The 142093-nt window shown below is 43.1% G+C and overlaps 8 protein-coding genes and 1 pseudogene across 19 annotated transcripts in view; 5 read left to right on the top strand and 4 right to left on the bottom strand.

The window, feature by feature from the left end:
• LOC121678472 (adhesion G-protein coupled receptor D2) overlaps positions 1–8218 on the bottom strand; it is a 72102-nt gene extending 63884 nt beyond the window's left edge. Inside the window, exons 1-14 of the mRNA XM_042058070.1 lie at positions 7995–8218; positions 7791–7827; positions 7670–7697; positions 7135–7362; positions 6159–6830; positions 5066–5257; positions 4397–4443; positions 3396–3683; positions 3095–3206; positions 2797–2937; positions 2188–2293; positions 1488–1599; positions 1199–1254; positions 565–694 (exon numbers count right to left, since the gene is read on the bottom strand). Coding sequence (XP_041914004.1) covers positions 565–694; positions 1199–1254; positions 1488–1599; positions 2188–2293; positions 2797–2937; positions 3095–3206; positions 3396–3683; positions 4397–4443; positions 5066–5257; positions 6159–6830; positions 7135–7362; positions 7670–7697; positions 7791–7826 — 2148 coding nt within the window. The 5' untranslated portion in view covers position 7827; positions 7995–8218. The remainder of the gene's footprint in view (positions 1–564; positions 695–1198; positions 1255–1487; positions 1600–2187; positions 2294–2796; positions 2938–3094; positions 3207–3395; positions 3684–4396; positions 4444–5065; positions 5258–6158; positions 6831–7134; positions 7363–7669; positions 7698–7790; positions 7828–7994) is intronic.
• A 1207-nt stretch (positions 8219–9425) lies between these two features.
• kif14 (kinesin family member 14) lies at positions 9426–27368 on the bottom strand. Its single transcript, XM_042057578.1, has 30 exons — positions 27309–27368; positions 25663–26791; positions 25185–25436; positions 24974–25061; positions 24711–24809; positions 24477–24529; positions 24255–24285; positions 23800–23907; positions 23424–23540; positions 23106–23224; positions 22220–22392; positions 21715–21862; positions 21236–21299; positions 20531–20715; positions 20055–20157; positions 19257–19414; positions 18897–19044; positions 18483–18635; positions 18221–18353; positions 17282–17414; positions 16892–17027; positions 16300–16403; positions 15181–15281; positions 14105–14338; positions 13578–13765; positions 13209–13361; positions 11401–11523; positions 11101–11175; positions 10482–10629; positions 9426–10361 (listed from the first exon to the last, which is right to left on the bottom strand). The coding sequence occupies exons 2-30, from the start codon at positions 26616–26618 to the stop codon at positions 9976–9978; spliced, it is 4869 nt and encodes a 1622-aa protein (XP_041913512.1). The 5' UTR covers positions 26619–26791; positions 27309–27368; the 3' UTR covers positions 9426–9975.
• Positions 27369–27535: 167 nt separating this feature from the next.
• Positions 27536–32059, bottom strand: ddx59 (DEAD (Asp-Glu-Ala-Asp) box polypeptide 59). The gene is made up of 7 exons (XM_042057814.1): positions 30978–32059; positions 29884–30069; positions 29517–29606; positions 29166–29417; positions 28293–28445; positions 27984–28112; positions 27536–27873 (listed from the first exon to the last, which is right to left on the bottom strand). Exons 1-7 carry the CDS (start codon positions 31821–31823, stop codon positions 27616–27618), a joined length of 1914 nt encoding a protein of 637 aa, XP_041913748.1. The 5' UTR covers positions 31824–32059; the 3' UTR covers positions 27536–27615.
• A 634-nt stretch (positions 32060–32693) lies between these two features.
• Positions 32694–74672, top strand: camsap2a (calmodulin regulated spectrin-associated protein family, member 2a). Of its 6 annotated transcripts, none has more exons than XM_042057837.1 (18): positions 32694–33326; positions 38528–38787; positions 49201–49362; positions 51732–51815; positions 56141–56173; positions 56732–56873; positions 57644–57783; positions 64654–64744; positions 64835–64931; positions 65176–65213; positions 65320–65389; positions 65645–67712; positions 68891–69027; positions 69658–69878; positions 70482–70551; positions 71557–71672; positions 72125–72243; positions 72347–74672. In XM_042057837.1, the coding sequence occupies exons 1-18, from the start codon at positions 33188–33190 to the stop codon at positions 72650–72652; spliced, it is 4293 nt and encodes a 1430-aa protein (XP_041913771.1). In that variant the 5' UTR covers positions 32694–33187; the 3' UTR covers positions 72653–74672. The 6 variants fall into 6 exon arrangements, with proteins under 6 accessions (XP_041913771.1, XP_041913770.1, XP_041913775.1 ...); XM_042057836.1 differs by having other exon boundaries at positions 70458–70551; XM_042057841.1 differs by lacking the exon at positions 56141–56173.
• Positions 74673–75053: 381 nt separating this feature from the next.
• Positions 75054–86732, top strand: wdr47b (WD repeat domain 47b). 2 transcript variants are annotated; one of them, XM_042057844.1, is made up of 15 exons: positions 75054–75208; positions 75960–76125; positions 76539–76622; positions 76814–76898; positions 77394–78184; positions 79436–79538; positions 81217–81398; positions 81932–82198; positions 82494–82566; positions 82658–82815; positions 83445–83614; positions 84429–84599; positions 84937–85068; positions 85374–85592; positions 85705–86732. In XM_042057844.1, the coding sequence occupies exons 2-15, from the start codon at positions 75968–75970 to the stop codon at positions 85845–85847; spliced, it is 2736 nt and encodes a 911-aa protein (XP_041913778.1). In that variant the 5' UTR covers positions 75054–75208; positions 75960–75967; the 3' UTR covers positions 85848–86732. The 2 variants fall into 2 exon arrangements, with proteins under 2 accessions (XP_041913778.1, XP_041913777.1); XM_042057843.1 differs by having other exon boundaries at positions 75956–76125.
• A 1883-nt stretch (positions 86733–88615) lies between these two features.
• On the bottom strand, positions 88616–96753 carry LOC121678366. Its single transcript, XM_042057842.1, has 12 exons — positions 96593–96753; positions 96202–96312; positions 94488–94649; positions 93716–93805; positions 93502–93620; positions 93303–93339; positions 93118–93219; positions 92813–93010; positions 91143–92592; positions 89267–90903; positions 89047–89122; positions 88616–88833 (listed from the first exon to the last, which is right to left on the bottom strand). The coding sequence occupies exons 1-12, from the start codon at positions 96611–96613 to the stop codon at positions 88721–88723; spliced, it is 4116 nt and encodes a 1371-aa protein (XP_041913776.1). The 5' UTR covers positions 96614–96753; the 3' UTR covers positions 88616–88720.
• Positions 96754–101794: 5041 nt separating this feature from the next.
• LOC121678370 (chloride channel CLIC-like protein 1) lies at positions 101795–114650 on the top strand. 4 transcript variants are annotated; one of them, XR_006021222.1, is made up of 11 exons: positions 101795–102503; positions 106768–106887; positions 107037–107147; positions 107262–107483; positions 107707–107847; positions 107960–108059; positions 108146–108243; positions 111137–111283; positions 111981–112511; positions 112567–112751; positions 114344–114482. XR_006021222.1 is itself a non-coding variant. In XM_042057849.1 (10 exons), exons 1-10 carry the CDS (start codon positions 102345–102347, stop codon positions 113673–113675), a joined length of 1938 nt encoding a protein of 645 aa, XP_041913783.1. In that variant the 5' UTR covers positions 101795–102344; the 3' UTR covers positions 113676–114331. The 4 variants fall into 4 exon arrangements, 2 of the variants coding, with proteins under 2 accessions (XP_041913783.1, XP_041913782.1); XR_006021223.1 differs by lacking the exon at positions 114344–114482 and adding an exon at positions 113607–114331; XM_042057849.1 differs by lacking the exon at positions 114344–114482 and adding an exon at positions 113607–114331 and having other exon boundaries at positions 111981–112751.
• Positions 114651–119454: 4804 nt separating this feature from the next.
• On the top strand, positions 119455–121717 carry LOC121677986 (annotated as a pseudogene).
• Positions 119544–140504, top strand: mcoln2 (mucolipin TRP cation channel 2). Of its 3 annotated transcripts, none has more exons than XM_042057851.1 (15): positions 119544–119627; positions 123130–123249; positions 124616–124769; positions 124913–125086; positions 125829–125985; positions 126120–126198; positions 126286–126382; positions 126536–126635; positions 128366–128478; positions 128717–128866; positions 129707–129808; positions 129977–130099; positions 130868–131074; positions 131757–131893; positions 139994–140504. In XM_042057851.1, the coding sequence occupies exons 2-15, from the start codon at positions 123179–123181 to the stop codon at positions 140028–140030; spliced, it is 1701 nt and encodes a 566-aa protein (XP_041913785.1). In that variant the 5' UTR covers positions 119544–119627; positions 123130–123178; the 3' UTR covers positions 140031–140504. The 3 variants fall into 3 exon arrangements, with proteins under 3 accessions (XP_041913785.1, XP_041913784.1, XP_041913786.1); XM_042057850.1 differs by lacking the exon at positions 119544–119627 and adding an exon at positions 121634–121722; XM_042057852.1 differs by lacking the exon at positions 119544–119627 and having other exon boundaries at positions 123146–123853.
• The last annotated feature ends 1589 nt before the right edge of the window (positions 140505–142093 follow it).

Here is a 142093-nt window from a genome sequence, read left to right as displayed (position 1 = left end):
ATCTTGACTATCTTGACATAAACAATGGCATAAGGAATTGTCATTTTGATTGCACTGTCAATTCATTGGTATAAATATTTCCTTTTGTGACATAAACAAAGCATTTTGAGCAGGAAAAGTGCATTTGCAGATAATCCACTATTCAATGCAGTTAGCACTAATTGTTTTGAGAAATGCGCTAACTGTTGTGCAAATGTTAATGATGATTCCAGAAATACACCAAAGCACTGAGAAATACTGTAACACATCCAAATAACCACCTAGAAGCCACCAATGTCCACATCACTTTTCTCTGAGCCAACACTGCCACCTATTGGATTTAACAAGCTATTGCTAGTGCTCACACGTGCAACCTCCAGCAGTCAACAAAAGATCATCTTGTGATCGAGAGGGGAAAAAAAAAACATTATACCAGTGAGTCATTTGCATTGTGCCTGGTTTTCATTTAACGGGGAATGTTACCCTGGCATTGACAAACTGCATGCCCGCCTCTGAACCACATCAGGCGTTTGATATTTATGGAAACAATAGCTGATATTTTGGGGCAGATGACTTTCCCTTTACCGTTGCCTCCAAGTAATTCATGAGGACAGCAAAGTTGGTGGTGTGGTTGCAGAAGCACGTTGTGCCGGCAGAGTCCGACTGGGTCATCCAGCAGCCTTCACTGGACCAGCTGGAAGCCTGGCCACCGGCCCTGCACAAACGAGCAGAGGAGCCGCAGGATTATCTCAGAGACATTACCACGCATGTGTCACCACCAAACCCTCTACTGTGGACACAGAGAGGGGAAAAGAAATGAATGGACAGGCAAGCAGACCGGGAGATAAAAAGATAGATACACAGACAGACAGACAGACAGACAGACAGATAGACATAGATAAACGGATAAAAAGACAGATGGATAGACAGACAGATAAAAAGATGGATAGACAGACAGACAGATAAAAAGACAGACAGACAAACAGACAGACAGACAGATAGATAGATAGATAGATAGATAGATAGATGGATAGATAGATAAGAAAAGAAAAGAAAATACAGAAAGAGTAAAGAAAAAAGAAAGAAATAAAGAAAAAAAAACAGACTTTTAAATTAATAAACCTTTCTTCAAAATGAGAGCGGGAGTGAAAGAGTAGTCATGGCAACGGAGTGGACGGGGGTCCGGGTGGAACAGAAAAGAGCAGGATGTCATACTTACATCAGGCTGAAATTCCAGAACACGCACACGGGTGTGACCAGTCGTGAATACTCCACCTATAACAAAAACAGATGTTTTCTTTCACTGTACTCCCTTTCTGTTCTCTGGAGCCAAGAGCAACAGGACCGAAACAGGCCCTAAGCCCAAGCACCGATCCCCAGGGAAGCACCATGAAATTTACAAGTTGTGAAATAGCAAACAATCTCTTATACTTTGACATATCTACGACCCAGGACTGCAGGGAGAAAGTGAAGCAGGTGGTTTATAAGACCCTGGATAGCATGCTTACCACGCCTGCGGCGGACAGGGTGTAGTGGACAGACACGGGGACGTTCGCTGATTTGGAGACATCTCGAACAGTGGCTGAGATAACCGCGGAGGACAAATGACCAGTTTGGGGGCTGTGAGGATAGGATAACACACTTCAGAGACAAGCTGTGTTTGAGGAATAGCACACTTTTCATACTGAGACTGATCTACTTGTATTTTATTAAGAGTGACTTATATTTCTGCTCTGGTTTGGTTCACAAGACAATGAACTTGAATATGACTTATGCTACTAGCAAGGATAACATCATTTTTAAAAACTATTTCAATTTCTTGACGCAATTTTGCAATGGGTGTTTTTTTCTTAGACACTTCTAACTTGGCTGATCACACGGTTACACAGTTCTAAATAAATCTCCAAATAATGAAGGGACATTATTTAGAGGGTGCTTAAGTCACATTCAACTGTGATTAAATTACAATGAAAAAATAGAAGGTGATTCATGTTAAACACTGAGAATTATGCAGTTAACCAAGTAATACATATATGATAAACTAGTGATGATCATGGTTTCTAATTTGTACAAGTCATCGCCATTTAGCTGTGTGCACAAACTACAGTATCTTCAACAAGGTTTACATGTTGACCAGGAACACGCAGCTATAAACCCCCCTAAATATTTCCTATAGCATTGTTCTCAGAATGGAGTGAGCATACGCACCTTTCACCAATTTTCATGTCTTCTGATGAGGGAGACTGGTCCTCATCAGCCTCAAGGTCTTTGAGGTGGCTGTAGTAGGCATGGATGAACATGACATTCCTGTGGCCTATCAGTGAAGAAAGTACAAGTCGTACTCAAGGAGCAGCATATATGGAGTCTGAACAGAAATCTGAAATCTGGTAACTCTCTTTTCGCTAAGTTAAGCCTGACAAAATTGGCTATAACTCAAGCGTTCCTTTCGCGGGTCATCTGCTGCAACAATTAGCTTCCACTGTAATCAATGGAACTGGCTACTCCAGATGTGATAGCGATGCGTACGTTCTAAAAAGAATAAACAAGTTTTCTAAAACTATTTTTACACTCCGAAAACGGAATGCTTCACTTCCAGACCCGGTGTAGCCCTGGTATTATAAAGCAACAGCGAGTAAAGAGTCAGCACAATGTCTCCTCAACAATGGTCATTGTGATGTGTGCCACAGATACAGCATTCTACATGAGCTGACAGAAGAAGTACTGCAAGTTGCTGTCAAGAACAGATGCTCCTGGTCCTGATGCTTGTGCTTATGACTGTACAAGTGTAAATCACTCTGCGTGCTGCGTTGCTCTCACCTAGAGCATGGAGTCTCTGCACCTCTGTGTCGGGGATGAGGATCTCATCCTGGCTGCTGCTGCTCTGGCTTCCATATGCAGACGGCTTGTACACACAGCTACAGCTCATCTGAGTTAACTTGCGTGGCTCCAAGTGCACATCTGAGAGAGACGAAGGCCGAGAGGAGAAAGGAAGGACACAGAAAAGGGAAGAATGCTAGAGGATGGAACGCGCAGTGATACAAGATGGGCAAAGAACCTGCAATTAGGGTTATCTTTTGTAAGAGAAGACTAATCTGAAATAGTGTTAATCCCTTACCAATGTTTTTAGTTGAAAGAGTGAAACTTTTCCCTTCTTCCCATAGCACATCAGCTAGTGCCCACGTCAGCTTGTCGATGCTTTGTATTATAGTAAATGGCTTGGGGGAAGTCTATAAGAAAAACAACATGATAAAATGAAGGAGAGCATGTTAATTAACCTATTGTGTATATATATATATATGTATATATATATATATATATATATATATATATATATATAATTACATATTAAATACAGCTTAATATAAGAATAAAGAAGCTACCATGTTTCTGAGGGGAGTTTCATAAGACTGACTTACTTCAGGCTCAGAGGAGTCCATCCACTTGAGTGCCATGTCTGGGGCAATCATCTCGCTTGCAAGCCTCAAGTAGTCTGTAGTTAAGGACATGACAGCCTCGCGTGAGGCGTTGGCAGAGTAGATCTGGGCGGAGGCAGCCCGCTCGATCATCTCAGTGAGGTGCAGCACATCTTTTGCCTTCACCACATCGGGACTGGTCTCCAGGACCCTGAGGAGCACGCCAATGAGGTCACCGAGTCTGGAGAGATCTGTGGCCGCCGACGAGTTGAAGTAAATCTCCTCAATCGCCTTTGGGATAGAGAGAATGAGAATTAACAGAGGGCTAGAGGTGAGAGTGGTGAAGCAGGCGCCCTCAACTCCCAAAACAAAACGACTTCCGATACGAGTTAACAGGACTATCAAAAATAACTTGAAAAACCGCACTCCCAAGCTTTTTTCTCATGTGTATTATATTTTATTGGACCGCTAACACAGGCGCATTAAGGCCTAAGCCATCATCAGTGCGTCATCAGTGTCACATCAGCGTCACACTTATGACGGCTTAGGCCGAAACGCGTCTGTGTTAGCGGACATGGTCCAATAAAATATAATACACAAGAGAAAAAAGCTTGGGAGTGCGGTTTTTCAAGTTATTTTTGGCTAGAGGTGAGAGGACACTGAGAGAATCTAGACATGCCGCCACCATATGTGTAATAAGTACAAATGCATTCTACTTGCTGCTCAAGAGAAATACTCAACACATATACTTCAAATGGAGCAATTGGTGCAGAGCAATTCATCCTATCAATATTACTGGTAATAGGTAGGATTACTGTCAGTCCCATTTCATTTATTATAACCATTAGCTTTTTATTCAAATATATAAATTAGGTTCAAAGGCTGACTAAAAAATACTAATAAAGGCATGCAAAACTTATGTTTGTTGACACTTGGGTGACCTGTTAAAGTCCAGCTGGTGGAACTCTCAAACTTACAAATGTGGACAACGAATCCTCACTCACTTTTGAGAACAAATCAGTCCTTGGAAATCTAGAGGCGTCCAGCCCAGCTGTGACAAGGGCGTGGAAAAAAATAAAGATGTTAACACCCATTTATCACACACATGTCCAAAGCGAAAGCCAAACTAATAGAGGAGTACAATTTCTTTGCCTTCTTCACTGTCTGTAGATGCAATACTATAATAATTTAATTCTAGCAACATATTGCCACCTTGCCAACTTTGGCAAAATTGAAAGCATACTTGCCACTGAAAAGAGAATTATTGTAACACAAAACATATTTAGACTTGGCATTTAATTTAATTTCTCCCATCTGCAATTAATTACCCAGCCATTTATTAATCATTTTCATTAATCATTTCCAATTTCTTCCATTTGTTTTGTCAAAGCTATCAGTGGAAATGAACACTTGTCAAAGACTTTCTTACATACAAAACTGGAGGTAGTGGCGAAGAAGAAGACCAATAGAAATGTTTAATGTTTCCATGCTCTGCTTATTACTGGTGAAGGCTGTAAAATACTAATTTGATTCAGAGAGGAATCATGAATCCAGAAAAAAAAAAAAACACTGTCTACTTTCAAATCGTAAGCAGGTGCCTGAGATGGGTAAAGCTAGGTTTGTCTACCAATAAGTGTGTTTGAAAGTGTGTGCAGAACACAGCATGGCTTTACATTTCGGAACCTGGCAGATGCCCTGTTTGAGAGTCTGGCACCGATCCAGTCCCCAGCTGCCACTCAGTGGATCTAGGGTCACACAAGCCCCTCTGTCGGGAAAGAGGACAGTACGTGACGAGAAGTTATGATAATGCCAGTTTGCGTCCAACTCAGGGAGTAACATCTGGCTGGCGAGCAGGCTGCTGTTCCCTGTGCAAAAAATAAATAAACACATACAACAAAATAAATAAACACAAAAAAACGTCATCATAATACCAAAAAACAGACAGCTTTTCCAAATAACAACAGCATCTGTGTGGATCTTGAGCAGAGGAATTGCTAGTAGGCCAAGTGCAGATTTCTATCATTTGCGATGATGTCATAGAACCAGAGGGAGAACGCTTACGCCTGAGTGATGCATACAGAGTGCTAAACATCTGTCCATATGTTCTCCTTCCAAGGGAATCATGAGAGCCGAGGGGCGATTACTCACCATTCTGGGCCATGTCAGAAGCGAGCAGTTTGTTTTGAAGGGTGGGATTCAGAATTACAGCATGCATGAAATATTTACAACCATTAGGAGTTGAGTTTGCCAATTACAACTTGGCGAATGTTCTCTGTATTCATATGGGTCCAGACAGACAGTGAGAGATAGACAGAGAGAGATAGAAATATCTAGGAAAAGAGGAAAAGAGAGAGAGAGAGAGAGAGAGAGATGAGAGTAAGAGTGAGAATGACAGAATGGCTGGGGAAGAAAGCTGACAAAAGAAAAACAAGAAGAAAAGACAAAGAGGACAGAACAGTCAGAAAAGAAGGGGAAAAGATTGACAGTATGGAAGGAAGGCGTAACAAAAGAAATAACAGAAGTGGAAGATAAAGTAAGATAGAAAGACAAAGAGAAAGAGAGAGAGAGAGAGAGAGAGAGAGAGAGGAAGAGGGAGGAGGAAAGTTTCCTCAAATCCAGAGCTGGAATCCACTCTGAACAGTGCACCCATAAGAAGGGCTTTGCGAGCAGAGCTATGCTGTAATCTAGCTCAAATGAAGTGAGTCCACCCTAAAACTTTCCCCCGCCCTCCTTTCCCCCCTTCTTTGCCTTCGTCTGTTTTTTTACCTTGACATGGGGAGTTCCCCCAGTAATTCCTAAGAGAGGGCTCGATTTCTAGGAGCGAGGCGTTCCACTTATAATGCAGGCCAGGGGAGATGGGTGAGCAGTCTTTTTCCATGGTTAGGATTTCAGGTCCGTCCAGTGCCCGGTCCCAAACGTGCAGCTGCGTCACACTACCACAGAAGGCCTCTCCGCTCCGGAACCTTTTTCCTTGCCCGTTACCTTCTTGCCCCTGGCCTACAATAAAGACACCGCCGCCACCTAATTCCTCGCCAGGGTAGAGGCCTTGGCCCTGGTCCAAGAGCAGCCCGTCCGTCCAGATTTCCCAGGTCCCTCCACCGGACCTCCAGCTCACACACACCGAATGCCAGGTCCCGTCGTTCTGGAGCGACGCCTTCGGTAAGGCCACATTGCCGTGCACCAGCAGTTTGAACTGGAGGGGCTCCCCCTCCTCCAACGGCGGGACCTGGGCCTGAAGCTGGAACTCGTTAGCGAATGAGTGTATGGAATAAGAGAACACAGTGGAAACTCCATGGCAACCGAGTTCAAAGAGGACCTGGGAGCATATGGTCACCGCGTTCATACGAGGGAAGGTGCGCAGCAGGCGAGCCGACTTCTGGTCCGAGTGTGCCGAAAACTGCAGAATGAAGGAGTATTGCACTGGGGCCATCTGAAAATCTATACCAAAAACAAGAAAGAGAGAGAGAGAGAGAGAGAGAGAGAGAGAGAGAGAGAGAATGTGTATCATAAATGAATGGAACAATGTTACATAAGCTCCCCTGTGGTCACACGTCGATTGTAAACACCAAAGAAACACTTTCTTCTCTCTTTTAACAGTTTAAACATCCCAGCTCCAAAAACACACTCACCATATTTCCAAATTAAGCACACACAAGCCTATGTTGAGGGAGAAGCATTTACGTCAATAAAAAGGGTGATGATATTCAAACGAATTGGCAGGAAATTGAAACACTTGACTCACCATTTATTTGTGTCATGACTTTGCCTGCTATCCAGACAGGCTGAGTGATGTTGAGGGACTGCAGAAACTTGGTCAGCTGTCGGTTCTCGATGTCACTGGAGACCCTGGCCAGAGCGCCAGACTTCTGGGCGCAGACCTGCAGTGTTGCACTCCAGTTGAGGCGGTTGGGCACTAATTCATAATCGTAGTTCTCAACAGGAAGATGATGGGTTCCACTCAGCACGAAACCTGTATGGCCATAGTTGAGGTTAGACCAAAATGACATGAAATTCAGTAATGGCAGTTCAAGAGTAGTAACATAAGTGTAAGTGTAGTAAAATGATTGGCATATATTCATGTTAAACTTCATTCTTCTGTTCAAGAGAACCTGGATGATACTCTCTTTTTCTACTTTCTCTGTTACTCTGTTTTCTCATGTCTAAGTCACTTTCTCTTTGAGGCTAAATTAATGACAGCTTAATGACACATGGTATACCCATTAGGCTAGGCACTGACACTGACTCTACAAACTGCTATAGAAAAGGTGTAATTTTACCTTTTACGCAATAATGGAGACAACCAACCTGTGAAATGAAACGGTTTTACATGAGATGAGACTGAAAATGCAGAAATATCATTTTAGACTCCTCAGATAATGACACAACCAATATACTCACAATGACAGCGCACTGCATCAGACTTAACCACAGCATACTGTAAGAAGGAAACTGCAATTAAATTGACATCAACTGCTATAACACTGCGATAACGCCGTGCGTAATGAACTCGATTTTCACCACTTTGTTCAATTCAACAAACTTACTGGTAAACAAATTTTACAGCACTAAGGAAACGCCAGGTTAACTAATACAGTGGCTTACCTGAATACCGCTCTGGGCGTCTTTCAAATGTAACGATGGCTAAAGTAGAGTTTTGCCTTTGTTTCAGTGAGTCCGACATTAGACAAACTTTGCCTTCATTAAAATTCCATCGCTAACTCCCACCAGAGCTGTTCGGTAGTCCTTAACTGAAGTAACAGTTGCAAAAACAGCAAAAAGATATCAAAATCCAAAGTAGCCGCCGTTCTCCTGCTGCAAACTTATGGGGACCTTCTAAATGATATCAGCGTTTGAGTATTCATTGAGTGATGCGCTGACAGAGCGCGAGGAGGGGTTAGCTCGATCTGCGCGGGTGTAGCCACAAGTTCGCTGGCTGGAGAGGCTGCACGCTGTGTTTCACATGTTCTGCAGTGTTTACATACGCAGATGACAGAGGCGTATTTGGCTGGGGCATTCACCACAAAATATGGTTCCAGTACAGTCTTAAACCACCATATTTTGCTATATTTTTCGAGCATTATGTTCACTCAAGATCATAAAATGATGTCCCTCACCCAAGCCAACCATTTAGGACCTCATTCCATCATTGATGTGAAAACAGCCATCATACAAACACAAAAGAGTGCAACGCTGTGGTCAAGCTAAATTCCATGATTGACTTCACAGGTTACCAATCCAATGTCTGCAATTACAGAACATGATGTGGTGATGTTGAATTGCCCCTGTATTGTAATTATGTAAGGCCCTCAGACACTCAAACAAATTCAAGTGTGAGAGCTACAAGAGGTCCAGCTCTTGCAGGCGTCAAAACAAAAACAAACCATTACTCCCTCTGATGTACTGGGACTGCACTGTGCACTGCTCTGGGCCCGACCATATGGTGAAAAAGCTCACAATGAAAAAGGAGTTTGGGCGTGCAAGATAACAGTGGCGACCATTCAGGAGTGACTAATGACACCTCATTCAACACACTCATGAATCTGAACACCAAAGCACCTTACAGCAGGCAGATAAGCTCTCAGAGCCATTTTGACGTTTACAAGAGTTGTAAAAGCTTGCCAGTTGCTGTGGAAGTGTGCATGCTATTTGTGATGCTCACTGACACACATGCATGATTTTTTATCTCCGCAGTATCTGACTTATATTAACATTTATCAACATATATATAGTATTTATGCAGTAGATCACAATACAACTTATATTATTTGTTGTATCACATTGGAATTCTTGCATAAAACAATATGGCTGAACTACACAATAGCTACTACTACTACTACTAGGTTTAAAATGGAAGATGTCTAATCATTATGATAAATCATTGAATATTTGTGCTCATCATGCAGGTTTCATGTGCATTTACATGTGGATGATGAGAACACTAAACAGGTTATTTGATAAATGTGTAGAAGTAAGGCCCTACCAGCAAAAACAAAAAGGTCATCCTCACTCAAGACACTGAAAGCATACACAATATGACAATACAAGCATATACATTTAATATTGAAACACCAATGTTACATGATTTGCCAGGACAAAGTGAGTTTTCATACAAAATAAAAGGCATTATTTTTCTTACAGTATAACGGAAGGGTGTGTGTATGGGCGGTGCAATAGGTCAAGTGCAAAAATACAAATATTTTCATACAAAGTCTTCAATTTGTTATGTTATACAAAATCTACAGCTCCATACAACACCTAATGCTTTCAAAACAAAATAAGTATGTTACAATTTAATAATCTATCAATATATCCGTATTTTAAAATTAGCCACATTTTGCACTGGGTAAAATTGTCCCCAGTCCTTCATGCAAATAATACAGTCCTTGACTTAGCAAAATTTGGCTTCAAAAAAATGTGTACAGCTGTGACATTCAAGAAAAAAAGTAGTGCTTTTAAATAACTGACCATCCTCGTACAGGTAAGCAAGTATGGCTGTTAATCAGCATTTTTCCTATCAGATTATTAACAACATATACATCCAAATATCCTAATGCCTCTTCACCAACCAGGAGCTCAAAGCAGCTCACACCCACCGGGCATCCTTAAAGGCAGACTCGGGCCCTGTGATACTGTAGACTATCTTAGGCACTGTCCTGTTTCTGGGCGGCAGGGAGGCGTGAGAGGAGTTACTCCCTACAGTTGTGTTACACTCCTCCGATGACCTCCTCGAGCCCACACTGCCTGCCGAGCCCCTGGACCTGGCCCTGCCGCTCTTTATCGCCGAAGCCAAGGAATGCAGGGCTGCGTGGACGTCGTCGCGAGCGACCATGATGCTCTGGACGCAGGGGAGCTGGAGTCCCGCCACCCCTCCAGTTCCAGGGCCCGCTTTTCTCGGCAGGCCGCTAATGATGTCATCAATTACCCTGGAAGAGGACTGGACGGCAACAACGCTGCAGTCATCAGCTTTTCCTGTGGAAAGAAGACAATGCAGACAGGAGCATGGTTTAAACTGAGAGTTATGAGGCTCACAGACAGTGAGTGGGTGGGGGGGGCGGAGTGGGTGGTTCTGTGTTGGTGGAGCTTTGGTACCTCTGAGAGAGAGAGACAGAGACGAGTGAAGCTGCTGCAGAGCCTGGTTGAGCTGAAAGAGGGAGACAGCCGAGGTCCGCATTTCACACAAGCACCTTGCCACATCTGAGGAATTGTCTCTGGCCCTGTCAGAAGATTCTTGTCCCTGCTAGAATAGAAAAATACACATGCACATTGGCAAAATACTGAGGAATGAGGAAATAAAATAAACCACAACATCACAGCATATGAATTAAACACAAACATGCTTCTTCAAAATCAAGGACATGGGACAGACACACACACACACACACACATACACACACACACACACACACACACACACACACTCCCCCTCACAGCCACACACCTCAATTCCTGTGTTTATGTAAAAAGCTTACAATGACCATGGAGTTTGGGCATGGAAGATAACAGCAGTAACCATGCTGGGGTGACTGATTGCCGCTCATTCAACACATTCATTACTCGCCTGCCAAAGCACCTTACAGCAGGCAGATAAGCTCCCAGGCCATTTTGATTTTATAAGAGTCATAAAAGCTCGCCAGAGGCTGTGGGAGTAACATTAATCGGGGGACATGCTCTCCTTTTGTCAGAATCAGAGGCAGGTTGTTATGCTTACTGAAATATTGCAGTAAAGGTAGCTCTGAAGGGCCTGGGCTGTGTCCAGAGATTTGGTTTTGAGGCTCTGCAAATGCTGCAAACACAATTGTAAAAACAGGCACACATTGGCCATGAGTCACATATAATTAGGAACTCCTTTTCCCCCTTTCACACATAAATCTAAAACCCCAAATTCACCCAAATAAAGGATGTCATGTGTAGGTGTCTTAACACCTCTGTTGACTTTATAAGATCCATCTACCTGCATGACGAGTCACTATGTATCAAATTGTCCATAGGAACGGGACTGACACGTCACCTGGTTTTTAGGATACATCAGTTGAGCTTCCTTCAACATGTCCTTGCTGATGTTGAGTCCTTCCTCCAAGAGACCACGAACACCTCTGCTGGTGCCATCCAGAAGAGATTCCAGTGGGGGACACTATAGAGAGGAAAGGACAAAGGCCACAAGTTAGAAGGGTTGCCCTCATCACACTGAGCCTATCTGCTGATTCATTTTAACGATACTTATTATACGGCTCTTCACAATGCAAGTATTATTTCATTCGGTCATTATTTTCGTCTAAGGACCTCCAAATAATGGCCGCTGTCAATGGCAACGGATTTTCATTCAAAAGTAAAGGTTGGTCAGCTGTGTTTTAAAGAACGTTTGATTCAAGTTCAGCGTGTGTTACAAACTAAAAAAGACATATCGTGGAGTTTATTTTTTCGTTTTGGCAAGTAGCAGTATAATAAGCGGGATAATGTATAAAACGCCGGTCATTATTGGGAAAATAAGTCCCTTCAGGGCGAAGCAGGGCGGTTCGCCCTGTCGGGACTTATTTTCCCAATAATGACTGGCGTTCTATACATTAGTGTTTCCCAAAGACTGGGTCGCGACCCACGGGTGGGTCGCAGGAGATTTTATTTGGGTCGTCAGCACAATTTATGTTGTCTAATAGGCCTAACTTAGCCAGGAAAGCTATCCGTTTTCTATTAGGATATAGTTTGTTTACCACGGTCACATCCCTCTGTGGAATTTTGCATTTAGAATAGCTCTGAAACTGGAGGGCGAACGCGTCGCAGAAGGGACAGCGTGGACATCTCACTCGCAAAATGAAACATTTCTGTGGGGCACCTGCCATGGACCTCGTAGTTGCAAAATGCAAGGGACGTGAATCAGCCTATTTGCACAATCATTAACGGACACCAGCTCTTCAACTTGACCGATTAAAATCTAGTCAACTAAAGCAGACATCCGTATACCAGACATGGCTATTCAATTTGCGTCATAGGCTGTAGATAGTTTCAATTGTAGATGCACTCTTTAAAAGTTAATAGCAACCACCTCACATTCTTTATTATTTCGGATTTAAAACGCTCAACAGTGCATTATATTAGCCTACTATTTAAAATAGACATTTTAAACATTTTCCTCTCCTACAATAAAGGCACATTATCTTTTGACTATTGCACAAAAGCCTCTTGTTCTGATATTTATTCATTTCACATTCTTACAACATAGCTTGCCACTACATCAATACACAGCCTTGGTATACGGCCTACAAACAAACGTTTAACTCCAGAGGAAAATGCGGATTCAACTTTCCAAATAAAGAAACCTCCACAAACAGGCTGCAATATAACGACTTGAGTTACTTGCTATGTTTACATAGGAATTGACGGTGTTATGGATCCATTTGTCTGCAACGCAACGTAGCCTACAACATCTCTCTTTAGAAATAGGAACATCTTACTATGCTGAAGAGTGACGACTTCGTAGCATGCAAGAATACCCCCAAGAAAAGTTTGAGAACCTGTGGCCTAAAACAATATGATTGCATGCAGGTTGCATGTTAGATCTGAAGTGAAATGGGTCGCGATGGTCTGTCATTTTTAAAAAGTGGGTCCCCAGAAAAAAAGTTTGGGAAACACTGCTATACATTATCCCTTACTTAACCCACAGCTCTGGGTGTGCACCGTTACAGGAGTTAAAGGCCATAGCAACTGCCCTGTTCTCCATACTCATCTGCATGGATACGCTGTCCACCCAAAATGCCCTTGCCGTGTTCTTGGTCTCACAGGATTAAACGTCGCCCCGTGCACCATTGACCCGTTGTTCCTTACCTTGCCTACGGCATCAGAGCCCAGCTCCACCACGTGCATCTCCGTCCCTGTGAGAACCGAGAGGTGGCCAACGGCGCGCAGGGCTGCACTCAAACACTGACCCATCTTACTCTGGGCCTCGATCACCATGGATGTGATCTCAGAGTCACAGCCCTGGCCAAGACACACACAGGAAGGGAACAAAACAGAGGGGTTACAGTTATCATCTTTTCCCCACTTATTCCATTAAACTCACATCAGACATTCTACAATGAGTGTTCTGTATTTCTAACTGCCATACAGATAGAACCTTGTTCTCTTCATGTGGACACTGTATTCCTTTCATCTTTGTCTGGCAAATGAAGGAGGCCAATTCCTGTCGGTGCTCACCTGAATGAGAAGCTGAAAGTAGCCCCCCATTTTCTTCACTTCGGTCTTGAGTTCCTCTGCAGCGAGGAATAGTGCGCCGCCGCACGGCTTGATGCTGGACACCCAGATGAGCGTGGAGGACACGGCCCTCTCCATGGCCAGAGTGCCCTTCACCAGCTGGGTCTGGGCCTCAACATTGTACACAAACACTGGAAGACATATTCACATTTTAAACAAACAAACTAATAAATAAATTGTTATTAAAATAAATATTTCACAATCACTGCCTAGCCACAGTCAGAATGTGATGTGCCCCACAAAGAGTGATTCATACAGATCCGTTAATTTGTCAGTCTGAATAACAAAGGTCAGCTGATGGGTGTGAAATTGTGAAAAAAAATCAGGATATTATCCATCGATCTGAACATGAATTCTGTCTGTATTAACTGACTTGACAAATTACTATAACATCATATGAACCAATGAAACTTCTCTGGAAAGGTTTTTGTTTAAATAATCATTTTAGTCAGGCACTGATTCAAGCTTACTGTTCTCTGGGCTGTCATCATCGAGTTGATGGTAGAGCGTGGAAATGGACTTCACCGCAGAGTGGATGCTCAGCAAGTCAGAAGTCAGCCTGTCAGCCACGCTCTCGTCGCCATGGTGACACTCCCGCAACCTTGCAACTGCTTGGCCAATCAGGTCCTTGCTGATGCCTGGCAGGGCTGAGTCTGAGGTGCTAGAGAGTTGGGACGGGGGCTTTTTCATTCCCATGAGTCCCACTGCCAAATGATACAGGACGTTAGTGGTCAGCACAGTACCACAAGCACTCAGCATTCTGTTTGTGTGTGTGTGTTTGTGTGTGTCTGTGTGTGTATCTGTGTGTGTGTGTATGACATAACTCCTTCATAATGTTGAAATAAATGCTGTGTGTGTATGTGTGTGTGTGTGTGTGACATAACTCCTTTATAATGTTGAAATAAATGCTGTGTGTGTATGTGTGTGTGACATAACTCCTTCATAATGTTGAAATAAATGCTGTAGTTTGACTTTATAGAGCTAGCTATTTTTAAGTCCAAAAGTAATATTTAGCATTGGCATAATGTTCACCAGCATTCGTTTTACAGTACGATTGATCCAGTCACACGGTAAATCACTTTGACATTATAACTCGGGGTCAAAGTGACATAATCCTCCTCAGAAGTCGGCGCATACGCCTGCAGCTCCAACTGAAGGCCCCGCTTGTACGTGACAGATGGAAACTGTTGCCACACTAATGTAGCTCTGATTCGAAAACCAGTGCTTACATTTATTTGGACACGACAGACTGGTTTTAAATAGCCAGTCCCTTCTCTCGCTGTGGGAGCTGAGCAGCTGAGAAGGACCGTGCTGAGAGGGCCCAGGATTTTTAACCTTGATGGACGGTCCAACCCGGCATCGTCTCGGGGGCGAGGAAATGGGGATTTGGAGTCCAGGAAAGCTCTTCTGGACTGAAGCCTCACTTCCATCAACGCCCCCACACACTTACGCTCACTCGCTCCTCTCACACACAGACGTAAACACAGATCTGCTCCCCTCCGCTCCCCTCCCATCCCCGCTAGGAGTATGGGTGTGAGTGCTTTACCAGTGGACTGCGGTGCCGGGCTGTTCAGGCTCTGGATGGGGTGGACCCGGATCTCGTACAGTCGCCCTGAGATCCTCCTGCCTTTCAGCAAACTCCTACTTCTGTGCCAGAGCAGAAAAAATAAATAAATAATTAAATAAATAAATCACTGTGGTTTAGGATGACTTTCCTAATAACAGCAAACATGGCTTGAAGGGTGATCATGGAAATTTTGTCTTTTTTTTTCTTTTCAAACGTACTGGTTAATAACATAAGCCTTCTAAGTAGTTTTCTCTGCGTTGAGGTCTATGTCAGCTAATTCTTAAGAGTGAGGGAATCTACAAACTCATCATAATGACAAGCAAATAGCTATGGCTATTTTTTTTTTTTTTTTGGACGGCAGTCCTGGGGCCAGCCACTACGAGAGGCACCACGGGGAGCAGTGACCTGGGGTCACAGACTGCTGCAGAGACAGGGAAAATCTCTGGGATCCGGGCACACGCCAGGGTGCGTAGGAAACCCTGAAACGCCGCCATGTTGCACTTGGCTCGCCCTCGATTCACAGTGGTTACCACTCGAGTAACAAACATGCCAAACAAGATGGAGAGAGAAAGAAAGAAAGAAAGAAGGAAAGATAGAAAGGAGAAGAAACTGAAATGGCGACGGCAGTGGAGAAGGTTGGGGGTGGAGGGGCTGATGTTGTGAGCTTGCACTTTAGGTAGATGGCGGGAAGAAAGCCAGTTTAACTGACAACATTTTTTATGGGGGTGAAATTATTTAACAGCCTGAAAAATGGCATATGCTAATATTTTGTGGACGGTGAATTCATGCCACCATTTTGTGAAATACGCCATTGTGCTCCGGAGGGACTCCACTCTAGTGTTCAGTCGTAAAAGTCAAGACAGATCTGTACGGCCAAGGAAATTTGCACAATAAAAACTATGAAATACAAGCTGTGGGAGAGCAATGCATAAAATATTAATAAGCACCACAGTTATGAACAGCAGAGGGGTGGAAGGAGACTTTGGAGAGAGAGAATGACAAAGTAGAGAGAGAAAGAGAAATCAAGACAGAAAAAGAGACAGAAAATGATAAAGGAAGAGAAGGACAAGGAGAGAGGAAAAGTACCAGAGATATTACCTCCGTCGAGAGAGGGAGGAGGCAGTGGAAGAGGCCGATATATCTTGTTCCCACTCATCATTGGGGTCATAAAACACATCGTCGTCTTTGGAGGCTCGCTCCCCCTGAGAGACATAAATTAGTGTGTGATCTCAGAGCCAATACATCTCTTTTAATTAACAGAAAACCAAAAACAACACTATGTCACTTTTAACCATGGAGGCTTCTTTGCCCAGCAAAAACAATCTGTCTAAAGCTCCATTGTCAAATTTTTGGCAGAGCACTCAGGCGCAAAAGCTAGGGCAACATGTTTGTTGTCGGAGCACAAATGGCTTGGTCATGCATCTGTTGGCTTAGATAAGAACAATTCAAGCAAACACACAATGACTGGATGATAATTCACAAATAAGATGTTGGTGGCAGACATGCTCAAACTTCAAAAAAACAGTAACTTGTTTCAACCATCCGTTGTCTGAATTAACCATCAACAATGTCAAAGAGCATATTATTGGAAGGATGTGCCTGTTGCCAAATTCAATTGGCAAACTTTACATTTCACTCCAACTAAACACTCCATACAATATTAAAAAAAAGCTTTCCACAGGGTGTGTACCTGGTCCAGCTCTCTCATGGCTGCCAGGTTGCTCTGGAACTTCTCCAGGCTCCAGAAGGTGGAGATGCCCAGCTTGGTATTCTGGAGCTGGACCTGCAGCTCTCCGTCTCCACACCCCTGCTCTGACACTTCATGCCTTCATGAGTGGGAGAGGTTCAAACCGCAAGAAGAAAAAAAAAAAAAAAAGAAGCTATGAAAACATAACAGGATTTGGAAGAGGGAGACACGGATTTGGAGCGATACACACATTAAAACATATTCCTGGAAGTTACATTTTCTCCTTGCAAATAGTTTGCCGGTGGTGTACCGATTTGGGACATTTCATAGTCATAGACATTCAAAATCAATTACATAACAAGTGAGGTCGTGGTTAGCCCATGGTATGAGTACCTGCTGAAAATGGTGTGCTTCCTCAGCTTTTTGCTGATGGCGTTGGCCTCCTCGATCATCAGCGACAGCTTCATAGCATCCCACTGTGGCGGAGCTGAAGACGCAGCGGGAACTGAGCCAACACTAAGGGTTTCTGAGGGGGTTCCAACAACAAGGAGAGGAAAGACATTTTTCTTTTATTGTGTTTACAAACTCAAGACAAACACTCTCACATGCGCCCTTATTTATTACAGGACATCCCCACTGTATGCGTCATCATATGTATTGTCTCATTCAATTCTGCAATTACGATAATATACATTTCACTTTTGTGTGTGAGACATTGTGCGTATGACAACCCACTGTCTGTATCAGCGCTATGACCGAGTACAATCCTTATAACATCACTATGCAACAATCTGTCACTTTTGAAGGTACATTTATATAGGCCACTAGTCTAGCAATCATCTTCTAATTCATTTTGGTGGTATATGGTAATATGAAGGACAGAAACACACCCGTTATTCCCACTGGCTGCTCAGTGTGTGCAAAAAAGCAATTCTGGTCATTTGTCTGGGACAAACCGACCCACACAAAAGTGCCTCTTTGCCAACTATATCTCCTAAAGACACTAGTTAATATGATGTCAAACATTTTACCAGTCCATTTGGTACTTTTAAAAGGAACCATATTTAAGAAATGTATCCTGGCTCCAGGTTGCCAGCTCTGCCAGTCAGAGGGGAGGGGAAGGGGATTGTAGTACCAGTTTTGGCCACAATCTTACATACGGTTCCTTTAAACTCAGTTGTTCTAAGTCAAATATAGACAAATGCCAAATGAAGTTGAACTTGAGTTGAGATAAAAAAAAATGCATGTTTCCTCTTTAAATAATGACAAACAACTTCACTGTGGCAAAAGAACACCAAAAACATTTCTCCCACTGTAATGATGACAACGTACCAGTTTTTGGAGTGTGATTTGTCCTGAGGACCCGTTTCCTCTGGATTTCAGCAAATTCCTCCGCAATCTTCCTCTTCTCGGCTTCAAGAGCCTCGATGATTTTGGCATGCCTTATGTCATGGTCTGCCATGGCCTGGATTATGGGGTGAACAGAATAAACAGATTGAGCCTAGAAATTATGTCACCACTGTAGGCAGCTGTATTTGCTTTCTCCACATCCACCCACACTCTCTGCGCACCCCACCCCACCTCACCCACTCACCTGTCGGGTTGACTGGGCTTCCATGTGGAGCCGTTTCTTGTGGGTACTGACTTCTTGCTCCAGCATGGACTTGGCGGTCTTGAGCTCCTCTATCTTGCTTGCCACCTTCTGACTGTCCAGCTCCTGCCTCCTCTTCCGCTGGCTCTCCTCCTCCTGAGGGACAGCAAGCATATGGAGTTAGCCAGGGCAGCTACATTACATTTTCACTCGTAAAAGAGCTTACAGTGTTTTATGACGCTTCCTGAGGGGAAAGAAATGTTGGGCTTGGGGTGCCAGAAGTCAGGAATCGATCCAAAAACAACATTAGTCGTACTAGCGCCGTTTCTGCTGGTTGAACTTAGCAGTACATTGATTTAGACCTGGTCCATGTTGTGTCTTGTGCTCAGAGCTCCACCACACCGAGATATCCCATACCAGTTCCTTCTCTAGAGTTTTGATCCTATCCTCGTAGAGCTGCTTCTGCGAGATGAGCTCTTTCTGTGCCATGTCTTTGGCCACCTGGATGCCCTGCAGCATCTCCTCTTTGGCCTTGAGTCGTGCCTCTTCAATCTCAGCCTCCAGCCTGGATTCACAGGAGGAATTGTTAAGCATGGACAAAACTTTAACATTCTCAAACAGACAGATGAGGCTTTTCAGGCATCAAAAAGAAGAAAGAACTGCTAACTCATAATTTTTAGTACATGGAAAAAACAAGTCCGCTGGACTTCCCGCTCTTCCCTCGTATCTGGCAGACTAAAGCGCAACTCTAGCACAAAAACACATGTCTGAACTCACTTGGCCCTCTGGGCGGCTAGAAGCTCGTTCTTGGCGAACTCGAAGTCCTTGTGGCCATCTCCAGCACTGGACCAGCAGGACACCCGCTTCCCACTCTGGACCTCTGTGGGGTGGTTGAAGCGGAAGTAGTGATCGCCACCGAGGATCACCCTGTCGCCCTGGAAACAGCGAGATGGGTTTGACCATGCTGACAGGGTAAGGGGTGGAGGTCATGCTCAAGTTCACATTCTATGAGGTTTTATTAATTTCCTGTGTGGCACAAACTCAACTCTACACAAATCAAACACAATTACACTAAAACCAACTTTAGTTGTTATAGATTGGAGAAAAATAGCAGTTGGCTTTCTTTTCTTCAACATAGGAAAGTTTCTGGTACAGACCACAAATCATATAAAACACACTGTTTCAATTCCACTATGTTGTTTGCATTCAGCCTTCAAACATTTTCCCCTGAACCATAATCAAGAATTTATATAATCAGATAACTGTGGTGCGTACAACCAGGGTATGCCTAAAAATAAGAGCATTCAACAGTCCCCTTTTGCCTGATACCCCCTGCATATGTGACCAGACCTGACAAACCAAATATAAACCACCCTGGAAAATGTGATTCACTAGTTTGTTTAAGCTGCTCTCCTTTACTGTTGTTGACAGGGAAAAAATGGTGCAATTAAAAATGTTCATTTAAAATAAATTAGGAGAAAAAAACAAACATCTTTTGAGCCACAATTCAGGTTAGTCCCATATTTTTTTGCACTGCACCAAATCCAGCTTCCCCCTTTTTTTCCCCATCCTTACATGGTGAAGGACAGTGGATTCGGACACAAGGTTCCCATTCACGAAGGTCTTGGCATTCTCCATAGGCAAGATGCTGACTGTTCCATTTACATTGGAAATGACACTGAGAAAAAAAAAAGAACGAAAAGAAAGTGGAAAAATCAGACATGACCATGAATCACATTTACATGTTAAGAGAAGTGAGTCAGTCATATATAAACTTGCAAAGGATAGTTGGAAGCTTGGTTTCTGAGGAAAACTGTAATGAGACAAAGATGGCTTTACAGCCCATAGCCAATCTGAATTATGAACAACTGGATGATAGCTATCTTTCATTAATACATTTGTGTAGATGGGCAGTAGAACATCCATTGCTTTTGATGACATTTATCACTAACTTAATAGCACTTTGAAATAGTTACTAAAATGACTCAATCAAAAACTTTATTCGGCCTAGACCGTCATTCTAGAACATGAGCGGCTGGGCACTTTCTTACCAGTGGTTATCCGCGATGAGTGCCCCAGACAGCTGAATGTCGTGGGCGGACTCGGACTTCAGCCGGCCGACCTTGGTCTGTCCCTCCCTGATCATATATAAGAGCATCTCTGACAGCTGAGGGTCTTCATTCAGGTTGACGAGGTTGGGGAGACGGTTGTCTACCTTAAAGGTGACGCCCGCCCGCTGTTTCACAGTGGAGAGAGAGAGAGAAAGAGAAAGAGAGACACAGAGAGAGAGAGAGAGAGAGGGATGGTGAGAGTGGGTCAAAAGCACTTGTATATGCCAAGCACAACAAGAACAAATACATGTTCTTGGTGCAAGTGTCTGATATAAAAATGTGAGAAAAAAAAACATGCACCAAACATATAGCCTAATACTGGATATGGCTTGGAAAATTGTACATTTAAGAAAATGACAGATTAGAAGCTTAAAAGGGTAACTACATTCCCTAAATGAGGCTCCAATCAGCACTTTCATGAAATGACTGATGACATTGCTAATGATAAACATATTTCTATACATTTAAGAAAATGACAGATTAGAAGCTTAAAAGGGTAACTACATTCCCTAAATGAGGCTCCAATCAGCACTTTCATGAAATGACTGATGACATTGCTAATGATAAACATATTTCTATACACACATACAAACACATAATGATATAAAATATAGCAATAGCATCACATTTATAGCAATCAGTCACCTGTAGCTCTTTGGCCTCTTCTTTTTTCCGTTTTTCAGCCTGTTCCAGCTTCTCTCGCCAAGAACTAAAACCAAATAGAGAAGTCAGAAACCCTGAGAAGCACTTGTGATATTTTTTCTCTTGCTCAGACGACTTATAGTATAAGTATAAGTATATATACTCTTTTGATCCCGTGAGGGAAATTTGGTCTCTGCATTTATCCCAATCCGTGAATTAGTGAAACACACTGCACACAGTGAACACACAGTGAGGTGAAGCACACACTAATCCCGGCGCAGTGAGCTGCCTGCAACAACAGCGGCGCTCGGGGAGCAGTGAAGTGTTAGGTGCCTTGCTCAAGGGCACTTCAGCCGTGGCCTACTGGTCAGGGTTTGAACCGGCAACCCTCCGGTTACAAGTCCGAAGCACTAACCAGTAGGCCACGGCTGCCCTCAAACTTCTGAAGCAGGCCAACGCTATGGACACTTCTCATCGCTCACCGGTGAACCTCAGCCATCTCCCTCTCTTGCTGCGTGAGCTGCATCTTGAGGGCCACGATCTCCTGCTGAAACAGCCGCATCTTCTCTGGTTCGATGCCCCGTGTGCTCATCTGGGCCGCCCTGAGTTTATCCACCTCCGCTTTCAGCTCTATGCATCCAAAAATAATTAAACAAAAAATGCGAAAACAACTCATTACAATAAATAAACCTCACTGCTGTGTTAAAGAGTCCTTTCAACGCGCTAACTCCTCATTCAGCTTCACAACAGTGCCATCTGATGGCATTCAAAATGCATTGCAAATGCAATCTTGTTTGAATAACACCTGCATGACAGTTTTAGCCCCCAGGTGAATGACGGTGCATAAATATGGCCTGAGGACAAGGCTGGACAGAAGTTTAATTGAAAAGAAGCGGGAGCAATGATGGATGTGCACAGGGGGGTTGGCGGAGATGGAGGGAGAAGGGGGTGACAGGGGTTGGCGGAGTGGCATGAAAGGGTGCTGACCTCTGATGAGTTTGGCGTTGGTGTCTTCGTTGACCTTGGCCACGTTGATGATCATGCGGGCCTGCTTGGCGTAGCGCAGCGTGCTCAGGCTCTCCTCCACATGGTTGGCGGCCGGACTGAGCGTGGCAATCATGGCCGTCTTTGAGTTACCGCCCAGACTCTCCTTCAGCAACCTGGAATCAGACAGCTGAAAATCATTCGCCTGATCTAAATACGTTTGCCTGATCTTCCCCACTAGTTCTCTGCACAATAAATCACAGAGCTGCATGAATAGGAAGTCCAATACTGATCAAGTTCTTTATTCAATAAAAATATCAGGACGTGTAAAGGGTAGTGCTGACTATAACTCAATTACAATGGGCAACCGTGAACGCCAATATATGTGACTGAACACAGACGTAAAATCAAAGGTTTAGAGATCTTCTTGTGAATAATTCTCTTCTATTCAAACTCTACCAAAGCATGGTCATATTCATTTAAAGAGCCAGTTGATTTCACTCATTACCTCATTAACTCTGCCTCCTGGTTCCAGGGTTTGTATATTACACAGTCCACACGGATGAACCTCAAAATTCCATCTCCGGTGTTGGCACAGTAATAGCACTGCCATACTGCCAGAGCATAAAGAAGCCGATAATAATGGCCTTCGTTCTTATTTCATGAGCGCAAGGCCATTAAAAATCTGTTTTTGGTTTAGACATTGGTTCCATAACTGATTATTCTATGTCAGTGACACAAGACAGTGTCAGCCTGGCAATGGCGCAAGCAGCAGCGCCTTCATTCAGCTATTTCCCCCTGGGTTTCTCATTTGTACCATTCGGCGGCTAATGCTTTGCAGACCGCCGTAACGAAACGCAGTAGCCTTCTCTAGGCCGTCACTCCTTACCACGTGAGGACCGACTCCCTGTAAGGGATGAAGACCTTCTTCCTGGTCTGGGCCTGTTCGGACAGCGCAGAGATGACCTTTCCCAGGGTTAGCAGAGACTTGTTGATGCTGGCTCCCTCCTGCACAGAGACCACAATGTAGCTTGAGCCCTGATGAAGTAACCCATCATCTGCTCCTTATGTACCACAAATAAACCTATCCCACCCTTTCATCTTTAACATATTCGCTTCATCATACATTTTCAGCAGATTTGTAATACTTATATATGACATTTTTACTGTGGTGGTAGTAATAGAGGGACGTGGTATGGTTGTTTACCCGTAGCCGATCTCCACTGGTTTGGGCAGATGCACAGCGCTCACTGCCAGCCAGATCCACCAGATTTATCCGGCTGGTGATGGTGTGGTCATGCTCTTCCCCTTCCACTAACTCTGTCTGTACAAACACATTCAGTGCACAGTGACCACAGCACCCTTAACAATCTAGTCCAAACCCATTGGCAACCTGGTTTTATTTTCAATGCATATGATGGCATAAGACATTGGTACATACTGTAAATACATTGGTATGCACACACCATGAAATGTTGAGGGCAAGTTGCGCCAATGCATTCATACAATAACGCTGCACAAAAACTGTGTTTAATACTAATATGCTCTCAACCTCCACTGGGCGTAAAAGAGGAATCTCTCACCTTAGTCTGAGTCAGAACCAGGGTGAAGACTGAGTGAGACCTGGAGCTCTTGTCATTCATGCCTGTGGCCGCAGTGGCTCTCTGTTTATTGCCCAGCTCTAGCCAACCCTGGGAGAGAGAGAGAGAGAAAGAGAGAAAGAGAGAGAGAGAGATAGAGAGAGAGAGAGAGAGAGAGAGAGAAAGAAAGAAAGAAAGAAAGAAAGAAAGAAAGAAAGAAAGAAAGAGAGAGAGAAAGAGAGAGGGAAATCGACAGATGGACAGAGTGAGACAGACACAGAGTTTGTGTGTGTAACGTGACAGAACCAAGGCACAGAGAGCCGTCTTCCATTACATCAGATCTCTTAGCAGATGTTTCCCGTATGGGGAGACACTCTGGAGTGGATCAGCCATTGTGTGCTGTGGCCTGTGTGATTGTGCTGATGTGACAAAGGGGGAAAAAAATAATAATAAATCACCTGAATGTCTGCATAGGAGCTCACCACATTCCTGCAAAGGAAATAAAAAGGCATTTTTGAACAATGCGGACACACTTTGAACTCCCACCTCGCTGATTCAAATTTAATGGCCAACCATCATGCGTCCAGGAGCACATTTGAAATTCAATTGAAATTAGAATTAAAAATTTCACCTCTGTGGGTTGACACTACTGCTGCCCAAAAAGGTCAAGCACTACTCACGTGGAGAGGTCAGCAACATAGGGTCCATGAATGGGATGCTCACGAACTCTTAGCTGTCAACGTACACAAAACACAACGTCAACGTACACAAAACACAATAATGAGGGTGTAGGCTTAATGTGTCCTTGTAAATTAGATACAAGTGAAACTAATATGTAAAGCACATTGAATGACCTCTGTGTATGAAATGCGCTATATAAATAAACTTGACTTCACTAATAAAGTTATGCTTACCGGCAACCTTTTCTGATTTTGTTCATCCTTCACGATGAGCAAATCATGGATCTTTTCATTGTACACTTCAAAGTAGCTCATCTCCAAATGACAAGTAATCTGTGGAATTAAAAGTATTGTTATACAGATGGAATGTTACATAATCAGAACAAAAACACATTTATAATTTCTGTCCCCCTCAGTCAATATGAAACATTCAAAAATGACAAAATGGAAATAACTTTACACCAATGATGCTAACCAATTAACAGTAACTCACTCACCTCTTTACTGTGATCCTTTGGAAGCCTGGAAAAAAGTTCCTCACAAAATCTTGGTGTCACCCCAACCTCTTCTCCAAATCCCATCATGCTGCACAAGAAAAAAAAAGCACAGTAATGACATACACAGAAGTGTATAAACCCCAGACCTCCTGGATGCAATCAGGTCTATTTACATTCAAATGTGTTGTGTAGCTCTGAACCCAATACTTACGTGTATGACTTTCCAGATCCCGTTTGGCCATAGGCGAATAGGCAAGTGTTAAAACCCTCAAATGCTCTTTCTAGGAGAGGTTTGGCTAATTTTTCGTACACTATTTGCTGGCTGGCAAAATTAAGATCTGTTTCATCGATGGAGCAGAAAGAGAAGTCAAATGAAAATGTAAATCGTTTCGAGTCGGGGTGATGAACAACAGTTTCATGATTATCCATGAAGATGACTTGGGTAGCATTCTCCTTCTGTTCTCTGAAAGACAAGACATAATACAAGTAGTTAGTTATGCTTATCTCTCTAATGTTACCTCATGAACAGTATTATGAACATTAGAAAATCAGTCAACTATGAAGAAAAAAAATCTGAAAAGAATCAACAGAATTTGTTTCCTAAATCCAAATTTGCTACAGATTTTACAAGAGGGGAAGGCCATTCACTTTGTTACTGGCAGCCATAATGACAGAAACCAGACCCTTACCTGCTGCTGAAAGGCCTCACTCTTACAGCCACAGTCACTGCACTGTTTTCCATCTTGAAGGAGTCCTGTGTGAGTTCAGTACCTTGAGCGGTAGACTCAGCAACTGATGCCGTTTCTGCTGATGCCCTGGACCTCAAAGCTCCATTGTGACTTGAGCTACTAGAGGTCATGGATTTGGCGGCCTGTATTGTGCGTGGGGTATTAGTTGGCATTCTGTTCTGACTGGAGATTGGCAGTTTGTTGATTGGCCTTGATGCACCGGGTTTTCCATACGCTGAAGTCACCTGCGATGCAGTCATGTGTCTCTCCAAACTTGCAGATTTGGATGACACAGTCTTGTTGGCGTCCTTCCCGGCCAAGCGCTCGAAGACTTCTTTCTTTACACTAATTTTGCCAAACTGTGTTGTTCTGGTAGGGGTTGAAACTGTACTGCTCTGACCGTCTGACTTTGAAATATCCATTTTAGTAGTGATCTCTGCTGATAGTTTCTGTGTAAACCTTGGGGCTCGTCCACTGACTTGTGCTAGCGTGTTTGTTCGACTTGCTGAAGCGTCCTTCGCTGGGGTTTTGAACACACTTTCTCGGACGCTACCTGAGCGCAGGACACTTGAAGCACGAGGTGTACGACTGTTTGGCTCCGAGAGGATCTTAGACTGTCGAGATTCGGCACCACTAGGCCCTCGGTAACTTGGTTTTGCCCGAGAAGTGTTTGGTGTTTTGCCAATCGATCCTGTTCTCGTTCTACGCTTCAAAGTCAACCTCTTTTGGGGAGCCTGCATTTGGTTTTCAGCGTTGGATGTGTCCGACTGTTCGCCTTTCCCTGTGTCTTTATTCTCAGTTTTTCTCCTTTGGAGAGTTAGTCTTGTACTCGAGTCATTCTCTTTCGAGGGTTCTGATATTATGTAGGTCTTATTGGTCTCTCTAGATCTATCCACAGATGCTGTGGTCTCATCCATGATGTCAGCTGTTTTGAGTTTTGACAGCTTATTTAAACTTATATCTGATTTAGAGAAACCATGCAGGGACGTTATGAGTTTTTAAATTAATGAGAACAAACGTTCAAATTAAAACATCTAGCAATTTCATAAAAATGTAAAATCAACTAAAATGAGCCAGGTCTTCAATGTACCTGCAACATAAAGGGGGAAAAACTGAAGTTATTACTATTCCATGTAGCAGCTATCTGATAATCAATATTTAACATTAACGTATAATGTTAACATTAAGTTAACGTTAGTCATGCTAAGGAGCAGATTCGTTAACGTTGGGCAATACCAGCAGAGGTAACTTCCTACTTTCCGCTAACTGTTAACTTGGGTAAACAGGCAGACAGTTAATGTAAAATGCGATTTTATTTGTATTCATGTCTTAGTTCAAAACGTCTTGCTAGCTAACGTTGGCTAATACGTTGCCTAGGTTAATAATACGCCTTAGCATTAGCCATCTCTTCCGCCTTGCATGTGAATCACTGAATTTAGGACAGTGAGTGTCCCAAGTAACGTTATTCTTAACAAACCAGTTAAAAGCCCTATAGCCAATGGGTGCTGAGATTATTTACAACACTGCTATGAAACAATATAAACGAAAACGAATACATTTTGTAATGGACACAAACGTAACTTTTACTAATCCAGTTATTTGTTTACCTTAAAAGCGCTGTATCCTGTCCTTGTCTTTCGCGTCTTTCCGCTTCAACATTCAAACTCCCCAGGTAGTCTTTGATTGGCTCTTCTAAAAATATTACGTCATGTCTGTGGTCATTACAGAAATAACTGCAATGGTGAAGCTCTGCCATGAGGCGGCAGCATTTCCTAGCTCAAGACGTGAAGGACATTTTTGTTGATAAATAGGAATAACACTCAGACAACAAATAAAAAAAAATCGTTTAGTTTTATTATCTCTGAAAACACAACTATACAAAATTATTTAATAGGCCAGAAATTAGACCACTGACTATTTCCTAACAGAACTTCTGTCATGTCTTCTAATAATATCAAGCAGGTTCTCCTTGGTGACAACAGTGTCCTCCTTTCTCTTCTGCTTCTCCCTCCGCTGCTGCTCATGCAGATATGGGGAGTTGAGCAGCTGAGGTGGTAACTGGGAACCTGTGGGCTTCACTCGATTTGTAATCTGAAGAAACAGTCGCTTGTGGCTGTTGTTGAGGAATGTTATGGAAGTGCCTCTATGACCCAGTCTTCCAGCTCTGCCAATCTGGAAAACGTAATCAATAGTGTTACTTGGAATGCAAGTTGTAATAAAGTAACCATTGAGGAAATTATGTCTTTGTTTACACCAGTGCACATTCTCAGAATCATTTGTACCTGATGAACATATTCATCCATGTTGGAAGGCATGTCGAAGTTCACTACTAGCTTGACATTAACCAAGTCTAGGCCTCTGCCCAAAACTCCAGTGCTGACGACCACTTCAAAGTCTCCATCAAGCAGGCCCTAAAACAGTTCAAAAGTTCAAACAGTATGTTTCATTAAGCATAGTCTAATTTTAACCAAATTCCCTGCTACGCACTTAAACCACAATAAGTGCTAACATATGCCAAAGCCAAATAAAGAAACCACTGTCCCTTTTAAACAGCAATCACAACTTCCTGCACCATCAACTGCTTTTGTCACCTTCAGAATCCTGTTGCGTTCATGCTGGGTTTTGTCAGAGTGAATGGCCACCGTTTTAAGACCCATCACCTTCTGCACAGCCTCACAGAGCAGGTCGGCCCCGAGCTTACAGTCCACAAATACCACCACAGGCGGCTGGTAAAGCTTCCTGTCCTGTGAGGAGAGTGTCAACAGAGTAGTGTTGGTACGCCAATAAAATAACATGAACTCCAAATGCACTCATGGAGCTGAAGGATACTATATGTTTATGGCCAATTACGTGAATAGTAGCTTTAACAAACAAAGTGTTGTGGTGAATACAGGGCTGGCGATATGTAACTTCATAACTCTGAATTAAGTGTTTGAAATAATGGCCCTGAAAAACTGTGTTCTCTTTAAGCATCTGCAAAAATGGACTTTCGGCACTGGGTCGGCCAAATGTTTAATGCCTAGGGGAATGGCCTTGTTGAGGGAATGCAGGAGGAACTTGAGAAGTACACTTCAAATGAAAATAACAGACACTTTCATGCTTTTAATTAAGATGCTGGTGTGTTTTTAAAAATGGCACTGGGAGCACAGCCATTTCCTGGTTGCTGCCCCACACATAGTTGGTGGCATGAGCCGTTACTCCATTTTTTGGACCAGGTCCATGGCCAAGGGTCCACCCATTTCCTCTGTTTAGGGGGTAGGGGGCAGAGCTGTGCGGTCCACCTAAATATGACCCAAAGGGTTATTGTATTCCCTCTCAGATTCACCTCATTTTAACTCAGCTTTTTTTTTTTATCCCTGTATAATTTTTAAGTGTGTATGAGGGCCACTGTGAAGCAATTTATCTTCAGTCAATCTTAATACTTTGTGATGTGTAAGATGAACTGTGGAAACGAAAATACCCACATTCAGAATTTCGAACAGTTTCTTCTTCTTTGATGGCTCTTCGACCCAGAGAACTATCTGCCGGACATCGGCACACGGTTGGTTCTTCTCTCCAATGGTTATACGGACAGGATCTTGCGTTAGACGTTCTGCTAACTGCTCAGTTGCTATGGGAATAGTGGCAGATGTCAGCAAAGTTTGCCTGTCTTTTGGAACTTCCTCCAGGATATCAAGGACTTGCTGCTGAAAGCCCATCTTTAGCATGGTATCTGCCTGAATGGACATTAGAATCGTTTTGTAAAAGGAATAGAGGGCATTAAATATATTACAGTAATATGTATAGAACTATTTGCAACGTAGAAACCTACACACCTCATCCACAACTATCGTTTTCACTCCATCGAGCTGCACGGCCTTCTGTTTTAAGATTTCAAGGAGTCTCCCAGGGGTCGCTATAATTATCTATAGAGGGAAGAAAAAAATCCTTGATAAATGTCATAAGGGTCTGAGTCATCATGCTTGAATTGGATTTAAAAGTACTTATAAATGCATAAATACAAGTGTTCCATCTCACTCTACAGCCATCTACTCTCAAAATGAGAGATTATAAATAAACCCTATTCCGATTCAGTCCCGCGGTACTAGCTGCAAATGGCCCAGTTTCATTATGACCTCATTACTCCCTCTGTCTGAGGGCCGCTTTGGGAGCAGTGCTGGCGGCCCCTGGAGTCGGTCGTACCTTGATGCTTTGCTTGAGCCTGTGGAGCTGAGGGGGCATTGGCATGCCTCCCACCAGCAGGGCCGTCCGCATGTTGGGCAGCCCCATGACCAGCTCCTTGGCCTGCCTCTCGATCTGGATGGCCAGCTCCCTCGTCGGGGTGAGAATGAGGCCTGTCGGACTGGAAGGAGCTCGTCGGGTTTGTCTCTAAGGGGAGCAGAAGATGGAACAGAGATCTTCAGGGGGAGACAGCATCATGAAAAAAAAAAAACTGATTTTTTTTTTAATTTCATGTCTCGTTAAACATTATACAGGTCAAATGTCATGCCAGGGATTGCATCCATTTGACATCATACTGCAGGTTACTCCTATTGGCCCACCACTCTCATGCTTTGGGCATGCAGCCGTGTCTGTCTCTGATAAAAATAGCAGCAATGAGTCCTTGTGAATTACTCATCATAACTATGACTTCCAGACCGTCTGGGTACTCAACATGACCGGCTACCAAAGAGGCTTTACCAGGTCTGAAGATGACTTCTGCTGTAATAATAAATTAACTTTTGCTGCATAATCTTAACTGTTATGTTTATGTTAACTACTGGTATCAACAGGAATGAGGCCTAACCTACAAAGCAATTGAAATAGGTCATTTATTAAACTAGGCTAGTCGATTTAAAAATTAGTGACTCAAATAGGTTAATATTCTAGTATTACTTTATGCACCACCAGAATTTCTTCCTCCAAGTCCTTAGTGCCAATAAAATGAACATTAAGGGCCCCTGTCTGCATGGGCCAAGGATAAGTATAAGTATATAAGTATATATACTCTTTTGATCCTGTGAGGGAAATTTGGTCTCTGTATTCATGCCAATCTGTGAATTAGTGAAACACACACAGCACACAGTGAACACACAGTGAGGTGAAGCACACACTAATACCGGCGCAGTGAGTTGCCTGCTTCAACAGCGGCGCTCGGGGAGCAGTGAGGGGTTAGGTGCCTTGCTCAAGGGCACGGCTGCCCCACTGGAGTGGATATTTTAGAGTGGATATTCACTCCAAACTCCACTTAACACAGAGCTTTGCTCTGTAACCCTTCATAATCCTTGAATTATTACCTGCAAGGCCCGAATAATCACTGGCAGAAGAAAAGCCATTGTCTTCCCTGAGCCTGTGTCGGCACTGGCAACCACATCCCGGCTGCTGAGTGCGACAGGGATCATCTGCATTTGGATGGGGGTGGGTGCCTCATATCCAGCCTTGCTAAGATTCTTGCTGAGGACTGGGGGGAAACGACAATGCTCAAACTCAATAATGGGTCTGGACACATCTTGGCCATCTGTCACAATACCTAACTCTCGTTTAACTCGCTGCACTTGTTCCTCTGTCAAGGAAGAAATGAAGTCCTCCTGTCTATATGAATAGTCCTGCTCCTGTTCGTCCACTGCAGTGTCCAGAGCTGAGCAAGGTGGCTGAGATGATGTGTCCACCGTTGTTTGACTGCGACTCAGAATATCTGCCAATAGACCTTTTCCCATACATGCCAAGTGACTCGCCTTGCACTCTAGACTGCACACGTCATTGTCGGTGCTGTCGCAAATGTATTCACCATATCGTCCACACATGACACAAACGGGCTCTCCCGGTTCTGGCCATCTCTGACTCTTTTTGAAAGACTTCACGGGCTCCTCATATTCGCTGTCTTTTCCCACCGATTCGTCGTCGGGCGGGTCGGGTTCACTGCAAAGGCTGTCGCTCTTAGCAATGCTGTCTGTGACACTGTTTGCTATTGTTTCGACTGGCTCCTGCTTTTGTATGGTTCCTGCGATCCCATTAGCTGTTTCTGTCACGGAACAGCTGGGGTCTGGTGTTCCCTTGACTTCCTCCACACTCACTTTGCACTTCTTCGCTACTTGAGGACTGTCTGAGGTTTTCTTTACCTTCAGTGATCTTGGAACAAACATATTCCTTCAGATTGTGCAGCTAACGTTAATTTTAAGATAGCACGCTATTATTGGACGACAACAGGCAACAGCTCGTCTAACCACAAAGGGCATAGCGCAAATGGATAGATATGACAACAACGACGAATTTAGGTAATTTAAATGATGTATACAATAACAAATTATGTAGTTCACAAGGTGTTGAGTCTATAGCGGCGGTGTTGATATGTCGCTCACCGACGTTTGCCCCTGAAAGTCTCCTGAATTATACGTCATGCAGCTGTTGCATTCTGGGGGTTGAAGTTGTATTGCTTTATTGTGTCTATTTCTTTTTGTGTGTTTCCGTTTCAGTGTCGAGTCTTTCAGGCTGCATCTGTCAAGGCTTTCTCGACATTGCAGGAGTCTACCCACACCACACTACTTTAACCTAAAATATTTTATAGGTTCATTCTCAGCAAAAGTAGACTAATATAGCCTGGCCAACCACACAAATCACTTTCACCATTCCTATATCTTAGCATGCTTACCATGATTTGTTACTAGTAACCAAGGCAACTACCATTCAATATGTGATCAAAATATATGTCACTGATGTGCAAGTGAATCTACAAAGTGATTTCCCAGGCAGAGCATACTAATTATGCTTTTAGTCAACAGTTCATCTGGCCGAGTAAGTTATGGCATAGGCTAGGTGTGCACTGGAAACATGTTAAAATGACTCTTAAAAAGCTTTTTCCATAGATATGCTATTAGAATACATAGTGAAAAATACCATTCAAAGCAACGATTAAAGCATCCTCCTTAGAAAAAGTGAACAGTTATGCTGTTTGCATCACATATGCCCCTTGGGCGGACCGCGCAAGCGCAGTGTGTTGAGCCTTTCACAGAAGACGGAGTGCGGCAGGAAAACCGCAGAGAGCCAGATTGAATAGAGGAGGGAATACCGTAAATATCCCGAATGAAAACGTGTGGATATGAAAACAGCTAAACGACTTCGCGTTAAAGACAAAGACTGTATAGAGCACAATAGCTATTGTGGCTGAATTTTAAAAGAGGATTTATGGAGCATAGGCTATGTCCTCATGAATCCGAATTATAGCGTTTGAATGACAATCCAAGTGGAACAGAATGGATGGAAATTGCATGGACGTGCGCTACCGTCAGGACTCATTTGGGGGGGAAACAATATAGACTTAAAAGGAAACACATAACCGACTTGCCTTATGAATAATGTGTGTATTTGTCTGAAAACTGTATCGGGTTTTAGATACACGGAAACAATCAGATTGGTGCATTAAATTCCAACGGTGGGATGTCATCATTAGCCATTGCATCGTAATCTCAAGGCTTCTACAGCAAGGAACTTGACACGTCGAGGTGTTAATATGGGTGATTTGGTCGACGCAAAGGAAATTAAAAAGACTTTCAATATTTCGACTATTAAGCCTTTTGAGCATTATGATTTCAACAGGGCTAAAATCTTCTCAAGCCTCACATGGCTAGTGGCCAAAGCCTATGGGACAGGTAGGTGGCGTCTTTTCTTGTTCGAGCTCAACATTTTAATTATCTACCGTTATTGTTATTGCTGGACACTCTTCTCCTTAATGATGAGATCCCTTCAGCTATAATTCCTTCTCTGTTTGGCTCAACGGGTAGGCATAGTAGGCCTAGTTAGCCTATAGGCCCTTATACTATTGTGTGTATAGAGAACAGGTTATAATTGTCTGAAAACATATTGTAGCCCTTTATTATTATTTGAAAAAATAATTTAAAAAATCTGAATTTAACAATTTGTCACTATAGTGTCAACTAGCACTATGGTAGGGTTCAGTTAATTGTAGGACACTAATCGGGGCTTTTCATTCCTAATTGAGGACAGTGGATAATCAGGCATTGGAATCTAGTGCTGAAGACTCACAATTTCATCCGATTCTCGGAATTAGAAAGCTTTAGAAAAAAATCGTTGTTGGCTACTTGGCATCAGAATTATAATGGTCAAGCTCTGGATTTTTCAAAAACCTTTTAACGAGACTGTTTGCATTGCCCATTCAATATATGACTGGAATTCATTGGGTATGGCATTTTTGCTTAGCCTAATTAAAAAATAAACAATGAAGAAACACCTCTATTAAAACGTGCATTAAATGTAACCTTTTAATCTGCTTGCATTATTGTTGCTGTTACCTTGTGAAAGACAGGGATGACATGACATCATGTCGTGAGTCAATGTGGTTGCCTACTGTAAAGATTTTCCACCACATCACAAAGATCTCCCATACAGTGTGCAGGCTAGGTATATCCTACACTAGACACTACAGGAATCAAATTTCAACATCTTATTGTGAACTCGCATTGAAACTGGATGAAGTGCAGAGTCAGATAGACCCTTGGGGGATAGCTCAGTTGTTGAATCAGTTTCCTTCTATCAAGGCCCAGTCATTATGCTTCACTCTGAATGAATTGTGTTTGGAAAGACTAAACCGCACGTTTCACTTGTGGTGACTTGGGTAAAGCTGTATAATAGCCTTTTGACCAATAGGAACAAAAATGTGCTAGTTAAGGTGGCCAAATATGATTCATTGTTTACTTTCCATTGTTCAGATTTAGAGTTTAGATCTGTATTTAATGTCATGGTTTTAGCAGGTTGAGCCTCAGTCTAAGGCGAATTGTAACACACTGAAAACATGAACAATGATACTGCACAAAGACATGACAAAGAGCTGGATGTGGGTGTGAAGTGTATTCCATAGTACATCTTGGGCTCTCAAGCAGAGAATGTTAGTGTGGTCTACAGAGGATGTGACATAATTCATATGATGCAGCCCATGCAAATGTAAACGTGGAGGGCAATGGTTATTTTATTTTTATTTTTTTTAAGGTCCGTGATATCATTCGCTGACCACCTCAAACACACTTTCATTCATAAACCTATGCATGAAATAATGTAGATATGATTCATTCCATGGCGCAAATAATGTGACTATGATGTTGTGTACAAATGTTTATAATTTGTTCTCTTGTGTCTTGCCTCTTTTGTTGGTCTCAGATATGGTGAACAAAGAGATCCAGATGTCTGAAAAGAACAGGCAAGGCACTGAACAGATAAAAGCACTATATCCTCTCCTGTGGTGCAACCCCCTTACATGCTGCAGGGAGAAATCTGTTTTTCATGTGCCCAGACAATCCTCCCAGTAGGCCTAGATATGTATGTAGGCCTACAAGATTGGGCTGAGGGTTGCATTGTTGCACCAGTTGAGGAAACCATGGTCATTTCCACACATTTGACTAGCTCCCACAAATCATTGCATTGGAAACAAATACAGAAGGTTTGACTGATTGAGTGTAGTGATGCAATGTTTTTTTTTTTGTGGCACATAATATCAAATCTGGGGATGATGAAATGAATATAAGTGTTGTTGTAGCAGTGAGATGTCAGGTTAAAACCCGTCCTGTCTCCCCATCACCCTATTTTGTGACAGAAAGTAGGGTCAGCCAGTAGAAAACATTTGAGTTTCTAATCATGGAGTCTTGGACTCCTGCACAAATTCACTTTGAATGCCAAAAAAGTTATTTCTGCCCAGCTGTATGTCATATTTAACCAGGGCATTAATAACACTATCTACAAGGCCTGTACTGCTACCTCAAAATAAGTTGCTCTCTAGTTGACCCAATGATTTAATGCGCAAATTATGATTTTGACCTCGGATGGGATAAAAACAGTACCAAACCTCTCAACCTCCGCTTACCTCCAGAAGAGTTCATGACCTGTGAATGAGAGTGACACCCAAACTTGTGACATAAGAAATGAAATTCCTCCCAATGAGATTAATCTTGCTTGACCACACACCATGTTGAGAACTGCAGTGACCTTTAAGCCTGCTGTGAACTTTTCAAGGGTGCTTTCACACCCAAGCACTCTGGTGCTTTAATCCCCCTGGTTCTCTTTGGCCAGTTATGGTTAAATGCCCCAGTGTCGATGTGTCCCATCAAACAATCATGCTTAGCTCCTGGTCATGGTCTGCTTTCAAGCAAGTGAAGCAGATGACACCAGACCCAATAAGCCTTCATATAAAGCCTGTAAGGACTGGATTAACGTTTGAATTTCATAAATTGATGCCAGCAACAGATTGCTGAGTTACGGGACAATATACAGCTCATTCAACACCATATATCATAATAAATGTATTTCATTTGTTGAAAATGTTTGATAAAAGCACCTACCTAGTTTTTGCTGGTTTGATAGGTGCTGCAAAATTTGTCAAATATCAGAAAGTAAAAAATTGCAGATGAAAAAAAAAACAGTAATCTTGACTTGAATGAGATTAGATTGCCATACTCATAATATGGCACCTAGTTACAGGAGTATTTCGAATTTATCACCCAGAAAGTCATTCTTAACCAGTGTCTCATCTATGCAAATATTTGTCTTGCCCTCTCCTTAAAAATAAATGTGATGACCGCCTTTAACACTTATTGTTGATTCTGTTCACAACTGAAACCACTAAATGTTACTGAGCTCTGCTAGGCCACAGCTGAAACTGCAGATGAGGTAAACAAATCAATGTATAGCTTTACCACCACCACAACATCATGTGAGTGCATTAACTAATAAATCCAGTCGAGGTTGTACCTCACTAGAACAGCAAGACAATGTAGTCTCCTTCACACTTATGGCTACCACTGGGCTGGGTTTACTGCCAGCTGTTGGCTAATCAAAAACTTTTGAGTAATATGTTGTGGGGTTACATCAGAGACGTCACATGGTTTTCATAATTTCCAATGATCATGTGCCAATTAGATGTTGCTGGAGGTCAGTGGTCAGTGTTAATTTTTGCACTTATGCAAGATGTTGATGATTAGCTGTTACACTTTTGTTTGAGATAAATGTCTTGTCTAAATCTACAATTTATGATACATTAGGTAATATTGCACCTTGTGCAAGCCTAAAACTATCTGTATATCGGAGGGAAAAGCTGCTTTTGGAAGGCACCTTGTGTTTCAGAATGAAATTTTGTATGGATGGCCTTGCCTTATTTTTCAAAGATAGATTTTATGATCCTCACTAGTATGGCCTCTTTGGAAGATAAATAATTGAGATGTGAGTCTGAATAATGAATTCCTGTTTCTCTTGTGAGTGGCTCCCCTCGCAGTGTGAGTCCTTTCCCTTCCTGGTTTCTGTCTGGTTGATGGTGCTCAGGAGGATCTCCTGGAGAGAGATGTGCTGTACACGCTGCCCATACGATCAATCAAGGCCCTACTCCCCCACCCACAATTACAGTTGCCATGGCACCATTGAAAGTCCAGCCACTGACGGTCATGCTTTTGATCAGGCCGGCAATGCCCAGGTGTTAGTTAGATTGGTGTAAATGTCAAAGTAGGAACAAAAATGGATGATCTATGACTGAAATTATGTCATATGTGAGTGTTGTAGAATACTTATTTCAAGATGTAATAACATATGCATAGGTGGGAGGGGGAAATAGGAAAAAAAACATTCTTATGTTGCAATTGCATTTGTTTCTTGCCAAAGTCTAAGACCAAGCACAATTCCTAACACATTTACATATTACATTGATTGTAATTTTGCACATTGCAGTAACCTGAGGTCTTTGCTCAATCTTTGAAAGTTCAGCTATTGGAGCTCAACGCATTTCTCTCTCTCTCCTCTCTCTCTTACCTCTCTTATTCTCTCCCTCTCTCTCTCTCTCTCTCTCTCTCTCCTCTTTCTCACTGGAGGTGGTCTCATTAAGAGCCCTTTTCTATCTTTAGTGCACTGATAGAGGCCTCATCCTCTGCCCTCAGTTGTGTGGGTTAGTGCAGCGCAGTGCAGTGGCTTTGGCCCTGAGCCAGACACTCAGATGATTTATTTACACTGTAGGGGAACACTTTTAACTGTCAGCTCACTTATTGTCAGCGTTGCAGAACATTAAGTGGATGGCAGGGCAAGGGGTGAACTCTGCAAGACACTGGCAGAATCCTCTCTTTCACATTGATTTGTCAGGGCATACTTAGGACATGAGGAAAGTCATAAGGACATACTCATGCCTTCTTTTACTTGTAGCTGGATAGCAAATGTCTTATGCATTGCAACATGTTTGTATGAGTTCGGCATGCAAATTATGCATGTTCGCATCCCATCACCTGCTGTGAAGGAAAGGGGGCACACAAACATCTCTCTTCTTCTGCTGGTGCGTTTCTGGCTCATGCTCAGTCTCTCCTGCATCGTTCTCTCTGTGTTTCTCTCCCCCTGGTGAAAAGATCCGATCTGATACTGTCTTGGCTCAGTCCCCGATGGCACTGGGCATGTTTTCTGTTGAATGGCTCCAGAGAACAGCATAGTAGCTTTCTGTAACTAGCTGCACAAGTCTTAGTGAATGGCATTGCCCACAGCAACCCTATTGGCCAAGCAGCATTAACTGGACAGACTTGGACCTGGGGCTTCATTGCAGTGGACATGATTTGACATTTATATTTGTCCAGGCAAAAACAGTGATGCCCCTAAGATCTTACATGTCCATGGTCTTACATGAATAGTATGAAACGCGCATCTCTTATATACATCCCTCTTGGTTCAGCATGATTTGTGATCTTAAACACAAAATACAATAACAATTTTAGAATTTATATCCTCTATGTATCAGTATTTCTCTCTCTTAGTCTGCATTTCCTTCCTCTATGGCATGAACTGTTAACTGTGAGCATATTGTTGTGATTCCCTCTTGCAGACAGTGTCCCGGGTGACTTGAAGGAGCCCTTCTACACAGACCAGTATGAGCAGGAGCACCTGAAGCCTCCAGTGGTGGGTCAGCTGCTGTCGGCGGAGCTCTACTGCCGGGCCGGCAGCCTCATCCTGAAGAGCGATGCGGCCAAGCCGCTGCTGGGCCACGACGCCGTGATCCAGGCGCTGGCGCAGAAGGGCCTGTACGTCACCGACCAGGAGCGGCTGGTTACGGAGAGGGACCTGAGCAAGAGGCCCATCCAGATGGTGAGTGTGGAGGGGGGGCCCTCCTCTCCTCAAACACACGCACACACACACACACACACATACACACACACACACACACACACACACACACTGGCTGCCAACACATGCACAGCATTCCCTCTGCTAGTCAGTCTGGTGTGAGGCCTTTTCTCTCTGTCTTCTCTCCCCCTTTATCTCTCTCTATCTCTCTTCTAATGCTGTGTTAACATTCAGGAGCAGTGGCTGACTGTCAACACCTCAGTATGTCTGTTGGATTTGCTCCTTCCACCCTGTTTTGTGTCTGTATGATTCACCATTTTCTTGATTATTGGTTCCTCTTGCTCTTCCTGTTTTCCCTTCTGTCTCCTCTCCTGTCAACGGTGTTTGGTTTTTGCTCTCTCTTCACTGCGAAGCCATGTTATTGACTGTTGTTCTTGTTGTGATTATTCGTCGGCTTTTTACATAAGAGCGTCATTATGCTCTCTCCTCTCTGCAACAAAGGGGGCCCTTACTGGATGAGTGATTTTCCTCTTAAAGGATAATTATAATGTTATTTATTGTGGAGCCTGAGGCTTTCATGTGTTTTTTATGAGATCTGCGCATGCAGTATATATTTGTATTTATGAGAAAGAATGTCAATGTTTGATTTAGGTTTGTTTTGGGTTTGTGGTGTTGTTGTTCCATCTGGATGGTTGGAGAGACAGCTATTGCTTTCAGTCGAATGATTTGAACTCTTTCTGTGATAATATGCATTATTTTAGAATCCCAGCTTGTACAGTGGTGGAGTGTTTGTCTATTGCAATGATTAACATGGTATTTGGACCAGGGCTCAACGTTAACTTTTAAAAGTGGTTAAAAGTGGTTGTCAGCTTGGCAACCAGGCTTGAGGTTTTGGTTGCCAAAGCCAGCCAAATCAGGTTGCCACTTGTAACAATTTGGGCAACCGGGCACCCATTAATGTCGAGCCCTGATTTAGACCATGAGGAGAAAGTGAATTCCTGAATTCTGAATTCCCTGAATTACAAAAGACAGTCATATGTATCATCATAACAAGTTTACAATTGACAAACAACTGAGAATCGAGGTGGTAGACCTGTGCTAACACTCCTTCACAGTGTTTTTCTCACACAATCAGTATTGCATCCTCCTGACTTGTTCTCTCTCGTCCCACTCTTTTCTGTCCTGTCTTTTGCCTTTTTAGCTGTCATTGTATTCTTAGCAAGGAGAGATGATGATTGACTCCTCTTTCCACTTGGCATTTGTGCGTGTCCTCACCTCAGCCACAGAATGCATTTTTATTCATGAATTAAAAAGCAGTAGCTGTAGCAGCAATGTGCTATACCTCTTGCATTACGTAATTCCGTCCCAAAACCCGCATTCTCAGCATTTCAGACAGTTTCATGTTCATCACTCCTCCATCATGATTACTTTATATAATCCCGATCTCTACTCCACCTTTAAACTTCCAAGTGCAAAGTGAAGGTACTTCTCCAGAGAAAGTTTCCAGCTATAATAATATAGCTTCCAGTTTAAAAATAGCTCAGGTATCTGCCCTGGCGAGAAAGCTGTTCCGTGTTCCTCGCGGAACTTGCCTTTAAGGATGTAGCCTGTCTTAGGCACTTGCGCATGTTGACCTGAGGAGGACACAGACTGTGAAGACCAGTTTGGGTGTGCATCAGCAGGTTGGATGTCGATTATTCATGAGGCAGAGCTATTTTCAGGAGGGGTGCAGGCTGGACTGGACGGGCCTGTTCTGCTCTGCACAGATGCTGCGGCTTTCCAACGAAGCGCAGCAGGAAATCCGCGGCTGTGTTGAAGGAAACCCAGCTCCTGATTCAATTACTCTTAAGAGCTTTGACAAAATGGTCAGCCCCATCAGGCAAAAAGGATTCCCCCCCCCTCTCTCTCTCTCTCTGCCATTTCAGCTGGATTCAGTCAGCATAGGGACCCGTCTTTGCCTGACAGAACACATTCAAGAGGCTCCTCACTGTTTTCCTCATTTTTCTTTTTTTTTCGTGCTCTATGCTGTAATGAAGTGACTCTGCTAAAGAAACACGTTTCTATCCTCAGCTGCTGGCCACCCCCCCACACACGCACCCACACACATTTCACCATTACCATCTCTCTCATATGCACACGAGGCGGAGGAGTACCAAAATGCCAGACCCTAAAAATAACACAGTGTGATAATCCATGCTTACATTGTGTGCCATGCAGTGATATGCAATGATGAGATTAATTCAGCAAACAATTAAATGTGAGTCAGTCTTGTCTTGAGCATGGCTAAAATTTGAACAGTAAGATATATAGTTTCTCAGGCTGTATTAGAAAATGCTTGGTCTAAATGTGGACTGTACATGGTGCTGGGCGGTGGAAGTTACGGTATCTGTGGTGCTTGATATCCGGTCCATTCCATTTGAATTTGGGTTTCCATTGAATGTGTTAGAGAAAGAAAGACTTACAGTGGTGAGTACAAATTGCCAGAGGACAGAAATGCGAGCTTAGGCATTAAGTGAATGACTGTGCGTTTCTCTTTTTAATTACTACTACATGTGGCAGTTGGATAAAACTTGGTGTCAGTTGACCTTCAAATATGGGCTGGAGATTTACGACTAAGCCTCGCATCCAGGGAACAACTGTAGTCTGTGAGAAAGAACAAGCGGGAAACACTTAAGACTGTCACTACTTTAGAGGAGTCTGGCCTCACACAACATAGTTGGTGCTTTCTTTCTCTGCTCTCTAGCTTGCTGTGTGTGCGCTGAATACAAATGCCTTTTCTCCTATTCTGTTCTCAGCTATCTGTCTCTGTGGGGCTCTCCAGGTTCAGATCATCCTACTGACAACATGCAGTAGTGGAGAATCCCATAGCTGCTCTCGGCCAGAGAACTCCCAGGTCTCCACCACAGGCACTGCAGGGCAAGCTGAGCTGGCTGAGCTGAGCTGAGCTGGCTCCTTCTATTCACCACAGTGGGTGTAGCTGACAGACTGCCTCCAAGGGCAAGAGCTCTCGTTTGCTCTCTATCTCACTCACTCACTTGCTCACACACAAACACACACACACACACGTCTCTCTCTCTTACACACACACACACACACACACACACACACACACACTCATACACACACACAAACACACACACACACACACACACACACACAGCCCCCCCATCTCTCTCTCTTACACACACACACACACACACACACACACACACACACACACACACTCACACACACTCATACACACACATACACAGTCTTACACACACACACACACACACACACACACACACACATAGTCTCTCTCTCTCTCTCTCTCTCTCTCTCTCTCTGTCTCTCTCTCTGTTGCTGTCCTTTAATGAATAATACATGTAGTCCAAGCATTGTTTTTTATTAGAAACAATGAGTAACAAAGGCCGTTAAACACTTGGAGTAATGGCTCGATCAATACGTCAGAAGTGAGAGAGGATATAGTCTTGCCCTCCAGAGAGATGGAACTAATAGGATGTTTTGATTTCTCTGGGTGTTTTATTGGGGTAGTGGAAGTGGCTTTAAGTGCCTAAGTGAATAGGCTTAGATGTCTGTGGTAAGTCTGTGCTGTGTGTGAGAGTACAGATGCAGCCGAAGCGTCTTCCTCCGCTAAGAAACTGGTCGCCAATGGAAGTGTGTGGTGTGATCAATTGTTGATCCCCATGGACATGATTGTTGTCATTTCTGCCAGTGTGTCATCCATGTGTCTCTCTTGAGCTATTTGTTGCTACGCTCACAGCAAGTAGCTATGACTAACCTGTGTCGCCATGGTGATGCTGAGCTCATCCAGGTTTCTCTCACGTTTTTTAGCCCTGATGTTGCCTCGGGGCATTAACTGTTTCCATTAGAACTGGCACCATGTTGTTGGTGAGGAGGTCTAGAGGGGGTATGTCAATGTGGCTTGAGTGCCATAAAATGCTCACTAGCGTAAGTGTATGACAACAAAAACTGCTGAGCTGTTGATGGTTGATTACATTTCTTAATTAAAAAGGACCATTTATTTTTTTGTGGTCTATAGTTATTTCCACTTAAAAGGCAAGACTTGCATTGTAACTGCTGAAGAGAATTATGGCTGGTGCCTTAGAAACCAATGAGGCACAAAATGGAACTTTGATGTGCAGTGATGTCATTTAAAATGGCCCTTGAGCAGAACATAATTGAGATCAGTGAAGGGGTTTAGTATTTCCACTTGTGCCTTTTTACATTTCAAACATTTCAACAAGGATGCACATTTCATCAGTATTTCCTGAGTATTTGTACATTCTGAGAATAAAACGTATGGCCATGACACAGGACCGTTCCTTTTTTTTTTCATGCATGAATAATGGAAACCTGTTCAGTCATATTACATTATAGCCCAAGATGTCCGGCACTTGTCTGTTGTATAACATTTTACTTTACTAGTGCTAGTCTAGTGCAGTCAGACTCACATTCTCTCAGTTGATCCCATTCATTGTACATACGGCACACTGTATATGCCCAGTGAAGCAGGGCAGTAAGCAGTGGCGGATAGCCAGGCTACATTATTACCTGAATGGAAGTGCGTTAACGTTGTGCGTCGTGCCTGTGGTTTGACGGCTAGTTGGCTGTGTATGTGTGAACTCTGAGCAGTCGGGGGGTCTCTCCAGCGACCCCGAAGTTCCAGCCGAGACAAAACCTGATGCATTATTCACTCTCCGCCACGACGCGGCACAACGCAAACACATTGACCCACTTCTGCCGTGGGCGTGTCCCTCCTCACGCTCCTACACAAAGCAGCAGTGAGGGCTGCTGTGTTGACATGCTTGTTGAATGTTTCCATCTCCATATCATGCCATGTCCTTTCAAAAAGAGGACTGGAGCAATGTATAGATGCATTCCTTGGCACCGATTATGGAGGGCAGGGCAATGGAGCAGGACATCATCCATAACCTCTTGAACTAACATGATTAAAAGATGTGAAAAGTAAATGAAAATGCCATGTGCTTACCTACAGGGCAAATTATACTAATTAGCTATTGAAGAGATGTTGTCTTTTGTGCTCACAGGGTGCATACAATATCACACGCCCATGTTTCAGTCAGTGCAGTGGGTGTGTGTTTGGTAGACACGTATGCCACCGTGTGCATTGGGGGGGGAAGGACTCTTCGCTGATGGAGACGTGCTTAATGGCTGGTCTGGTACAGTATCCAGCGTGACTATCGATACCCTGTCGTGGTAATGAACTGTGGCTGAACGTTTCTCTTTGAAACGGGGTGGATTCTCATTGATTCGGCTGGCCCAGACTGACGGGCTGAGGGCTGGCTGGGGAACAGGAGGATGCTGGGAGACACACGGCTTAGCCAGCCTGGCAACTCCCCCCTTCCACCACCACCGCCACCACCACTCCTTCTCTCTCTGCTCGCTGCCGTTGCTGTTGTCATGGTTACCTTCTGCACGGGCAGGCTGGGAAGGAGGCTGGTTTCAAGAGTGGGGGTGGTGGAAGGGCAGGTGGTGATGGGGTTTGTCTTTATTGCGTGGAGGGAGGATTCGCTGTGCGGAGCTGGTTAGTTCAAGCACATACTGGTACACATCAGTCTTTCTGTGAGTGGGTAGATACGTAGAGCCAGAATATTTATGCATAGTAATGATAGACAAGGAGAATTTGACTTCATAGCGCTTTACACACACTTACTACATCACTCCCTTTCTTCTCTCAGAGAGAGAGAGAGAGAGAGAGAGAGACCATGGAAATATCCTTCCACTCTGTTCTAATCTCCAAGACTATTCAAATCTTAAGATGGCCTAGAATTCACCTCCCTCATGGCTGTTACGAGACAAAAGCCATAATGAGATACTTGACCTTTCGACAGTGGGCATATTTTTGTCGAAAATTGAGCTCTTAATTGATTCTGTGCCAGTTAATTCATAACAGTAATTCTTCCATACTGTAGATTCTTTCTTTTTGTCATCCATAGGTCTTTTTTTTCAATGAGCATTTAGCAGCCTCACATTTCTCCTCACATTTAGTCAGACTCACATTTAGTCTCAGTGTATGACAGACAGATGAAACCATGACACAGCATTTCATTGACACTGGAGACGCGGCACCAGTGTGCTGGGCAGTGAGGACCATCTGACCACGTGCCCCAAGCGGAAATGTCAGGCCAGGAGGTATCTGAGGTGCCCTCGCCCCAACTGTCTCCACACAGGGATCTTCTGCTGGAATGCCATTTCCTGACCCACTGTCTTTACCTCTGAGCAAACAGTGGCGTGTTTACCCAGTGCCTCCTTGGTATGCCCCCAGAGGCATGTCCTAGCACACGACACTGGCCATGTTTCCTGTGATTTGGTTCTCGTGAAATAAGTGTAATTGTTTCCATTAGAAACAATTACTGTGAATTAATTTTAATTAGCTGTCTAGTTATTAGTAATAAACTGTTACAGATTATGCTGGTGCATTGCAGCTTTCTGATTGGATTATCAGTGATACTGTTTAAAGGTGTATGAAACAGCATGCCCGTGCTCTTTTATTTTAAGTACTTTTATAATGATGAGTACATTTCACTTGTTCCTTTATCCAGAAATGGCAGTACACTGTGGCTCAAGCCTGCACCTGTTTGTCATCTCTGAGTAGGGCATGGCGCCACAGGCTGTGTTTTTGTCTTTTTTTATTGCATATAAGCAGTTTTGGGTCACCACTCTCTGTCTTGTACACTGGAGGAGAATGTGCACAGGCCTTAAGACCTACTGCAGCACATGGTTTAGACTGGATTAGTCCAAGAAGCTTTTGGAGCGACAGAAAGAGCTTTGTTTATTGTGTGCTTGATTATTGCTTTATCACACTCGGAAGTGAAAGTATGCGGTCAGCCTTTATCTCTAAGGTGGGTCACCCACAGAAATTGCAGTTGTGTTATGGAAAGCACGTTGCATGTTATATATATACACAAAATCTAGATAGTCTTAAAATTGGCTATCGCAGGCCTCCTTCGTAAAAAAGACAGTAAAACTAACGATAAAGTAATGACAGCATTTTATTTTTTGATACATTTTCTTTGTTACGCTTGAATATTTTGTTTTCTCTTGTGGTTTTTGAAGATGCTGCTCATGCGTCATCCTCTTGTAGGCTAAACAGACTAAAGCGGATAAACAGGCCACATCCAGCAGAGAGCTTTTCTGTGTCTGGCCAAGACGGTGTGAAGCAGGGGTGTCTCGTATAAGAACGACCCACTGGGCAGGAAGACTTTAACAGGAGGAAATCAGTGCCACGCATCTTTCAAGCCGTTCCTTTTTCTTTTTTGTCGTTTCCTGTGTCGGAGAGGCTAGAGCGATAAAAGTGTCAGATCTGGATATTAAATCTCCAGACCGTCCATAAAGCGACACAGGGCCGTATTATGCAAGAAGCCATAACTGCCTGCGTCCACTGCAGAGTGCAGACCCTGTCATTTTCAGTGCATGTGAATCCTGCATGTAGTCACTGCATGGGGCAGCCTACAGCGAGTGTGCAGAGAATGTTGACCCGGTCGCATCTCAAACTCCACACCGATACGAGAACATGCAGTTGCCTCGGTTAATAGATTTAGATATGAGGGCCAGACATTCCTCAACGGGATGTCAAGGTAATCCATCTACGGCATCATCAAACACGGATCTGTCACAGATGAATTTGGGTTCCGTTCGCTCGGTTCCCTAAGTGTCTGGGCTGGTCATCAGATGGATTATGGCCCGCTGCACTCAACATTTGAGCAGAGGGCGTTCTCTTTAGTGAAGAGCCGTGGCACAAACACATTTGGTGCATAACAGGAACACTGGCAGTGGAAATGTTGCTCATACTGAGATGTCAGATCAATATAGGAGATTTGCGCGCAGTAATCAGCTTAAATGACAAAAAGCGTGGCAAAAAAAAACAGCTGAAGAGTCTTTTTCTGTGTGGTTATGTAATCCAGTGGCTCTGTTTGGATTGATTCTGATCCCCCGTTTCTCCTGGGCTAAGCATGTGAGATTGTCACAGTTCATCTGGTAGAAAAAATCAGCTTGCTCTGGGCGACTGTTGGAGTCCGGTCAAGTGAAAAACAAAAACTGCTGACCCTGGCAGAGAGAGTGAAATGTAGCATCCTCCCCATCCTGCTGCAGTTGCTTTTCTCTCTCTCTCTGTCTCTCTTTCTCTCTCTCTCTCTCTCTGTCTCTCTCTCTCTCTCTCTGGTTGAACTCTTGTCTGGCCAGAGGCTCTTACACAGAAGTTGGTGCATTGACTGGACATTCAAACTGAGGCCCACCGGTCTGCTAAGATATTTTTGTAGCTGAATTCAGGCGATAAATTAGGCTGCACCTGCATGTCAGTGTGGTCTTACAGGACCAGATGAACAGCAGTGTGCAGATGTGCTGCCAATGGACGTTTTTATTGTTGGCTCTGCGGAAAGTCAGTAAAGCATTGCAGTGATAGAAAGGGAACAATCAAGGAAGACTTACAAAAAGGCTTACAGTATAAATGGTTACCTAAACAAAGCTTGCTTAAATCTGATATTCAAACACAGACACAGTTACTGCTGGTCCTGAATGTTGATTGAACAGAAGAAGTAAGAGTGATGATGTTGTGGGAACATCTCTGTGTGTAATGTGTATAATGTGTGTGTACACCACTTGCGCCTGCTGTTACCCATGAACCCTCAATCACCTCAAGGCAGCACAGCCCAGCCTGTCAAACAGGGACCCAATCTGTCTTCTCCTTATTTAGTCAACCTTCCAGGAGGTTGCAATCAATAATGTCCCAATGGCCTTCCCATGAGGAAAAAACCCTTCCTTTGTTACAAACCTGACACAATCCCCCCCCCCCCCCTGCTCTCCAGATGATCCCGGTGATTTTTTAATTTGCAATGCACGTGCTGAGTTCATCCTTCAGCGGGGTGTAATCTGCGGTAATGCCAGCATGTCAGGCATCTAATGGGGTGTTGTCTGCTTGATCAGAATGGGTAAGTGGTGGGCATGGTGGCGCTGTGTTGGCGGGGTGGTGCGGACGGTGGCATGTTATTAGAGGCTGCGGGGACGGTGTTTGGGTGCAGGCCTGGCAGGTCTGAGCCTCTCTTAATCACCCGCTGGCTGGCGGGCTGGCTGGCTTCTCTAGGGGCCCTGGTCAATAGCACTTCCATAGATGAGAGAGGGAGAGAGAGAGAGAGGGAGGGAGAGAGAGAGGGAGAGACTTTCATTAGCAATAGTAGGGGGAGTGGTGACAACATCAATGGCTCATCTGGTCCACGTAAGGTCATACTGAATTCAGTGACTCAGTCAAAAATGCCATGTCCTCACAGACCGCTGCAGATCACATTATTAGAGAACTAGACAGTGCTAGGTTTAGACATTTTGTGTGTGTGTGTGTGTGTGTGTGTGTGTGTGCAATTTCATTTGTTAAGCTCTGGTGATCTTATTTACTATGAACAACAGTGCTCCATTGTTGGGTTTTTGAAGATTGAGTTCTGTATGTTGAATCCTAGCATGCTAGTTTTCTAGAAAGCCATTGAAGCATGATAAATTATATATTAGGTCATGGAAAGACACCAGTCCTGCGCGCAGGCATCTAGCCATGTAAATATTTAGAGTGAAAAAGTTACATAAAGCACTGAACATAAAACTGCATGAAAGCTTTTGGAGCTTATTATGTTGGCTCTCTTTGAAGCAAACACTAAAACAACCAATGACAGTCAAAAGTGAGCTAATATTTTTCTGCCAAACAGACAGACTCTACACTGATACACTTATTTTATTCATTCTGTTTTCTTTTTGTGAGTTAACAGGATGGCCTAGACCACAGAATGATCCCTAATTTACTTTTTAAATAAGAAGATGCTCATCATTGCAAATGCTTTGCAGAGGTGCGATGCGTCATATTCTGGCAATCCCCTACTCTCCTTTGTTGTCTCTAGTCTTTTATTGTTCTTGAGGAAATGTTTGTAATACAATATTGGACTTTTTTCATCAGGCGTTAAGGAGGAGCCATATAAGCCAGCCTGGAAGGACCCCTTCAGCCTCACTTTCCCTTTGTGGAGGTGTTGCTAATTGGGTCGGGCAACAGGGGAAAGAACTGTTTCCAGGGCAACATTACTACAGTGTGGTGTGTGGGTGGTGGTGGTGGTGGTGGGGTGGGGGGGGTGTTCTGGTCGATGGAAAGCTGGAAACTGAGAGCTGTCAGGGAAAAAAAGAGAAAAAAAAGCCACACAGAGCTTTAAAGAAGAAAAAAAACAGAGAGCGGGAAAGCCAGGGGATGGATTTTTCCATCCATTAAGAATCCCACATGTGACAACATTTCAAAAAGCAGAATTCACAAAGGCAACGGTTCGTGTCTATCTGAGCAGCTGCAACAACAGAGAGGCGTACCCAGAGACGATATCAGCCCTGTCGTGTCAACTCCTGTGTCTGACTCATGGTGCTTTGTGTTGTTTGGCTGTTTCCGCACAGAGTGCCCACCTGGCTCTGGTCGACGCGCTGATGATGGCCTACACGGTGGAGACGGTGAGTGTGGAGAAGGTGGTGGCGTGCCTGCGGCAGTACTCCACCATGTACCCGGACGGAGACACGCCCTACGACACAGAGGACGCCATCACCAGCTGGATGAATAAGGTAGCGAGTCCGTAACCGTGCACTTACAGTACACTCACCGTTTCCCTGCCTCTGCCTCGGGTGATGGAACAGGGTACCCCATTGACGGAGGGTTGTTCGGTAGAATAACACCCTCAGGTGGATGCCAGTCTTGCCCCATGATGGCCACTGCAGGACCAAGCCATTAGGCATATACCTGACTCTGACCAGTTGGTCTTCATCTTTACATGGCCTATTGGGTTACATCAAGTTGGTCTTTGAGGGGTTGGGCCAAACATCTGTGGTCACACTAGTTTAATGTGAATCCGAATACATTCAGGCACTACTGATATTCCCATTGTAGGTGCACAGAGTTTTTCATCATTAAAGCATGCACTTACACATTATATTTTGTAGACTGGCATGTCTATTTCCCAAATTAATTATTAGGTTTTACAATTCTGTAGAAACATCCGCTGCATATTGCTCATGTTCAGCTAGGTGTTGTAACAATGTGGGTGACCTGTGTCTGTAGTTGTGATTAATCGCTGAGCAAGGTACTGGATCTTGGTTCCAATTATATAAGAAGAAATTGCCAACACCAACAAAAATGTCTGCAGTTATTTTACTGGCAGGAGACTGGAAATATGTAGCCATGTTCCACCAACACAGAGCACACACAGACCAACCGAACCATTCATTATTCAAATCGCACCTACTGTATACTCATAGCGTGATGCATCACTGTCAAAAATAATACAGCAAGAGAAAAACAAATTAGCTCTGCATTGTTCCAAACGAGATATTGAAGCAATAAAAATAAAAAGCAATTATCTTCAAAATTGTACTTCAGAATTGTCACTGTTCTCAGATGCCTCTTCTCAAATGAAAAATTCCAAATGACACCCTCTAGAGCGATCATCTATCACAGGCCCTGTCTCATCTCGCCTGTATCGCCCACCTCAATCCTCTAATCACTTCAAACTCTTTGTGTCCAGAAAGAAAATCCCTAGTCCTTGATTACACAAGGGTAAGGGACATTGCAGTAGGTAAACTGCATATTTTGTATCACAGCTTTTTGTGCTGATCTTCTTGCGGAAGTACGTAGACAGGCGGAGCCAGGCTAATAGTGAGCATGTGTTGTGCCAAAATCATTTGCTGTATATAGAGACGTTTATTGTATTTGTTTACATTGTTCAAATCATGAAAAATAAAATATACCGGTAATCTTTGAAAAACCCAGAGAGATAGAATTATTAGAATGATATTTTACGCTTTGTTTAACCTTTAGCAAACAGCAGAAGAATGTAACCTGAACCCAGCCTTAGCAGTGCTTGGCAAGTCCTAGTAATGGATGATGGTAACATGCTAATTGTAACGAGTTTGTCCTGTTTATGAGTTTATGCTATACTGTGTAGATTCCTTTCAAAAACAAACCCTTCAGGGATAGATATATCATTTGTATATGGTGGTTTGCAGCCTTGAGTACAAATTATTTTGTTGTGTCATGGTAAGCTAAATTAATGTCACCTGCAAATCAGGTCACTAAAGGGACATTGGAACAAATTCAATATTTGTCCCTGCTGGTCATATCTCCTTGTGTGTAATTTTTCCTTTAAGGCCTTACTCGTGCCCATACTAAAAAGCTTTTTTGGAAATGATTTATGAGGTTTTTCTCTGGTCTGGAAGCCCATGTATGAAATGGGAGAGAATTTGTTATATTTAATGCCAGTGACCACCACTCCACCATACTGGGGTATCTTCATCCCACACACAGACAGACAGACAGACTCATACACTCATGGGTGCTCATTAGAGAAGACCACACATATGCTCGGTGCTTCTGTGATGGCTTTACCAACTGGCCGTCCCTTTGTTATGTGGTCCTTTGAGAAATATGACTGAAGTCTGTCCCACTTCGGCAAAGGATGAAAATGAGAGAACAATACTGAGTAAAACTGCCCCCTATGAAAATAACACACCGAAACTAAATCTTGAATTTGGCACAAAGGTATCTTTTTCCTCAAGATTGATTTTCACATATTCCATAAAATGTTTATAGATTTCATTGTCAAAGCTTTTTGCTAGAATAGCCACTTTTGAATATCATATGACTAAAAATCTGAATGCACATGCTGCACATGAAAGGTAGTGGGTTATGGAAATACTGCACACATGGATTTCTCCCACAACTGCCATATAACTGGACCTTTCTGGAGCTTGTATGCAGCTGTGCTCGAGTCCTGTAATGAAACCAATCCATTCTCTCTCTTCTCTCTCTCTCTCTCTCTCTCTCTCTCTCTCTCTCTATCTCTCTCTTTCTTTCTCTCTCTTTCTTTCTCTCTCTGTCTCTCTCTCTCTCTCTCTCTCTCTCTCTTTCTCTCTCTTTCTCTTTCTTTCTCGGTCCCCAGGTGAACGAGTATCTGAAGGACATCATCATGCAGGAGCAGCGGCGGAGGGAGAACCAGAGCGCAGAGCCTGCTGGGAGTCCACGGGTGAGTGACCCCCCCCAACCCGTCCTCTGCAGTCCCCTCGCTTACGGTCAGAACAGCTAATCAGACGTGAAGAGCACCGCAGAGAGGGACCGTCCAATTCATCAACTGTGAAATCAGTTGTTAGTTAGTTGTTTGAACATAATTCTTTGACTAACCATGATTATCAGACTGACATGGGTCAAATAAGCATGATTCATTTAATTGGTTAGTATGCTAAGGATGGAGTGTACTTTAGGTCAAATCTTAGATTGATATAAATAATATAGTCAGTGGCTAGGACTAAGTAGTTCTTTTTGCTTCCTAAAAGGACAACTAGTTAAAAGTTGTTAATTCCAGGGTTACCTTTCCTAAGTCTTGCCTGAACAGGAGTGCCTTTGCCATGGCATTTTGTGTTATTGACTGTTTTGAAATTATTAAGCTGTCGTTTTGAAAAATGTGGTTAAACTCGCTGCAATCACAAATATAAGCCATACCAAAGCAAAAGCTCTGTGCCGCTGCACTCACTGTTTGCTGGGTACACAATCTTATGTAACTCAAAGCACTAATAGTTCAAGCTCATTGTCAAAACCATGAAACATATATCTGTGTGACCTGTGTAACACATTTAACTGTCACATTGCTAACTGCTCTTAAATGACTGTGTGTGTTTGTGCAGTCACCTGCCAAGAAGAGAGAAACTCTTGTTATGACGGTAGCTGTCAATCATTTTTTTGAGAGTGGTCAGCAGGCAGGTGTGTGTGTGTCTATGTGAACTTAACAAGGCTGAAATTGCCATGTGCGACTAAAACGACTTTCGACGTGTGGCCGTGCTTGAGGGCTGTTGTGATGAGTCATGGCTTAAGTGTGGAATCTGTCCTGTCACTCATGGGAGCCACTGGTATCAGTCTGATGTTCTAGCCAGGACTTAAGCAGCTCTGTGGGTGGGTGTGTTTTTATCCCTTCAGCCCAGCAGTGCTGACTGCCTACTTTGACAAAGCAGTCTCTGGGACACCTTGATGTTGTTGGACAGGAGCAGTTTGAGGTGTGAGCTATAAGTCAAGCCTGACACCAACACCCCCTCTCTGTGCAGCCCTGTGTTGCCAAGCAGCACACCCCTGTGAAAGTCAAGGCTATTTCGGTGACCTGGCCTGACCTCTCCATTCCCATGTCCACGCAAGCCCTGGAGACAGCCCTGAGCGATGCCCCTTCAGAGCCCATGTTAATACAGCCCAGCACACAGGCAGACTGGTGCCAGATACCTCATCTGCCCTGGGATGAGAGAGAAGGAGAGAGAGAGAGAGAGAGAGAGAGATAGTGTAGTTTTGTCTTTGTTTCAACTCCAGTGGTGTTTCTCATATTGGGAAGCTGACTGCACTTGTCAAGAGTGACAAAATTGCTCAATGATTTCACATGAAATAGAAAATCACTCAATTCAATGTTCTTACTCTATGTGTGTGTGTGCGTGTGTGTGTGCATGGTTGCATGGTGTGTTACTGCTCTACCCTGCCCAGTGTCCTCCGCTGGGGCTGCAGTTTGACACTAATGTGGTTTGTCAGTGTGCAGAGGCGGCTGTGCGTGCGTAGCACTGGCCCGGAGTAGTTCTGCACTGTCTGTCCCTGTCTCTCTCTCTCTATCTATCTCTCTCTCCCTGTCCCTCTCTCTCTCTCTCTCCCTTTCTCTCCCTCTTTCTCTCTCTCTCTCTCTCTCTCTCTCTCCCTGTCCCCCTCTGTCTCTCTCCCTGTCCCTCTATCTCTCTCGTGCGCGCACATCCAAAGGGATGGCACTGGCACCAGCGACATGAACAGGAATGTCAGGCCTGTTACGCAACACCAGAAAGAGTCCACATGGCAATACACAGACATGTTTGCTCATCATACAGATGTGCACACACACACACACACACATATGAGGACAGCTCGCGGCAGACTAATACCCAGCCGGTTATTTGGCAGACACCTCCACTACTACATGAGGTCGTGCTTGGTAGCGCTGGTGTTTTGGGAGATTTTTCCTCCCTCACTCTCTCTCTCTCTCCCCTCTTCCCTTAATCTGTTTTGCCGCCATGTGTTGACGCTGCCACGCAAATCGCATCATGTTTAAATCACAGCACTGTTCCAGCTGAGCTGAACTGCTCTGGCTCCTGGGGTAAAATCTCTGGCCCATTTCTTTACCGACCCAAGCCCCCCCCCCCCCCCCCCCCCCCCCCCACACACACACACACACATACACTACCTCCTGTAGAGAGAGAGGAAGAGAATGAAGGGACGGATCGCTTACTCCCTCTGATGAAGCTGGAATCTGACAGGGGGCACACAGCCTGCAGAGTTACAGTAACAAACACCGTGACTGACTTCAGTATGGAGTCATAGTCTAACCCCCCCCTGAAGTCAACACTCTGGAGTTGATCCCAGATCTGCCCTTGCAGTAAGAAAAGATCCTGCTCCTTAATCAGAGAGCAGTGCCGTGGTTGCGTCCAGCTGAAATAGAATCAGGTTCGTGTTTTTTTACGGCCTTTGCTTTGATGGGTACTTTGAAAACACAGATGTGCTGATGTCATCAAAATACAGAGGGACTAAGAGCAACTATAAGCTCTGCCAGTGCTACCACAACCACACACACACACACAAAAAAAAATATCCCAGACACTCGTGGGCGCGTCACTTTAAAGGCGATTGTAGGCCACAGGAAGTAATCCTTTTAAACTCGGCACAAATCCGTGAGCAGAGGAATTGGAGGAATCTACTCTGGAGAGCTTGTCATTTCTTCTGAGGTCTCAGAAATGACAAGAACGGCAGATTGAAAGGCAGTTGCATTGTGGGAAGTCCTCTCACGCACACACACTTGCAAGGGGGGTATTGGAGAGCCTGTCTGACTGACTCTAGTGTGTCAGTTTACTGGGTGTCTGTCTGTCTGTCTGTCTATCTGGCCCTTGTCTCTCTCTCACATGCGAATACAAGGACAAGACTAGGACCAGCTACGCTATCCGAAATGTCATCCAAAAGGAGATGGACGTTGGACTGAGTGCACCCCTTCACAAGCACGGATGCGCTGCTGTCACACGTTGGCACTAAACCGCTCCTCATCCCCCTCATCCAAAATGGCATCTGAGCACTGCCTGTGCCACAAGCACCCCCACTCCAAACGTTGAGTGCTGGAAGGCTTTTCTCTATTCACCCATCTGGGTGGGGTGGGGTGGGGGACAGTAATTTCCGTCGTAAGCCCGAGGTTAAGTACACCTCATTATACCCTTGCATGGTGTCACGGTTCTTTTATTTCCGCCGTTGCCATGACGCCTCCATGGCTGCCGATGCCTCGTCCCCTCGGCGTCTCAGCGCGCTGACGTGACGCTCGAGTGCTCAGGTCTCCCACCTGCTGTGAGCCCACACACCCCCCCCAGACGAAGGAGGGGAGGAGGAGACAAAAAAATCTCCCTCAGATTTTAGGCACACTGTGGTGGTAATCACGGTGGCTTTGTGACTTTTTAATGCTGCCAGTGATTACAGTCGTACTCGTATGGAGATGTAATTTCAGCAGATACAGACTTCCTACAGATTGGGGTGCAGAGGTGCGCAGTCATGCTGGAAATTTGCCTGTCTAGTCTGTTAGTCTGATGCTTCTTGTGTGGGTTTTAGTGGGTTAGTTGGTATGCTATGCTATGTACTAACAGAAGCGGCATACTGTTTTCAGTCTTTGTGATGGCTCTCAACATTTTGTATTTTATGCAGCCTTTATCTTGTTGGATAAATCAGTAGGTACATAAACCAAATATCAAATACAGCCTGATATAACCTGAGAATTCATGTCATGAGACCTAATAATATGATTCAATAATAAACCAAGAAAGCCTGTAAAACTCTAAACTATTATTTCATGACCAATGACTGTCTTCCAGTTTAAATAGTCACCATTTGAATTCTGTTCAATTCCAGTATTTAAGAAATGAATTGCTTCCTAATTGGTTTTGCCCATAGACCCTCCAGCTGTGAGCACAATCAGATAGCAATCACAGTCTCTGAAGGAGCGCTACTGAGCAGCTCCAGAACTGTCATGGGGAAAAAATGCCTTCCCATGGGTTCAGCTGTGCTTACAGGGACTGAGATATTACCCACATGGTGCTTCAGATTTCAATGTTATTTTTTGTACAGACATTCTTGTTATTGAGTTTGAATAGAGGGGAGGTGTACCTGTCCTCCCTTGATAAGGCGTGTCTGAATGTTTTGTTTGACATCAAAGAGGCTGATTGCATCAATGAGAGTGGTCTCCCCCAGATGATGGGATTATTCTCTTTTGTTGATACTCACTGCTGTCTTCCATCCTGCTTTCTCGTTTCTTTGGGTCTGCTGAAGTCTCCAACCAAATGGTATTGGAAACTGGTTCCTGTAAGTCTGCTGAGCAACCTCTTTTTTAGACTTTGTCTTTCATCTCTCCTCATGTGTGCCCATCTTCCATTTCCATGACCACTCATTGTCTCTGATTTTGTCCTATTTCATCGTAAAGCTGTGGTTGACCGTATTTCTCTGCTTATTGCGCTCTCTGTCCATTTCATTATGTGGTTCGTTTCCCAGAGCACGGAGTCTCTGTCATGGTAGATTTAGATTTCACAGTGCACTGTGGCATTTTGTGATATTTTCATTTTGTAGCCTGTAGATGTAGACCCTTCACATTCTAGCCTATAATTAGAGCTTGAGTCAACCTTTCCTGTTTTTTTCTTTGTTTTGTTTTCTATTTGCCTGTTTGTACGTCAATGTAAGAGAGCATCTGTGAGTGTCAGTGTTCAATTTAATGTATGAGTGTTCCATTAAATCTTTGTTTTGAGCTTGTGTGTGTGTGTGTGTGTGTGTGTGTCTGTGTGTGTGTGTGTGTGTGTGTGTGTGTGTGTGTGTGTCTGTTTAAAGATGACTCTGCTAGAGTGCTAAATGCCAATTTTGCAACCCCAGGCGAGGTACAGGAAGGAGCAGGTCTTGCCCAAGACAGTGCCGTGGATCCCCCCAGTGGACAACCTGCTGAAGGACAGCACAGACGGCTGCGCCCTGGCCGCACTGCTGCACTTCTACTGTCCAGACATCGTCAAACTGGAAGGTATCAGCCCACCCGATCACTCCTCTCTGATCATATGATATATGAGCCTTGGGGTTTTTTGAGCAACATAACAACTGTACCACATGTCACTAACATTGACAACTATCCAGCATTGTCCAATAATAAATCCTAATATAGAAATGTTATCATGGACAGGCTGTTAGACACACTTAACCTGAACGGTGTTTGTATCAATCAGACTGACTCTGGTCGCGGGTCATCTGTGAGTTTTCCAGTTTGCTGGGCATTGAGTGGATGGGTTCATTACTCTCACCCACACCATCTTCGGATGATTGTCTCCTGTCATGTCAACACCCCCACCCCCACACACACACGCACACACACTTTCTTTAGACCCCAGCCTGCCCTCTTGCCCTCTGTAATGTGCACACCCCAAATCACATTAGTCGCAATGATGAAGGGCTGCTAGATGGACTGATAAGTGTGGCACACATGCTTCTCTATTTAAAGCCCCCATAAAGTAAACAAATGAGATAATTGTGTTAAAACGACAGAGTTTCGTTGTTCCTCATTCAAACCTCTCTAAGTGGTATTTAAATAACGATATTAAGCCATCAGTGTTGTGATTGGCTCTTGGCCGGCCCAAGGCAGGGTTGAAATAGGGCCGTCCACGTTCAAAGGTAAACAGTCAGCACGAGTTTGGGGCCAGTGATTTGACAGGGCGCTGTTCTTCTTCTGTCCCCCCCTTGTCTGTAAATACTGCATCTCGTGTCTCTTTGTCACGTGCAACCTGTCGTCGTCGTCCGCAGACATCTGCCTGAAGGAAAGCATGTCGCTGGCGGACAGTCTCGCCAACCTCCAGCTCGTCCAGGAGTTCTGCAAGGAGAATCTGAACCGTTGCTGCCACTTCAGCCTGGAGGACATGCTCTACGCCTCCTCCTCCATCAAAGTAAGCTCCCCTGGCTGTCCTCTCACATGAGAGCTGTTTCACATTTGGTGTTTGAGCACGTGTACTTCCTGTTTCTCACAGTACCGGTGTTCACTGTAAGCACTCCAGCGTATTATGTGTCCTTGGAGAGGAAAAAGCAGCAAGCGAACAGCTTTCCATGTTTTCTGATGGTAGCTAAGCAAAGGAAAAGTCAGTACTGATGGATTTTTAATTGGAGTATACATTTTAATGAGAATGAATGAATTCTGTAGTATGTAGTAAAGAACAGAAAGCTACTAACACTGCTAGTGCGTAGTCAAATGCAGATACCACAAGCAGAGTAAAGCTTTCAGTATTAAAATCCAACACAGTTATTTTCAGACACGCTTCTTTACACATACTGTAGATCTGTCACCGTTTATGGCCTGTTGCCGCCTGCTGTCTGAATAGACATGGATTTGACTGGAAATTTCACAAGGGCTGGTTTGTGGGAGCGAAGACATCTGGCGACAGCGACTGATTTGTGCTTGTTTTACTGCGCACACAGTGGAATGATCAGTGGTCATTCAGTAGAGTGATGCCTTTCTGAGTACCTCCTTGTACCACACGCTGATGTATAAAATGCTAGTCTGTTGCCTTCCTCAGATTTTTGTGTTGTCCTGCAGTGAAAAGTGAGCCCCCAATGAGGTTGTGGTCTCGGCGATAGGTTCAGTTTGACTTCACCCACATCACAGGAACCACGCTCCTTGGCTACAATCGCCATTTTATGGGTTTGGACCGAGTAAAGGTGGAATATTTTTCGGTGCCGGCTGGTGGCCGTACTGCACACCAACAAGACCTGTCAGGTCAGGCTGCGGTTCTGATTCTGTGCCAGATTGGTTGGGTAATGTGGTTGGCTAGAACTATTGGTGGAAAAATCATTGCTGTGGCATACACTCTGAAAATACTGTTTGGGACATGGTGTTTTTTTTAAGGATTTTTGAGTGAGTGTATCTCTCTCTCTCTCTCTCTATCTCTCTCTCCTCTCTGTCTGTTGTTCACATTTACATCCCTCCAAATGGACTGAAATGCTGCCAGTATCCGTGTGTTTAATTTCTATTTCACATCTCACTTTTTCTCATGTTCTGTAATAAAAGCTTTCATTTAGAAGGTGTTGACGTGTTGTTGTTGTTGCTGGAGGCAGAGGAATGGACAGTTTGTTTCTCTCGACCTTGAGAGGTGAAAAGTAGGTGTTGGTGGTATTAAGTATGTGTTCAACGTCCATGTTCCACATTATTTAGTCATAGAGGCATACATAAAGAACTTTTTCCTCCAAAGTCTTTCCAAAGTCTTCTTAATCCCTCTTGGACTTTGCGCTGGGACTTTCAGAGATGTCTTTTCTGCAAAGCACTCCATAGTTCCGTGTCAGCTCAGCTTTGCCTGAGAAAAACACTGTGACTGCTTAGCTGCGGTACATGACCACTGCTACCACAGCTAATGTCATTGCTCTCCCCTGGAGCCCTATTCACCGCGCCTAGCCGCAACCGTATACTCCCCCCCACCCCCCACCCGCGGCAAGCTGACTCCCCGATGAGGTCTCGACCTCCAGGAGGGAAGTTATCCCTCTTACCCACAATCCCTCAGCATGCTGACAGGTCAGCTTCTCTGCATGCACTGCAGACAGCATGATGTTTCGCTCAGCTAGGTGCCCTGATGCAAATCGGACCTGGCTTCGGCTGTCGGTTCGGCTGGTTGTCTGCGGTTGTCGGCCCACTGTGTGTGTGTGTGTGTGTGTGTGTGTGTGTGTGTGTGTGTGGGGAGCGCATGGTTCAGGACAAGGTCAGTGCAGACCGGTGCTGGTATCGGCCTCGGCAGATGGGTCCATTCGCCCTGCCTGATGCGCTTTAGCCTGAAATCAGTCACAACTCAGAGGAGTGTGGTGATATCTGTAGTTGAAGCCCGTTACGGGGATACTGCCCTGAAGCAGCTCGGTCTCGCTGCAGTGTTGCCTCGACTCTCTCCTCTGGCTCAGTGCTGGTTGTTCATACCGGACAGCATGGAGGTCAGAGGGACAGATCAGACAGGATCTGCAGAGTACTTGTATAAGTATAAGTATATATACTTTTTTGATCCCGTGAGGGAAATTTGGTCTCTGCATTTAACCCAATCGGTGAATTAGTGAAACACAAACAGCACACAGTGAACACACAGTGAGGTGAAGCACACACTAATCCCTGCGCAGTGAGCTGCCTGCTTCAACGGCGGCGCTCGGGGAGCAGTGAGGGGTTAGGTGCCTTGCTCAAAGTCACTTCAGCCGCGGCCCACTGGTCAGGGCTCGAACCGGCAACCCTCCAGTTACCCGTCCAGGTAACGCTTTAGAATAACATGTGCTTATTAGGTATTAAAAGTGCATAATAAGCAGTTAACAATTCATTACTAACAGTTAGTTAACTGTTGTTATCCTTTAATAACATTAACTAACTGTTAACATGCAGCTTGTAAGTGTTAATAAGCAGCCTTTTAAGTTACTTACAAGCATATTTGTTAACAGTTGTAAGTGTTAACAAGCAGCTTGTTAATGCTTGTTAATGGTGTATAAGACAAAGAGGTGGATAACTAATAGGCTTATAAGACCTTTCTTACCTATTTGTAGTAAATTTTGCAGCCCCCTAATCTAAAGCGAGGACCATGTAGCCTATAGTTCCAACAAGCCCAACCTTCTATCTCTCTATATACTGTATCTCTCCATCTAGCTTGGTTTAGCTGTGAGAAATACACCTTCAAAATTGTTGCTGTGAGCAGGAATCGAACCCCGGTCGCCTGCATCAGAGAGTGCATCGCTACTTATTGAGCTACACTACTTTTCTTATACAGCTGATGAAATTGTTTATCTTGATTCTATATTCCGAAGTGCTATATCACACTAGCTATGCTTTTTACAAATATGTTTCTGATGGAAAAGTGGTGTTTAATTAATGCAGAAACAGACCACGAATGTTCGCCTCTGTTCAAGGCAAACTGAAACATGTTTTAAATCGATCACGAACGTTCGCCTATGTTTGCAACTTTGAACCAGAGCTTTGAACGCACCCACTTATCGTCTTTAAGCCTCGTTTGCTAGGTAACCAAACTATATACAAAGCTGGCATATCTTTAGACTGCTGACAAACTGACAAACTGTTTTATGCGTTCACTGAACAAAGATTAAGGAAATTATACACCACTTTTCCATCAGAAACATATTTGTAAAAAGCATAGCTAGTATGATATAGAACATCGCAATATAGAATCAAAATGAACATTTTCATCAGCAAATTAGGAACAATAGTGTTATAGCTTAACAAGTAGCAATGCACCCCCTGACGCGGGAGACCGGGGTTCGGGTCCTGCTCACTGCAACAATTTTGAAGGTGCATTTCTCACAGCTAAACCAAGCTAGATAGAGAGATACAGTATATAGAGAGATAGAAGGTTGGGCTTGTTGGAACATGGACTACATGGACTACATGGTCCTCGCTTTAGATTGGGGGGCTGCAAAATTTACTACAAATAGGTAAGAAAGGTCTTATAAGCCTATTAGTTATCCACCTCTTTGTCTTATACACCATTAACAAGCATTAACAAGCTGCTTGTTAACACTTACAACTGTTAACAAATATGCTTGTAAGTAACTTAAAAGGCTGCTTATTAACACTTACAGGCTGCATGTTAACAGTTAGTTAATGTTATTAAAGGATAACAACACTTAACTAACTGTTAGTAATGAATTGTTAACTGCTTATTACGCACTGTTAATACCTAATAAGCACATGTTATTCTAAAGCGTTACCCAAGTCCAGAGTGCTAACCAGTGGGCCACGGCTGCCCCCAGTGAGGCAGCTCTAACTGTTGGCTCTCCATTGCTCCCATGCAGTTTGTTTTTGTCTGGGCCCTCTGAGGCCTCTAATTCCACTAATAACAGCATAAGCGCCTAAGCGGCAAAAATGTGTTTAGTCTTATAATCGTTTCAATACCAGTATTGTTTCAATGCTAGAAGCCCCATTTTGGTTCACTTGTAAGATAACTCAAAATGAATGAGGTGTGTGTGTGTGTGTGTGTGTGTGTGTGTGTGTGTGTGTGTGTGTGTGTGTGTGTGTGAGACATTCAATGACAAAAATTCAAAGCTGCAACCTTGACCCAGTTTCCTTGAATCTGGTACCCCAGTCTTCATCACTCTAATGGCTTTCATTGTGGAGATGTGTCGGAGTGGCGGGCACTCAAGGGAACTATGTCCTGAGGAACTCTACAGACATGCATACAGTTTATGCTCATTATGTATACACCATATCTGATACATACAATGTGTCTGAGGGTGCATACATTGCCATATTGACACACTCGGTCAGATATCTCTCTTTCTTTGTTATTTATTTGCTTGTCTTTCTATGTGCTCTACATCTCTCTTTCACACACACACTTTCTATCCACATGCATAGAGATTCAGACATGCCCACACGTTTTTTTGTAAATTGTTTTTGTGAAATATCTGTTTTTATTTATTTTTTTTCAATTATTAATATTTATAGGAATTATTTAAAATAAGCATGCTGGGTTACGGGTCCGCTGGCGAGACATGCCACTCCGTCCAGCACCTTGTTTTTGTTAGACTTTGTTTGTAAACTCAGGGCATTGCTGTAAAATAGCTTAATGCTCAGTCAATTCCCCCTGAATAAACAATGGTTGATAACGTTTGCTACGCCACACCTGGATATGAATGGACACAATGGGTTTCAGAGTTGTAAAGCATGGCATTCCAGGCAGTTGAGCAGTGGATGGTAGGAGGATGATTTCTGTGTGTCGTATATCTCCATCTCCCCCTGCCCCCACCCCTAGTCTGTGGGGGAGTGGAGTGGACGTAGCGGTGTGTGTTGCAGTGCTGGGGAGAGATATGGCTCACCACAGCTCATTTTTATAGGCCGTCGCCTCTCTCTCCCACCTAATCATTCTGTCTGGCACCTCTTCCACCGGGTGCACATTTAATCAGGCGCTGTTTAGGGCCATATTTGTAGAAAGCAGGGTCATTTAATGTGGGTGATTACTTGGTGTGTCTTGATTTGTGTGAAAAATGTCTTCTTTTTGCCTCCTTCACTGGACTCACCAGTGGGGCGGCTTTTCTCTTAACTGGCTTAGCGTTCGATGGCCACAATCTTAAAGCCAGTCCTAGTGTTTGGTCTTAAATCCACCCCTCCCTTGATGGCTGTCTAACCTAAGAGCATCAGGCCCTAATCAGCCAGCCGGCCCCAGTGATTAACGACATCAGTCGCCGTGTGAGTAACTGAGAGAGGGTGTGGAAGAGCTTGTTTGAATGGGTGGTGCGGCTACTGCCGTCCATAAAAAGGATTAGCTAATGGCTTGCTTTGTGTGAATGTCAGTAGTCAGCCTGACCTCCAGAGGAAGGAGGGTCCAGTTAAATTCCGTTTCCCCCCACCCCCTCAAATTACCCCATGAGGTGCCCATGTGGTGGTGTGAAAGCCGCGTGCGGGCGCATCAATAATAGCTTTTGCACCTAGCGTTGCAAGTCAGTGGACAGACAGATGGAGGGGAGAGCGGGCTTCGCGCCGCGCCATCTGGGCAAGTGCCCATTCTGGCTCGCCCTCGCCACGGAGAGCCACGCGGGGTAAGCGGAGCTGTCATTTTGATGTCCATTGTTGTCACGGGAACGTGCCACTGTAGAAATTAGCTTATTGATCTGTTTGTCTAATTTTGGAGACATGCTTGTCAGCAGCACCCTGTGAAGTAATTGAACAGAGTTGGTATGTGCATTGTACATTGAGTCTGGTGATTGGTCGATGATGTGTTTTAATTTGAGGTTTCTGATTCAGTTATGTTAATGAACTGGTTCAGTGATCGTAGTGTTGGCTAGTATGCCAACCCCAGCAGCTTACTGTACAGAGGAGAGAGTGACTTTGTGCAGTGGAGGGGGCAGTCTGTGAAGGGCATGGACCAGCCTGCTGTAAATCTTGGGGGCTACCTAACAAAGGAGGCTCGCTGTGTCAGATGAAAACTGCAGCGACTGCTCTTTCTGTGAATCCTTCCCCAAGACTGCTGCTATTCCTCAGCGTTTCCATTCAACCTGGTGAACATAGACAGTGCTGACATGAGGCTTTTCCCCTCGTTTTTCTTTGTGTCTGCATGTGTGGTTTATGTGTGTCTGTAGTGTATGCATTTGTGCCATTTCCTCTGTCAGTTTTTCATTCTGATTTAGCCTATATGATGAACTGACTAGCTTGTTAGAGGAGATGAGTCGATGTCTAAAATGTATGATTAATCTCCCCAGTGCATGCTTAAGAAATGCTTTCCTTGGCTCATTCCATTTAGAGCTAGATTAGGTTCAGATTATGCCACATTGTCTAAATCACTAAATCACTTTAATAGTGCTTGTGGCCAGACCACAAACCAACTTGCTTATTTAAAATCCTGAGAATTTTTCTTGGCCTCAATACGATACGATTTTCTAAATGTATCCAATTTCCTCTAAAAGAGTGGTGCCAAATGCAGTATATTTTGCATTCATGGTGTAAGTAAACATATTTTATCCTTGTACAGACCTGCTAACAACATTTAGAAATGAAGCATACAACTTTTATTCAGGAGTATGCGTGTAGAAAATGTATTTGTACAAGCTTCACCACACTTTGCTTTTGTAAAACAAGAAATCCATCAGATCAAGTAAATGATTAAAAGTATGGCGTCTCTTCATGCACATGTCTTGCTGGTTGGAGAGACATCTTGTGGAAATAGACAGGCATTGCAGGTCCCATCTGAAGCGTATACCTGTGTGTGGATGTGAGTGTGTGTGTGTGTGTGAGGCACTGACCTCCAGCAAGATGTCTTCATGTGTTTCTTAATCAATGATATCTGTTTTTATTACAGAATAACTACTTAGTGTTTATGGCAGAGCTCTACTGGTGGTTTGAAGTGATGAAGCCATCTTTTGTACAGCCACGCGTTATGGATGCTGAAGGTAACAATGCAAAGTATGAAAGAAATACAGGTTCATATGTCTGCTTTGGATGTGAAGCCTCATGGTTTCTCTCTCTCTTTGCTGCCCCAGAGCCGGCTCCATCGCTGAAGAAGTTGCCCTCAGTGCCCATCTCAAATGTTACCAAGAGAAGCTTCATGGAGAGACCTCCAAGTCCAGACAGACCCAGGTAGATTTGTCTCCCTTCACGTATCCATTAATAGCTGTGTCACTAAATGCATTTAATCCGTTCTCAAAACATTGAGTTGAAATGTGAATTTAGTAGTTTTGCAGGACCATTTCTGTTTCTAATATGTGTTTTTATTATTTCCATATTAAAATCTTCTTACGAAGATCTACTTTTTACTGCTTCTCTTCTTTTGCTCTTGTTCCCTGATTTGCTATTAAATTAATTGTCATTTCTTTACTCCTAGTCTGCCCCTCAGGCCTCAGCCAAAAACGTCAAATTCAGGTAAGCCTATTTCTGCTCTGGGAGGCTTCAGGTTCTCATATTTCTCAGCTGAATGCCCAGTAGACTCTCTGGGGTATATCTGACCATTGTTTGCATTGTCACACAGGTGAGATAAAGCGATCCACCTCCATGTCCTTTGTGGATGGGTGCCTGGGGACCTGGCCAAAAGAGAAAAGGTGAACACAGCAATCTGTCTATTGATGCTCCTATTCTTAAATGACCTGCCCAGGGATGCAAAAAAATTTTTAGCACAAACTGACAAATAAAGTTTATTATAGTGTATCGTATCGTATCAATCTGAAATTAGCCCGAAACATTCTATACATACAGCAGTTTGATGTCAAGTGGCATTCAAAATCAAATGATCACAGTGTTGATGGCAAATTTGTGTAATTAAATTATTTCTGTTTGTGCTGTTGTTCTTTATTCAGGGCTGCTACACATGGGGTTTCTTTTGACATCCCCTTCGATAAAGACGAGCCAGGTGAGGTCCCCTCAGTGCCCAGCAAAGGCATGACCAGGTCAGCCAGCACTGAGGGCCTGGGCTTCAAGGTCCACCACATGCCCCGAGGCCTGAAGAGGAACCTCTCCTTCCAGCCCGTCAACGGTACAAGCATGGGCATCGAGGAGGAAGGCTGCCCGGACAGCCTAGCCGGTATGGAGCCGGACAGGAGACAGAGAACGCCACATCCCAGAATGCATCTTTCCTCCTCTAATGGGCTGCCATTGGACGGACATGGGAACGGCACGGCCACTCCAAGCATAGAGGAAGCGCTGGAGATTATCCACAACTCCCAGAAACAGCAGCAGCAGCGCAGCCCCCAAGCCGAAGGCACCAATCAGGGCTTCTTCCTCCACCTCCAGAGCCGGCTCGACATGGACGCTAAGGCCGTGGCTGAGGAGGGTGACCTGAACTCGGTTTCGTCCAAGGGTGCAGCGAGCACCGACACCACAGAGGTGGACACAGGCATACACGTGCGGACGGAGGACATCCAGGAGACCCTGGACGAGGACTCCTCTCTGAAGGACTGCACCGTCAGCATGGACCTGGACATGGACCAGGACTACGAGATGCGGGCCAGCCGGAGCCAGGACTCCGTCAGCCTGTGTCCCAGCAACCTCAGCGGCAAGTCCCCGTGCAGCAGTGGCGGCTCGCTCACTCCCGGTGGGGTGAAGATGACCAGCTTCGCCGAGCAGAAATTCCTTAAGATCACTCAGCCCGAGACCAAGGTCGGGGCAAGCTCGGGATCTCCAAAGAGCGCCCTCGATAGATCGGAGGCCGCCCAAATCCCCCATTCGGTGTCCTGGGCCCCCACGCCCGAAGAGAGCACTGTCCACAAGCTGGCCCCGCGGGACCCGGCCCAAGCCATGGCGGCCGAGATGGTGCAGCTGCGCATGCGTCTGGAGGAGAAGAGGCGTGCCATCGAGGCCCAGAAGAAGAAGGTGGAGGCCGCCTTCACACGCCACCGCCAGAAGATGGGCCGCAGCGCCTTCCTCGACGTGGTGAGGCGGAAGGGCGACGAGACGCCCTCGCCAACGAAGGAGGAAGCTGGGGACGGCAAAGCAGCCGCCGAGGGCGGCGTCCTCCGGCCGGACAAGGCTGCGCAGCAGCCTGCCAAGTCTCCCGGAGGTGAGGAGGGGGTGACTGAGGCGGACTTGCTGGAGTACACGCGCTCCATCGAGAAGCTCAACGCCTCGCTCAACTTCCTGCAGACGGAGATGCAGCGGCTGGCCCAGCAGCAGGAGGTCATCATGCAGATGCGCGAGCAGCAGTCCTGGGTCATCTCCCACTCCCCGCAAAAGGGGCGCACGGCCACGGCCGCCCGGTCGTCTGGGTCCCCGTCGCCCGCCGACTCCCCGCGCTCGGCGCACCGCTCGCCCACCAGCATCAAGCGCAAGTCGGCCTCCTTCCACGTCAAGACCACGCGGGCACCCAGGCCCAACGAGCTCAAGATCGCCCCCTTCAGCCGTGTCCTGATGGCACCGCAGTCCGTGGACAGCATCCCGCGCCTGCGGCGGTTCTCCCCGAGCCAGCCCGAGCCCAGCTGCTTCATCTACATGGGCGAGAACAGGAAGAAGCAGCGTGGGGCTAAAGCCACCGACGACAAAGAGGCCGCCTCTGACTCTGAGCTCCTGTCCCCTGATGGACTGGCTGAATTCAGCGGCATCGATTCTCTGGAGCTCCTGGGGTCTCCCACCAAAGACACGACCGACAGTGAAACAACCATTGGAGACGGAGAGCAGGGCTTGATGGAGCAAACTGAATCAGGGGAGAAGCTTGGCATGAAGGTCAAGCCTGCAGTTGGGTCAAAGGTGTCCGAGGTACTGACTCAGACCGTCACGGAGAAGGTGATTGTCACTCCCACAGAGGCTCCGGCGGACTTCCTGAACCAGACCAACAAGAACCTGATCGAGGTGCCACTGTCCGTGCTGAAGCCACTCGACGGGGCTGTGCTCGAGGAGAGCGGCGAGAAGGGAGCCACAGGATTTTTCTTCAAGGTAACATTGTGTTCAATGGGGACTCTACGTTATTCACTCAGGGCTGACCTGATTCTCTCACTGGTCAAACAACGACAGAAACAAATCAGTTTATACCTCAAAAGTTAAAGGTTGAATAAGAGTTGTTGCCTATTTCTGCAACCCCCTTCACCTAGGGCAGTGGTTCTCAAAATGTGGGACGGGGCCCACTAGTGGGGAATAGAGACATGTGGTGGGGATGGGGGACAGGTGGGGCGCGAGGAACAGGAGAAAATTTGTTCTTTTGTGCCTTCATATCTTTAATAATAATGCCTTTCTTTTTGACAAGGAAGATCATAGATTCAAAACAAAATAGCCACACTCAAACATAACAGTCATAAACAGACCGACATATGAATTAAAATAAAATCTGATCCAGTGGACTGAGACGGGAAATGTAATGTGGAACCCACGTTTCCATTTTGCCGGGTTGATGGGGTCAGGTGGGGCTTGAAAATTCCCCACCTTCAAAGTGGGGAATGACAGAAAAAGATTGAGAACCACTGAGCTAGGGGAAGATCCTGTATTTATCACGAACAAATGAAGAATTGACCAGAAATGGAGCCCATAACAGGACAGATTGTTGCTGTTTCTAGATGTTCTGTGCGTGTGAGAGAGAGACTTCGTCAGTGAGCGTGAACCGTGTGTTTACATGATCTAATGTAGGTCAGGAAAGTGGGGCAAATCAATAATTCAGATATATGCACATGTGGCTTTAGAGCGATGGAATGTTCATCAATGAATAATGTCAAAGTGATATTGTTAGCATGCCACAGTAGATAGCGTTCACAAGATAGCTTTTTGCTTGTGTGCCTTGTGCACTGCAAGCTTCACCATCCGAGGCATTTGTTTGTCACAGAGAATCCAGTCTGGTACCTAAAGTAATAGGATAGATAGATAGATAGATAGATAGATACATACATACATACATACATACATACATACATACATACATACATACATACATACTGACATACATACATACATACTGACTGACTGACTGACTGACTCACTGACTTACTTACTTACTTACTTACTGACTGACTGACTGACTGACTTACTTACTTACTTTATTGATCCCCAAGGGGAAATTCAAGATGGTGCAGGGGTGAATTTTGGGTAAAGTGGGTAGAAGCTCACATGTGTCCCTACCTCCTCAGGATGACCTGAAAGGGGAGACGGACATGGCCCAGAAGAGAGCGGCGCTGCTGGAGAAGAGGCAGAAGAGGGAGCGGGAGAGCCAGCAGAGGAAGCAGCAGCTGGAGGCCGAGCTGGAGCAGAAGAAGGAGGAGGCCAGGTACAGCTGGGCCATGAACACACACATACACACATACACACACATACACACACATACACACACATACACACACACACACACACACACACACACATACACACACACACACACACATACATACACACACACACACATACACACACACACACACACACACACACACATACACACATACATACACATACACACACACACATACACACACACACACACACACACACACACACATGGGGGCTCGGAACAGCTATTCACTGGTGTTGAAGCCTGAGGAGAAGCCTTGGGTTAGCCCTGTCCTTAATTGAAATGAGCCATAGGTGTTGTGTCCTCTTATGGCTACACTCTTGAGTGTTGTCACAACAGTAACCTGTGGACAGTAATCTGACATTGCCATTCCAGTTTCTATGTGGTTGTCAAGCAAGCTAGCAGTTCCATTCACTTGTGGTAGTTTGAAGAATATCAGTGTGCACATGAGCAGTATTGGCAAATTACTGCCCACAAAGCAGGGCATGTTATCAGCGAAATTGAAAGAAATGTAGAAAGAATTTTCTTATTCTCCTTCTCTAATTCTCTCTGTTGCTGTTGCTGTCTCTTTTTTTCTTTTTTTTTTTCTTGCTCCTGTCATCTTCATAGGATGAAGGCTGAGGAGGACCGCATGAAGAAGGAGGAGGAGAAGGCTCGCCGGGAGTTCATCAAACAGGAGTACATGCGACGGAAGCAACTGAAGCTGATGGAGGACATGGACACCGTCATCAAGCCACGCCCAGCCAGCACCAAACAGCGGAGGCCACGGCCCAAGTCCATCCACAGGGACGTCCTGGACTCCCCCCGCACCCCCATCAGGGCCACAGCAGGTAGACGTCCCCTCCACAGCAGCCTGTGGAGGCGGCCCCCAGCCGAGCCTGTCCTCTGCCTCTCCCCTCTGGTGCTGGCTAACCTTTGTTTCCACCTGCTAACTAGTGCTCTGCAGCTCCCCGGCTTCTTCCTACTATCCCTCTAGTTTTCATTGGCTGCCCACCCGAATGGGACTAACCATGGGCTAGTACTAACTGCTTCTTACACCTGTTTTTCTTACCCTCTAGAATCTTTCCCTATCGTATTCCTGGTCCCGACTGACATTACTTATCCTTTCGCTTAATACATCATTCCAAATTTCAATTACCTGCTTTGATTTTTAACCTGTGACTTAATGGCTATGTGTTTTTGGGGTTTACGACACGGCCATGTTGGTGCAGAAGGTCTCGTATGGTCTTATGGACACATACAGTATGCATAAGAGCAGTTTCACAGGAGCGGAAGGAAGCATTAGAGCATTTGTAATGCCACTGGGAGCTGTGAGAAGGTGTAAACAAACAGTGTTGGACAGGCTCGTGTCTGTGTGTCTTGTGTAACGTTGGTCTCCTTTCGTGCTGGTTTTGTATCCCATCCCCCAGGTTCACGACCTCGTGTTTTTTCAGTCTCCAGCCTGTCTCTGGCCTCTCTTAATCTGGGCGATGACAACGTGGCGTCGGACAAACGCACTGGCAGGTGAGACTCTCATATTCAGACTCAAAATCTGAAAGTGTTCAGTGATCTTTGAGTGCTTACCGTTTTATTGTTCTTAAAAATGCTACTCTAGAATAAAACTTTTCATCCTTGACTGTGCTACAATTATTCCTTGTGACTCAATTTCCACTCTGTTTGTGCTAAGCTTTCATACTATCAGTAGATTTGTGTCGATTTGTAACACTATCCTTAGAATACCCATTTGTATACTCCCTGTTCCTGTCAAATGCTGACTGTGTTGCCTTTGCATATTACTTCTCTGTCCCATTTTCTCTCTGGAGTGTCTCTCCTTTCTTCTTCTCTTTCTTTCCTTTTCTGTGTCTTTTTATGTCCATCTCTCTCTCTTCTCTCTTCTTCTCTAAAAATAACAGAAGTTATAGTTTAGCATCGGGAAGTCTGTACTTCTTTTTGAGCTCTCCCAAAATGAGAAAATCAAGGTTGGTCTTTGTACAACAGGTTCTTTTGCCAAGGTTTTCCCAGACTTCCCCATCAAAGGCTATTTTTTAATTTCGTTATGCCACAGGCCCAACACTTCCTAAAATTTCTTTTGAAATTTCAACCCATTTAAATTATTTAAAATATCAACACAATGCGATTACATTCCTCTTCATATTTTTCAAGATTCCAAAAGACATCCTTCCAGGCGGTTAGCATGGCAAGCTACATAAATTAAGCATTTGGTCATGTCACTTTGTTACTGCTCTGAGCACAACCTTTTCTTTTTCTGCCTCTACTGATTTTACACAAATGTTGCTACCCTGTTGAGTTGCTGTCAGCTCTACAGGGTCATCTTCGCTGCACATATTTGTTTATGTACCTTTTTTGCATGCAACATTGAACCAGTGCAAGGGTAGAATCACTTTCCTGCATGAGAGTAAATCAGCTGATGTTTCTATATGGTCCTGGAAAAAAAAGAATATGTGAATTTTTGATGGAATTTTTGATGGCAAGTGGATCTCACCTTCTCTTTTTTTTTGAATGGCGCAGGCCTGACTCAGCAGATAGCTGTCTGTCTCCCACCCGATCCAGCAGTCGCAATGGAGAGAAGGACTGGGAGAATGGCTCGACCACCTCCTCCGTGACCTCCAACGCCGAGTACACTGGTGAGTGTGCATGACTCTGGGATCAAAGGCCCCCTTTATACTGGCCCACAGCCCGTGCTCTGTTTATAGCTTTGGACTGAGTGACAGCCAGAGCTAGGTCATCACAGTACAATTCACAAAGTTCGATCTTGAATAATTTGGACCTACGGTAATCAGGGTTGTGCACAATTCGAATTGCAATTCTGCTTCCTGTTTGCTACCTCAATTGAAATGCAAGTGAAATTCAAGAATTTAATTGGAATTTAAGAGCCAGTTTTAATTCAGTTCTGGAATTTTGCACAAGCCTGACGGTAATTTGATTTTGAATTGGGTAAATGCATTGTGTTTCCTTCCTCTGAAGCACTATTTATCATGCCCCCAAATATCACAAAGCAGAGGCTAAGGACTGGAGCAAAATGTCCAAAAAACGACTAAGTTCATGTTCAAGTTCAAGCTCATTTCTCTTCTCATAGGTCCAAAACTGTACAAAGAGCCCAGTGCCAAGTCGAACAAACATATTATCCAGAATGCCCTGGCTCACTGTTGTCTGGCTGGGAAAGTCAATGAGGGTCCGAAGAACAAGATTCTGGAGGTAAGAGTTCATAACGGAACTAAACTTGTCATTGTTGACATTATTCACCTGCCCTGTATGTTCTCATGCTTATATTTCATGTTTTTTTTTTTTTTACTTGTAGGAAATGGAGAAATCAGAGGCCAACAACTTCCTAATTCTCTTCCGAGATTCTGGCTGCCAGTTCCGGTCTGTGTATACGTACTGCCCAGAAGCCGAGGAGATCACCAAGCTTACTGGCATTGGCCCAAAGAGCATCTCCCCCAAAATGATCGAGTCCTTGTACAAGTACAACTCTGACAGGAAACAGTTCAGCCAAATACCCGCAAAGACTATGTCCGCCAGCGTGGACGCCATCACCATCCACGGCCATCTGTGGCAAACCAAGAAGCCTGGAACGCCCAAAAAAGCTGTACCCGCCAAGTCCTAGTACAGTATATTTCCGCTCACATCCTTTCTCACTTCTTCTACTCTTCCTTCTCTTTTCATTGAATGTTTGTCGTCTATTTTGCACTTCAATGTACAATACCACGCAGCTCATGGTGGCACTTACTATACCTATACCATTTCTGTTAAGATTTGTTTCTTCCTTCCAATGCTGTTTAAGCTTTCTATTCTAATTCTGCAAAGTTCCAGCAGAACATAGAAAATCAGTTCTAATATGCACAACTGGAATGTAAAACACCTTAGTTGTAAAGGAATCACTAACGATTGTTTGACTTTTGAGTAATTTTATTACAGCACGTGTGTGTACTGTATATATGTTTTCTTTTTCATATGTGCCAAAAAACAAACAAAAAACAACAGAAAGGTGGATACTGAGTTGTTTTTATGTGGAACACTGAAGCACTGAATGTCATCTGTGTAAACTGTTCGCATATCTGTAAACATGTGTGGCCTTATGCTTGTTTTAGTTATGTTTTGTTGCTGTTTTTTTATTATGTGAGTGTACTGAAATGATTGTAAAGATTCGTTGAGAGGATTTTTGGACACTGGTGAGGATTCGTATTATTTTATTTTGTTTGCCATTTCAGTGGTTCTGTCATGACTTAAAAATGAACCAGATGTGGGACATCAGAAAGCCATCAGATGGGCATAGAGAAATGGGCATCGTCTTTATTGCAAATCGACACACTATGACAAGATGATGATTTCCAATATTTAATGTATATTTTAATAAAGGTTTCGATTTTTTTTTTGTTACTCTGGCACTTGTTCACAGCAGGTATGTGACTGGACAAACTGCAGTTAAATGTGTATTTGTTCTTATTTTCCTCTTACTGGAAATAGTCAGAATGAAGGTGTCAACCATGGTATAGCCATGCAGTTCAAAAATGTTATCATGTGTTACACATAAATTATGAAATTGAGAGCAGGAATGATTTAATGCTTTAATGAGAAACAACAGTGAACATCATTTTTAAACTAGAAAACAGTGGGATGTAATAATCTAACTTAAACGTAATAGTATTGTGTAATTTATTTACATTTTTTTTCATGTGTAATATGTGACTGCTATCTCTGATTACCAGTTCATTTATTTATGGTTGTTTGTAGCCTACCAGAACTATTTGCTCCTGAAAGAGTCCTACAGTTAGGACCGTGTTTTTTTTCCATATATTATGATTGGTTGAAATGAACAACCCCAGTCCTCAAGTATCTTGCCTGTAGACCTTTACTCACATCAGTGATATATGTGAAACTAAAAGGCTTTTTTAATCTTCCAATCGACTATAACTTATTTGTGTTTATGTCATAGCCCACCCTGTGAGCTGGGCAAATCCCTTGAAATTCTTGAAACATTCTTCCATCAGCCAACCTATATTTTTAAACTATTGTTTATTTATCATCTATTCACAAAAATGTAAGACCTATAGTAGCACCCTCTGTATCAGTTGACTGAGGGCTGAATTTGGATTACTTATACGGGTAGAGGCTTGTTCTTGTGTCATGTTTGCCTTCCTCTTCTCTTCATACACCTTGTGTTTTCAACAGGTTCCTTGAGGTCATCATATGCACATGGTAGATTTCGACAATTTACTTTGTAAACAGACACACACACAAATACACACACACACACATACACTGGTGCTCTCATGCTCAAGTATGTTTATGGAATTGCCAAAAGCAATGTTGTATGTGTTTTGGGAAAATGTATACAGTATTGAAACAAACAACTGAAAAATAATAAAGGTGTTTTTTTTAATGTTACAGAAGGGTATTCTTGTTGACCAGCTGTTGCATTTGTGGTATTTGGCTGTTTAAGGCCGAAGTGAACGGCTGTTTCATAGCTTGGGCACTGTGGAATGTTGTACAGTTTACTGTGTGGTCATTTTCGCCCTTCAGGACACAATACGGCATCTAATTTTAAGGATGCCACTGATCAGACATTGCTGAAGTAACATGTTTTCTTTTTTTTTGCATTCAATAAAAGTATGCATGGCCTCAGACACTCCCTGCTTTTGTCTTCTTTAACAGCACTAGGTATCTTCAAACATTATCCTTATTAAAACTTCTAGGCTGACCAGAGAGACTGCTAGGGCCTCTCGGCCATTTGAATTCCTACCTAGTCAAATATTACACAAAGCACTACTCTAGTCCTGACTGCAGGACACACCCTAATCTGGTCTTAAAAGTCACTCTGAATTAATCCTTATAGATAATAACCCACTGATAATTTTATGTCAAAACAAACAATTCCATCTTTAGCCTCCCCTGTCTACACAGACCACAGAATTAGCTCTGCAGGCTGAACTGCCGTCAGGCACCTGGCGAATAAAGCTGCTGTTTGATTGGTGGATCCCGTTGATCCACTTGGCAACCGAGCTGTGTACCGGAGATAGCGGTGGGTGGAGACGGCCGGCGTTGTCAAGAGACGCACACATTCTCACAGATTCCATGCGGATGCGCTGAATTTGCCAATTTGTTCGTAGGAATTCTCCCAATCAACAACACTGCGATTTATGCATTTGTAGAAGCCACACAGGTAAGACTCTGCTCTTGTGCTGTCAGTATCGCAGTGGCTAATGCCTTCTGGCTGACCAAGATTTTCGGGTTGACAGGCATTTACGCCACATCGGCATCCGAGTTGAGCCGCAAACGCCGACACAAACGTGATGTTGCCCATACTTTGCGTATTCGCCAGATTCACTTGTTAAACAGATAGATTGTTGAAGTGTTGATGGTGGAACGTCACGTTGTGCTCATATGCGATAGTCAACAATATGGTGTGTACTGTACTGCAGCGTGGTCAATGAGCTATAGCTAGCAGCATTATTTCGCCTGGAACTATTGAAAGCGGTTTGTCATAGGAAGCTAGGTAGTCGCATTAGTCATCATATCTAGCTTTATTCCACAAAAAGAGAGACGAGAATTGCTGCAGGCTACCATGTTTAGCAATAGCTGCTGTCCTTGACAACCTGTTATTTTGCAGGCGTGTGATTTTATTGCTGCAGTTGTAACTTGAGTAGGCCAGGTAGGCAGGCTACCTTTAATGATGACCATAAACTATTTTGTCAGATCAGTTTGTTTGCCCAGAAGGACCTACTTGAAATAATTAATCTAGGCCATACATAGGAGAATAACCTTAAGAAATACACGCTATAAACTTGTACCTGACCCCTAAGGCAAAAACCTGACATGCATAGAGAAGTCATCACAACACAAATTGACAGTGTCAACATGATGCCTTGGCCTTTGCATATGTCACTCACCCGGTTTTCAACCCATCCAGAAAGCTGACACCATGACAGCAGAGGAGACGATCAACATCAAAGAAGTGGAGATCATCAAGCTGATTTTGGACTTCCTCAATTCCAAAAAGCTCCACATCAGCATGCTGGCCCTAGAAAGGGAGAGTGGGGTCATCAATGGCCTGTACTCTGATGACATGCTTTTCCTGAGGTAGGGGCCTGTGTTCTGTTATTTGGCTTGTACAGCCCTCGAGTTGTCAGCCATTAGAATGCTCTCAGAGCTCGTCAGCCTGTCTGTATTTAGAGTCTAAGCTTTCTAAAGCCTGGAGAATGAGGTCTCCATTCAGAGTAGTGACAAAGAGGGTGAATAATTCACTGGTTGAGGCTGTTTCTCTTGGCAGTTTGGAATAAGGAAACAAGCAGCATGAATGTTTATATACCCCTATTTTAGGTTACAGTGTGTTTCGTGGGTTTTTTGTGGGTTTTAATGCAAGCTTCTCAGAGGGTATAGGCACTAATCCATGTGAGAATTCACTAGTGAACGTCTTTGAAGCATTGCAGCTTGTTATGGACTGGATGGATTAAAACTTTCACTGACTGTAATCCTTTTCCGTTCCTATAAAGGCAACTTATACTGGATGGCCAATGGGATGAGGTCCTACAGTTCATTCAGCCACTTGAAAGCATGGATAAGTTTGACAGAAAAAAGTGAGTGGTGTGTACGTATTTGGATATCTGTGTAGTTCCAAATCTTTGTAAAAATGGTGAATTTGACTCGAAATACAAATCAAACCCTTAGTGGAGAATATCTGTTTCAGTCAACAATTAAGAAGCCGATGTCCTCATTGCTGAGGTACTGGTTGTGTCAATCTATCCTTTTATATGTGTTATTTAAACAGGTTCCGATATATTATCCTGAAGCAGAAGTTTCTAGAAGCCCTGTGTGTGAACAATGCCATTGCAGCTGCCGATGATCCTCAGACTGTGAGCATTTAGCCTTTGTCTCTCCTCAGATTAGAAGGATGTGCCCTAGAGTAGTTTGCTAGGCAGATGACCTACATGATTTGGCTGCTTGTTAACCAGTGTCAGTTCAGTGTGCACTCAGAGTACTACACTACGTCTGAAAGGCTACAGCATAACCTGTAAAAAAAAAAATGAAAGCACATTTGTAAATGATTACACAAAAACAAGTGTCCTTCAGAGGAACTAGGTACAGCAGAATATTTGTTCTCTCTTTCATTTCCTCTCCTTTCCACTTATCTCACTGTCTTCACCCCTGTTTTGTCCTCTGTTCCTTTTCTTCAACAAACCATCATGCTCTCTTTGCCTACCATCATCCCACATCTGTGTCAACTCTATTTGTTTTCACTTTGCCATCTTTTGATCCCTTTATCCTCCTTCTCCCTCTCTTTTTCTCTCTCCTTCTCTTTGCCCACGCCTCACCCACCCACTCCCTCCCGTCCCTTCCTCTCTCCACAGCTAGAGTTCACCATGCAGGAGGCGGTGAAGTGCCTGCACTCCCTGGAGGAGTTCAGCCCCAGCAAGGAGGACTACAGCAAGCTGTGCCTGCTCCTGACGCTGCCACGCCTCACGCACCACGCCGAGTTCAAGGACTGGAACCCCAGCACAGCGCGTGTGCACTGCTTCGAGGAGGCCTGCGTCATGGTGGCCGACTTCATCCCGGCCGACCGCAAGCTGAGCGAGGCGGGCTTCCGCGCCTCGGCCAACCGCCTCTTCCAGCTGCTCATCAAGGGCGTGCTGTACGAGTGCTGCGTGGAGTTCTGCCAGAGCAAGGCCACGGGCGAGGAGATCAGCGAGGGCGAGGTGCTGCTCGGCGTGGACGTGCTCTGCGGAAACGGCTGCGACGACCTGGACCTGAGCCTGCTGTCGTGGCTGCAGAACCTGGCGCCGGGCGTGTTCGCGTGCGCCTTCGAGCAGAAGACGCTCAGCATCCACGTGGACCGGCTGGTGAAGCCGTTGCGCGCCGGCCACGTCGACCTGCTCACACCGCTCATCAGCAAGCTGTCGCCGTGCCCGGCCTCACCGCTGCGACGCCCGCTGTCGGCCGACACCTACATGTCGCGCTCGCTCGCGCCCGCCCTGGACGGCCTGTCTCACGGCCTGGCGGGGAAGGACAAGAAGAAGGAGTCAGACGCCAGTGGGAAGGGGGAGGCCATGTCCCGCTCATTTGCCAGCTATGGGAGTCAAGGAGGGGGACCCAACGTCACCAAAAACCTGGATAACACTGTCTTTCAAGATTCTTCTGATAGGTACTGACGCAGTGCTGCTGGAGAGCTTTGCATAATATTTACATAATGTACAATCTGGCAAACCTTTTCAAGAAGGGGTTGAAGTAGGTACTACTGATTATAGGAACCCTGTATACTGTATGTCTGAACAAAGAGCTTTTGTTTTTGTAGAATGTCAAGAGTTTCACTTTATGAAGTGATTCAACATAACCATTAGTAATGTTTTTTCTTCACCTTAGCATGCATCACAAAGTTAGGCTTAGTGTTGAGACAAATGCCTGAAATGATGAGCAATAACTACAGTGGTACAGTACAGCTCTCTGATTGGTGTTGTGCCAGTGGATGTTGTCTCAAAGCAAGGGCTGCTATCCAGTCAGTGAATTTCACCATATGGCAGAGCTTAACCCCACTAATCCTGTTTGTGCATACTTAGATAAAGCCCTGTCACTCCGTTAGTTAACCCAGGGATATGGTCAATCTGCACTCATGTCTATAGAGACAACCAAAGTGAAAAGGACCTGATGACATGCTTTATCTTAAAATGTTTCTGTGCTCATTTATGGGCTCCTGAATGTGATACTGTTGCCATCGAGATCTCTCTGGCCATGGGGATTGTAACATGTTGCTAGAGGCATGCTGTATACCGTGTGTTTTTATTGTGCGAGAGCCATAAGCTGGATGGCTGTCGAGGCCACTGAAGCTTATCCGAGGAAATAGTGGCATCTCATTGAAAGGGTTAGTTTGTCTGTGGCAAGGTTTCACTTTTGGCCATGTGTGTGACAACTGTAGTGTTTCTTCTCATTCAAATGGTTCAATGGCACATATGGAAAGGATTTATCGTACCTTGATTGACCAATGTAAACAGAGATGATTCAAGCCGCAATTGTAAATCATAAAATTGTAAATCAGGTTTCTCGGCCAAGTATACATGCGTATACAAGGAATTTGGTCTCTGCATTTATCCCATCCGTGAATTAGTGAACACACAGAGCACACTGTGTGTTCTGTGTGTTCACCGTGAACACACAGTGAGGTGAAGCACACACTAACCCGGAGCAGTGAGCTGCCTTGCTACAACGGCACTCGAGGAGCAGTGATGGGTTAGGTGCCTTGCTCAAGGGCACTTCAGCCGTTCCTACTGGTTGGGGATCGAACCAGCAACCCTCCAGTTACAAGTCCGAAGCTCTAACCAGTAGGCCACGACTGCCCAATGTTTAACTATGATAGATATCAGATGCACAGTGCAAACACCTCTCTTCTTACCTCTTCCAGTTGTAGGACGCAAGCATCAGCACCTTCGGGTCCCAGTAGTACACGTCCACCTCTAGCACCAGGCAGAGATGGAGGACCAGCCAACTCTGCTGATGGGACTGAGGTACTTGCAATCACCCCTTACTCTGTGAATGGACTTGTATGTTATTAAGATGACATATTGACACAGTGGTTGTTGTGGTATCTCAGGCATGCATAGTGCCAATTGGAATGGATATGGAGTGGACCATTAGAGCGGATATAAAAATTCATGGGGCTCTTTGCTGCTTGGGTAGATTAGTAGACCTCCTCAGTCTATGTGATGAATGACTAGCCCTTGAAATAGTGAAAAGGAAATGAGTAGAAATGAAAATATAAATGAAAAATGAAGTGTATTCAGCCATTCAATTCAGAACCAGGTCAGAATGACCATCATCAGGAACCAAAGTTTACATGTGCTTTGTGCTTACATGTATATTGAAGAGATCATCTGACGCTGGTTTTTCCATGACAGTTTTCCAGTTCCCTTAAGATTCTAGTTTAGAGTCAGAACAGAACCTCACTTCCCTTTTTCTCCTCATACCTCCTATCACCCGCAGAGAGACAGTAAATCCCTCCGTGTGTGTTTTGTGTATGTGTGTGTGTGTGTGTGTGTGCATGTGCATAAGTGAGTATATGCTCTCACTGTCTGGGTAGGAAGGCGCTCTCCCCCGCAGTGTGTCTGTTACCCCCAGGGTGAGCGTGTGAGCTATTGCTGCCAGCAGCAGCTCATCCCTCGTGTCCTCCAAAGGACAGGACAGAATGGGGCGAAGGGAAGGCTGGGGTTAGGGTGAGGTTGGGGGGTTGAGATGTGGGGGGTGGGGGTGGGGGGGGGGGGTGCTGCTGCTGCTGCTGCTGCTGTTGCTCTGGGCTCGTTGGTGGGGGTGGGGGGTGTCCATAAGAAGCTTGTGGGCCCAGCCCGGAGCGTCCTTCCCTCATGAATCACCTCAGTCAAGTCAGCCAGCTTGTCAGAGATGCTCATCTCTCATTTTTATGTGTCCGAGAGCCGGGGCCTGTTCAGATTGCATTTGCCAGCTGCTTGTGTTGGGGCCATGGGCAAGGCTGAGAGGGCATGGAGAGTGTTGGCGGAGACTAGGGAGGTAGCACATTGATAAGGAAGCTAAAGAGAGATGCTGCTGGTCACAGATATGATGTGTCTGACTTCTGACAGTCTGACTGATGATTAAACAATGTTGTTTGTTTTCCTTTTTTTTCTGGGCTCATGAAAATTTGTATCTGTAGCTTTTTAAAAATTTGCATGAGCTGTATGTCATCGTGTTGTGATAATTCAAATGGTGCGCCTAATCTGTTGTTTTGCTTGTCATATTGCATTATTGCGAAAGATTAGACTGTCATTTCTACATCACTAATAGCCTGCTTGTAACATCCCCTGTTAACAACATTCGGGCAAAATCTTTCACAGGACCATTTCTCATCAAAGTCAAAGTCAAAGTCAAAGTCAGCTTTATTGTCAATTTCTTCACATGTTCCAGACATACAAAGAGATCGAAATTACGTTTCTCACTATCCCACGGTGAAGACAAGACATATTTTACCAATTTAGGTCCACAGACAAACATAACATTCAAGTAAACAAAAAAGTAAGTAAATAAGTAAATAAAAAAGTAAGTAAATAAGAGGGCACATATAATAATGAAAAAATAAGAGCAGCAAGAGCAAGAGCATCAGTGACTAACTGCACAAATGCAGTTGTAATTGTTTATTGTGTTTGTGTATAACAACTCCCGTGTTGCCGTGGGCAGCCGCACGACTCTGTGGAGCAGCTGCAAGAGTACCAGCGGCAGCGCCTGCGGGTGCAGCAGCACTTGGAGCAGAAGCAGCAGCAGCGGCAGCTCTACCAGCAGATGCTGCTGGAGGGGGGCGTGCACCCGCCGCAGGGGCCACACCAGGACCAGCACAACCTCACCGAGAAGTTTCTCAACAGGTTGGGGAAGGGCTGTTTCCTGTTGGTTGTTGTTGTTGTTGTTGTTGTTTTTTAAAGCACTTTTTTTAATGAATGACAGACGATCTTTGTCCTGCTAAACCTGCTTACATGTATATTGAAGAGGTTCCTTAGACCTACTGATATACTATTTACACTGTTTCTCTGTAAAGGCCAATAAGGTAAATTGTGTTGTACCTGACAAGTTTCGGCTACCTTGCCTCTGTAGCCTTCATCAGAGGTGTCACGTGATGTTGGTGGGATGGAAAACGCCATATAACACATCTCAGACGACGTCACACCAACATCACGTGACACCTCTGATGAAGGCTACAGAGGCAAGGTAGCCGAAACTTGTCAGGTACAACACAATTTACCTTATTGGCCTTTACAGAGAAACAGTGTAAACGCTTACATGTACATTCTGCAGGAAGCTGAACACTGTAACATTATCATATTTTGACCAAGCACTCTGCACTCTGCCAGCTGGTTTTGCTGAAGGGTCCCTTTGAGTGACCCACCTTTCCCATCTTCAGGTCCATCCAGAAGCTGGAGGAGATGAACATGGGGATGGACAACCTGGCGGAGGACGTGCAGTCTTTGGCCCAGCAGTGTAATGGCACCGCAACCAAGACGGGCACCCCGGCGCCGCCTGTCCCGCCCACCCCGGCTGGCACCACCCGAACCCCTGATATTGGAGATCCGGGACAGGGCAAGGCAGGTGTGGTGAGCAGCACCCCGCAGAGAGGAGATGGAAGGGGCATGCCATCACTGGATGAGTCCCCGGTCCTGCTGACCCAAAGGTTAGGCAAATTCTCAGTCTTTGATTACACAGTGTAGACATTGCAGCATGTTTCTGGTACTGTATGTGTCCTTGCCTGTCTTCTCTGTTTAAAATTTGGGGAAAGTTTGTAAAATAGAATGAATTGCAAGTCCTGTCACTCACTGGACAGGCAACTTTCGCCTGCACTAGGCTCTGCTGCAAGTTGCTATAAGTGTCAGATTAATAAAATAAATGCAAATGTGCTTAAAAACGGAAAACTCCTTGTGATGTTACATCAGTTGACATAAATAAATTATGGCTGTGCTTGTTTGCAGTGGTCAGAAGGATGGGGTGAAGAGGCCAGCTACCCAAGACCAGACCTCTCTAGTGAAGAAAGGCGGCCATGAGGTAGGGCTTTCATTCCGAATTTGATGTCCGCCCTGACGTGACCTGAATTTCTAAAGAGGCTGAGTCATCCTTAGGTATGTCTCTGTTTTAGGACGGCCAGCCCACGTCCCAGTTTGTTGCTGTGAGTACGCTGGAAGACACACAGGCTGTGCGGGCGGTGGCGTTCCATCCCTCCGGGGGTCTCTTCGCTGTGGGCTCAAACTCCAAAACTCTGCGGGTGTGTGTCTGCCCAGACACCTCAAAGGGAAGGTGCGTTTCTACCACAGGTTAGGTCCAGTTTTGACCCATAGAGTAGATTTTTTATTTTATTTTTTCCTTCAGGTTAGTGCCTGCTACGTCAGATCAGGCTTTACCGTGTTTTTTGTGTTGTATTATGTTGACATTTTTGTACATTGTGTTAGATTAGATTAGATGTTCCATAGATCAGGTTGTGTCTTCCCTCAGTTAGCTATTTGTTCAGTTAAGATTTTGTAGTCTAATTTCATAGTCTATTGTACGTTCTAATTTCAAAGTGGCAAATCAGCATTCACTTCCCTTAAATATAAATGATACATCGGATTTTAGGGCAAGTGCCGAGACCTAGCTGGATGTAAGAAATTCAGCCAGCACTCTTTTATTATTATTATTATTATTACATTACATTTAGCAGACACTTCTTGACCAAAGTGACTTACATACTGTATGTCAGCTATATTACAAGGGATCACATTGTCCCCGGAGCAACTTGGGGTTAAGTGCCTTGCTCAAGGGCACAGCGGTGGAAGCCGGGAATTGAACCGACAACTTTCAGGCTACTGCACGCTAGCCCAGCTCCTTAACCACTACACTACCACCGCCCCCTCTTTTATTTAATGTTTGTCCGTTCCCCCATTTCTCAGGGGGACTAGCCCAAACAAAGAGCCTGAGGTTTGCTTCAAGAGGATAAAGCATCACAAGGGCTCCATCTACTGTGTGGCATGGAGTCACTGCGGACAGCTGCTGGCCACTGGCTCCAATGACAAGTATGTGAAGGTGCTGCCTTTCAACGCTGACACCTTCAATGCCTCAGGTAATGTCCATGCTACAAGAAGATCCTGGTCATCACAACCGTGATGTGTATTGAGATTTTAGAACAATCTGGGAGTGTTTTGTCCTCAAATCACTGCACACATGAATATTTTAACCATGGATGTGAAAAGACACTTCACAGCCTTCTGTTTTGCAAACCATCCTATGAGGGATGTACAAAGGGGCCACAAAATGCCTGAAAAAAAAAAGATGTTCTCATGAATATCACAAAACAGAATTGTTTTATATATTTTAATACGCTAGCTTGGGTGAACCCAGACTAATCTGTGAGCGCATCTCAGCAGATCCGTCTGGCTATCTTCCCATTCGAGCCCATTTCCAAATCACCCAGCAACCGCTGATACGAGATGGGAGAAGTTTTATATAAGACAGCCAGAAGAGTACAGTTAGCACTGTAGTGTTGTTGAACACCACCAATGGCTGAGCTTACAGCGGCAGTGTTAAATGACACAAATGTGTATTCTCTTTGGAATTGAGTAAACAATTGAATTTAAAACCTTTGTTTACAAGAAAGATGTGTTTGCCGTACTTTGGTTAGATTTGGTAAGACTTTAGAGAACCAATTTAAGTTTAATTTCACTGCTGGTTACGCCCCTTGGAAAGTGTCCCCAGACAAATTTTCCGTTGAGATGAGAATCAGTCTGGTGTAAGCGAGGCTTGTAAGATGCGCTAACGCTGCATCCTCTAGATAAAAACCACTTCATGCTCTGGCATTTCTTAAAATTCTTTTCTTATGCTGTCTGGGGTGTTCAGGCTCTCTGGCTCACAGCATGTCGTCCCTTCCCCACACACAGGACCTGACCTGGAGTTCAGCATGCACGATGGCACCATCAGAGACCTGGCCTTCATGGAGGGCCCCGAGAGTGGGGGCACCATCCTGATCAGTGCGGGCGCTGGAGACTGCAACATCTACACCACCGACTGCCAGAGGGGCCAGGGTCTGCACGCGCTCAGTGGCCATACTGGTTAGGACTTTAGTCTCGGGCTGGTTGCCCTATTTTGATAAAGACAATGCAATGTTCCCAATGGGTCACTTAAGATAATATTACTGTACAATATCCCCCCCCTTCCCTATTATTCTTGTTTTGGGAATTCTTTGTTTAAAATGGATTGTTAGGGACATCTGTATTCACTGTAGAATGTACCAGAAGCATTTTGGAGAAACAATCTCTTGAATGAATGTTTACATTAAATATAGCATTATGCATAACACATGAAATAAATGGACAACGTGCTGATGATGTGCTAATAGCTGTGGAGTGTGTATGTGGTTGTAATATGTTTGATGTGTTGCCTTCTCAGGGCACATCCTATCTCTGTACACATGGGGAGGCTGGCTTATCGCCTCCGGCTCGCAGGATAAAACGGTCCGATTCTGGGACCTGCGTGTTCCCAGCTGTGTGCGTGTGGTGGGTACAGCACTGCACGGCTCAGGTGTGTGTGTCTGCTTGTATGTGTGTCTGCATACATACTTTTTATGTGGTTGTGTATTTTTTTAAATCTTAGTGCCGTTTCTGAAAAACCAAAACATAAAACTTCATCAGGCCTTTCTGAACATTTTCTGCAGAATAAATTGAACTGCACTTCACTGTTATGGCCACTTGTTGTCACTGTTTAGTTTAAGAGCAAGTAAATCCAAATGACGCTGGTCATAATATAAGGTATGTTATTACCTTATTGTTGTTTCTTAAACACTTCTGATCCCACACACTCCCTCCCTCTCTGTTGTCATCCCTCAGGTAGTGCCGTGGCATCAGTGGCTGTGGACCCCAGTGGTCGTCTCTTAGCCACCGGTCAGGAGGACAGCAGCTGCATGCTGTACGACATCCGAGGGGGCCGGACAGTGCAGACCTACCGGCCGCACGGCAGCGATGTGCGGTCAGTCCGTTTCTCCCCAGGGGCACACTACCTGCTCACCGGATCCTACGACGGCAAAGTGATGATCACAGACCTGCAAGGCGAGGCCACTTCCTTATCTACACAGGCTTGATGGTCGATGACCTTATATTGTGTGTTGAAATGACAATTGTTCTGATATTAAGACTGCTGCTTGTGGTTTTCCCTTCCAAGGTGACCTGACCAAGCCTCTCCCAGTGACGGTGGCAGGAGAACACGGGGACAAGGTGATCCAGTGCAGGTGGCACCCGCAAGACCTCGCCTTCCTCTCTTCTTCGGCCGACAGGACTGTCACGCTTTGGGCGCAAAACTCATGAGCCACTGAGAGCACAGTGACCGTGTGGGCTGGGAGGGAGACTGAGAAAGTGAAAACGGTGAAAGAGGAAGGACGAGGAAAAGAGGATGAGTCAAAGGATGGGAACAGAGAGAGCTGAATGGAAAAGCACAAAGACTGGAATCCTCCAAAACGCCTCCCCTGCCCCCCCCCCCCCTCCCCCATCCCCCATCCCATGTGCTGGGGACCACGTGTAAGCTTGTACATTAACAGATAGAGAAAAGGCCTGCTTCAAGGACTGTGCCCATGTCCACCAAAAAAACATGTGTGAGTGTATATGGGAGTGAGTGAGACTAGTGTGCATTGAAGAGAAAAGTATGACCAGAACATCTAAACTGACATTTGTAAAGACTTAACCAACTATTAAGTACATACATACATACATACATACATACATACATACATACATACATACATACATACATACATACATAAATAAATAAATAGGGGTGGGTGAAATACTGAGGGTTTTTTCCTATTGATGATGATGGAGCAACAATGGAATCTCTGTATTGCACTGTATATCTATGCTCTACGTGCTTCTTCTGCATGTGCTTTGGGTTGGGTAACTTTAATCTAATGCAGCATTGCAGCCCAGAGTTTGTCCTATGTTATACAGCTCGCTAACTGTAGGCTACAATCAGACAACATTCTGTTTCACTGGAGTTGCATGTCTGTGGATTCATTAGAAGTCGCACAAATATTGGCATCAAGCGCACATTGGTCAAAGCACAGCTTCTATATCGAGCTGTTACAAAGTGGTTTAGTGTAGGGCAGGTAAAATGTTAATTCTTTGTGAAAAAACATGGTGCCTTGAGTAAGAAGTTCCACTGTTAAATCAATATGAATAAAATGTGTTAACTCTCAACTGATGTCTGCAATGCTCTTTTTTTTTGCATGCTTGTAATTGTAAGTAAGGTTGCAGTGTCACATGGAGCCCCTCAAATAGACCATAGTAAAGTTAGTTTAATAGTTAACATTCATTTAACATTCAAAAAACACTAAAACCACTGTACAGCATGTAGCAGTGGTGGAATGTAACGAAGTACAAATACTTCGTTACTGTACTTAAGTAAATTTTCCACGTATTTGTACTTTACTTAAGTAAAATTTATAGTGCATACTTTTGACTTTTACTTCGTTACATTTTACAGCAATTATCTGTACTTTTACTCCGCTACATTTCTACAACACCATCGTTCCTTTTTACGATACATTTTATGATCAGTTTTTTTTTCTCTCTGACAAACACGTTTGTTTTACCGGGGGGGTTGCTACCAAAGATTCTGGAGCGCTACGTGCATTCTTAGAAACATAAGCTTCTAGTCTATACCAGGCAAAGCGTGAGCTTGTAGCCATCTGCATTCGGTAGGCTATATTCACCAGACCCATGGCTACACTGTACATGCAACTGTGTGCTGTGCCTTTCTCTGTCTGTTATCTGCAGCGTTAGGGCCTCCTCTCCGATGAGATTGCTATCCGCGGATCAGCGAAGTTACAGGCTATGCCCATGCTTCTGTCACACGTCTGATCATTTGCGGCACAAATGAATGGTAGACTATTAATGAACCGGTGGCCGGAAAAAACGTAACATTTTCCAGATTAGGAAATATTCCTTAATTGTGTGTGATTAAATAAAGATGCATAGCCTACAATTGGGGGATAGTAACGTGAGCGCCCATTCAATGTCTAGGCCTACTGTATGCGTCTGCGCAAGTGAAACTGAACATAAAGACACCTTTCTCAGCAACTTTTCTGTTCAATCAGCATAATTGGCATTACGATCCACCCGACGTTTCCCTTGTCTACCCCGTTAAACTTCAGGCTCTCGTGTTTTGCTGAATGATATTACTCAGCAGATCACCCTAGTAGGCCTAGATAACCAGAATTACAGTCTCTAGAATTGTAGGTCAGAATGTAAACTGGGCCACAGATGGTAAGCACAATTGCATTAACTTAAAACTATCTAGTCGAGTATAACCTAAAACTAGCTTAATTAAAATGCCACAGCCCATACTGATTTTTCCTTTTAGAATATAGATATTAAGAGAATAAATCATTATGCAAATACTTTTACTTTTAATACTTAAAGTACATTTAAAAGCAGGTACTTTTTACTTTTACTTAAGTAGGGTTGTCATTGTGGTACTTTTACTTTTACTAAAGTAAATATTTCTCTGTGTATTTGTACTTTTACTTAAGTACTGAGTTTCAGTACTTCCTCCACCACTGGCATGTAGACTAACCTCCCTCATATGGTAGCCTTCAAGGCCTGATTTTTAACATTTTAAAATGTGCAACATAGACTATAATGTTCCACACATGCCACAAGGGCTTACGCTGCATGTTGCGGTTGAGGAAGCTGGAGCACCAACAGTGGAAAACACTTCACAGATTGTCATTTTAACATATCTCTGTCTTATAAAGGACACCAGTAACATGCATGTGTGTGTGGTTTCTGTAAACATGAAAATGTACAAAATATAAAGAATGTACTTAAAATTGCTTGGCTTAACAATCAGTTAAATATGCAGCTTCATGCAGTTACACAGTATGTGTCCACTACGTAGCACCCACACAGCTTACAATGGCTAGTGTATTGTTAAAGGTACACTATGCAAAATGTTTACCTTAATAAAACTCCAAATCAGAAAAACTTGGGACGTTGTGTAAAAGGCAATTGAAAACAGAATGTGAAAATCTGATATGAATCCACCCCTAAACTTATCTAAATATATACACTCCATAATGTTTTCATGCTGTGTACTTTATTGATGTATTTGAGGATTATAGAGAAGAAATCAAATTAAACATAAAGCAAAATAAAATAAATGATTAAAATAAAATGAATCTTTCTTAGTCCATCACTCGAGATGTATTGCAGCTTGTGAAACTGCGTCTAACCCCCTTGAAAATACGGAGAAAGATGCGGCCAATCTGTCTCTTCCTCTTGGGCATCTTCTCCTTGTCTGATGATACAATGATATGCAATTACAAGCAATTTTTGGACAGTTTGTTATCAAATAATAACATTCCATGCAACACAAATACAAGATATTCAGCCATACAGTCATTCTGCAAAGTTTTGGCAGGGGAAACCAATGCAATAGGACCTCTCATCCCATGCAAGTTCTTTTCTGCCAATTCATCAATATAATCCCATATAATTTCTGATCACTCACCCATAGCAGATTGCAAAACATTATCTACTGTGTTTGATGCTGCTGCGGAGTATTCAATGGTGTCAACCTTTCTAGCCTGTAAATAATAATAATAAAAAAAATAATAAAATCAATGACCTACACATATTGTCCACCAAAAGATACTGTGCTAGCAAATTGGTCAAATTATATTACTTTGTTGGAAAATGCAGACATAAAGGAAAACGCTGGAAAAATATACCTCTGCTGGACTGGTAGATGTGACTGTGGCCACCGTCTTGGTCAAGAGTGTTTCTGTTTGACCCTGTTCTGACCTGAGATCATATGCGCAGGCACTTGAAGAGCACACTGCTATGATTTCCTTGATGAGTTCATCTCTGATGACATTCAGTGCTGATGAACTTCCTTGTTGTAATGCCATGTGCACAGTCTTCACAGTGATGCCCTTAACGACCAAAGCGCTGTGGACGTTGGAGACCATTTTCTCGTTGAGGAATTTGTTGAAATTCTCCTCTTTGTCTACGAGCACCAATCCTGGAATCACTTGAAGTTGTTTGAGAGTCATATCCATGATGTTTATGGTAAGATAGCTGAACAGAGCTCGGGAGAACTGAGCATCCTCTGCTTTGACAAGATAAAATTCCTGCATTTTATTCAACAGAAGAGACAACAAGTCATCGATGGAATGGATACTGATTCTCCACTCTGGTGTGGCAAGATGTGGTGTCCCCTGAGTGGTTTCATCAGAGTAGGGGTTGGCATTTATTTCAGTGGGCTTTCTTGTGGGTGACTTCAAAATGCCTTTCACAATAAGTTTTGCAATACCTCCAAAAAATGTTGGGCAATTGTTGAAAACCTTGTTCTGAAAATGCTCCGGAGGACCATAAAGCTTGACCAAATCCCTTTGCACACTGAGGACAACCTGAGAGACTTCAACGGAATCTAGACAGACAGTGGCCTTCTGTCTCTTCCTAGTCAGTCTTACAAATAAACTGGAGGAAAGTTCAGAGAAGATGACATCAAAGAGGCTGCAGTCTGCCAGGTTAAAACCTTTGAATCCTTTTGGTAAAAGTTGCACCAGAAGCCGGCTGACAATATCTCTGACTGTATCAAAGTTGACCACCATCACCACAGGCTTTCTTTCCATGGAAGATGAAGACCGATGATTGGGAAGAAGTCCACTGTCAGGATGGATGTTGGGTATGACAGCAGCAGTCAGAGGTCGCACTGCGGGTGCAGAGGTCGTATCCGGTAAGCTCAACAGTGAAGCAGAACTGGAGGTGGAGGCTAAATGGCGAGCTACTGACTCTGAGAGGAGTACAGAGACTTCCCTAGCAACAGCAGTAGAGATGGCCTTGGTGACATCTTCACTCCCGCAGTTAAGTGCATGCTTGAGGGCATCAGTGGAGCCAATCTGGTCCTCTAGCTCCTTACGGACAGTGCTAACAATTCTAGAGCTGGCAGGTCTTGAGTATTCCAAGTTGTCAGGAGATGATGCAGTGGACACCTCTGACAGATTATCCAGCACAGACATCACCATATCTACTACCACATTTGTCAGAGGTGAAGTTGGGGAATTAGTGCCAGACTCAATATCAGAGACCAGCTTAGTGATGATGTCTACAACAACCTCTGTCCTGGCAGGAAGGTTAGAGCAAACCTGCTTTTTGGAATAAGTCATTGCCGACTCAATATCAGTCATTGCAAGTTTTAGAAAGTCTATTATAGGCTCTTCGGATGGTCCCTCATTGGTTGTACTGTTGCACTCTTGGAAACAAGCAAACTCTTCAGCACAATCATTTGGGCTGTCAGCTCTTGATTTTCCATCCGATTTTTCATCCTCAGTGAACAGCAGAGGTGATTGGGAAGCTGATTCACCTACATTTGATAAAAAATTACATTCAGTTCAAATCAATGTTGACATTCAGATTACCGGTACATTAATAAAAACTACAAGAATGTGACTAGAAACATTTGCATAATTGTTGTTAACATACTGTAGCTATGAAAAAGCTAACTAACAAAGTTAATAGGTAATTGTCTCCCACTTTCAATTGTCTTCAGTTCACACTTCAATTAAAAGATATATGATTGGAATAAAGGCAATTAAGTCTTACCGACAGGAGGACTGACAATTTCACTGGAAAGGGATTCCATTATGTCAGTCACAAGGACTGGGCAGAGCCTAGAAATCACTCCATGGTGAAACTCTGAAAGAGGGCCATCCAGAGAATGGCATGGTTTCTCTAGCTGTTTACAGGCAGCATCATTAAACTCCTCTGGGATGCTCATTAAGCGAACCACCATTTTAGCCACCAGTTTTTCCACAACGCCCTGTAGGAGTTGTATTGTTGGACTTGATTGCCTAAAGTGTCTTGCACTTGCAGGAGTGATGAGCCTAGAGGAGAAGGGGGTGTTCAACCTCTTTAAATGGTCTGGAGGGATAGTATTTTGTATCACATCCACCGCAGGCAGCTCCTCAATGGCAACTTTGTGCACAACTGTGTCATTACTGTTGACGTGGGACACAAAGAATAGTTTCTCTGATGTTGGGACTGTAATGCGTTGGAATTCACTTTTCTCTGTTTTAAGGCTCTGGGCCCGCTCCCCAAATGTGCCTTTGAGAAGATCTAAGGCAGATTCAGACAAAGGCTCTGAAAATTCTCTCAGTGCACCACTCCCTGTCAGCTCCTGCCAACTATCAATACAAGTGACCTGAGAGCTGGAGTAGGGGGGGGGCTTTTTTGAGGTTTCTGTCTCACTTATGTTGTGGTATAAGACTGCAGCAACAGAATTAGCCAGGTTTGGACTGTGATGTCTAGGTGATAGTGCTCTGGTTATATTGACACAATTCAACGTGTTATCCTGAAAAATATGCTCCACTGACATCTGGTGTGCTGAATTTGGGCTTTTTGCTGAAGTAACCATACAGCCTGATGATTCTCCCTCCTTTGCTGTTTCACACACAGAAGATGTCTCACTTAATTGCTGTGTGATGGCGTGAATAATTTGCGGTGTGTGCACTTCCACCTCAGCGTCTTCCACATCAGGTATTTCTTTGACGTCCGTTGGCATGCCTCCCAAAAGTTTCACACCTTTCTTTTGATAAGAAGGTATGGTTAATGGTTGGACAGACATACAGCGAAATTTTGACTGTTCAGGAGTTGTGGCACGTAGTCCTGCCTTTAACATCGCGTTGTCCACTGTACTGGCCGCTATGTTGCTGGGCACAATCAGGCATCCAGCAGGAGCACGAAAGTTGTCATAGCAAAGCCTCTCTGAAATAGGTACTTCCGTATAGAAAGTAGTCCCGATATATGACTCAGTAGTGTTGTCCCCAGTAGAAGGAGAAGTAACACCATCAGATAACACGCTGGCACTGGATTTAGGACGGACCATCGCAGTGTTCAAACTCCTGTAGCTCTGGTCAGAGCGGTCACTGGTGTGGCGGATGCTTTCAGAGGAAGACTGGCGCCTCATCAACACTGGAAGGAGATTTCTCCGAAGTTCATCCATCACAATGTCTTTAACAGTTTCACAAATGACTTTCTCAGCCCCTGCCGAAAGCTTAAAAACAACAACAAAAATATACAATGTTTTAAAAAATTACAATAATAATCACCAGCATAGCACAAAGATCAATAATAGCCATCATGCATGACATGTATCATCTTCAATACAAGCATGATTAACTGTACAAAATGATATGTAGAGTCACTTCGTGGGATAGTACAGGTGAACAATCACTTTGTTTTTTGTAAATTGCAGGTAAAAAAAAAAAACTCACCACTGTAGATCGTTCCACACTTGTCCCTGGTGTGATGGAGTCAAATGAATTCAGATAAGTGACTGAATCTGTTCTTGGAAATTCCTCTATAGACACAGATGAGGAGACCAAATCCACTGACGCTTCAGACAGAGATGAGAGACACCTTGGACCAGCTCCAGAAGATCCAGGACATGGGATACACTCCACTGATGCTTTCTGCAATGTGAAGGATATGAAGCAAATACAAGGAGCCTTCTCACATTTCATTACCTGGCCACCCTGTTGATTTGCAGGGCTTTGCTCAGAACTTTCCAAAGTCTTACCTTGACCCTCTGGGAGAACGGAAGTTTGCGTTCCAGGCAGTATTCCCGGCACACCTCCTTCTGTATCACTTCCAGTTTCAGGCGCCGATTCACTTCCCATTTCTGTGAGGATATGTTGTGAAAGATGATTTTATCCATTTACAATTGAAGTTTGTTGTACATATTTGTAAATATAATAATCTTACCAGCAAAGCCTGTGTGTTCCCTGACTGTTTCTGAAACCTATGACAGTAAAAAAAAAAAAAAAAATCAATAATCTAGTAGATGATTTACACATGTTGTTCTACTGATTGCAAATGTACTTTTAAATAAAATTATCAGTTCACCGATAACATATTCAGCAACTTTGCTCAGAGGCAATTTTAACAAACAATTAAGACTTACATCTTCTTAGAAATATCTGTCCCTTTGCGGACAAGCCAGTCTATCATATCTGAGATGTGGATATGAGGTGGAATAAGACCCTTCTCTTTCATAATCAGAAATTCTTTCATCAGCTTTCTCTGAAAAACACAGATTATTGTTACATTAATACGTCCAGTATTAGAATAATGATACTGAATAATAGTGACTATGTCTTAACTATTAAGATAATTACCTGCTGCTCAAAGTAGAGCTTCTGCCATGAGAGCTGAACACTTTCAGTGTATTTGCTGTAATTGTTGTACTCTTTAATCGTACATAACACCTGAAATAGTGCCACAATTGTTCATGTGAATCTCACCAAACTGTTCACAAATCACATAGAAACCAACAGTCTATGTCATCCATATTAGAATTATTCATTAGATTGATTAAATTATGATTATATATCAACACCTTAGGAACCACCTTGACTTTAATAGCTTAGTAAACCCGCATGACTACAATGCCAATCAGTGCCTTAGCAACCCTAAGTTACCTTAATAAGTGTCACGGTAATATTTTAGTAACCACAGCAACACCATGTTGACAACCAAGCCAAGCTACACCATAGCGCCACCCAGGTAGCAGCCATCATCAGAGTGATAGCAACAATCCATATTGTATAAATCACTTCAATAACTACCATTAAGAAAACTCTTTTGTCACCTAATCTTAAACTACCATAGCAACACCCTATGACACCACCACCCAAGCAACCAGCCTAATGACAGTCAATGCCTGAGCAACCACCATGCCAGTTGCCATAGCAATGAGTTACTATGGTAACTCATTACAATGGAACCCTTAGTCATAATAAGTGCCATGGTAACATTCTAGGAGCCATAGTTATCACTTTGGTTACCAAGTAACAAATCTATTTATATCTTAACCAATTTTCTCAAAAAAATGAACCATCTTTGACTCATCATTACGTTTCAAATAACAAATTTTTTAGAATAACCTACCTTCTGATCAGCTGTGATGAATCCATTATGAATGAGTCTTTTTTTCCTCTCTGGCTTTTGAAAGTATGTCCTTAAATGGGGATCATGGAGGCAGTTGTAGGTGCCATTCGCCAAGTGCATATTGGGATCAGTGAGGTCAAATCCAGGAGTCTCCTGGTAAAGCTAAATACACACCAGTTTTATTGCTCATTTAAATCATTGTATAAGTAAGTATAAGTATATATACTCTTTTGATTCCGTGAGGGAAATTTATCCCAATCCGTGAATTAGTGAAACACTCAGCACACAGTGAACACACAGGGAGGTGAACAGCGGCGCTCGGGGAGCAGTGAGGGGTTAGGTGCCTTGCTCAAGGGCACTTCAGCCGTTCCTACTAGTCGGGGTTCGAACTGGTAACCCTCCGGCAGAGGTGGAAAAAGTACGAAAATATTGTACTCAAGTAAAAGTACCAATACCTTGATGAAATATTACTCAAGTACAAGTTAAAATACCAATCTGAAAATGTACTCAAGTAAAAGTAAAAAGTAGTTCATTTAAAATGTACTTTAAGTAAAAGTTACTTAGTTACTTTTTTTGGGGGGCGGGGGGGTGGGGGGGGTACCAGAACAACCAGTTTCACCAAAGACTTTCTAATGAGGAGATACAGCACTCAAAAAATCCTCCATAGTAATGCATGGGGTTAGTTTGTAACGCCAATATGGCAGTTGTCTACACATCATATGTCTACACATATCACAACCCTTCCGCGGCAAAACGTTGACATGTGAATACATTGAGCCAATCATGTGGTGTGTTGTAAAATACATTGAGCCAATCATGTGGTGTGCTGTGAAGACATCGTGCCAATCATCTGTTGTGATCTCGCTGCTGGAGCAAGATTGGTGTCGTGAAGCCTTACGCACACGCATACTTTTGTTTATTTAGTAGCATCGCTAGTAGTGGACCGCTAATTGTTTTGCTGCTGGTGCAATGTCTTTCTCCAAGAAAGCCAAGTCAGGTTACTAAAAACAAAGGCCAAAACAGGAAAAAGAGAGACATCAAAATGAGGGGAAACAACTGCTAATAAACTTCTTTCCAAAGAAAGGTGAGCACAAACGTCAAAACACGAAATCCCATGGTGTTTGCTTAAATATCTCCGCAATCATTAGTGCTGAAACGAACTGAGACAACCGATTGGAATAGCGTAAAATACACTTTCATAGGTTAGGCTAATCTGATGCATTTCGTGATCCAGTCTCCATCACTTTCAGAAAGACTGCATGGCGCCAGCTTGATTCATGTCCTGTTGTAGGCTACATGCTGATCATTATCACTAGGCTAGTGGTTTAGGGCACGATTTTTTTTTCTCCCTTTCCGTTTTCGTTAGTCTTTTTTTTTTACTCAAGTAAAGGATAGGATTTTTGATGTAGCGAAGTACAATACTTCACTCAAAATGTAATCAAGTAAAATTTAAAATACCGATTTTATAAACTACTTAAAAAATACAAAATACACAGAAAAACTACTCAATACAGTAACGTGAGTAAATGTATTTCGTTACTTTCCACCTCTGCCCTCTGGTTACAAGTCAGAAGGGTTACTCCACGGCAACACGGCTTGTTGGACAATATCAGGTCACATGGTACTGACAAATTCAAAATACAGCATGAACAGGTAAATATAAATAAATATAAAATAAAATATACAACAATGTCAAATAACTGGTTAACCATACCCTCTCTCCCAAATGTGCTCTGGAGTAGCAGGCCAGGTCACCCTCGGAAACAGTAGGCCTACATTTTGCTCCTTTAGGCTTCCTGACACTACTGGAGCCATCATCTGACTCCTGAAAATTAAATATGGAAAAATCATTTCGATCATCTCTATTCATGATATGAAAATGGTGTAACAATTCTGAAAGCTGAAATGGAAATTCCCAGAGCAAATAAATTAGAGCACTATTTGCACGTTTTTAGTTTTCAGTATTTACTACACCATCTAGCCCACAAACATTAGACTATTTTTAATTCTTAGAATTAAATTATTTAATTCTTAGAATATGTGGTTCTTTTAATTCGTCTTCACATGAAACAATACGCAATCATTTTCTAAAAGTGCATTCTTACCTCCTCTGTTTGGCGAACCATATATGGTTCTGAAAGTGGTTTCCTTCTTTCCTAACACATAATGCTGTGGTCCTCCGAAAAGTACCAAAAGGTGAAATGAGAAGTTCACTGGGGACTGGTTGGTACACCTGTACACTTGCATTGTGACGTGCTTGCAGAGAGCACGTCACATTGACTGCCTCTGCACGTCAGAGCCAGTGAGCTACAGAGGGTTGAAGGAAAGTAATGAAAGATATTTGACTGAGCTGACTGCTGCCAGCCAGTCTAAAAACTTTAGAATAGTTGTTTGCAAAGATTACTCACTTTCTAGAATCTTTCATTTGCAGCTGGCTGAGACATATCTGACAATCAAAGATTCTAGGACACAAACAGCCTCAACCCGCTCTGATTAATCGTCGCAACCGATGTATTCTCCCATATAGAGTCTCACGCATTTTTAATCACTTTAATGAATTAAATGAACTTCAAATCCCTTAACCTACTCTGGCCACTTACTGGATCTGCACCTTGGTATTTTAATGATGATTACCTTGCCATAATAGCCTAATAATCCAGCTGAACGTCCCCTCTCACTCATTGCGGTCCTCTGATGAGCGTGTGCTGTGTCTAGACCTACAAATTGTTAAATATTTAGCAAGCAGCTAGGTTTAGTGTTAAAGGTGTTACGCCTTATCGTGCGCTGTAAAGTAGCTATATCTAATAAATTCATCGACAACGCTTAAGTCGCGCTGTCTATGGTTCTGAAATAACAGCGCGGTTCAAAACCATTGAATGCTGTTCACTTTAGGCCTACAGCGGGGAACGAGAATCGAAAATGTTGGTTAGTAGCCATAGACTAAATAAATAATTTATGTGGGATCGGGAAAGTTTATCCAGGCTACGTCCTTAATGCACCAGGGCCCGGTTTCCAGCAACGGATGCACTTATCTTCCGAACGTTCGTTTGGTTTTCCCGTGGCTATACGGTGAAGGTGCGTGCACTACGCTAGGCTACTCTCAAGTTCTTCAGCGGAGTTGCAGGGAGTCCACCGTAACGGTGCTGAAACCTCCACTAATTTGGTTATATCAGGTGACTCTACGTCACAGCTGCGATGTTAATTGACTTAAAGACGAAAAAGGGATGTCTATAACACAGAGACATAAACAATGATTGGAAATTAGATTGTTACACCGTTTTTTTTTTGTTCATATTTGTTTATTACATATACGGAGCCCGGGAGAGCTCACTTTAAGTGATATTTTTTCTGGTCGTGATCATTTGTGAGCACGTTTTCCTTTAAGCCCTCGAATTCATAAAACGTGAGCACGTTTTCCTTTAATTGAGCCTTCGAATTAATACAACGTGACTCCGTTGTAAGCCTAAATTGAGCTCTCGAAATATGTATTTCGTGCTCACATTTAGTAATTCCCGACATTTTCACCGCTCGCTGTGCTGTGGTGGCAACTTCGTGTACCTTGACATGGACTAGGCCTACAGCTGTCTGTAACAGTTCATATTGGTAATGTGATGATAACCGTAGGCAGCTAATTAAAGACTTTAGGTGGTCATGGTTTATAGCGGACTTCTACTCTTTGTAGCAGGGACACTGTGGTGTCAACCGCCAGCTATGGAGACCCATAATGGGGAAATTCTACTAGGCTACAAAGGCTACTCGGGCTCTGTTGTAATGACCGGTTTCCACTATCTCCTGGATTGTTGACTTAACTGTGAGGTCTAGAAGTCAATCGAAGCACATCACAGGGACAAGCTGTTGGTACAAATAGGCTACTGCGTATTAGTAGTATAGCCTAATACCCACCCAATACAATAGGTTCCCTCTAGCGCCCGATGGGCTTCACCACGCGCACACCAATGGTGCACACAACGAGGTAAGCTTTGATACGGACTATGAAACGGGAGACATAAACAGTGGCGTTCACGATGCTCAGCTCACACCGTTCGCGATAAACACCACAGCTCTGCATACACTTGGACCTCAACAAACACACTTCGGCAAACATTCAGCTGGACGATGATGGCAAGGGGCCTGTACAAACACACACAATCATCTGCTCTCACCTACAGCCTACCTAACGGGGCTATATCCAGGTGCACTGCAATCAATGAGATTCCCTCTACGTCACTACAAGCGACACACCTCCCCACGTCATTCCCGGGGATAACCCTTGACACCACACTATGTTTTTGTGCACACAATTTAATTTCTTCGAGCCCACGTTTTAATTATTCGTGGGTGCGTTTTAGTAGATCAAGATCTCGAATATAGCCTACTATAACGTGCTCATGTTTACATGTGTCAAGACAATATTGAGTGCACGTTTTACAAATTGTGGCCACGTTTAAGTAGATCGTGCACACAATGTTCTATAACCATGTTCACAAATTGTGCTCTCGTTTTAATAAATCGTGCCCTCGTTTTAGTAAATCGTGCGCTCGTTTTAGTAAATAGTGCACTCGTTTAATAAATTGTGCCCTCGTTTTACTATGCTTAAAATGAGAGCTCAATTTAGTAAAATGAGCTCACACTATAGTAAAATGAGAGCACAATATAGTAAATTGTGCACACGATTTAGTAAACCGAGCGCACAATTTAGTAAAACGAGCGTACGATTTAGTAAAACGAGTGCACAATATAGTTAAACGAGAGCACAAATGACTTAAACAAGAGCACAATTTAGTAAAACGAGCGCACAATGTAGTAAAACGAGCGCACATTCTCTCAACATGCAAAACATTTTGCGATGACCCCTCTAGGGCTCCGTAAATTACATGATGTGTGAACATAATATTAGTCTTAGCTTAGGCTACTCAATATGTCCGAATTGTTTCACTTGAGAGTGTCCCACACAGTGTAGCCTATGCTTTGTGCAAGAATGTTTTGGGGTGTCAATGAAGAGGAAATTTGAAGATGAGGAAGAGGTTGAGGATGAGTAAGGAAATGTGTAAATAATACCAGCTTTTGCCAGATTTTGACACAGCAGGTTGTGTAGGCAAAGCCTCATGATCTCTGCTCTCACATAATTTATTTAGGCTAATAAAAGATACACTTGGACAAATGGAATCAGAAACCATTTTTACATCAAGCATATTAGAGTACATATTACATAGCCTATACAATTTCAAAATAATTCACCAAACAGGGATAAGTATGGGAGGAAAAGGCTTTTGTCTTTTCCACTGAGCAAATGGCACTGTCCATATTGAAAATAGGGTAACCCTGAGACTGTAGACCCTGGCCCCTCTGGCAGTCGGTGGTGTTGCAGTCTCCGGCTTCCGCAATGATCAGAATTTGTCTAAGCACTTGCCCTAATATCTGATGTATAATTTATACTTCATGATTCACATTCCAAATAATTTGCAAAAAAGACAAGCAAACAAAAAGTGTGTTTGGCAAGATCTCTAGCCAGGATCATGGAGTCCTTTCCAGGGATCGTGCAGGAGTCCACTGCGAATGCAGGAGTCAAGCAGGATCCATGCGTACACCTCTATGCTATTTCTAACCTAAGAAGATGGGAGGCGTGATAAAAGCGAAAAACAATGGTTATGTGTCATCCTTGTGGGGCTACATGCCAACCAAGTTTCGTGCACCCCAGTCTTTCAGTGTCCAGGGAATCGTTGACACAAAATTACTGAAGAAAAAAAATCCAGAAGGAAAAAAACTCTGACTAAACCGCTTTGCTTTCGCGGTGGTCAAACACAAAACAGAAGAAATTGTGTTTGGGTCACCACCTGACTCCCACAGAATCTCTAGTTTAATCCACAATGAAAAAAATCTTGCAGGCTTCTTATAAGTATTTGGGAGTATGGACAGATCACCTGAAAGATCATAGATTTTGTCTGCAAAAAAACAAAACAAAGGATATAGGGCCTAATTTCTACGCCACCTCAGATTCACTGGGGCGAGCACTCCTGTTTTTCACCTCAATAAGCATTTTACAATACTGCAACATTGTAAGCCAAACTGTCACAGCAAAAAAAAACATGTTAGGTTGGCGATCATCATCATCTGTATTCATAACCATGTCTTAAACAAAGAATTTGAACTACTACCATCAAAGTGTAGATTCAGAATATCCTACTTTAATAAGATCAAGCTGAAACACTTCACAATGCTTCATCCCGGTATAGTCCCGAGTCAGTATCTGCCTAGGAAATCACCTCGTCTTAATCCACATTGCCATTTGTACTTGTTGTGAACATGCAGGCCACAAGAAGTAATTAGGGACACTTCTGCTTGCTAAATAGGTTTTCCTGCTGTAGACTTGCTCACAGTCCTTGGCCCTGTCAGTGATTTGTAAAATGTTGCAGTAAGACCACAAAAAGTCTACACGAAATTAATGTGAACATCTGAGGTAATGTTCATTCTCAAACACCCAACAAACTACTCCCTATAGTTTTAGTCTTCAATTTCTTGCATTTCAACAAGATGTTTCAAGTAAGATCATGGTTTAGGATACAAAGGCTAAAAGTAAAGAAAAGTAACTGATCATACTTGTAAAATGTTTTGCTTGCATAAAGGGATAGAGTCATTAAGTAGGCTATAAACTGCTCACAATGTAGATTGTGGCAATGTGGTTATCACAGAACAAAGGCCTATTTTATTCGTACTATTCTTTCTATTTTATACACTCTTTTATTTCTTAATAAAAAATAGATTACTGTATATGACGAGGCTTTCATTAGGAAACTAGATAGGTAAATTCAAATACATATGCACAACCTTGATTAGAATTTTGTTATGGGAGAACATTTTTACATTGGGTTTATCGAAAATAGGTATCAGCCTTCAATATTCCATATCGGTCAGGCTTTATAGATGGACACAAATTGACATACACACACACGCATGCACACACATCCACACGTACATACACAGACACACACACACACACACAGGCACGCACGCACTCACGCTAATTATGTCAAAATGACTTTCATTGTGCTGGCAGTCAGACATGTTATTAATTCTCTGGAAAGGTTATTTTTTATTTCAAACAAGCAAGGGTTAGCCCTTTGCACAAGAATAGCCTACCCTCACTTCGGCTGATGTGAAAAAGCAAGGCCCCCAAGTAGTGTCAGGATCTGCTCATCTTTTTTTTTTTAAGGATCTGCTCATCTGCATGTAGCCTATTTTGTACTTCAACCTAGCCTACTCCATCCCTTTCGATGGCGGTAGTGAGACGTCGTCGTTGTTTTGCCGACAGAAGTAAAAGGAAAAGTAAGAATTTCAGGAAGAACAACAATGATTGTGTCTGTGACGTGGAGATTTCATGATTAGCTTTTATATTTTTGGTGAAGTCCCCTAAGAGATATAATCTCAGTTGTATTCTTGATTTTACTTTTCAAATATCAAATGCGTCGTGAATATACAAGTCGCATACAATCAGTAGACACGGTGTCTTGTCTTGTACGCTAATAAAAGCTGTTGGCTACGTTAGCTCTCTATCGATGACCTAGTAGTAGCCGACAAGCTAGCTGTTTAGGTGCTACTGTATCTCCTTCGTGATTCATCACAATACTGTGTTCCCAGTGTATTTTCCCTAATGGCGTGACACATAACCTTAGTCAATTTTCCCTCAAACTGAATTTTGTTAATATTTACGCGCTAGCCTCTGCTATCCTTCCTTTACATACATAAGGCTAACACCATTGTTTGTTAGGTGAGCTAGGTTGGGTACGTCCACCCTTGTTCCTCTAGTCGTAAGTTACAAAAGTTTTTTTTTTTTTTTTACCGAATGTCTTTCGGCGAACAATGCTCTCTACCAGTCTATTTACTGAAGGAAAATGGTGGGTAATTTTTGGTCTGTCCAGTCTCTTGCTGTTGACCCAAGGACAAGATGATGATTGGGTCGATCCATTTGACATGTTGAACTACGATGCAACCTCAAAGTCTATGAGGAAACCCCCTGAGGTAAGTAGTTACTTTCCATTTAACCCTCACTGTATTTCAGCCCATATGTGATATAGTTAGGCTGATAAGCAAAACAATTGTGCATTGTATGACTAAAGCATGAAAGTTTCACCATATAATCTTCACCCCCTAAGGTTTAATTTCAGACGTGGAGCCACTTCAGATCTGACCTCGGGCTAGATATTTGCTGTATAATATACACATCTTTGAGGAGTAAAATATTTTTACAAGTCATTCCAGAATTCTACTGTGAAGTTCTAGAACTTACATTAACTGCCATTCAAACTGGTTGCTTGAGTTCATTATGACAGTATCAAATGGAACCTTTAACTGGCAACATACTCAATACATTAACACTATGATAAAGTGTGATTGTAAAGTTGTATGGTTCACTGTGTTCAAAGTCGATCTTAATAACCCTCTACATCTCGACCAACTGATGGTTGTTATGGGAAACTAGTTAGCTGTCGTCTAGCGGAAAGTTGTAGTCCACAAAGTGCTCTCACACAAGTTTAACCGCATCAAACTTCTACCCGCTCAATTGTAGCAATCTTTACACGAAAATGTATATTAAAAATTCAGAGACAACATATGTTCACATTCATGGCAAAATTCAAACGGGACCAGAAAATAATTATTTTCTCACATTCACTTGCATTAACGATTTTTCAATCTAGAGGTCAGGCGGGGATAGCGGGAAGGGCCCGCCTTGCCAGCCCTATACTGCTATGCCTTTAGATAGATAGATACATAGTGGAATGGTATAGGAAATAATATGATAAAGAGCCCCTATTCAAAAGGAACCCCTTTCAAAAAAATACACAAGTATTTGTCTCAACTATGTTTTTCTTTTTTAATGTCATGTCTCTATTGGCTGTGTATGTCCAGGCTCTTGAGCAAGAGCAAAGATCAGTGCACTTGAGGGCAGCCTTTTTGCACTTGCAACGCATAGTACACCCTTTTTTGCAGCCACAATGGATCAGTTCATAACAGCCATCAGAGGCCTCTGGAAGAGTGGTCTAGAATGGCTGCCATCCTGTCTCATCCTTCACCCATATTTTGGCCTTTAGGACACTGACTGGATCTGCTCCCTGCTATCTTAATTCAATGATCAAGATATTATATCCATAAACGCACACTGCACTGAAAAAAATGATAACCCTTGGTGTTATCTTAACTTCTATTCTTTTGTCAAGTTGAATATGATTCACCACTATAGAAATCAGTGTTATTGTCCCTTAAACTATTGGCACAACAAATAATTACACGAGAACATGACAACAGCAGTATAGCCTTTAGTGTCACTGTCTCTTATTGTCACTGTCTCTGTATTTTATTTTAAGATTAAATTTAAGTAAGCATTGATATTTCCTTATTTGTATTAGGCTATTGATTGAATTGACATTGTTGTTTATTATTGTTATTCTCTTTAATGTAGTAGTCCCGCTTAATATGTTGCTCAAGGGCAGCCTTTGTGGGTGGGATGTTCTCTAAAGCTCTACAGAACAGGTTTTCTGGCCTCATTCACCTCCATGATATCACTTGTCCTATCATACATTAGTACTACAAAGTGCTCCTGCGGTGACATGGATAGTTCACTCTGATCATTCTTAAATTGCATGAGCTCATTGAAAGCTTCAGTTACTTCTGTGAAAGATTTCCATGTCTCCCATGCAGTTTGATGTCTTTGGTATCAAGCACTAGCAGATCTTGGCTCTTCAAGCACTCTTGGTATCAAGCACTAGCATATCTCTTAGCTCTGTTATCAGGGACCTGCTTCCTGTGCTGCTTATGGTGATGGTTTTCAGGTTGTGGTGACCTTCCATTTTCCTTCCATCCAGCCACCATCCAGTATCGCAGTGCCCCAGGATTCTCTGTTAGTCCAACTGCTCCACCAGATCCTTTGATGAGTGCATTGTTCTGTTCATGACACTGGTCTATTGCCATGGCTGAGAACTTGTGGCATGTCTTATGCACAACGAACCTCCCAGCATGGAATTCTTTCAGGATTTCTGGGTGTTTCTCTGAAATGTTTGCAGTAGGGCTGTCAAAATAACTGATTCATTTCGATTAATTAATTTGAGAAAAAATAACTGATTAAAAAAATTAGTGCAGATTAATCGATTCCGTATGACCTTTGACCCCGAGCCGTTCTAGTCAGTAAAAATTAGACTGTAAAATGAAGGAGAGAGAAAAAAACGTGCTGCCTGGATCATTGATTGGAACATTTACTTTTAAAAAACGGCCTGATGGTGTTGATAAAAAATAAAGTGTTGAAAATAAAGTCCTCTGCAATGTCTCCAGCAAGGAATTTGCATATCACCGGAGTTCATCAACTCTGTAGTCGCACATCAATGCAAAGAAATAAGTGTTGACATTGAGGGGAGTGTTAATTAATTTGAACTTTCTTGAATTTCCCCTTGAGGATCAATAAAGTATCTATCTATCTATCAATTTTCATTGTGTCCCCTAGGTTATATCTGAGGCCTGAAATGTCTTGTATGTGAAAAAAAAACTTCTTCCCGAAGCACATTTGAATTTATTTCCTCAGCATATTAGGTCATATCATAGATTATTATGGCAATTATTTGAACAGTGAAAATAATAATAAAAGAGTTTTTGAACTTTAATGTCACTAATGCTGATTATTCCAAGATTCATTTGAATTTAAATATTTAAAATACCTTCACAGCAAAAATTATATATGCGATTAATTTAGATTAATGAATCACAGAGTATGTAATTAATTAGATAAAAAAAATTAATCGGTTGACAGCCCTAGTTTGCAGTCATGGTGGTCTGTGTTGAGCTTGGTGTTTGATGTTTGCTCCATCGAAGATCATAGACATCAATGCAAAAAGTTATGATGGTGGGACAGAATCGTTCTGACTACTGGGATGGAATGAGCCGTCAAAGTAAATCTCTTTGCGCACCACTTGTGCTGCTCTCACAGCATCACTGTTATGATCGTGGTCACAGGCCTTCATGAGAGCATCTCCGATATCCTCTCAATGTTAGAAATGTGTCTCTCACCTGTGCATGAGCCCTTAAGTCATCTTGCCTAGATCTATACATCTGTTATAACTTTATAAATTAGGCAAATTTTCAATATTAATGAAGGAACAGTGCTTAATACTTAATAAAAATGTGCAATAGTACTGCCTCATGTGCTACTACTACTACGTCTTACTGTAGACAACCTTGTGTTTTTTTATTTATTTATTATTATTTGCCATTCTAACTTACAAATAGTTTTTTATAGCCTGACGAGCCAGACCCACATTAAAATGTAGGGCACTGCACACTGCGAACGGTGAGTGCCCAGACCCACATTAGGGTCTGGGCACTCACCGTTCCCAGTGCTCAGTCCGGGACAATCAGTTGTCTTTCAAATTCCCTCTGCACGCAATAGGACAGCGCTATGAGTCCCATGCGTTTCCCACCAGCGGAGCTAGTTGACTAGTTCAAACTTTTGCCAAATTAATAAAAGCTTAAAGGGACACCAGGCAATGTTTTCGTGTTAATTAATCATCTTCGTAAGTCGGTATATGGTTAAATGACTCATTACGGGGCGAATGAAGGCTCTCTCGCCCGCTCCTACTGCCTGTAGGAAGAATATCCCACTTGCAAGTTCGGTGTATCCTATCCGCCGACCAAAGCAGGATCAGTTTACAGCACAGAGGCAGGCTAACGAAACGCTAGAGATTGTTGCAAACGTGTGTATAATGGCAGAGCCGGCGAAGAAGCAGCGAAAACCCTTGACGGAAGCCACAAAGAAAAGGAAAAGAGCTTCAGACCGAGCGAGGGGGAGTTTCGTAGAGAAAAAGCATCAGGCTTGCCTGGTGTCCCTTTAACTCGTGTCACACTGTTCGCCAACAGCAACATTATCTTATTTGTTTTCAAGTAGCAGGGAATTCAAGCCAAACCGTTGCAACTCTGCCATCAACCATTATGTTAAGCCCGCCTAACGACTCTATACACGATTTGATTGGCCTGATAGAAGTTTAATTTTTGTGTACCCCCTTAATCACAACAAATAGCCTAAAGGGAACCCCTGACTTGACACCTTAAATGTAGATTAAGGGGTCACACCCAAAAATGGCATAGAGGTAAAATTAAGGGCCTACAAATTAAGGGCCACTTTATATAAATGAAGGGGTTTTCATAATGTTTTCAGGGGTAATTTAAGGTCAATTTGAGTACATCACGTTGCGTAGTGCTGTTTTAATATATTTAATTTGATCTCATTTATATGTGTTCTCAGGCGGCAAGTTACGACAATGTACCCACCAAACGAAGAGAATATGTACAGGAGCTATGTCCCCCGTGCCAGTGCCCTGATGTCTCTCAGTGCAATAAGAACGTGGAGATGCTACAGAGGGAGGTAAGATCGGCGTCTTAGTTTTGTATAAATACATTTCTGATAAGATTTAAGGTATTTGTATAAAATGTACGCTAGCTGCAGTTTGAACAGCAACTTGGAATTCGGAATCAAATGCCTTTGTTGCTTTAATTTTTTTTTTTTTTTTTCAGTTACATGAGCACAAACGGAAGACGACCTCTTTACTTCAACCTGCAACGTGTAATCCCATCTTCAAGCGATTCATCTCCAAACTATTGAAGGAAATTTCGAGACTTGGCTTGGTGCGTTTTTACTTTTCCCCTCTCCTTAAACACTTAATTAAACACAAATTCATTCAATTTTCCCAGCACTAAGACGACCCCAAATAATCTTTTTCTCCTCCTTTTATCCGTTAGTCAAATGAAAGTCCAAATGGCATGTACTATGATGCCAAGGTACATTTGTCTTCAAGAACTATGGCTGAGCTCCAGAAGGTGGTGGTAGGGGAGACCTGGACAACGGGTTCTCTAGATGATGCTCTCAGTAAGATACTGGTGGACTTCAAACCACATGACTATGAGGCCTGGAAATGGCGGTTTGAGGACACATTTGGAGTTGAGCTGGACACAGTCGTGAAGGTGAAATGTTGTTCTAGAATGATGTTTTAGTGAACTTAACTATAACAAGTTTTACAAGTTTTAACAGCTATGCAGTTTAATCAAAGCTATGAAAATACACATCCACATCCTACATCTACATTTAGTTTGGGGAATTCTTCTGAGAAGGGCAAAATTATCTAAAGAGCCACAAAGACCAAGAGTGGTTCAGTTTTAACTTCAGAATGCCCTTTCTGTCTTGCAGACTTCCATGTTTATTTTGGTCATAGTGGTGATCATCTGCAGTGAGCTTTGGTCTACGGTTTCATGGTTTGTCCAGTTCAAGAGGATGTTTGCCATCTGCTTCTTCATCAGTATTGTCTGGAATTGGTTTTATCTTTACAAGGTACAAAATAGAAAATAGCATTTACTTGTCGTCTGGAAATGTGTGTATAGTTACTGCTACAGGACCTTGGAACTTGCAGTCGTCCCATTTTGGATGGTTTCCTTTTTATTAGATTGCGTTTGCTGAGCACCAAACCAACATTGTGAAGATGGAGAGTGTCAATGATAAATGTACTGGTGTGAAGAAGATAGACTGGAAGGACAACTTAAAAGGTACGATTACTTTACCAATATTTGCCCTAACTAATTGTTCTAACTGCAAATGTATGATTCATTCCCATATTTATATTCTTTTTCAGAGTGGTTTAGGAGCACCTGGACTCTTCAAGATGATCCTTGCAAGAAATACTATGAAGTACTCATGGTTAATCCCATATTACTGGTCCCTCCAACTAAGGTATGGAAATATTCTTGTATAAGTATAAGTATATATACTCTTTTGATCCCGTGAGGGAAATTTGGTCTCTGCATTTATCCCAATCTGTGAATTAGTGAAACACACTCAGTCAGCACACAGTGAGGTGAAGCACACACTAATCCCAGTGCAGTGAGCTGCCTGCTACAACAGCGGCGCTCGGGGAGCAGTGAGGGGTTAGGTGCCTTGCTCAAGGGCACTTCAGCCGTTCCCACTGGTCGGGGCTCGAACCGGCAACCCTCCGGTTACAGGTCCAGAGTGCTAACCAGTGGGCACGGCTGCAGTTGTATACTGAAGTGGTCATTGTAGATACCTTCATAATTTATGCCCGCTCCTGTCGTTATGTCTATCAATTACACTACACTATCCCACCCATAGTGTTCTATTTACCCTATTTATTTACACATGTACATACTGTAATTATACTTATACATAGGCATATTCTACTGCTCTTCATACTGCACATACATTTATCCTTACTACTCTTACAATGTTACTGGTAGGTAAAATAATGTTACCGTTAGCATTGGTTGAGTGATGGAGGCCAATTTGATTATTGATGTATTTGTAGAAAACCATAAATGCGGTTATAGGCTACCAAGAAAATTGATAACAGCACTAATTGCATCTTTCGACTGTCATCTCATTTGCTTGTGACCATAACCTAGGCTACTAACAGGAGCTAAGTGAGTTAGCCACAACACGTTCGCTACGTGTTGGTTTTCTAATGGAAAATATAGGCTACCTGAAAGAACCTGTCTATGATGCATCCTAAACACCGGGCTGGGACATTTAGCTCAAAGTCTCAAAAAGCATCTGAGTCAACGTTCATTCCCAAACACCCATATAGGCTACTTCAATCCTCTATTTTCAAAGGTGATTCAAGTAGGGAAGAGCATGGCTCAAAGTAAAGTAACTAGGACTGAAACTACATAAATTCGTCAAAGTGAATAATTTGTGTCAACTCGCCGCAATGTAGATTTATTAACGCACCCGTGATACGAGTGATCTACATCTCCATTTAAACCAAATGTTTTAGAGCGCACGTTGAGCAATGTATCCAGGGCAGGGCTGTACCTACACATATTTGTTGCACGTGCTACAAAAATCATTCTTTGCGATGGATGATTTAGTTACACCGTTACACCGGTCCAATACAGTTTTGCCTATGGCTATACCGTGAGACTGAGACGTTTTGTTTGTTCGAAGTGCGTGTTTAGGGTGTGAGAGGGGAGTCGATGTGCTTTGATTCCAGCTTGGTAGTAGTAGTCTATGCGATTAAAAAACACGTGTGTGTGTGAAGTATCCAAACAATGATAACGCTTTCATTATGGCTGCTTTAGCCACAGACCTTGAGCTACTGTACAGTGGGTTGGGTTCCATTTAGAAGTGTCGCTTTCCGTGATTCACACAGCTGCGTGAAATGTATTACTACTGATATGCAAAACTATTAACTTTTCGCCAAGAGGTGGCAGCTTAAGTCCGCTTGATACTGTAAGCCATTGGTTCCCAAAGGAGATTTTATTTGGGTCGCCAGCATAGCCTAGTGACAATTTATGTTGTGTAATAGGTGTAACAGGTGTGATCTTGCGTTGTGTAGTTAAGCACCATACACGAGGATTCCCAGTCAAGTATTTTTATTCTCTTGCGCAGGCAAGATAAACTGGGAAGAGCAAAAAGCGTGTCATTCCCATTATAAGAACAAGCTTGGTCACTTAAAGTGACAGAATACAATTTCCCCATACACATATACATTTCTGGTGCAATGGCAAGTGGAAGCATTATTAACCATGTTACATAGGCCTAGCATAGGGCCTACCTTATATAGCTTATAGTTTGTTAACAGTCACGGTTTTGTCATAACTCCCTATGCATTTTTGCATTTAGAATAGCTCTGAACTGGGGGCGAACACGTCGCAGGGGGGCGCCAGTGCGTGGATATCTCAATCGCAAAATTAAACAATATTTCTATCGGGCGCCTACCATGGACTAGGCTGGGTGAACTCAGCCTGATCTGCCGGCGATTCCTTTTCGATTTCTTAAAAGATTGAGCTTGGTCTGGCGAAAGCCAGACTAACCATGCACCGTATAGTTGCAAAATGCAAGGGAACATGAATCAGCATATTCTTTGCACAACCAATAACGGACAGTAGCTCTTCAACTTGGCCCGTTAAAATGTGTATGAACAGTCTAGCAACGCATTTCATGGAGGCCCTTTTGGACATGTCAGTTATTTGCACCACTGGGGAAAACGGCATTTTGTTTTAGACTACTGGTATTTAATTTGTGCATTGACAATAAAGCTGAATATCATATGAACTAGATGACTAAACTTATTCATATGTAGAAGACGAAACATTCACAAAAATCCATGACATGACCTCTGTTCTTGATAGCTGTTGAAAACTGCATGGAACTGACAGGGATTGTTTTGTTTAATAATAAATAAATAAATACATTATGCTGCTACCTTCTGCTTTTCCCAAATACAATGTAGCCTACAGGTGTACCTTTCATCAGTCCAGATGCAATGGATGGACTGTGATGAACTGCCCTACTTGTGATTGTTTAGATATTTTAAAGGTTTTATAACAATGCTACAAATTTTTTGGCAAGCGACACCGAACCTCGGTACCAATATCGGGTCAAATGTGATAGGTACCCAACCCTACTGGCCAATAAAGCTGATTCTGATGATCAATTGTAAATAGTGAACTCTCTTGGATGTTTCCTTTAAGAGATATTACTAAAAAGTTTGTGGAAGAGTCCCTTTCATTACACTACCATGGTACATCTCATTTCCACCTCAGTAAAGCCAACCGTAAAGAAAATGAGTCTGAGAAAATGTTGTTAAATGTTAACTCTCTTGTTACAGGCCATCTCCGTCACCATTACCACCTTCATCACAGAACCCCTGAAGCACTTGGGCCAGGGGATCAGTGAGTTCCTCAGGGCCCTTCTGAAGGATCTGCCAGTTACTCTTCAAATACCTGTCCTCCTCACCATTGTGCTGTCCATTGTGGTAATGACTTTATGCACACCAGTGTCTTCACACCTTTTCCTGCATAGAGTAGGATGTTCTTATTTTGTCCCTGATCTGTATTACCGATCATAGCTGTCAAAGGATGGTAGAATTATTATAAGTTGGTGGCATACAGGATTTATGTTCCTTTTATGTGTCAAATAAGGGATGTTGGTTGCACACCTCAAAGGCCATCATCCCGCTCATCACCTGGTTGCCACTTTAGGCAAATTTATAGCACGCAAAGAAAACAAGCGGTTCCGTTTAAAAAGAATCCGTTTTTTTATGCATCTTTCTTTGGCCCTAACAGCGATAGCATGGACAGTTAGCTTGTTTATAGTTGATTCCATTGTTGCAAAGCCTTCCAGTCTCAACTGTCATCCTACTATGGTTGTTATAGTTACCATTCATAAGCACTGCTATGGAACAGTGATTAAACTTTTTTACAGATCTACTTCAAAGGTGTCCTGTTATTCAGAATTAATAGCCACCCACCAGCCTATCAGAAAAGAGTATTTCTTCTCTCTGAGTGATAAGTGTTTATAAATGTGTATTTTCCTCATATGTGGAAGACTACCATAGTTTAAGATCTATCTCTAGACCTCTTGCATTTAGTTAGACTCTGGTATTAAACATGAGACTCTTCAGGTCTGTTGGAGCTGTTGGGAGTTAACATTCTGTGCTCATTTCTCTTCAGTTCTGCACATATGGCACGGCCCAGACTGCCATCCAGCATGTCCTTACCGGCCCGCTGCGAAGAGGTCGCAGAGATCCCCCGCCACCACCCAACAGACTCCAGGACCGTGGCCAACACCCCCAGCTAGAACAGGGAGACTCCAATGAAGAGGATGAGGACGACCGGCACCACCTGGGGGCCGGGGATGCGCCGCTCCCCATACGGGGTCTGGATCAGAGGGGTCGGGCGAGGGGAGGAGGCGCAAGAGGAGAAGGATGGAGACAAGAGGTCCGCCGGAGACCCGTCCGGCCCAAGGAGAACCAGCGGCGGGTTTTTGTGGAGACCCTGCGGAATGCAGATCGCCATTTCAGCGGAGACGAGACTGACCAATCCAGGCTACCTGAGGAAGGGACGGAGAGAGAGGGGGAGGAGAGGGAGGATGTTGCTGAGGGGGACCAGGCGGCTGCTGCAGAAGAGGTTGTTAAAGATGAGAAGCTAAAAGAGAAGCCCGCTGACAAGAAAGAGCAGCCCGTCAACAAGAAAGAGCAGCCCGTCAACAAGAAAGAGCAGCCCGTCGACAAGAAAGAGCAGCCCGCTGACAAGAAAGAGCAGCCCGTCAACAAGAAAGAGCAGCGGGCCGACAGGAATGTCGATGGCATCGACTCCCCGCATACTGAGCCAGGCTCAGAGGGAGAGAGGACTATGAGACCATCAGATCAGCAGAGCACAGCGTCAACACGGAGTCAAGGAGCTGCAGCACCAGAGCAGATAACATCATTACAAGGACTCAACGTAAGTATCCAGAGACTCGCAGAATAGACGGTCTGATGAGAGGGTTCTGTAAAGCACTTTAAGACAAGTGTAATTATTATATTGATGTTAATGTATGTAATGTTATTATTCCTGTCTAGAATGAAGACATTGATAAAATAGATGAATAGAATTCAATTAAATTGATATTCAGCCATCTTTTGTTCCCCTATTTCGACATTTCAGATCTTATTGCTTATTGAAAGGATGATAACTGAGAAACTGGTAAAGTGACGTTCATATTTGTTGGCATATCTCATCACGCACAGTAACACCCCCCACCCAGCCTGCCTGTGGAATGTTGTTATCAAAGTCCAACAAACCTTTCTTTGTGAAATTTTAGTGTTTCCCCCTCCCTGCATTTTAGTCATAGCCCCATGCCATGTAGTGTAACTCTTGTGAAATGTGGACATTTTATTTATTTGTATGTTTATGTGCACTTTGTCTATTGAAATGTTGTATATTTGCTTGTATGGTTAACTCGCCTCACATACAGATGCTGGACATGAGCTAACATTGCTCCATGGGAACATTAAGCAAATTTTGTGACTAGCTGATGAGGCCTTACACTGTGATACACAGATCCATTTACTTTCAGTTTCCATTTCATGGCTAGAGTGTAGGCAAATCAGCAGCAGTAGTCAAATCCACGCTCTGAACATATAATTTTGCTATTTTACAAAGCAGTTTTAGGAGCAGATGAAAATGTCACTGGTTTGTGGATTGTCTGCTTTAAAAAGCTTTTCACAAGGAGCAATAGCAGTATGTTCATAATGGTTGTACGTGATACAGATTTTGAAAGACTTTTCTTATCTTTTATCCCCCTTAAAAATGAAGCTAACAATTAAGCAACAAAACAATGAAGCTGCCGTACTGTGCCAGTCGAATGGGCTGACACTCACCTGATCTCACCTGGGGTTCGTTTCCCAAAAGCATAGTTGCTAGTTGCTGTGATAGCAACTACCTTGGTAGTGTCACTGCCAAATGTGAGTCCCTAGATTTAAGTTACGCATGCACAATCACTTAAGCTTCATATTGTTGCATATCACATTTTTTTATTCCTACCTGAACACAGAAAGTTGCTAGGTCTGTAAGATTACAGAATTTCTCCTATTGAGGGCCGCTCAGAATGACAGAAGTGATTATGTGCCAACAAAATGATGTTGGACATGTTATGTTAAGGTACAAAAAAAAACTGTTAAGGGTGCCTTTAAAACAGCCAGCACATTAGCTGCATCACACGTACGGCAAAAGAATATTATTTCACTTTATAACATAGCTTAGCAACTGAAATAGGCACTGGGCGATGCCGCAAGTGTGACAGAAATGTGTCGCAGTAGAAATGGCATGTTGTAATGGTCTGGACCAGCACCTGTTGCTGAGGTCCCAGAATGGGATTTAAAATTATGTGTATGCAGTGTGCAGTTTTGAGGTTAGTTTGGAAACCCAGGAATCCATGACCCATTTCAGGAATCCATGATCCGTTTCCGCAGAAGATTGTAGATCTAAAGAATAGGAAAATGCTGGTCTTGTGTATAATTGTATGTATGACTAATGTCATGTCCTGTTTTTAGGCAGAAGAAGCTTCTTCGGAGCAGAAGGATGTCTTAATAAAGAGTGGACATGTTGAGGATATTGGAGTACCGGTTCAAGAGAGTGGACTATAAGGGACCGTTAAATCATGTGGCCTTGTAAATTTAAATGGCCTTTGATATTGTGTACATTTTTGCCAATGAGAAGAACTGTCTTTTTGTCAGTGCATTGCACTTATCAGGAATTAGCCTACTAATTTACTAAACTACTCATAGACTACTCATTTTCTTAATCATCTTTTGATTTGTTATTGTTATGTAAAAAATAAAAAAATATTTTTACAATTTTCATGTAGTTCTTTCTGGGGGAAGTCATTTCATATATTTTCAAACAGCGCTGATTTAGTTGCCAGCGTCCTCTCCTACGCTGTGGTATGCTGGGGAGGAAGCACTAAGAAGAGGGATACTGGACAGACTGGTTGAGGAAAGCTGGTTCTGTCAGGGTCGCTAAACTGGAGTATCACTTCAATATTAGATAAAAGTACCCTGAACAAACTGATCGACATTTTGGACAATGACTATTATCCACTCCACAGCACTATCACAAAGCAGAAGAGCATGATCAGCTGGAGACTACGCTCGCTGCCATGCGCAACTGACAGACCGAGGAAGTCATTTGTCCCCAGGGCTATACAACTCTTCAATGCTTCACTAAAGGGAAGAGGAGAGAGAGACTTCTCTGCTTAGTCTTTCTGCCTCTCTACCCTCTACCACTTCCACTACCTCCTATGGACCCTTTCAAGAGAGTTCCATTATCAGCATCATAGTTGGCCCCACAAGACTTCCTTTTTAACATTCCATATGTTATCTTAATGCAGAGGAAGTAGATTGGGGCCCAAATAGAACGTTCAAGCATTGTTTTTATTGTTGAAAGGGTCTATAACAGTGTTTGTGTACTGACTACTGGCTCACTGTCCTTTGCTCACACGTAAACTTAACATTAACTGCTTACTGGCTATATTAGCATATATGCACAACCCCTCCCTCCTTCCCCCAGCCTGGACTGAGGCCTAACTTCATTCTTGACCAATGGCTGTTACCCTACTACTTCAAACCCCTGAGCCTACTACTTCAAACCTTATATTGACTTGTGTCTCTCCTTGCTTCTTCTAAACTTTATACCATATGTTATCTTTTCACTGCTATAGTTTTTTTATATTATTACTATGTCTACATTATTCTGTCTACATTATGGCTATATTAGCTATTATATTTGCACAATCCCTCCCTCCTTCCCCCAGTCTGAACTGTGGGCTTATTTAGTACTTAATACTTGACCTATGTGTAACCCCATTACTTCAAACCTATCCTTGCACTGCTATAGTTTTTTTTATATTACTATGTCTACATGCTCTTACAGTATATTGTCCATATTTAATGCTGGTCTCTAGACTTTATCCTTGCACTGTTGGACTTTTTGCACCACCATCATGACACACACTCATAGAGCACCTACTGAATCACAGGGTCAGTCCCTGCACTGCCACTGCAAGCGCCTCATGCTTATACATCCGTAAGTACATTCATGGGGATCTTTGATTTAGTGATTGTTTATCTCTTACTGCCCATGTTATTCATACTCTAATTCTAATGTCACTTAATAACAGAAGCGTTATGTCATAAACACTGTTCATGACAGTGTTATGTCACTCTTATGTCAATACTGTCAAGTAAAGTGTTGTACTTTATATGTTGCAGATTCAACAACTCTTCCTCTTTCATATGATGAATATTTGTGATTTTGCCACTGTCAAGAACGGTAAAAAATTATACAGTCATGAAAAATATTAGCCTGGGTGCCAGCCGAACTTAGCCCCACCCACAACATTTGAGGTCGGGAAGTTTGGTCTGGCATTGCTCCGTTGTGGAGCAACTATGCTCGAACCAGAGCTGTTTGGACCAATCAAATTGGGCTTTATGATGATGGACAGGTGAGCAACAGTGCCTCGTCTATCACGTCATCTGAGCACGCTTAGGTTGATTTTGTTTGCAACAAAACCGCTGTGGCTAAAAGGAGACAGATGGCTTTTAAGACCCCATATGGAAAAATGCATATTATTTCCATGAGGTTTTATCACTGAAAACGATTATTTCTGAAAACTTTGGCCAAAAATGATATCTGGGAAAACTCCAGTTTCACTTTCATCAAGGGAAAATAGTTGTTTGCATTGTGACATGTTCTCCCAACGTTTCTTTGAAATCTCTGATTGGCCACCTGTTTGCTCAAGGGGTTTGTGACACCCTTCTCCAACTGTTTATAACATGTTTGTAGCATCGGTGTTCAACGGAATTATTTTTAAAAACGAAGAAAAAACGAAAATCTGTTTATCCGAATAGCCTGCTCCTTATTTCGTTGTCTTAGATTTCGCTATCGGGTGTTGTAGGCTAGGATATATTGACCGCACAATTACTTTTACAAAAGACCAGAAAACAATGTTAAGGCATTTGTGGTGGAGAAGAAGGATGATTTGTGTGTTCTTCCTACAGCTCACGGTAAGCTATTTCGTTCCTATTCCTACAGCTCTGATTGGTTAGGTCTATCCAATTGAGTGCAGAGGCATTCCCCCCTGTATCGGTTAAAACACGCCCCATAATTACGTCCCAATGGAGCAATATCAGACTTATATTCTGACTCGAATTTTGAGTATGACAACGTCAGGCTAGAAAAATATACTAGATTGGGGTAAGTTGACAAAATAGGTGTCTGTGACCTGGTGAAAGTAGCCTTTACGGAAATCACACCTTGCACCCCATAGCCTATTTCTTTGGTCATCCTCTTTATTTTGTGACAGGAACACATTGACCTCAGATCAAGGACAGAAGAAATTCGAAGAGGTGACCTGAAGTACTACTTCATGAGCCCATGTGAAATATACAGACCACATATCAAAAACCATGTTATGATCACTGTTAATTAAATGCAGGCTATATTTTGTACATTTTTAGCCCATAATTACAGGCCAATTACAGGCCTAGCAAGTGTGAAAGACCCTTGTCATTGCAATCCATTCATGACAATTATGTTTATAGTAAATGTAAGAAAGATCCCAGCTTTATTCATTTTTACAATAGTTTCAACATAAATCTTTTTGTATTGCCAAAGCTTGTCCTGTTTGGTTTTGATCATGTATCTGTTCTTGCAGCAATTTCCCTGGTATCCAAGACAAATATAATAAAGTAACTTTGATCTCGCAACATAACCCCACATAACTGTCTGGAGAACCCAGATCACAGATAGGCTAGGAGCTCAGGCTATGCAAGCTACCTAAGGGCTAAGCCCATAACCCTCAAAGACCTGCTATTAACAAGAATGGCTGTGACATAGGCCTATATCAGAGATTTTCTGATGCAGAGACACACAGCACTCAAAAAATCCTCCATAGAAATGCATGGGGTTAGTTTGTACAGAAGCGTATTAGGGTCACATGAAGAGAAAATATTTTTGAAAATTCCGTGGTAAAAGTCAAAATTTTCGAGAAACAAAGTCAGAAATAATTTCTGAGATTAAAGTCAGAATTTCTGCGAAAAAAAGTCAAAATTTTCGAGATAAAAAGTCAAAAAGAATAATATTCGAGAATAAAAGTCAACATTTTCGAGAAAGTCAGAAATAATTTCTGAGATTAAAGTCAAAATTTCTGACTTTAAAGGGACACCAGGCAAGCCTGATGCTTTTTCTCTACGAAACTCAGTGTGCTGTAAGTATGTTGGGGATGTGTGTTGGAGAAGCTTCCTGATGAAATAATGTGCTGTGTATGTAGGGGAGGGGGGGGGGGGGGCAGTGTACTGCAAGTATGGTGAAGGGACTTACTATTGCATCATCCATCCAGAGAACCAGCAAGGAGCTTGAGGGCTGGTTGAGATACGTCGACAGATCTGGCTTGCCAGGGAGATTCAAGGCCTGGATTTACCAGCATTCCATCCTGCCCCGCATCCTGTGGCCTCTGCTAGTATACGCAGTACCCATTACAACTGTAGAGGCCATGGAGAGAAAGCTTGAAGCTTCCATTCAGTGGACTCACTGAAGAGTTCATGGTGACTAGAACTCGAGAAGCCCTGCAGTACAGGGAATCCCCGGGATGAAAAGGTGGCATCGGCTGGCATCCAGGTGCGAACAGGCCGGAAATGGAGGGCAGTCGAGGCTCTGGAAGTGGCAGAGTCGCGACTGAGGCAGAAGGTACTGGTGGGGTCCATAGCCTCAGGACGCGCAGGTATTGGCTATTTCCCATCAACCAGGGTGGACAAGGCCCAGGGAAAACAGCGGCAACATCTCATCCAGCAGGAAGTGCGGGCAGGCGTGGAGGAAGAACGAGCCAGCAGGATGGTGGGTATGGGACAACAGGGAGCTTGGACTAAATGGGAGAATGTTCTGCAACGGAAGATCACCTGGCCCAACATCTGGAGAGCAGACTCCCTTAACATCAGGTTCCTAGTCCAAGCTGTTTATGATGTCCTGCCCAGTCCATCCAACCTCCATGTCTGGGGCAAAGCAGAGACACCATCCTGTCTCCAGTGTCCAGGAAGGGGATCCCTGGAACACCTCCTCAGTAGCTGCCCTAAAGCCCTTGGAGAGGGGCGCTACCGCTGGCGCCACGACCAGGTGCTGAAGGCGGTTGCTGAGAGTATAGCCAAGGCCATTACTACCACCAAGAACCACAGCAAGCCTCAGTCAATCAGATTCCACAGAGCTGGAGAGAAGCCCACTATCCAAGCGAGGGCCAGGTCAGGTCTCCTCACTACCGCCACAGACTGGCAGCTAGAAGTATAAGTATAAGTATATATACTTTTTTGATCCTGTGAGGGAAATTTGGTCTCTGCATTTAACCCAATCGGTGAATTAGTGAAACACATACAGCACACAGTGAACACACAGTGAGGTGAAGCACACACTAATCCCGGCGCAGTGAGCTGCCTGCTACAACGGCGGCCCTCGGGGAGCAGTGAGGGGTTAGGTGCCTTGCTCAAGGGCACTTTAGCCGCGGCCCACTGGTCGGGGCTCGAACCGGCAACCCTCCAGTTACAAGTCCAGAGTGCTAACCAGTGGGCCACGGCTGCCCCTCTAATTTTGTTATAATTTTAATTTTGTTAATATTTGTCTTCAAGAACTATGGCTGAGCTCCAGAAGTTGGTGGTTCGGGAGACCTGGACAACGGGTTCTCTAGATGATGCTCTCAGTAAGATACTGGTGGACTTCAAACCACATGACTATGAGGCCTGGAAATGGCGCTTTGAGGACACATTTGGAGTTGAGCTGGACACAGTCGTGAAGGTGAAAATGTTTTAGTGAACTTAACTATAACAAAAAAATTGTGAAATGTTGATTGTGAAATATTTGACTAGTAATAGAAAAAGATTTCTGGATTGCCTCTTGTAGGGAAGATGACTAGTTGAGCTGTGTGATAGATTTACTAATTGACTAATTGATGACCTGAGTCAATGGACTATGTGACTAATTGATGTGATGACTTGAGTCATGTGATGTATCAGTGGCCTATCACCTGTTGGGATGGGACCTTATTTTATCTCACTTGCTTAGTTTTGAATTGAGCCTGATGAAGCAACTGGCGAAACGCGTTGCTCAATAAAAATCACTAAAGAAATATAACAGTGTGCGGTGGCCACCTCTTTTTATATATTAACTATAACAAGTTTTAACAGCTATGCAGTTTAATCAAAGCTATGAAAATACACATTCACATCTACATTTAGTTTGGGGAATTCTTCTGAGAAGGACAAAATAAGAGCCTCAAAGACCAAGAGTGGTTCAGTTTTAACTTCAGAATGCCCACATGTAATGGTGTGAAGAAGGTAGACTGGGTGGACAACTTAAAAGGTATGAGAACTGTGTCAATATTTGCCATAAGTGTTTACATAACATTTAAATGTATGATTCATTCTCGTGTTTATGTTCTCTTTCAGAATGGTTTTTGTCGCACCTGGACTCTTCAAGATGATCCTTGCAAGAAATACTATGAAGTACTCATGGTTAATCCCATATTACTGGTGTCTCCAATTAAGGTAAATGGAAATATTCTTGTGTACCAAAGCGGTCATTGTAGATACCTACTACCTATTACATGTATCAACTGTTAATAGTGAACTCTCTTTGACATTTCCTTGGTACATCAAATATGATGAAATATTTTTGGAAAAGTCCCTTTCATTACATTCATTACATGGTACATGTCGTTCCACCTCAGTTAAGCTAATATTAAAGAAAGTGAGTCTGAGAAAATGTTGTTAAATGTTAACTCTCTTGTTACAGGCCATCTCCGTTACCATTACAACCTTCATCACAGAACCCCTGAAGCACTTGGGCCAGGGGATCAGTGAGTTCCTCAGGGCCCTTCTGAAGGATCTGCCAGTTACTTTTCAAATACTTGTCTTCTTCGCTGTCTTCATCCCTGTTGTGCTATCCACTGTGGTAATGATTTTGGTAATGTACCCAACTATTCCATACATTTTCATGCATAGAGTACGATGTTCTTATTCTGTACCTGATCTGTGTTTTTTTCTAGCATAGTTGTTGAGCATACAGGATTTAGGTTCCTTTTATGTGTCATAAGTGTTTATAAATGTGTATTCCCCACATACGAAGTTTAAGATCTATTTTCTGTAGACTTTATGCATTTAGCTACTCTGGTGTTAAAAATGAGACTCTTCAGGTCTTTTGGGAGTTAACATTCTGTGGTTATTTCTCTTTAGTACTGCATATATGGCAGTGCCCAGACTGCCATCCAGCATGTCCTTACCGGCCCGCTGAGAAGAGGTCGCAGAGATCCCCCGCCACCACCCAACAGACTCCAGGACCGTGGCCAACACCCCCAGCTAGAACAGGGAGACTCCAACGAAGAGGATGAGGACGACCAGCACCACCTGGGGGCCGGGGATGCGCCGCTCCCCATACGGGGTCTGGATCAGAGGGGTCGGGCGAGGGGAGGAGGCGCAAGAGGAGAAGGATGGAGACAAGAGGTCCGCCGGAGACCCGTCCGGCCCAAGGAGAACCAGCGGCGGGTTTTTGTGGAGACCCTGCGGAATGCAGATCGCCATTTCAGCGGAGACGAGACTGACCAATCCAGGCTACCTGAGGAAGGGATAGAGAGAGAGGGGGAGGAGAGGGAGGATGTTGCTGAGGGGGACCAGGCAGCTGCTGTTGCAGTAAAGGAAGTTCTTAAAGATGTGAAGAGAAAAGAGAAAGAGCAGCCTGTCGATAAGAAAGTCCACGGCATCGACTCCCAGCATGTTGAACAAGGCTCACAGGGGGAGAGAGGACTATGAGACCATCAGATCAGCAGAGCACAGCGTCAACACGCAGTGAAGGAGCTGCAGCACCAGAGCAGATAACATCATTACAAGGACTCAACGTAAGTATCCAGAGATTCGGGTTCTGTATAGCACTTTGAGACAAGTGTTGTATGTTAATTTTAATGTTAAAATGAATGTAATGTTATTATTTCTGTCTAGAATCAATACATGAATAGAATAGATTAATAGAATTAAATTGATATTTAGCCATCTTTTGATCCCCTATTTTGACATTTCAGATCTTATTGCTTATTGAAAGGATGATAACTGAGAAACTGGTAAAGTGACGTTCATATTTGTTGGCATATCTCATCACGCACAGTAACACCCCCCACCCAGCCTGCCTGTGGGTGCCTGCTGTTATCAAAGTCCAACAGACCTTCTTTGTGAAATTTGAGTTTTTCCCCCTCCATGCATTGTGTCATAGCCCCATGTAATGTAACTGTTGTGAGATGTGGACATGCTATTGTTGTATATTTGCTTTTATGGTTTAACTCACTTCACATACAGATGCTGGACATGAGCTAACATTTCTCCATGGGAACATGGAAGCCAAATAACATTCAGCACATTTTGTGACTAAGCAGATGAAGCCTGTGATACACAGATCCATTTACCTTCAGTTTTTGTTTCATGGCTAGAGTGTAGGGTTTCAGTCAAATCTACGGTGTACTGCTATTTTGCTATTTTACAAAGCCAGTTTTGAAGCACATGAAAATGTGGAAGGCTTTTCAGAGGGAGTAATAACAGTATGCTAATATCCTCATAATGGTTGTACATGATACAATTTTTTTTTAAAGATTTCTCAGTAACATGTTAGCAAACATGTTATCCATTAATACATAACTAACATGTGTATGTATTAGTGCTCAATAAGGTTTGTATTAGGCTACACATTTATTAGGTCTTTATTTAACAATTTCTTATTAATACTCAATAGGTCAATTATTCCTGGTAAATCCTGAATAAGCAACTAGTTGGTCTTAATGGTAGTGATCTCCCCTTAAAAAAGTGTTGCTAACAATTAAGCAACAAAACAATTAAACTGCTGTACTGTGCCAGTTAAATGGTGTGACACTCATCTGATCTCACCTGGTCTGTTAAAAGCAGCCAGCACATTAGATGCATCACAAGTACACCAAAAGAATGTTATTTCGCTTAATCTTAGCAACTTAAATAGGCACTGGGCAAAACCGCAAGCGTGACTGTGTTTTGCTGTAGAAATGGCAAATGAATATCAACTGATTGTTGTAATGCTCTGGATCAGCACCTGTTGCTGAGGTCCCAGAATGGGATTTTTATTTAGTGTGCAGTGTGCCATTCTGAGGTTAATTTGGGAACCCATGGTTTGAGGAATCCCTGATGCGTTTCCGTAGAAGATTGTAGATCTAGTGGCAAAGAATAGGGAAATGCTGGTCTTGTGTATATTTTTATGTATGACTAATGTCATGTGTTCCTGTTTTTAGGCAGAAGAGGCCTCTTCAGAGCAGAAGGACGCCTTAATAAAGAGTGGACATGTTGAGGATATTAGAGTGCCAGTTCAAGAGTGAGAATTGTGTGAGAGACAAGACTATCTCAGAGACTGTGTGAGTTAGATCACGTGTCAATGTTATTATTGTCTTTAAATGGCCTTTGTTGTTGTGTAGCCTACATGTTTGGGAATTTGGGAAGATAATTGCCTACTAATCTACTAAAATAATCTATGAATGAAATCAATTAAAATTTGTAAACAATAAATAGCTAGGCTACCTTTTTTCATATTTTGATTTGTTAAATGCTGTTAGGCCTACATGTAAAAAAATAAAACATTACACATTTGATGCAGTTCTTTCTGTGGGGAACATTCATAAAATTCATAGTTTGCGCAGATGATTATGCTGGCTTAATATTTTAAACTAGCGCTGAGTTGCCTCTGTAACGCTTTGAGGTTGGGCCATGGGGATGAGCACACCTACAGTACAGTGTGAACTTGTGTTGATTGGTCAGACGGTGCCATCGCAGTTTGACCGCGGAGTCGGACCAAACACTACATGCTTTCATTTCAGTTGTGTAACAGTTGTTATCCATCCGTGATGTAAAATGACTGAAATTGATGAAGATTATTGATTAATTTAAAACAAATTGGCCATTGTCAAATAGTTTCGAAATGGAGTTGTTTGCTACATATACTGAACCCGGGGAGTCGGTACGGTAAGAAACATCTTTAACTTTGGATCAAATAAAACGTCGGTGCTGTGTGTTGTAGGATCTACAATTACACGCATGACATACCTGTTCATTAAAAGGCTACATAACAGGTTATTGTACAGATGTCGACCGCTGGAAGTGCTGTCAGGTCAAGTTGTGACAGCGTGGGCAATTGCTGTGTGAGCAAGCCAAGTGGCCAATGTCGTCAGGACTGGAATTGTATCATTCGGATGTTTGAACAGAGCTGAAAAACACAAACATAACAATACACGATCTTTCGAAATCTGTTTTTTGTGGAGTTCCAGAGTTCACTCTAAATAAAAATTCGTGTAATTAGATCTGCAAACATGCTACCGGGTTTTGCTTGCTCAGGGTCAACCTTGGACTTTTCCCACATGAATGCAGGTAGTGTTCTTTTCACAGCACGTTCTATAACTTATTTGCACTTTTTCTTCGTTTGGAAACTCAGTTGAAGTTCAGAAAGTATAGCCTAGGCCTGCATTACAAAGCACAACTTCTGCCAAACAACCAGTGCTGTAGCCTATATAACTTGCAGATTCAACAACATTTCTTCCTCTTTCATATGAGGAATATTCATGTGACTTGGCCACTGTCAATGACAATAAAACACTGTAAAACAGCCACGAAAAGTGTAGCCCTAAAAAGGTGTCAGTAACCTGGTGTATAGCCTTGCTCACACCTTGCACCCCATAGCCTATTTCTTTGGACCCCTTAGCCTATTTCATCTTCTTTATTTTTTGACAGGAACACACTGACCTCAGATCTCAGGACAGAAGAAATCCTAAGAGATGACCTAAAGTACTACTTCATGAGCCCATGTGAAAAATACAGAGCCCGACGTCAAAAACCATGGAAACTAGGCGTACAAATCTTGAAGATCATCATGATCACCACTCAGGTGAATTAAGTGTATATTTTATCCACTTCTAGCTCACAATTACATAACAATCCATTCATGGTATGGTTATAATAAATGTATGAAAGATCTCAGTTTTATTATCTTAACAATAGTTTCAACATATTTTTTCTGTATTTCCAAAGCTTGTCCTGTTTGGTTTGAACAACCAACTTGTAGTTTCATATAAAGAAGAGAATCTGAAGGCTTTCAAGAGCCTGTTTCTAAAAGGCTACAGTGGAACAGATGAAGATGACTACTGTGTGTCAGTGTACTCTCAGGAGAGTGTCTATGACAGCCTATTTTATACAATGGATCAGGTAAGCTTATTGTGTATGTCTGTCTGCTCACGTTTCTTCCTTTTATCCCCATATGCATACATCTCATTTCTTCCCGTCACTACATAATCCTGTCTGTGGACAACCCAGTTCACAGCTCTCTAATAGGAGTTTATGGACATATACAAGGCACCTTTAACCCTAAGGTTTAGGCCTGGAGCCCTCAAATATCTTCTATTAACAGGAATGGCACCTGTAACATATCATGTTAAACTGATGACACCTAAACATGTTGCAAACTATTTCTGTGACTGTTTTATGATAGTTCTTTACTTCAGCCTTCCCCTGAGTTTCACATCACAACACTTTGGATCATTGGTAATTCCCTTAGGTGAACTCTGCAGAAATGTCACCTTACAAAAAGGGCTCAGACAGTGTGCGAGTGAGCCCTCGTGCACTTCACAATTTGACAGTGGGACAGCCCTAAATCCTCAAATTTGACGGGAACACACCTAATATTCTGTGAGTCAATGAGTGTGGACATTGAGATTGGGCCACTGTTGGTCAAGGTTCAATTTGTGGATTTTATTTACCAGAACAGTGTTTCAGCACTGTTAAGCAGTCACAGTGGAGGGAGAGAGTGTCCAAAATGAACTCAGAGACTGTCGTGTTAACTATGAGTCTTGTTCAACGGTGCTTTCAGGAAACGCACCCCAGCTTAAATGAAATCAGCCACTCTCCTGCCATTTCCGTATGCGTAACCACAGGCTTGTGGTGTTTGCAGTTTGCCAGGTTACGTGAGCTGACGGTGGGCCCAGTGAGTTACGCAGAGCAGGAGAACGGAACCCTGGTGCCACTGACCATCTGTAAGGAATACTACAAGAAGGGCTACGTGCAGCCCTCGGACGAGTACTATGACATCGATTCCCAAACAGAAACAGGTCAACCATATGATATGTGATGCTTCGTTATACTGGGGCAAACATTCCTCCTTGCAGGATGAACCAGACAATGGCTTAAATCTCTGGCCTGATGTGATATTTTTTTTCCTTCTTTCCAATTATCTCTTCTGCAGTTTGCTTGAGTCTTGATCCCCAACACATGGACTCATGGAAGAAAGACAATGCATCTTTTTTCAATCTAGATTTTTACAGGTAAATATATTTGACACTGAAATATTCTGTATTTTTACACTGAAAAAAGTTACATCATGATGGCATGAGGCTTTTTGTTAAATACAGGCTTATTGACATGGAGATCTCCTTTCAACTAAAAGGAATCAATCTACAAACAGTTCGTTCTCGAGAGCTACCTGACTGCTACACTTTCAGTGGCACTGTAAGTTTAGTTTTCTTCTGTTGTGTTGTTGAGCCTTTATCTTCATGCTTAATTTTGCTATTATTAGATCAATTATTAGATTTATTAGATCAATAAAGTATCTATCTATCTATATGGACAAATCCACAAACTGATTAACAATTCATATTTCAGATAACCTTTGACAACAAGTGTCACAGTGGAAAGGTAAAAATATACCTGGATATTGATGCTCAGAGCAATGCATGCAAAAACTGGAGGATCTCAGGAACTGGTATGCACAGTGATTGTTGAATTAATGCAACTGCATTTGTTTTACCATATGTTCAACTTGTTGGTTGTGGTTGACTAAACTGATTAAAAGCAGGGATAGTTATTCACCTGGAAGGTGTGTGTGTGTGCGCGCTTGTGTAGTCACTTTTCAGAACCAATTAGGGAACTGAAAGTGGTCGAAGGAAATCGTGAAGCTTTCTGCGCGCTATTGGAATTATAACAATTGATTATAAACCCCTGTTAAACCTAATAAATCTTATTCCGCTTAATGTAGAAAAGGTTCACTTCAATGTAACATTACTATCCATAGTAAGCTGATATACTCACAATATAGATTATTTGTGAGAATGCATAACTTGTTTTCTTATTACAATCGTTTACTTCTAGGAATATTGTTACACAGGTCTCTTCCACGGCCGGTTTTACACCGGCAGTTCCTAAAAACACAATTAGTAGTAGCCTACTAGTGCTGCTGAAAGCTGGACAGATGCTAAAGTGTTGTCTTGGACTGCGATACTCATCAGCGTGCTAAACAGTCCATCAAACCCTGAGCTACAGAGGGTTCAGGCTGAGCTAGGGTTTGGCCATCTTGATCCAGACCATCGCTGACAAACTGTCCATTGCTATATCACCTAATAGCCTAAAGTAGACAGTTCTGCTGTAGCTTACCACTTCAGTTGATTAGCTTCTACGGCGGCGATAACTTTATCCTAGCCATTCATTGTGGCAACACTGTTACCTAGACTACGACTCTGGTCAATAAGTACATAAAAAGGCTATGCGGGTGCAGAGCTTAACAATTTATTTGTCAGGTACAAGTTATTCATCCAACACATTATAGAAGTCCATCTAAATGAATAATGTGAAAGTTACAAAGCAGGTTAAAGGAATACTTAGGATATCATACAAAACAATCAGAGAATGAACATACCCAGCTCAGAGGATGATGGCTACACACCTGGGGTGTGGGAGTTCTGACTACAGAATGGCTCCTAGAACATTGTGTCAACTTCCCTTAAATAGGCTACCCAATTTGTGATTGGTTGCATTGATAGGAATCACATGGTGAGTTGTTGATTATACTGAGACCGTTGTTGTAGTGAGACCATTAGAGTGAATCAATCAAGACATGACAATGCATTTGATTACATTTCCTGTTCCTAGTTAAAGCTGCAGTTGGCAAGTCTGACGGATTGAAGGGACTTAGCCAAAATGTTGAATGTTTACAACTCTCATGCCCCTCCCCCACTACCACGAGCACCCTCTCATCAAGTTTGTGATCGTCAGTGTGCACCAGACTGTGATTGACAGTCAGATCTCACACAGCCCTGCTCTGATAGGACCAGAAGAACCGGGAGCTGTGGATTTTTGCAAAACAAATAACAGGCTCTAGGTGGAGGTAGAAGTGCGTTTTTTTTCTTCTAAAACTGGCTGATTTATGTTGTTCTGTCGGAGCATAGTGTCGGTTTCAGTGAATATGATCAACAAAATCTTGCCAACTGCAGCTTTAACTTCTCCTGTGGACATGTGATGAGCATGTGCCAGTAGGCAAACAATTTAGACCCACACTTTCATGAAGCAGAATAACTGATCAAAAGTCCACATATGATTGAAAGGATTATCATCAGCCCGGGAGTTAGGACCCTTACACTTGCGGTTGGTGTCACTGTGGAAAAACACACACAATAGTGAATTTGTCCAACTTTATCTTCTGGTCTCTGTGTGTCCTAGCTCAGAAGAACACCCACTACCTTCTGGTGTTTGATGGCTTTGTTATCGCTGTGTGTCTCATGTCGGCTGTGCTCTGCACACGCTCCATTGTCCTCGCAGTCAAGCTACTTCAGGTAAGTGTCAGTTAATCTCAGGCCGTCACAGTGGATAATTATTAACAGTACACACATCTTGACTACCATATCTTGCCACAATCATATCCTCTTTATTTGAACTTCTTTGCATTACACTGGTTTTTAATAAAATAAAAGAAAAAAAAATGTTGGATTATTAAACATTTACCCACAATAACTATAAACTTAAACCCCACACAGAAACTTTAATAATAAAACAGTCTCTTTCACTTTCCAGAGGTTCTCAAATTTCATTCTTGAGAATTATAACCGCTCTGTATGTGACGATGACAAGAAGGAGTTCTTGAATGGCTGGTATGTCTTGGTGATCATCAGTGACATTCTGGCAATAGTGGGCTCAATACTGAAGATGGAAATTCAGTCAAAGGTACTAGTGATTAAAAACAAAACTGGTTGATGAAGTTCTGTGGTTTGAGGTTTTTGGTCTTAGCACATCAAAGTCTTTTGCTTATGTGTTATGTACTTATGTAATTGGCGATGTTTTTAGGATACAGATTGCCAGGTAGTGCAATAAATGACCCTTTGAACCCATTATAGTTCTCAACAGTCTGCAACAGTATTACATGACTGAAGTGGTATTTATTACTTGACTGAAACTGAGTTGTCTTCCTTCTAAACAAACTGGTGTCAAGTTCACCAGGTTCAGATACACCATTAGAGCATGACGACCAGGAAGGAGACAGAAAACATCTGTGTGACTCAGACATTACCGTAGATATTTGGACTTTGGAATGAGATTTCCATGAGATCACAGTGCATGACAATATCAGAGTCCTTTTAGGCAAGTCCCTCCACTCGGCAGCCATATAGCAACGCTTTCTGGGCACTTATCGGGCATCCTATTCAGCAGAAATGCGCGTGCGCAAGGCTTTACGACACCAATCTTGCTCCAGCAGCGAGTTCACAACATATGATTGGGAAGATGTCTTCACAACACAACATATGATTGGCTCAATGTATTCAAATCAAACCACATGATTGGCTCAATGTATTCACATGTCGAAGTTTTGCCGAGGAAGGGGTGGGATATGTGTAGACAACGGCCATATTGGCGTTACAAACTAACCCCATGCATTTCTATGGAGGATTTTTTGAGTGCTGTTTCTCCTCATTAGAAAGTCTCTGACAATATTGCGTAGCCACTGTTAGAATAAGACTTTGCCCATGTCAAACAGCTGAAAGCAAATATTTACCTTTCACCCTCCAGAGTCTTACCAGCTATGACGTGTGCAGCATCTTCCTGGGGACGTCAACACTGATGGTTTGGGTCGGCGTAATCAGATACTTGGGGTATTTCCAGAAATACAATGTATGTTAATTAAGTCACGTTTCCCTCAAATACACATGCAAAGCATTTTAACGTGTGTGACCCATAGTGACCGCTTCTGAGTAAAAAGCTTGTGTGCAACAAATTTGTTGTCGTTCACTTTCACACTTTCCACTTTCTGCCCTCAAGCACATCTGTCTCTGTCCTCAGGTTCTCATCCTCACCATGAGAATGGCCTTTCCCAAGGTGCTGCGCTTCTGCTGCTGTGCAGGGATGATCTACCTGGGCTACACGTTCTGCGGCTGGATCGTGTTGGGGCCTTATCACGAGAAGGTACCATACACTCACACCCAAGGATTGGGCTGTGGACACTAGATACAATGGTTACTGTGCACATCTGGTAGCAATGGTACAGTTAGTTAATTGGGTTCTTTGAGTTCACATTCACTGGGTATGTTAAGGTATACTCAATGATGGTACCAACTTACTGCCACTAGATGGCACTAGACTCTTGCTGTCTTATGTAAATGACCCATACCCCTAGTGGTAATGCGATTCGTAAACCAACCATATGCATATGTCTCAGGAATTGAATGACCTCTATATATAGTATTGCTGAGCCCAAACCCTGGAATGTGCTCCAAGACACAAAAAAAGTTTGGGTCTTTGAAACTTATGAAAGAAGTCCCATATGTTTGTAAAAAGAAGTCCCATATGTTTGTTGTGTCCCATAATTAAGAAAGTTAAGACATATAACACATTTTATTTATTTTCTTTCTAACCACAGAGTATAGAGTTATTGTTTCTAGATCAGTGTTTCTGCGGACACCTTTTAATGTGATTTTATAAATTGCTTAAGTCTCTGTTACATTTTGGTAAATGAATAATAGTAGAAAAGGCTTAGAATGTTGATTAGTATTCGCACTGAAATTGTGGTCAAACTAGTTAAAAACTGAAAAGAGCTTAAGCTTAGATGGTCTCTAAACACATTTATTTCTGAATGATTATGTGAAAGACCCTCTACTGATTACAAGTGTTAGCTCTCGCAGCTGTATACATTTGAACAGTTCCCTTCTCTGCTCTCTGCTGCCATGCGGCTAGTTTGAGGGCCTGAGCCGGGTGGCAGAGTGTCTCTTCTCGCTGGTCAACGGAGACGACATGTTCACCACCTTCGCCCAGTTCGAGGAGAAGTCGATGCTGGTGTGGGTGTTCAGCCGCGTCTACCTCTACTCCTTCATCTCCCTCTTCATCTACATGGTGCTCAGCCTCTTCATCGCCCTCATCACTGACGCCTACGAGACCATCAAGGTAACTCGGCACAGTGCAGCGAGGGATTATCCTACTCTGCTTCTCACCCCTAAACACGTGACGAGTACGGTGCCAGCACCAGCAAGGCCAAGAGTTCAAGCTTTACACAGCTTTTCAACCTTTTTCGACTGTTCATCATTGTTTTTGCGTCATAGTGTCTGCTAAATACAGTTATAAGACAATTTAAGGATTGACTAGGTTTGCTGTGAACGTGCATCACAAGACATTAAGAAGTCTCTCTCTTAATGGCCTCACTTGATCACTCTGGGCTTACTATGGAATGGCCAGTTCCTCAGTTTCAGGTGAAATGGAGAAATGGAAATTTGCAAGTTCTGGCAAATTTATTGTTTTTGAAAGATTCCTGACAAGAAAATTGAGTTGTAACTATTCAGATGTGGGTTTGGTGAGTTGTTTTGGTCATATTTAAACAGATTTGTCTCTCTGTTCTGCCATTTTAACAAGGAATTGAGGCACTGAATAAAGCATTTCACTGGCAGTGACCCAAAATCAGAGTTCTTTAGGAATTACTGTGCGTGTGTGTGTGAGTGTGTGTGTGTGTGTGTGTGTGTGTGTTTGTGTGTGTGTGTTTCATATGGTAGCTGCAAGAGGATGAAGTCCCTTGCCCCTCTTGAAAGTGCCCCATGCCACTTATTCTGAAGGGATTTTTTCTGCCATTCCACAGAACTACCAGAAAAACGGTTTCCCCATGACCGACCTGCAGAAGTTCCTCAGAGAGCAGAAGGATTTCCCCCATGCTGAGGAGGAGCAGCACGTCGTGAGCCAAACAGCCAGCCTCTCCAGCCTATGCTGCTGTAGAAGGTATATCCAATCTCTGTCATCAGAAGCGGAGGATGGCTTCCTCCTCCTTGAGGTTAGCCCACTGTGGCATGAGAAATAAAATTAGTGGTGGGAGAAATGCGGACACGCCCGACCAATGTGCTGATTACAGAGAAATGCAGGGTTACTCTGGGAAAGGCCTTTCCCTTTGGCTGCAGAGGCTCCGCGATAAACAGACAAGCGCCCGAGACAAACTACAGTGGAGGGAGAGAGTTGTTCCACCACCCCACCACCCCATCTCCTTCCCCTTCCATTCCTCTTCCCCTTCCCCAGCCAACCATCCACCTCCTCCTAAGCCATATTTGTCTGCTGACGTGGTATACAGCTCTCTATTCAGTGCTCCCAATGAGTCTTCAAACAAGTCTGAACCAAAATAGATGTACTGCATAGCAGTACAAAATATGACTGCCGCTCAGTCCTGTACATCCATTCCGCGAAAATAAATCATATAAATGAATTTGTCTCCATCTTCTACTCCATCCCCCACTCTTGAAACTTTTGTGTATGCTTGTTTGGAATGTGTGTTTGCGGGCCGCACACAAAGTAGCCTACTGGCGCTGCAAAGGTGAATAGATTTGTAGCACTTGCCAAAAAATTTGTAGCATTGTTATAAAACCTTCAAAATATCTAAACAATCACAAGTAGGGCAGTTCATCACAGTCCATCCATTGCATCTGGACTGATTGATGAAAGGTACACCTGTAGGCTACATTGTATTTGGGAAAAGCAGAAGGTAGCAGCATAATGTATTTATTTATTTATTATTAAACAAAACAATCCCTGTCAGTTCCATGCAGTTTTCAACAGCTATCAAGAAGAGAGGTCATGTCATGGATTTTTGTGAATGTTTCTTCTTCTACATATGAATAAGTTTAGTCATCTAGTTCATATGATATTCAGCTTTATTGTCAATGCACAAATTAAATACCAGTAGTCTAAAACAAAATGCCGTTTTACCCAGTGGTGCAAATAACTGACATGTCCAAAAGGGCCTTCATGAAATGCTAGACTGTTCATACACATTTTAACGGGCCAAGTTGAAGAGCTACTGTCCGTTATTGTTTGTGCAAATAATATGCTGATTCATGTTCCTTGGATTTTGCAACTATGAGGTCCATGGTTAACCCAAGCTCAATCTTTTAAGAAATCGAAAAGGAATCGCCGGCAGATCAGGCTGAGTTCACCCAGCCTAGTCCATGGTAGGCGCCCGATAGAAATATTGTTTAATTTTGCCATTGAGATATCCACGCGACGTGTTCGCCCCCGGTTTCAGAGCTATTCTAAATGCAAAAATGCATAGAGGGAGTTATGACAAAACCGTGACTGTTAACAAATTATAAGCTATATAAGGTAGGCCCTATGCTAGGCCTATTACACAACATAAATTGTCACTAGGCTATGCTGGCGACCCAAATAAAATCTCCTTTGGGAACCAATGGCTTACAGTATCAAGCGGACTTAAGCTGCCACCTCTTGGCGAAAAGTTAATAGTTTTGCATATCAGTAGTAATATGTCACGCAGCTGTGTGAATCACGGAAAGCGACACTTCTAAATGGAAGCCAACCCACTGTACAGTAGCTCAAGGTCTATGGCAAAAGCAGCCATAATGAAAGCGTTATCATTGTTTGGATACTTCACACACACACACGTTTTTTAATCGCATAGACTACTACTACCAAGCTGGAATCAAAGCACATCGACTCCCCTCTCACACACCCTAAACACGCACTTCGAACAAACAAAACGTCTCAGTCTCACGGTATAGCCATAGGCAAAACTGTATTGGACCGGTGTAACGTTGGTACTAAATCATCCATCGCAAAGAATGATTTTTGTAGCACGTGCAACAAATATGTGTAGGTACAGCCCTGCCCTGGATACGTGCGCTCTAAAACATTTGGTTTAAATGGAGATGTAGATCACGGGTGCGTTAATAAATCTACATTGCGGCGAGTTGACACAAATTATTCACTTTGACGAATTTATGTAGTTTCAGTCCTAGTTACTTTACTTTGAGCCATGCTCTTCCTTACTTGAATCACCTTTGAAAATAGAGGATTGAAGTAGCCTATATGGGTGTTTGGGAATGAACGTTGACTCAGATGCTTTTTGAGACTTTGAGCTAAATGTCCCAGCCCGGTGGATGCATCATCAGGTTATCTTTCAGGTAGCCTATATTTTCCATTAGAAAACCATCACGTAGCGAACATGTTGTGGCTAACTCATTTAGCTCCTGTTAGTAGCCTAGGTTATGGTTATAAGCAAATGAGATGACAGTCGAAAGATGCAATTAGTGCTGTTATCAATTCTTGGTAGCCTATAACCGCATTTATGGTTTTCTACAAATACATCAATAATCAAATTGGCCTCTATCACTCAACCAATGCTAACGGTAACATTATTATGACCGCCGCGCAGCGAAGCGGCGGTCATATAGGTTTAGTCAGATTTTTTTTTTTTTTTCTTTTTTTTTTTTTTCTTTTTCGCATGCCCAAATTTCCGTCAATGAGTCCCGGGACACTGAAAGACCGGGGTACACGAAACTTGGTGGGCATGTAACCCCACATGGATAGCATGGAACCATCGTTTTTCGTTTTGATCTGTAGCCCCCCCGCTGGACTGGACCCCCCGAAAGGAGGGTAGGGCAGACACAGTTTTCTGTGAATATCTCGAAAACCGTAGGGTTTAGGAGGACCATTTTTTTTTTGTATGTTGATCTCAAGGGCCATGTCAACTCATTCCATAACCACTCATTTCATGTATAGCGCCACCTAGTTAAACACAAAAAAGTAAAAATGAGGTGTTGTAATTGAAGGTATCTGTGACCTAACATAGTCAAAACTGCACGAAATTGGAAGTGTAGGATCATTATGACACCCTCTGTATGCACGCCAAGTTTCGTGGAATTCCGTTCATGGGGGGCCACACAATAAATTAATTTATGTTACTATACACCAACTGGCCTGTAGGTGGCCGGAGACAGTTTTCTGTGAATATCTCGAGAACCGTAGGGCCTAGGAGGTCCACCTTTTTTATGTATGTTGGTCTTAAGGGGGCATGTCAACCCATCCCATTACCACTTATTTCATGTATAGCGCCACCTAGTTAAAAATTAAAAAGCAAAAAATTTGGTGTTTTCATCTCAATATCTCTGGCTGACAAGGTCAAAACTGCACGAAATTAAAAGTGTAGGATCATTATGACACCCTCTGAATGCATGCCAAGTTTTGTGTACTTTCGTTCATGGGGGGCCTTACAATAAAATAATTTATGTGTACATTTAGTGACGTACACCAACAAGGATTCCCGGGACACTGAAAGACCGGGGTACACAAAACTTGGTGGGCATGTACCCCCACATGGATAGCATGGAACCGTCATTTTTCGTTTTCATCTGCAGCCCCCCCGCTGGACTGGACCCCCCGAAAGGAGGGTAGGGCAGACACAGTTCTCTGTGAATCTTTTATGGTATGTTGGTCTCAAGGGTCCACATCAACCTGGCTCATAATCACTCATTTGTGATTTCCCCCCCCCCCCCGGTAAAAAATGAAAATCAGTAGGATTAAAAGAAAGCCAAAATAAATATTCATCATCATCATCATGGCTGCATTTTCAGTATTGGCGAGAAGTAGTCGTTTGTCCACTAGATGGCGCATCGTTGCAGTGAGACGTAATTTTGTTGGAAGTTAAAAGTGGGTTGGAAAAAACAATGGACTCTTCATACAAGGACTGTAATTTACCGCAGCGAACATCTAATAAGGATAGGACGATGTTCACATGAAGTGTAATTCCCATTTCTTCTTGAAGCCGAAATAAATCTGAGGATGTTTATCGGACATGCTTGGTTTTTACTGCAGGTACGTTAATCTTGTAATATCAATAAGGACCTAGGTAATGTTACCGTTAGCGTTGGTTGAGTGATGGAGGCATTTGATTTATTGCATTTGTAGAAAACTATACATGCGGTTATACCAAGCAAATGTATAGCAGCACTGTTTGTATCTTTCGACTGTCATTTATTGCACGTGCTACAAAATCATTCTGTGCAATGGAAGATTTACCAACGTTACACCGGTCTGATACAGTTTTGCCTATACATGTGTGAGACTGAGACGCCTGTTTATTTTGTTTTAAGTGCGTGCAGGGTGTGAGAGGGGAATCGATGTGCTTTGATTACAGCTTGGTAGTTGTAGTCTGTGAAATTAAAAAGCACGTGTGTGTGAAGTATCCAAACAATGACACCTTCATTTCATTATGGCTGCTTTAGCAAAACACCTTAAGCTACTGTGTAGTGGGTCCCATTTAGAAGTGGCTACTTCATTCGCGCTTTCCTTGACTCATGGAGCTGCGTGAATGTTATTACAACTTTTCGCCACGATAAGTCCGCTTGATACTGTAAGGCGTAAGCCATTGGTTTCCAAAGGAGATTTTATTTGTGTCGCCAGCATAGCCTATTGACAATTTATGTTGTAAATAGGCCTACCTTATAATCCTACCTGTAGCTTAGGGAAGCTTTCTATTAGGATCTAGTTTGTTAGTTACCGTTTTGTCATAACTCCCTGATGCATTTTTGCATTTAGAATAGCCAGAGCGTGTATATCTCAATCGGAAAATTAAACAATATCGGGTGCCTATGGACTAGGCTGGGTGAACCCAGCCTGATCTGCCCGCTATTTATTTTTTGATTTCTTAAAAGATTGAGCTTGGTCTGATGAAAGCCAGACTAGCCATGGACCTCAGTTAAACAATGCAAGGGAACATGAATCAGCCTATATTTGCACTAACAATAACGGACAAAAGCTCTTCAACTTTGGCCCGTTAAAATGTGTATGAACAGTCTAGCGACGCATTTCATCAAGGCCCATTTGGACATGTCAGTTATTTGCACCACTGGTTAGATGTAAAACAGCATTTCGTTTCAGACTAGGCTACTGTTACTTAATTTGTGCATTAACAATAACGTTTCAGACTACTGTTACTTAATTTGTGCATTGACAATAAAGTATTACATGAACTAAAGATGACTAAAATCTTATGTAGAAGAAGAAACATTCACAAAAAATCCATCCATCCAAAAATGACCTTTGTTTTTGATAGCTGTTGAAAACGGCATGGAACTGACAGAGATGTTTTTGTTTAAAAATACATAAAAAATAAATAAATAAATAAATAAATAACATTATGCTGATACCTTTTGCTTTTCCCAAATACAATGTAGCCTACAGGTGTAAGTGACCTTTCATCAATCCAGTTGCAATGGATGAACTGTGATGAACTGCCCTACTTGAGATTGTTTAGAGATTTTAAAGGTTTTATAACAATTCTACATCTTCTTTGGCTATTCTACAATCTATTCACCTTTTCAGCACCAGTAGGGTACTTTCTGTGCAGCCGCACACACACACTCAGGCATGCCAAACAAGCATACACAAAAGTTTCAAGAGTGGGGGATGGAGTAAAATATGGAGACAAATTGAAGTGTGATTTATTTTCACGGAACGGATGTACAGGACTGAGCGGCGGTCATATTTTGTACCGCTATGCGGTACATCTAGTTTTACCTACTCTAGGCTATTGATATAATTTAAGATTAACGTGGCCTACCTGCAGTAAAAACCAAGCATGTCCGATAAACATTCGCAGATTTATTTCGGCTTCAAGAAGAAATGGGAATTACATGTCATGCAGAAATCATCCTACCCTTATTAGACGTTCTCTGCGGTAAACTACAGTCTTGTCTTTGTAGGAAGCGTAGTGTCTTTCCAACCCACTTTAGATTAACTTCCAACAAAATTACGTCTCACTGCAACGATGCGCCATCTGGTGGACAAACGACTACCTGACGCCAATACTGGAAATGCAGCCAAATTATTATGATGAATATTTGGTTTTCCTTTAATCCTACTGAATTTGTAATTATGTATCGGCTGTTGTAATTGCCGATACTGATGGTATGTGCGTACCTGTGTGTGTGTGTGCGTGTGTATATGTGTGCACCACCATCTACAGGCCAATGAGTGTACAGTCACTAAATGTACACATAACTTAATTTTTTTAGACCCCCCCATGGATGAAATTCTACGAAACTTGGCATACCCCCAGAGAATGTCAGGTTAATCATACACATAAAATTTGGTGCAGTTCTGAACATCTTCACTGAAGAGAGGGGCGATTAAAGCAGAATGATATTGCATTTTCATTTTTTACCGGGGGGGGGGGGGGGGGGTGCAAATCACAAATGAGTGATTATGGGCTAGGTTGATGTGGGCCCTTGAGACCAACATACCATAAAAATTTCTTCATCCTCGGTGCCACGGTTCAGGTAGTTATTTAGGAAAAACTGCATTTTTTGGGTTTCGGGGGGCCCAGCATGGTGGGGGAGTGGCCCCCGGGGACCAAACGAAATTTTTCCGTAAAAGTCTAGTGGGGCTACATACCCATCAAATTTCATGTGCCCCGGTGGTTCGGTGTCCCGGGTATCGTTGACCAAAAATTCAGGAAGTAGATGACGGGGAAAAAAATCCCTATATGACCGCTTCGCTAGCTTCCTTAAAAGGGTAATGAGGTGTAAAAGCCCAATAGTTACACTAGTGGTTATATACAAATAAGCCTATTGTGATTTTGTGCCTTGATTATTGCCTTGATTATATAGTGGAGTGGAGTGCTAGGGTATTTCCATTGGAACACAAGCCTGAGCAAAATGTGTTAACTGTACGGTAATGCTTTCAATAATAACAATTTGTCTTAGGAGCGCTTGCGAGCGTAAATGTTAGTTGCAACTTCAGATATTTGAGAATGTAGTCTTAAGATGCTTTTTGGATGGGTTGAAAACACAGTTTTCGCTCTTCTGATTCGATAAACATATGTGCTTCATGGGCAGCTCTCTGACCTCACTGTTTGTTTGTCTTTGGGTGAGACCATATCTCCTCATAGGAGCTTCAGATGCAAGGATATCCCCCACTGTAAATGCACTCATGGGTAGACCCTGATAAAATCTGGCCCTCAGCTATTTAGCTAGAAGACTGTGTGAGTCCATTTAGGGCAAAATGTTTTGCTTTCAATCTGAGATATTTGCCAATCTGCTGGGAACCCTTTTTTTCCTTCACCACCGCAGTTGCCAGAAGGTTCTTGTTTTGTCTGGGATCTTCACTGGAATTTATGTCCATTAGTATTCAACAGATTTCTCAGTTGCAATCGTAGTTGTAATCTACCTTGTGATATAACTTCTTTTTTTTGCCAAGCCAAATGCAGTTTCCCAGAAAATTATTGCATTTAGGTATATAAGTATGCATAAAGATTCAACTAATGGAAGGAGAATTTTGCTTCAGCAATCTGGGAGCAATACAGTCCTAAAACTATTTATACATATTTATATGGTACACAACAGTTCTGATTCAGTTCTGTAGCTATATAGCTATAACTTTACGTTATGTGTGTCACTTATTTTTACTCTATAAAGCTCAATGCTCTTTTGTTGAGTATACATAATTGTTATGTACTGAATAGTGGATGCATTACACCTCACAGTAAAAACAGATGCAAATTGGTTCACTCAATTTTCAAGTATTCTTTCTTTTGATACATTATAACAATGACAATGACAATGAGCCATCATTATCAACATGTTGGACCATCACTTGAACTTTTCTTAAGCCTGTTATTGAAAAACAAAGACAATAGGGAACTTCTTTCTTCTGATTCAATACCAAAAAGTCTTGCACCTTGAGGGACTTTTAGGTATCTTTGTATAGAGGAAGCAGATCTAACGACTGGCAATTTTTTTGATGAAATAGATGTCTACAGTACACTTCCCTAAAGAATTCACCGCTGCTGTAATTTCTTTCTGACAACATTGTTTTAGTAATTCCATCTTTGCCAGGAGGTCAAGAAACAAACTTGTTCATAGTTAGCTATACCACCCCACCCATACTTCTTCTATCTTTTCTTCTGCATGAATGTGAATTCTCATCTTGCCAGTTAAATAATGGGAGAACCTAAATGTAATATCATATTCCTAATAATTGCAATCGTGTAATTGTGACCATTGGTGTCACCTTTAATTTATTGTAATTCTTTCACAGCGCTCCAAAAGACGACATGGATATTCTCATCAGCTGACGTCCTGAGAAAACATGTGGAGAAGAGAGGGAGGAAGGGAACTAGTGACACTGAACATCATGCTCAGCGTAATGCTGCCTGGCTCGGGAACATTGCGGGTAAAATGAGACAAAACCCAGGTTAATGCATCCAGCGGAGCTCGGCCGACTGAGATCACACCAAATGGGTCACTAACGTTTGGCTCACTAACGTCCATCAGTCCAGTGTGGATGCATGCATGATGAGTGGGTCCAATCATTGCCCCATTTGCACAGAGATGAGGCCAAAGGTTTATATTGTTAATGTAATGAGAACGGCTGAATTACCCAATTGTGCATTTCCTCAATTGCATGAAGAGTAATATTATCCCAGCAGTTTAAGTTGTAATGTGAGCCAGCACAAAGTGCTGTAGTCGGTAATTGCTTCCTGGAATTATTTACCAAGTTTGTATGTAATAAAGTCACGTGACACTTCTAAATTATAACCATTTCCAAATTGTGGGCATACAGTATCACTTCCTCTGCGTCTCTCACTATTGGTATAATACTCTTTTGATACATTTACTATAAAGTTAAGAGTCTTTTAGATTTGGGTTAATTTTGAGATGATTTGTTCCACTGAGCATTCCAAAAACCTACTGATGATCTTTTGGGTCTCCTTTGGTTCTGCTTCCTAGATTCTTAGGACCACACTGCCTGTAACTGTCCGGGATGAGTTGCCTATTAGGCCCACAGTTTCTGAAACACTGGTGTTCTCCAGAGATAAGGACAGGTAGTGTTGAGCATTTTCAATGGAGAAATGCTCAGAGAAGTAATCCAGGTGCTTGTAGGATTGGATCCAGTGCAGCTACACACAGCAAAGGAGAAGCGCACCGAGCATATGTAGCCTACTCAAGAGAACCAGTGGTCGTACAGCAGGCAGTACCCAGGTGTGTGTTTCTGACAGGAGACCATCAGATTGGGGGTCTCAAGAAGCCAACGTCAACATCAAGAATGAGAAAATGTAATGGTTCACCTTGCAAATATGCAAATATGAATACAAGTACAGGTGAGTCAAGCAAAAGAAGGTAGATGTCTCAAAAATAGCTCTTAGAGTGCCACACAGGAGGAAGTAGTCTCATAGTATTTGTTAATCCTCATTTGTGAGTCGCTTTGGATCAAAGTGTCTGCTAATTGCTAAATGAGTAAATATAACTGTAATGTAAATGTGGAAGTAACCTTGAAGTGGAAGTAACCTCTAACTGATCACAAATGAAAGAGGTGTATAAAGTTTACTTCCCTAAAAGTGTTGAAAATCAAGAAACTTGTTCTTTCATTTCATTTCATGCTATATTTGCTCTTTTGTGTAAGGACAGCGCTAATCCTAGAAATAAATGATTAATTAAACAGTTAACTCTCACTTGGACCATTCATGTTGCCTTGAAAAGTTTTGCAGTTAGTGCTGTCATAGTGATTCTGCAGGAAAGAACAGGAAATGTGCGGCAGAGATTCACAGTTCATAGTTTCCTGTTGCTTTTTGGCATTCGAAATAACACATCATCATTTATTTTGTTACATGCCCATTCAAGACATCCACAGTCTGTGTCTTTGACATAATACAGGCCCAACACCATGCTGAGCATTCTACATGGTTCTACAGTTATTTATTTATTAATACAATGACCAGCAGATGATACTCTGGATATCAGATTCCTGACAGCATTCACCTTCACAGTCCGACAATACATACATGCAGGACATGACCTGATACAGGGAGAAAAACCCTTAAAATTTGTAAGAAGGCATAAATAGATTAAACAAGTTCTCAAACAGAGTTACCTAAGGTTGGGCATTTAATGTAGCTGAGTGGGAAACCACCACTTACTGGGTTCTCTGTCCGGAGAGTTGAAAGTGTCGAGATGAGAGGGGGACTTCACCTGAACTCCAGGTGTGCCCTTGTATTACTTAGTCACTGAAGGGCTGCTCCAAGTATTGCACATCCGATACCACAGAGTGTTTGTCTGACTCAGAACTACTTACTAATGACTCGGTAATGCCCACGAAAATATTTGGACCTCTTTGTAAACCAGAGAAGGCGTTTGTTGG

Source organism: Alosa sapidissima, chromosome 12 (assembly GCF_018492685.1).
Source record: "Alosa sapidissima isolate fAloSap1 chromosome 12, fAloSap1.pri, whole genome shotgun sequence".
Taxonomy (NCBI): Eukaryota; Metazoa; Chordata; class Actinopteri; order Clupeiformes; family Clupeidae; genus Alosa; species Alosa sapidissima.
This window is presented reverse-complemented; position numbering and strand designations above follow the sequence as displayed.

Bases quoted from the DNA above. Each gene is read 5' to 3' on its own strand.
- LOC121678370 (XM_042057848.1), top strand. From the start codon at position 102,345: ATGCTCTCTACCAGTCTATTTACTGAAGGAAAATGGTGGGTAATTTTT. The intron at 107,484-107,706 runs GTGAAATGTTGT...TCTGTCTTGCAG, and splicing joins AGCTGGACACAGTCGTGAAG to ACTTCCATGTTTATTTTGGT. The intron at 108,244-111,136 runs GTATGGAAATAT...CTCTTGTTACAG, and splicing joins TACTGGTCCCTCCAACTAAG to GCCATCTCCGTCACCATTAC.
- kif14 (XM_042057578.1), bottom strand. From the start codon at position 26,618: ATGGATGAGACCACAGCATCTGTGGATAGATCTAGAGAGACCAATAAG. The intron at 15,282-16,299 runs GTAATATCTCTG...GCTCTGGCACAG, and splicing joins TCCTCCCTCTCTCGACGGAG to AAGTAGGAGTTTGCTGAAAG. The intron at 14,339-15,180 runs GTAAAGCACTCA...ATCATTTGGCAG, and splicing joins CCCGGCACCGCAGTCCACTG to TGGGACTCATGGGAATGAAA.
- mcoln2 (XM_042057851.1), top strand. From the start codon at position 123,179: ATGTTGAGGATATTAGAGTGCCAGTTCAAGAGTGAGAATTGTGTGAGA. The intron at 129,809-129,976 runs GTATGTTAATTA...CTCTGTCCTCAG, and splicing joins GGTATTTCCAGAAATACAAT to GTTCTCATCCTCACCATGAG. The intron at 131,075-131,756 runs GTAACTCGGCAC...GCCATTCCACAG, and splicing joins ACGCCTACGAGACCATCAAG to AACTACCAGAAAAACGGTTT.
- camsap2a (XM_042057836.1), top strand. From the start codon at position 33,188: ATGGGTGATTTGGTCGACGCAAAGGAAATTAAAAAGACTTTCAATATT. The intron at 49,363-51,731 runs GTAGCGAGTCCG...CTCGGTCCCCAG, and splicing joins TCACCAGCTGGATGAATAAG to GTGAACGAGTATCTGAAGGA. The intron at 64,932-65,175 runs GTAGATTTGTCT...CTTTACTCCTAG, and splicing joins CCAAGTCCAGACAGACCCAG to TCTGCCCCTCAGGCCTCAGC.
- wdr47b (XM_042057844.1), top strand. From the start codon at position 75,968: ATGACAGCAGAGGAGACGATCAACATCAAAGAAGTGGAGATCATCAAG. The intron at 82,199-82,493 runs GTTAGGCAAATT...GCTTGTTTGCAG, and splicing joins CCGGTCCTGCTGACCCAAAG to TGGTCAGAAGGATGGGGTGA. The intron at 85,069-85,373 runs GTGTGTGTGTCT...GTCATCCCTCAG, and splicing joins TACAGCACTGCACGGCTCAG to GTAGTGCCGTGGCATCAGTG.
- ddx59 (XM_042057814.1), bottom strand. From the start codon at position 31,823: ATGTTTGTTCCAAGATCACTGAAGGTAAAGAAAACCTCAGACAGTCCT. The intron at 30,070-30,977 runs GTAATAATTCAA...TGCTCCCCTTAG, and splicing joins TGATTATTCGGGCCTTGCAG to AGACAAACCCGACGAGCTCC. The intron at 29,418-29,516 runs GTGTGTAGGTTT...ATGTCCATTCAG, and splicing joins AAACGATAGTTGTGGATGAG to GCAGATACCATGCTAAAGAT.
- LOC121678366 (XM_042057842.1), bottom strand. From the start codon at position 96,613: ATGGTTCGCCAAACAGAGGAG. The intron at 93,621-93,715 runs GTAATTATCTTA...TGTGTTTTTCAG, and splicing joins AGCTCTACTTTGAGCAGCAG to AGAAAGCTGATGAAAGAATT. The intron at 89,123-89,266 runs GTATATTTTTCC...TATTATTTACAG, and splicing joins CATCTACCAGTCCAGCAGAG to GCTAGAAAGGTTGACACCAT.